The sequence below is a fragment of the Pongo pygmaeus genome, chromosome 18 (genome assembly GCF_028885625.2).
Source record: "Pongo pygmaeus isolate AG05252 chromosome 18, NHGRI_mPonPyg2-v2.0_pri, whole genome shotgun sequence".
NCBI lineage: Eukaryota > Metazoa > Chordata > Mammalia > Primates > Hominidae > Pongo > Pongo pygmaeus.
Window position 1 is genome coordinate 79,292,898 of NC_072391.2, and position 144,179 is coordinate 79,437,076.

Below are 144,179 nucleotides of genomic sequence, written 5' to 3' on the forward strand. Positions count from 1 at the left end.
TCCACCTTCAACAGCCTTCCTCTAGTCCAGCAGCTGTGAGCAGGCCTCCTTGTTGGAAGTGGACTGACTGGTTGACTCGCTGGCAGTGCATGTGCACAAACACATGCAAACATATACACACGTGCACACACAGACACCTACACACAGATACAGAGAGATATACATATACAGCTACGTATATACACACATGCAAACACACATATACACCTACACAGATACAGAGATATATGTATACACCTACATATATACACACAAGCACACACATACCTACACACAGATACAGAGAGATACACATACACATCTAGGTATATACACACATGCACATACACACATATACCTACCCACAGATACAAAGAGATACATGTACACAGCTAAATATACACACACATGCACACACGTACCTACACAGAGATATAGAGAGATACACATTTATGTATATACACACATGCATACACACATATATACCTACACATAGATACAGAGAGAGATATATATATATATACATTCACATCTACATATACACACATGCACATACACACATATTCCTACACACAGATATAGAGATGTACCCATCTATATATATACACATACACATATACACATATACCTACACACAGATACAGAGAGGTACACATCTATCTATATATATATATGACACATGAACATACTCACACGTACCTACACACAGATACAGAGATACATGTACACATCTACATGTATATGCAGACACACGTATACCTACACACAGAGATATACACATCTGCATATGTACACATATGCACACACATACATATGCTGACACAGATACAGAGATAGACACATCTACATATGCATACACACATGCACATACATACACATATATTCACTCAAAGACACACACGCATATACAGATATAGCTGGGCACATGCACATCCACACACCTATGCATGTGTGCACTTGTACAACACCCTTACACATATCTACACATGCATGTGCACACAGACATGTACACACATATGAATGGAGACACCCCCACATGCTCCCCACATCCGCCCCATACCCCACATGTACACTCACAGACACAGACACACAACTCTACACATATGTGTACATAAACATACATGTACGCATGTACACACATACACAAGTACCCACATACCTACATATGTATACACATATATACACTTACACACACACAGACACAGGCACATCTACACACATACACACCTGTACACAAGCACACACATAGAGGTATACACACATATACATGCCCTCAGACAGACAGATACACACACACACACACACACACACACACACACACCACTCTGCAAAAGCCCTGGTTACATACCAAGTTCTGATGCTAATTTCCATCTGACCTCACACTGAGGCATTTGTCACAATTCATGAACCAATACTGATACATTCATATTTTTATTTTTATTTTATTTTATTTTATTTTTTTTTTTTGAGACGGAGGCTCGCTCTGTCGCCCAGGCTGGAGTGCAGTGGCATGATCTCGGCTCACTGCAAGCTCTGCCTCCCGGGTTCATGCCATTCTTCTGCCTCAGCCTCCCGAGTAGCTGGGACTACAGGCACCCGCCACCATGCCTGGCTAATTTTTTGTATTTTTAGTAGAGACGGGGTTTCACTGTGTTAGCCAGGATGGTCTTGATCTCCTGGTCTCGTGACATGCCCACTTCGGCCTCCCAAAGTGATGGGATTACACGCACGAGCCATCATGCCCGGATGATACATTATTATTAACTAAAGTCTATACTGTATTCAGATTTCCTTGGTTTTTACCTGATGTCTCTTTTCTGTCTCAGGTTTCCACATTACATTTAGTCATCATGTCTCCTTGGGCTTCTTATGGCTGTGACTGTTTCTCAGAATTTCCTTGTTTTTTGATGACCTTGACCCAATACTTGTTGGGTATTTCATAGAATGTTCTGCAACGATAAAGTTGCCGTTTTTTTTTTTTTTTTTTTTTTTTTTTTTTTATCACATCGTACTATTAACATGATTTGCCATTGTTGGTGCTAACCCTCACTACCTGGCTGAGGTAGTGTGTGTCTGGTTTCTTCATGGTAAAGTTGCTCTGTTTCTCTGTTTTCATACTGCACTCTGGAAGAAAGTTACCATGTGTAGTTCACACTTAATGGGGAGTTACACTCCAAGTCCTTGAAGCAAGGAGTATTTATGTCCATTATTTATAATTCTTCAGCATGTGAGATTTGTCTCTTCTCATCCACCTAGCTGATAACGTATTTATATCACTATGGAGGAATGGGTATTTATTTATATTTTGGATAATTTCTCCTCATGTGTATGATATTTTACTATAAAAAGTTAAAAGTGACGCAGAAACTATAAAAACTGGAATTTTATTTGATAACAAACACCGTGGTAGTCAAGAATAGGGCACTTTCATTAAAAGACCAAATAAGTCTTTGGACACATAAACAAAAATAAAGCTTCAAAGATGGGGAGGTGATAATCTTACTCTATTCTATGTTCTTTGCACTGTACTGAAAATATTGTGCCCAGTTCTGGGCCTAATCTTTCAGGGGAGATGCAAGTAATTGGATGCCATTCTGAGAAGTGGCTGCAGATCCCTGAAACCCTACACCAAAAAAAAAAAAAAAAAGAGATCTGACTTACTTGGAATTTATGATAATTGAGGAGTTTAGACATCTTTACCATGTATTATTTCAAACACAGAAAAAAGGCGTGGTCCAGCCCCAAGTTCTGGCTATCCTCTCCTAGTCTCCCCACTCCTGCCCACTGTATAAAATAGATAAATATGTAATACATGATATTTGCACAATCACAAACACTCAAAACATTAGTTATCACCCTAATGCTCAAAAAGCAACAAACAAACAAAAAACTCGTAGTACCAACAAGATCTCTGTGATGTCCCTGAGATGATCTGTTATGGCTTGTACCACCCGTCCATGTCCTGAACTTTGGGTCACTATGACATCAACACACAGTCATTCTCTGCTTGGCAAATCATGCTGTCATTATGTTACCCTCATCATAGGAAAATGTTCTTCAATTATTGCAACAACGTGATTTTAAAAATGTTTGAGCTCTGAAATATCTTTCAAATATCTGAAAGAAATAGAACAAGACATCCTCTGACTCCACGTGGAGTGGGAAGACAAATGTCAAGATGAATTTGGCCTGGAGCAGAATGTTCTAATATCCCAAGCCGTCTTGAATGGGAAAATCAGCCTCCAGAGGCAGTGAAGTGCCTGTTCTCAGAGATGTTCTGGCAATAGACAAGATGACCACTTGGTGGGGATGTTACAGAGAGAATTCCCATTTTAGATGGGAAGTTCCTTCTTCAAGTTCTCTTCTAAACTCAAGATCCACCAATTCTAAGAAAGTGTACATTGAAGGATTCTCAGCATTTTTTTTCCCCAGCATTTTTTTCTCAGCATTTTTTTGCCCAGCAATTTTTTTTTGAGGGGTGGTAATCCTTTCTTTTGGGTTAGATGTTTTGTTTTCAGAAGGCATTTTCCAAAAGGCCCCTCTGCTGGCAGGAGGAAATGACACATTGACCCACTGGCATCATTAGTAAGAATGAGTTGGTCCAATTGGCTCCTTTTCCCTGGAAGGCTGAGAGCAAGCTTGCAAGAAAAGGGACACTGGCCAAGCCATGATGGCCTCGAGAATAGCTTTAGGACAAAATGGTGGGGACAAACAAGGGACACGATTTAGCTCAATAGGATGCAGGAAATCTTCATTCAGTGGTAGCTCTGAGATGGACTGACCCTGAGGTCAGGATGAGGACATTCAGAGCTCAGAAAGGATTGGGCAGTTCTCACCTGGGGATTCTGCAATTCCATATATTCCCCAACTGGTAAATAGCCTTCCTTTCCACCACCATGCACCCCGACTAGTCCCCGCTCCTGCAGCAGGCCTCCTGGAAGCACTGGGTCCTCAACTCTGCCAGGCCAGGAACCGGGTCTATATTATTCACATGGAATTCCTCCATGGCTGGTGCAGAACTGGCCACCTAGAAGACTCTCAACAGAGATGTGATCCTTCCTATATTCATCCAACAAATATTAATTATGTACATGTGATGTGTCAGGCACTGGACTGTGCATTTGGTGAACAGTAAAGGAAAAACAATAAACAGATAAGGTTCCTGCCCTCATAAAGTTTATGGTCTAGTAGTGGAGACAGAAAACGTTCTTAAAATGATCTAAGTAAATATATAATTGTGGATTGAGCTAAGTGCAACAAAGGCAATGAATAAAGCGTGCTGATAGGAGATACTCAGATTGGGTGACAGGAGGTGATGTTTAAGCAGATATCTGAAGGATGACAAAGGAAACAGCCGGGTGCTGAACTGAAAGAAGAAATAAATGAGTGAGGAGGTAGCTGTCAAGAACCTCTCTCTCTGCCCAGGCGAAAAAGGCTAAGAGGCAGTGGGTACTCCCAACAATGAGAAAAGTGCCTGCCATCCATGAGTGCCTGTCAGTGCCAGGGACAATGCAGGAATGGTGTCATTCATTTTTCAAAACAGCCCTTGGAGGAAGGACTCCTCCTACTCCCATTTTACAGAAGAGGAAACTGAGGCTTAGGAAGGGCAAGTAACTTGCCCAGTGCCTCACAGCTAAGCCAGGATTCGAACTCAATTTAGAAGTCTGTGAGACCTGAAAGCTCATGTTCTTAATACTGTTCAGCCCCTTCACCATCAGGGCTCAGGGAGTGTCCTTCATGGGACTTCTGTGTGGCCTGAGGGTGGCTTTTGCTCACAGATTTTGCCCTCCTCTTGGGAGCGCCAGGACAGAGTAGGTCTGGGAACTCACAGGGGCTGCCTCCAGGAGAAAAGTCACCTCCTCTCATGTGGGCGTGCACTTGGCAGGAAGCCTCCACAGGTGTTTGGCCCAGCCCAAAGGTGGGAGCCACTGACCAAATGCCAAGACTCTCAGCGAAGAGCCATAACTAGTCCTGTCTCCCCACCTGGAAGCTGTTTTTCGACTGGAGCTAACTGCCAGGATGCTCCGGGCTGGTGAGACCACAAGGATTGTGAGAGGTGTCCCGTGGCTCAGATGGCACCCAGGAAGGAATTGGGGTCCGTGGAGGGAGGGAGAGTTCAGGGCTAGCCAAAGACAATTCCAGATCCCTGCCCCTAAGCTTCCTGGCCTGGAGCTGGTAACATCTCCCTGACTCAAATGTCCATGTGGCTGGGAGGGCAGACAACAGTTGCCGTCACTCCACGTGGACCCTCATAACTGCCTTGTTGTCCAACCCCACAGTCCCACAGCACAGTAATGGTTCACAAGACACTGCTTCCCATCCCTTCTCCCTTGGGTCTTGAGTTGGCTTTGAGCCCAGGTGGACTCTGCCTCACCTCCCTTTACAGGGGATATGCTGCTGGGTCCCTTCCTTCCCGAGTCCTGCCTCCCCAACATCATCCACAAAAGGCATCCTCTTCCTTCCTCCTCCTGCCCCTCATTTAACTCCAGCACGTGTTTTGAGACAAGTCTATATTCCACTGGACACTCTGTTTTACACGACTTCCTCTTATTCTTCATTCTCCTCCGGTTTAAAAAACATGAATCACTAGCATTTATGAGGTTCCTTCTACTGTTCCAGGCAGGATATGATATTATTTTATAGCCAAAGGGATGAAGATCTAGGGAGGTGAAGTGACCCTCCCAAGACTATGTAATTAATAAGTGGTGGAGCTAAGATTAGATCTGAATACAGGGAAACTGACCTCAAATAGAGACTGTTTCTCTCTAGCTATGCCAAAGTCCAGCCTTTATCACAACCTCGCCTCCCTCCAGCCAGGCATGTGGCCCACATGGGGCACACCGTGAGCCCAGGTGCAGTGGCCCCTCTCTGGCTCAGCACAGTTAGGTGGTGCCATAGCTGCAGAGTGCTGGCTTTTAAGCCACTTGTGAGTAAGGGATTTATTTTTTCCCAGCCTCAGTTTTTCTCTCTGTAAACTGACCATAATAATAACACCCATCTCAAAGGGTTTTATAAGGTTGAAATGGGGTGAAAGTAGGAAAGATCTAGCACATAATGTACTAATTTTTATTTTTTATTTTTTTTTGCCTAAAGCAGGCAATGGAATAGAATGCTTAGGAGCGTAAAGCTCTGAGATCAGGCTGCAAGACTCCACTGCTGTGTGATCTTGACTAAGTCTCTTATCCTCTCTGTGCCCTGGTTTCCTCACCTGTAAAATTACTATAATACTAGAACTACATGAGGATATAGTATTCAAGGAGATGAGAGGAGCCCCAGTGAACGGAGGCCGGTATAGAATATGCTTGCAATAAAGAGAATGAACAAATAAGCAGCTATACACAGCCTCTGCCACAAAAAACTACCAATAGATATTAGCCACTATTAGTTAATTGTCATTATTATCTCTCCCTGGCATGTTTCCACTCAGGCAAGACCAAAGCACTTTCCTCTGCCAAGGAATATCTTCCTTTACTCTCATATCCCTCTCCATCCAACCCTTCAGCCTGCCTCAGTTGGGATTTGTTGGAGTCCTGAAGCTATGGACCAGATCAGAGGTGCCTTCCCTTCCAGAATCTATTTTCCAAACTTCATCGATTGCCTATATTTATATGCATGCACACACACACACACACACACACACACACACACTCATTCACTCCCGAGTCAGAAAAAGGACTCAGCACCCAGACACACTGCAGGCTCTTGAAGAAGACAGTATTTTCCTGTGAGCTAGAGGATCTTCCTGTTATTCTCCATGCAGTTCAAATTCTGTCAATTATTATCCAATTAGTCATCGCTCCAGAGGTAGACTGTCATTAAAAAAAAATAGAAGGTGTGTGTTTGTGGGTGAGTATGTGCATATGTTGTGTATGCAGGGGGCGGGGAGGGGGGAGAGCGGTCAAATAGGAAGTGCCTTGGTATTTATGTTGAAGTGCACACTGGCTTAAATTACCCACTGGGAATATGATTATGCTTAATCTATGCTCAGTCGAAAGGGGCTGGGGCTGCTTTCTCCCCTCCCTTCTTGACTCTCTGTTCACATAACTCAGGCTGCCTCCAGCCAGCCTTTGCCCGCTAGACTCACTGGCCCTGAGCACTTGAAGGTGCAGCGAGTCACTGAGAATGAGCACTTTCTTCTCGGACACAGCATGGATCTGCCTGGCTGTCCCCACTGTACTATGTGGGACAGTATTTTGCAAATACAAGAGCTCGGGGCAGCCGTGGAGCTGGATGGTCTGCCTGGCAGGCCTCTGTGCAGTCTGCCTGCTCATCCTGTCCCCTTTTTGGGGCTTGATCCTCTTCTCGGTGTCATGTTTCCTCACGTATACTTACTTATCTGGCCAAGAGTTGTTACCTGTGGATCAGAAGGCAGTCCTGGTGACAGGTAAGCAGACGGTGCTACAATTCTCACTGAGGGTATGATTTGAAACTTGCTTTGCCTTAGCAGGACTTTGTCAAATCTGGCTTAAAAATCAAATACTTGGCATGGAGTAAATGAAAGCTCTCACCCAAGTATTTTTCATGACATTGTTTTGGTTCCGTTTTTTCCAGGAGGTGCATTTGAAGGGGCTGGTAGTGGGAGGGAAGGAGAGGATGAAGTGCACCCAGAGAATGATTTTGTTAATTTCCCAGGAATAAATATTAATAGGCAAAATGGCAATATTTCATGTGTTCTATTGTATCCAGGAATGTCCCATAGATTGTTTTTTAGGCTTAAATGGACTTTTGTTCTGACATCAATGTTTGGCCAGCTTCTCCACCTGGACTCTTCTTCTGTAGGTATGCAAGAACGCTTACAAGCCAAGTTCTACTTGTCCCTTGCTGTTTTGAAATGTTGAAGGGATTCACTTACCTGAGCTGGAGACTTTGCAGTTTGCTTGGCTGCTGTCAAGAACCTTGTGTCCTGTCTGAACTGTTCCTCATTAGACCTCTAATGTTTCTTAATTGGACCAACTTGGCATCGTGTCCAACATTCAGTTGCCTGTTAGCTGAGCTGCCAGTTTTTCCCTTCTTTGTGTGTGTGTGTGTGTGTATGTGTGTGTGTGTGTATGTGTGTGTGTTTCCCCATTGCAAGTGTGAGGCCAAATTAAATTTCTCTGAGTTGTAAAATTTTTGTTTGGTTATGGAGTTTAAGCTTGGATAGGGCTGTAATTAGGATTATCCATCGTTATCCTAACCCAGAAAGCCCTGCCAAATAAAAAAAAAAATCAGCTGTGGAATCATTTGTGGGAGATCATCACCCCTCTGATCATGATCCTCAGGGTGAAGGCAAGAATGGGATGGGGATGTGGTTGGGAGAAAATCTGGGGCTTGATAATTTGCAGAGAAACAGACTTTGTTATTGGGTTAAAGTAAAATGCTTTCTTGAAACAAAATGCAAATTGGTGCTTGTTGGGGGTTTGACAAGCCACAGAAAACAAGCTTCTTTAAATTAATTTTTGAAAGTTTAAAGGGAGAAAATTCAGTCAATGGGATGTTTATCTGCAAGCATGTCACCTGGAATCATGTATCTGGGAGTCTGGCTGGATTTTCCACTTTTTTACTAGGATTCTCAAATGGCTTATCGGTGAAATTTGAAAGAGAGTCTCAATTTTCCTATTCTGTGTCCTGTTCTGTTATGAAAACTTAGGATGAGCTCAGGCAAACCACAGGGTAGCTGAGAAAATGCGAATCCCTTCTTGCTTGTTTATTTTGTCAACATTCTTTATCCTCTGCATTTCAAGATGCAGGTGTTAATTAATGCTCACAAAATATATGCCCAACTCAGTGAGCCCACATCAGCCACTGAAAGGTGCCGTGCCTTTAATGTTGAGTGAGGATGATTGAATCAATTAGGCAACTCAAGCTCAAGGACTAATCCCTGCATGAAATGCTTATGGCAATGAAGAAAGCTTAGAATTAAGATGAGCACTACATATATTTAAGGATGACTGAAATGTCACTTTCACGTTGTTATTTTCAAGTTCTCTGTCATTTTTATGAGGAATGCTATGTGCTCATACCATTCTAGACAAGGTTTCAAGACCTTTGTATGAAATCGAGAAATTTAAAATGAATTCATTTTGTTAGACCAGAACTCTTTAAAGAATGAAGAAGCCACGCTGAGTTTGGAATAACCTTTGTTCCACATTGGCTTGTGATAACATAGATTAGCATGCATTTTGGTGGGGCAGGACCGGAGAAAAATGTGTCAGTGTACATCAAAACCATATATATGGTTCCTTTATCTGATAATTAAAGTCTTGGAAATTTATTTTAAAGACATAATCTGAAATATGAAAAAAAGAGTAGAAGCAAAACCAAAATGGCACATTCAACACAATCTTATTATTTAATTAAGATTAATATTAAATATCAAAAGCAACAAAAAGGGTGATAATATATGGTACATCCTCTGGGGATAACAATGTGCAACCATTAAAAATGACAGCCACAAGAACTGTGTTACATGGAAAACTGCTTGGGACAAAGGAAAACACACAGGAAACCCCAGGGTTGGAACAAGTCTACAGCCACGTCAAATGCATAGATCTCTGGGCTGGGCAAAAAGCTGTGATAACAGCTGGAAGAAAATAGTTTGTATATGGTTGTATTAGTGTACTGGAAATAGTATGTAAATGAAAGGAAATAGTTTATAAAGGAAATAGTTGGTTAATGGTTGGATTAGAGTATTTGCGTGTTTTTTTCTCCCCTGGATTTCAAATTTCTCTAGTGTGATTACATTACTCATACAATAAAAATACTTAAAAGAGAACACAAAACAGCTAAAGCTCCTTTTGGTTTGTATTTAATTATGGACCCAGGCGAGAGGCAATTACAGAGACAAGTTAAAAAAATAACCTTTTTCTCCCCTTTGAGCACTTTATTTCATTTTGCTAAGATGTTCGAAAGTCTGTTGCCTCAGAGACAATATAATTATAGTAAGAAAAAGTAAGCAAGCATAGAGTGTTTGAATACGTATTTGTCTTCAAGATACCTGAAACCACAGTGGCCATTCAAATTTTTAAAATGTATGTGTGATGCATTTTATTTTATTTTATTTTATTTTTTGAGATGGGGTCTCACTCTGTTGCCCAGGCTGGAGTGCAGTGGCATGATCTCAGCTCACTGCAACCTCTGCCTCCCGGGTTCAAGTGATTCTCCTGCCTCAGCTTCTCAAGTAGCTGGGATTACAGGCACGTACTACCACGCCTGGCTAATTTTTGTATTTTTAGTAGAGACAGGGTTGTATGATGCATTTTAAATGTATAACTGTAAAATGAACAAAGAGCAGACCAACACGATTGTAATAAAATCTCAACCACAACATAGTGGGAAAAAACTTTGAAGACAGACAGGCTTGGGTTTGAATCCTGCATCTACCTTGACTTAGGCTAGGTCCCCAGAGGCAGTGCTTTCTGTGAGGATTTGTGGGAAAGATTTATTAGGAGGGTTTCCAGAGAAGATGGGCAGGGAAAAGGAAGAAGCCAGGTAAGGGTGCGACATTGAGAAGTCCTCTGAGGATCACTTGGGCTTGATCACCCTCGGTGGACGTGGGGTGGTGTGGATCACTCATCAGAGCTGTGCTGATTGGGGACTGGAGAGCTGTAGTCTTTATGCCTTCACACCAGTCAATCATTAGTTAAGGGCAGTCACCCCTCTTCCTCCTTGGTTGTGGGCAGGAGGAGAGACTTAATTCCATGCACTTCTGGCACCATATGGACACTGGCTGGCAAAATGGGTTCTGGCCCTTTGGGGAAAGAATTGCAGGTGCTGGCTGCTGGGAGTCAAAGTGCACCATGGATTGATGCACACAACAGTGGGAGGGTTCTGGGGGAATAGGATCTTATTTGCTGCATCTTTATTACTAGCTGTGTGGACAGCTGTGTAAACTTTGGTGCTCGGTTTTGGATTTTGGGACTCTGTTTTCTCCTCTGTAAATGGAAAATAATACACACACACACATGCACACGCACAAACACACACACACCCCTACATATGTTATACTACTATAGATGGAGTTAGCAGATGAGAGAGAGAGAGAGAGAGAGAGAGAGAGAGAGAATGACTGTATTGGAGTGGTGAGGGGAAAGCTTGAGTAGTTAGGAAGAACATGAAGAAAGAAAAAGAACAAAAGAAAACGTTGACAAACAGAGAGAAGAAGCATTCATGTATTCACTCAATAAATATTCATTGAGGGCCCAGTATGTGCCATGCATTTTCCAGAAGCAAAGGGGGAAGAAAATTTTAAGACCATGCAATTACTGTCAAGTGATGGGGTCAAAATTCCTGCTTTTCCTTCATCTTGGACACACATTCACTGGAGTTCCTTCCCCCTCTTCTGAGGTTGCGCATTGTCCTTCTCAGCCTACCCTCTAAGCTTGGCAGGAGATGCACAGGTAACTTTAATCTTCTATCCTCTGGCCTTTCATCTTGCCCCCTCCAGTCTTTCTCAACCATCTCAAATATTGAGTACTGATTCAGCATCTACTGTGTACAGAGCAGACACCTCAGGGCTTCATGTACCACTGGGGAAGACATGGCCACACCCAACTGTGGCTGTGTGATGGGGCACATAAGAAACCTCCAGGTTCATTCCCAAAGTGGATCCCAGGCAGACACAGGTCTTGTGTGTGGGGCTGGGGAAAGCTTGACAAAAAAAGAGGGACCTTGTTAAGAATCTAAAATTAGTTTTCTAGGGGGAAAGTGGGAAGGTATTCCAGCCTAATTGGTTAAGTAGCTACAATGAATACAGCTAGCACTCAATAAAGCGTGCTGCATTAGATAATTTTTAATTGAAATTTTCAAAACTGGATATATTGGAGAATGGATCCAGGAGGAGAAGTAAGATCTGTTTTCAGTGAAAATATTTTATGCTCACAAGAAAGGGTCTCAGGTGAGTGATGATCCCTTCTTGCAATTATTGAATAGTCCAAATAAGGTTCTCAAGTTGAATACCGTGGGTATCATCTTGGGGTTTGGACTCCTTTGGATTTCACGTTAGATTATTTAGATGGATAAACATTGACAGTGGACTAAGAGACTAAGAGAAATAACATCTCTGTGCTCTGACCTTTACATGCATTTTATATTTGATTCTCACAACCCTAATAATTAACATTTGTAAACAAGGAAATGTGTCCAAAGTCGCTGAGCTACTACGTAGCCGAGATTGGACTAAACCCAGATCAGATGCATCTCTCACCAAAAGCCATCCTCTTAACCACTGTGATTAGAAGTGTTAGATCCATAGTTGGTATTAGCCCACAAACGTTACCCAGGATATAAAACGTGTCCACTCAATCAACCAGTAAATATTGAACGTCTATTATGTGCCCATGACTCTGCTTAATACAGAGCTTGGCAATTGATTGGGTGTAGAAGATGCTTATGAGGGACGATGAAATAAGGGTACCATAGACAGGGCTAGGGATGTTTGCAGAGGGTGATGATTTGAGAGATGCCATGTGCTAAGCGTGACTTCAGAACTGAGTCTGAGAGCAGTGAAGGGCAGTTCAAGTGAAGTGTCACTGGAAGTTGGAAATAATGAAATAGAACTTGGTTAGATTTGTAGATAGATGCTGGAGAAACATGAGCAACAAAGTGATGGTGGATGTTTAAAGGATGGCCCTTAGTGAGTCTATAATCCAGTCTACCAGATGATTTTTACATGAACAAATGTCCCCACTTATCATGTGGTTTAAGTTTTACCTTTACCTACCACAGGGAAGCATAAAAAAGGTATTGTTAACCCAGGTAATTTTGTGAAAGTTTGAACAATGATTGTATCAGGCATTATAATGGAGTGTTTTGATTGGGGAGTATTCTGACGGCATGGAAATCCATGCCAACTATACTGCAAGCAGCTTGAAGGCAGGAACCAGGTCTCTTTTTATGACCATGTGCCTCTTCTCAGTCTCTCAGCACGTTAGGCCTAACACAATGTTAATGAGTGAATGCGTAGTGAGTGAACCAACTATGTTGGTGAAACGTCCTCTCCTTTTCATGGTCATTAGTTGGACACAATAGGATTGTCCCAATCTGCCCACTCACTTAGGTACTTATCTTTGCTGTTCTTTTTGCTGGGGTGATTTGCATAAAAAGGGCAGAGTGACATGGCTGAGCTGTTGGAAGCTCCATTGTTCTGTAGTGACTTAATTGTTGGCTTGCCCTGGACAAGGCTTTGTGCTGACTTGGCTCTAAGCGTGCTCCTGCTTACCCAAGATGTGGCACAAATAGAACATCCACTGGCTTCCACCAGGCTGCTGAAACTGCTCTCTAAGGGTCACTGGTGTCCTTCTAATCACCAGAGCTTGACTTCTGCTCCAGCACTGCCGACCATATTTTCTTTCTTTTCATGGCCTCGTTAGCCTTGCAGGAGCTGCATTTCCATGCTTCTTTGTCCTTTGACTCTTCCGGGTTCTTCTTCCTACACTTCCTCCAAGGTAATCTCTGACTCTGTCTTTACTCCACCTTCTTATATGGCTGTATTCCCTACCCAGCAGCAAAGTCATACCTGCTCCTGTGGTATCAATTATCTCCTCTGTGAGAGGACTGGCAAATCGTGGTTTTGCATACCTGACATTCTTATGACCTCCTTATTATGACTCTTATGACTCGTATTTCCAGAATTTTAGCCTGAAACTTTAAATTTGGCATGTTTTAAAACAAATTTATCATCTCCTCTCCTGATCCTTTCCCCTTTCTTTTCTTTTCTTTTTTTTTTTTTTTAATTTTTTATGCACAGAGTCTCTCTCTGTCGCCCAGGCTGGAGTGCAGTGGTGCGATCTTGGTTCACTGCAATCTCTGCCTTCCAGGTTCAAGCAATTCTTCTTGCCTCAGCCTCCTGAGTAGCTGGGATTACAGGGGCCCGCCACCATGCCTAGCTAATTTTTGTATTTTTTAGTAGAGAGGGGGTTTCACCATGTTGACCAGGCTGGGCTTGAACCCCTGACCTCAAGTGATCTTCCCGCCTCGGCCTCCCAAAGTGCTGGGATTACAGGCGTGAACCACCACGCCCAGGCTCCCACAGTGCTGGGATGACAGGCACGAGCCACCGCGCCTGGCTTCGCACAATGCTGGGATGACAGGCGTGAGCTGGAACTATTGCATTTGGCCTCAGTGTCTAGAACTTGGTGGAGGGTGGTAAGTTCCATGCAAACTGGAGCACATACCCCGTGACTAGAGAAGGCAGCTGCTTCCTACTTCCAGTCAATTATTACCACTTTGCCATTTTTGTGGTATTCAAGGGGAAATAGAAAATTGTGGATCTTTGTGTGTGAAATCTCCCATTTAAAACAAGTAGGCAATGATTTCTTTCTTACATTTTATTTTATTTGTTTATTACTTTTTGAGAAGGAGTTTTGGTCTTGTTACCGAAGCTGGAGTGCAATGGCACAATCTCGGCTCACTGCAACCTCCTCCTCCTGGGTTCAAGCAATTCTCCTGCCTCAGCCTCCCAAGTAGCTGGGATTATAGGCACTTACCACCATGCCCAGCTAATTTTGTATTTTTAGTAGAGATGGGATGTCACCATGTTGGTCAGGCTGGTCTCGAACTCCTGACCTCAGCTAATCCACCTGCCTCGGCCTCCTAAATTGCTGGGATTACAGATGTAAGCCACTGCATCTGGTCTCTTTCTTATATTTTAAACAATCCCATAGATCAAACAGAACACATTCTTGTGGCCAAATGTTAGCTTTCAACTTCTGCTCTGGTTCCTGCAGAGAGGAGCAGGCAGAGAAGAAATTTTTCTCTTGCTTATGCAGTTGCATCTCTTGACATCATTTCTGTGGGTTACTTTGCTATCAGGGCCTCTGTCTTCTTAGTCAGGCTATCACAGACTCCTTCAAGGAAGGATGAGGGGAAAAAGACGTTCCTCTTGGGCCAAGCTTTTCCCTAGTGGAGCACATAGAGCTTTGAGCCTTCCATGTTCCCTCTCATTAGCCAGTGCAATGTGGGGACTGGGGCTCCCCAGGCAGGATCTGGCCACATGCAAGGGGTCTCCCCTGGCCTGCCCTCCTTGTTTCAGGTCACTTGTGATATTGGGGGGAAAGGGGTGAGGAGCCAAGAACAGCTCACTCAGCCACTTTAGGGTTTATAAAAATCATATAGATAAACTTTATTTCAGACTCAACCATTTCCCAACACCTGAACCCCCTTTTCAGGATCATCCCATTTCATCCACTGGGGTTTTGAATAATCCCAGTGACAGGGAGTTGACCCCCTATTGGTGGAAGTTACTTCATTTTTATACAATGCTAATGGTTGTAAATATCTTCCTTATAATGAACGAAATATTCTTCCCTTGAAGTTAACTCTGCTCTTGGAAGTCACATAATCTAATTAAAGTATTATTTTGCATGATTGCCCTTGAAACATGTGGACTGCATCATATCAGAGTCAAATCTTCTTTGAACTAAATCTTCTCATTCCTTTTACCGTTCCTCCCATGGCCTAGTTTCCAGAACATTCATCATTCTATTTAGCCTCCTCTGAACCATTTCCAGTTTCTTTCTTGACATTCCTCTGAGCTGTTGACTCAGAGTTAATATAACATACCATCTTGGTATGAGCAATACAAACCCAACTGGAACTAAATGAGGTGAAATTAAATCAGAACAAATGCAGGGTTCTTCACCAGATGCTGTTGCTTTGTTTGGTGGGGTCAGTCCCTAAACAGAATTTCCCCTGAATTCTGAACCAATGGAGAAATGAGACAGGGGCTTAAGACATCAGCTTTATTCCTGATAGATGCATTGGAGCACGGGTCTTAGGCATGTGGTAATAACGTTGCTCAGCCAAGGCAAGGTCGAAAAGTCTCAGGCCTCACCCACAGATGGGGCCTGGACTGGGCAGCTGGGCTTAGCACAGGTGTTTATAGGCTGGGAGGTTGTAAGGAAGAGAGGACAGGGTCCACGTGAGGGTCTGGCCTCTTGGATTTTCTCCTCTCCTTCTCAGTCCTGATCATTTCCTCCGAGTTGTCATTTGGTTCTCCTGCTAGAGAGAGAAAAGACCTTTGCACCAGGCAAAATGTTCATGTCCAATTCTTTCTGCCAAACTCACCAATCAGATACTTTGCTCTACCTCCCTGGTGGGAGGAGGGTAGAGGAACCAGAGGGGCCAGGAACGTCACACTGAAAGGTATCCCTCCATATTGCAGACGGCATAGGAAGTGGGGAAGAAATGTTCCCCTGCCACACTAGGTTCAGAAAACCAACACTTCTGGCTGGGCATGGTGGCTCACGCTTGTAATCTCAGCACTTTGGGAGGCCAAGGTGGGCAGATCACCTGAGGTCAGGAGTTCGAGACCAGCCCGGCCAACAGGGCGAAACCAAATCTCTACTAAAAACACAAAAATTAGTGGGGCGTGGTGGTGTGCACCTGTAATCCCGGCTACTCTACTCAGGAGGCTGAGACAGGAAAATCGCTTGAACATGAGAGGCAGAGGTTGCAGTGAGCCGAGATCACACCACTGCACTCCAGCTTGGGTGACAGAGTAAAACTCTGTCCAAAAAAAAAAAAAAAAAAAAAAAGAAAAGAGAAAAAAGAAAAGAAAATCGACTCTCTGAATAGCGGATGCTGTGTCTAAACTGCAGCTGGTATGAAAATGGTCCAGGGAGGTTTGACTGTGAACTTAAATGGGGTCAGCGCTGGGCTGTTTACCCCCCGTGAGCCCCCCATCCATCGTAAGCTTCCATCTTAAGATATACAGTATCTAAATGAAGATATTAGACTACTCACTAGCTCTGCACTCATGAGAAAGCTGCTTCACCTCTATGAGGTTAATTTTTCTCACATATAAAGTGGAATCATGATTGATATCTCTTCTAAGGATTAAGCAAGATTGTGAATATATATTGCTGCCTGATACATAGTAGCTGCTTCATAAAATATAATGATTTTTACCTATTTTCTATCTTTTCCAGTTCAGTAATCCCCTTGGCAAAGGAGACAAAAGGAATATAGGCGATTAGAGTTCTGCCTTCTGGGCCATTCATCAATGTGCCTCATCAGCCTCATACAATGGTGCCCTGCTCCTTTGTTCTTTTGCATTCTTACTGTTTCTTGGCTAGCAAGCCCTCTTTTTGTAGCAGACTTGCTTTGCAGGTCTCAGCTTAATCCCAGTTTTCACTGACAGATGCTTCTCCAATGTTGAGACTCTTGGCTCTGTGCTGTCTACCTTTGGTTCATGCCCTTTTAAGCTCTGACCTCATTGAGAGCTTCTGCTGGGACCACTCTAGCCTCTTGAGTTTTCTCTCCTGATTCTTCTCAGTCCTGATAATTTACCCTGAGCTGTCTTTTTGGTTCTTCTGTTACAGAGAGTCTTTGGGAGGTGCTGGATTGTGAAGACCTTTGCTCTAGGCAAACTGTTCGCCCGTTGCGTTTCCTCCTGAGTCCCCATCTCTCTATGAGGCAGGGCATTACCTCTTAGGTGGGGAGCGAAGGGTGCTGACTGGGAGCAGGATGTGTGATTGATGTGAGCCGTGGCTGGGGCCGAAGCTGGTTGTTTTCACAGCTCATGTTTTCAGTACCAATTGCCTACTATGCACACTTGAGATACAGTGTGGAGCAAAAACAGAATAAGGCCCTGCCTCATGAAACTTAGTTCTAGTGGAGGAAGACATAACGCAACAAACCAATGAATGGATAAGATGATCTCAGTGCCCCAAAACCCTCATGGCCAGGATAGTGGTGTGACTGTGCTATGGAGAACCACCTTGTATCAGAGGCTTCCTATGTGTCAGACACTGTAAGGAGCACTTTCCATGCCTAATTTCATTTAATTCTTACAAACACCTTATAAGATAATTTAAAAAAATATTATGGGCCAGGCATGGTGGCTCACGCCTGTAATCCCAGCACTTTGGGAGGCTGAGGCAGGCAGATCACTTGAGCCCAGGAGTTCAACACTAGACTGAGCAACATGGTGAAACCCCATATCTACCAAAAATACAAAAATTAGCTGGGCATGGTGTTGGGCACCTGTAATCCCAGCTACTCGGGAGGCTGAGGCAGGAGGATCGCTTGAACCTGGGAGTCAGATGTTGCAGTGAGCTGATATGGAAAAAGAAATTATGAAAAGCTTTAAGTGTACACAAGAGGAGCCAATGTACACAGTATACTCAATACCCATATTCTAGAGTGATCATGGTCCAGATATTGATGAAATGGCTTTTATTATTAACCCCACTCAACGGTGAAGAAATTGAGGTTTTTCAAGAGTTTACATAACTAAGGCCAAGTGACAAATAAGTAATTGGCAGTGCTGGAATTCAAATGCAGGTCTTTTAGCTCAAGGAGATAATATAAGCAGTGCAGACAGGTAGATGGTAAGTGTGCTCCCCTTGAGGGAAAGGGGCATTGGCTGCCGTCTTTTTCAGACCTGCTAAGCTGACCCAAGCACCTTCCGAATTCAGACACAGAATCTTATGGCAAAGCTGACTTTCATTCCTTAAGAAAGAGAACTCCTTACCCCATAGCACCAGAGAACATTAAAGACTGAACAGCCAGGAACTTCCTGATCTCCCTCCATTAGCAGGGGTGGCACTTCTCCAGTGAGCAATCATAAGTGCCCTGTGCTCATGAAGCTTGTCACTGTTTTCCAAATATTCCCAGTCATGCCCGGGGGTTGTTACCTGACTACCTCTAGATTACTACTTCAGAACCTACCTGGTATGTTGTTAAAGAATGAATTTTAGGGAAGAGCTAGAGAAGAAGACAATGACATAGGAGGGTTTTAAAAAAGAACTCTGATTAGCAGTGTGGAAAGGGGATCAGAATCCATTCATTCATTATTTCACCAACACTTATTGAGCAACTCTGCCTGGTACTGGGAATACAGTGGCAAATAGCATGCGTTCATGACATTGAATCAACTTGCAGTATAGAGGAGCAGGTAGGCAAGAAGCCAGGATATTGCAGGACAGTATAATGTGTGAGAGTTCAGAGAAGTGGGCAGAAGTGAGAAGAGGCAAGAGCATGTAGGAGACTGGGGTAGAGGCCATGAGTTGGAAGAGCAAGCAGCCAACTGGAGGGACTTTATGAAGGAAGCCCTGTAGGACTTGCTGTCTCATTGGACCTAGGCAGAGAAGAAAAGGAGAGACCCACTGCACATTGGACTCTCCCTATCATGGCTCTCATCAATGCCCTTTCTGATTCCTCTTTTGACTTCCTGGATTTCCAGATGGACCATGAGCTCCATGCATGGAGGCACTATGGCCCCAGTGAAAAACATGGTGCCCACAACAATCTCAAGGAATGAATGCATAGACAAGGGAACGTAGAGAATGATTCTGAGGGTCTGAGGGTGATTTTTACAATGAAGAGAAACCATAGGTCTTGCGAGACTGAGGAAGAGGAGCTGACTTTGCGAAAAATATAATACCTTTTGTTTGAGACATGTTGAATTTGACATGCCAAGATTGTATTCAGGTGGTGGTGTCCAAATTAAATTGGAGAAATGAGGCTAAAATCCAAGAAACAGCCCAAGATGGAAGATAAAATTAGGTTAATCTTCCACATAGGTAGGACAAATGAAGCTCTGAAACCTAAAAAGATACCCGAGAGACGAGTGTAGACAGAGATTAGGACAGGGCACTGGGCGGTGGGGTCCACTCATACCTATAGGATAGGAGGTGGAAGGGAGAACTGGGTGGTGTAGGGTTCCAAGGAAAATAGTTACAAACAACATCCAGTATGGAGGAGAGAGTGAATGAGATGAGCCGATAGCTCTGCATTCACTGCCTTGGGGATACTGATTAGAGAGAATTCTTTCAGGAAAGGGTACAGGAAGGAGTCCCAGTGCAAAGGCAGCAAGGAGATGATGTTAGTGAGCAAGTCTGAAAATTTGAGAATTTTGGTGGAAAACAGAAGGAGAAGATGGGGAATTAGCTCCAGGGAACAAGAAGATCAAAAGAAAAAATTTGGTGGAAGAGAGAAATTTGCAGAGTGATTTGGAGATCCAGAAGGAAGGACTTGAAGAAGAGACATTAATAGTACAAAAAGGATTGTGATAACTGATGAACTAGGAGGCTGTTGCTTAAGAGATAAAGAAAAAGTGGACATATAGATGTCTCAGCTTTGTTCTAGTTTGCAAGACTAATATGACATGCAATTGGTTAGAAAGGCAATTTACTTATATAGGAAATCTTCAATTGTTTGTGGTGCCAGTGTTGGTTATAGGGTAGTTGTATAAGATGTGACAATGCACTGCTTGTAGTCAGTGGAATAGTTATGAGAATAAAATGAAATGAGCATGCCAAATGCTTTGTGTTGTGCCTGGCTGCATAGCACACAAACAGTGAATGCTGCTGTAGGAAATCAAAGAAGACAAAGGACAATAAAGTAACCAGAGAACTCATTATGACGAAAATAATCCTGGCTACTTTCTGGGCTGGAACAGGTAGTCCCATGTTGAGCTTATATGTCTCTGTTCAATTACATCTCTCCTGTTTATGACCCTTTCATATTCTTTATCAGCATTCTCTGTGACTATTTATTTAATATACTCTTCCCTCTCAAGCAGTTGTTCTTTACTGGGAGTAATTTGGCTACCTAGGGGAATATTTGGCAATTCTGGAGATATTTTTGGTTGTCAAAACCTATAGGGTAGGGGGAAGTAACAAGGTGCTACAGGTATTGAGTGTTGAGGCCAGGATGCCACTGAACATTCTATAATGCAAAGGACAGCCCCTACCACAAAAAAATTACCTGACCTCAAATGTCAATAGCTCTGAGGTTGAGACACTTTGTCCTAGGTGAGGGGTCATGTCATTCATGTGGATCATGGTTTCCCCAAGTGCCAGGTACAAAGCAAGTCACATCATGGGTGCCCCATAATAATAAAGGGAATGGAGATTTAACTGCACCTTGAAGAATAGGCCAGGTCTGAATGTATCTCCTGCTTTGAGTACAAGGTATCAGAAGATGCTGTGAGCATTTTGGAAAGAAAGTTCACAAAAGAGATTGCAAACATTCTGTCCCCCAAAGAATGAAAGAGAGGAAACAGCCCTGGGGCTTTATCAGGAGATTGACATTGCCGTAAACAAGAGAGGCTTGGAACAAAAGGTCTGGAACTGCAGGTAACACAAGAACCCAAGACTACAAGCAGTTCATTGTTTTGACAGATAGACTTCAGCCAACCACTGAAGCAGCAGAGATGGAATTTTTAAATAGACACAAACTAGAGACAGTTCCTTTGGTAAGGCACAAAGGTGAGGCTTCTCAGCCCCATAGTGGGGCTGCATGCATACAGAGAAGGTCTCCACCTTGGGACAGCTTCTCGAATCTTGTCGATATCAACTGTCACTGTGTGTCAGAATCACCTTGGGGCTTTTAAAAAATAATGATGCTTGGGCACCCACTCCCAGAGCTCAAGTTTACCTGATCTAAGGCATGTGCCTGGGCATTGGTGTTTCTTTAGAGAGCCTCCATCTCAGGTGAAGCTAATGGATAGCCAGCCCTACTTTACGAATGAACCACAGCTCAAAATCTTGTATAAACAATTTCTGTCTCCAACACCTTATGTACCCAGTTCCACTGGATGTCTCAGGCTTTATATGCTTGAAACTGAGTTCTTGATTTGGGACCCTTCCCTATCTGGCCCTTGCTCAGGGTTCCCCACCTTTGTGAGCTGCACTACCCAGCACTCTGTACAGACCAGAATCCCAAGAGCTCCCCTTCATTCTCATTTCTCTGCCCATCTCCTCCCCTGCCCACCCATATACAATTCGTTCTCAGTGCTGAGGCTATTACTTTCCAAGTGCACCTAGATATGTCCACGGCTCGTCACCTCCCCTGCTTCTGATGTAGTCAAAGCTACCGTCATTTGTTCTAGGGCTACTCCCTGGCCTCTGGGATTCCACTTTTGTCTCTTTAACTTGTTCTCTGCAGAGTAGGTTGAGTGTCCTTTTCTGGCTTAAGACCCATCAAAGGCTTTCTGCCGTAGAGAATTCAAACCCAAACTTTTGCCCAAGACCAGAAGGCCCTGTGGAATCTGAGCCCCCAGATCCCGCACCTCTCTCCCCTGCTGGTTGGCTTGAAGCACCAAGCTCTAAAGTCTTTCCATGTACTGTTCTTTTCACCTGGAATGCTTTTTCCTCCACCCTTTACAGGCTGGCTTCTTCTTCACCTTCGTGTCTTAGTCTAAGAGATGACAATTAACTGCTTGTAGTCATGGTTTTTTTTTTTTTAAATGTTGGCACTATTGACATATGGGGCTGGAAAATTTCTTTGTCGTTGGGGCTTTTCCGTACATTATAGGATGTTTAGTCTCTACTCACTGGATAACACAATAATCTGCTCCCCAGTCGTGATAAGAAAAAATGTCTCTAGACAATGCCAAATGCCTCATGAGGACAAAATCCCTGCCAATTGATAACTACTAGCTTAAATATTAACTTCTTGAACAGGTATTCTCTGTTCTCCAGGCTTTAAGTCTCCAGGTGTATTTCTCAATCTTCATATCCTATTTGTTACTTTCATAGAACTTTTCTCACCTTGAAATTGAATATTTATCTAGTAAATATCTGTGTCATAGTCCCACTAGACTATCTTGACTATTTCATTCAATTCTGTAATAACAGCATTGCGTACGGCTCCTGGTATGCAGTAGATGCTTAATAAACTTGTGTTGAGGAAATGCGTGCATGCATGAATGAATGCATGAGCAAACGAAGACTGCTAGGCAGGCAAATGCCTTCCCGCCAGGGTTGGTGAGATTATCTAGCAGCGCAAAAAGAGCATGGACTAAAAAGGAATGAGATAATGCCCCTTGCAGAGACATGGATGAAGCTGGAAGCCATCATCCTCAGCAAACTAACACAGGAACAGAAAACCAAATACCGCATGTTCTCACTCTTAAGTGGGAACTGAACTATGAGAACATATGGACGCAGAGAGAGGAACAGCACACATCGGGGCCTATCGGGGTGGGGGTGAGGGTGAGGGGAGGGAAAGTATCAGGACAAATAGCTAATGCATGCAGGGCTTAACACTAGGGTGACGAGTTGATAGGTGAAGCAAACCACCATGCCACACATACAGCTATGTAACAAACCTGTACGTTCTGCCCATGTATCCGGAACTTAAAGTAAAATAAAAAAAGAAAAAAAGAGCATGGACTTTGGAATCAGTTAGTTGCAGCTTCTCAGCCCTGCCAGCTGCTTGGTGTGTGACCTAGGTCCAATAATTAACATATCAGAGCCTCAGATTACCAATCTGTAAAATGGGGATACTACTTTTGAGAGTTTGCTTAACTGAGTAATCTTCCCTGCTCTCTCCCAGACCCCATGGGCTTTGGATGCTTCTTCATGTGCCCTTGGCACCTGGTGCAGGTCTCTATCAAGGGCTCGCCATCACCAAGGATAGGATCACACTGTGCCCTCAGTGCCTTATACAGTGCCCACCACATCACAGGTGCTCAGGAAATAACGTCTGTGCGGTGTATGACCAGGGATCAAGTTGCATCTGAGATTTGATGACAGTCTTGTAGGTAGTTTGCTGAGACTATTCTTATAGGGGTTGGTCCCTGGAAAAATGAGCAATCCCAGGTCCTTCCTTGGTGGGCTGTGGGACTGGGGAGGCTGTGCCCCTCTCTGTTGTTTGGATGGGCATTCTGGTTTGCCAAAAATTGAGAAGCTACGCCTGGATCCTCTTACCTCTTTTTCTGTTTTGGTCTTCTGCCCAGGCCTTTGCAAATAATGAATTTAACAAAGATATTTTCTGACTGTCTCTTAGACCCAGGGAACTGAGTGTGGGCAGCTGTTCCTCCTTGGTCAGAGCAAGCGAACTGTCATGTATCCAAATGTTTCTAGTGAGAGGGTGCTGTGAATGGAATTGTCAGTGAGTTCTAGTTTGCTCATAGCATGAGTCTCCCTCAGGGAGCATTCCTTGAGGTTTTCTACCCGCTCAGAAACTCTCTAGAGAAGGCTAGACCCTGGGCATGCATTTCCCTTGAACTAGCTTTTCCTAGTCCCACTAGGAGAGTAAATGACAAAGCTAGGCCCTGAATCTAGGTCTTGCCCATCTCTCTGTTTTTTTATGCTCAAAACTCACAATCCAGGGAAAAAGCATCCTTTCTCTTAGCTTGGGCAGTGTTGGGCAGTCTACTGAAGATCACATGTAGTAGGAGAGGGGTAGTTCACTTTATTGGTCTCCTGGAACTGCTGTAACAAAGTAGAACAAACTGGGTGCCTTAAAACAACAGAAATTTATTCACTCACATTTCTGGAGGCTGAAAAACCGAAGAGCATGGTACTGGCATTGCTCTTTCTTTCTGCATCATAACATGGTGGAGGGCATCATATGGTAAGAGGGCAAGAGCATGCCAGCTTAGGTCTCTCTTCCTCTTCTTATAAAGCCACCAGCCCCCTCTTGGGGGCTCCATTATGACCTTATCTAGTCCTAATTATCTCCCAAAGGCTCCACCTCTCAATGCTATCAACATATGAATTTGTCGATTAAGTTTACTACACATGAAATTTGGGGAACACATTCCAACTATAGCACTTATTAGCTAAAAGTTGCTAAGAACTTTTTTTCTGGTAGCACAGGCTTTGGCTGCATGGAAAATGCAGAAGTCAACAGAAGCAGCCCACGTACATCAGGGAATTGGTGATCAGAGTCACCTAGACTGCAGGGGAAAAAGCCAAACCAAAAGTCTTACAGGTAGAGAAGATTTGGAAGAGGCGCACATCCCAAGCAAACTACAATTGATACACCCCTGCAGAGTCTACAGAAATGAAAAGAGAAGATTGAAATATCATCATTTTTCATTCTCCCGAGTTTTAATTTTTATTTATTTTTTATTATTAATTAATTTATTTATTTTTAAAGTAGCAGAGATTGAAAACTAAGATAAAAAATACCGACATAACCAATGATAAGTTTAGCAGGATTGGGGAAAGTTCATAGCGCTAGCCATGGACTCTGAGTTCTCCACTAGACTATAAGACCTTGAGGCCAAGAACTGTGTCCATCTTGGTCACCATTGTACCTGTAGCACCCAGCCCAGCATGGGGGGCAGAGAGAAGCTGAGTGAATTGATTAAACTCTTTGGTTGTGGTTGACCTCTAAAGATGTTCTATCAACTCTGAGACTGTGCACAGAGAAGACTTTGTGTGCTGCTGTCCGTGGAAAGAAAGCTTCATCTTGTGTTGCTGCTGGGGAGCTCAAACAACACTGGACATGGATGGTACTGGACTGGTAGAGCATCTCCCTCTTGTATTATGTAAAGAAGTTCTAACATAGAATGCATAACCATAGATGGAAGTTCATTATCAGTTTTATTTAATAAGCAGTTGTTCCTGATAAAGTGATTCAGATATCAGTTAAGGTCGTCATGCTCATTAAGTCAAGAGATCATGTGCTGGAGTCCTTACATGATGACCTAAGGCAGGTCTATCCATGCCTTCCACAGCATGTTTACAAATTCCCAAGCTTGTCTTTCTCCAGGTCACTTCTGGCTGTGATTTCTAGTGAAGATGAACTCTCATCTCTCATTCTTTACTCTGCTATCAGCCCAAACATGTAAGAACGCTTTCTCCTTAATCACGTAACCTTAACCCACATATTGAAAAAAAAAAAAAAAGAAAGAAAGAAAGAAAAGCCACGCATATAGATCAGATGAAAGTAATATGAATTTCCAGAAAATTCACGGCTCCTCTGTCATCACAGACATTGTAAATATTAGACTGCCACATTCTTTTTCAAATCTAACTTTTTTTTTTGAGACAGAGTCTCGCTCTGTCACCCAGGCTGGAGTAGTGGTATGATCTTGGCTCACTGCAACTTCTGCCTCCCAGGTTCAAGTGATTCTCCTGCTTCAGCCTCCCAAGTAGCTGGGACTACAGGTGTGTGCCACCACAGCTGGCTAATTTTTGCATTTTCAGTAGAGATAGGGTTTCACCATGTTGCCCAGGCTGGCCTCAAACTCCTGACCTCAAGTTATCCACCTGCCTCAGCCTCCCAAAGTGATGGGATTACAGGCGTGAGCCACCATGCTCAGCCCTGCCCTATTCTTAACATACCACTTAGCCGTTTCCACCAACTTGATTTCCCAACCTCCAGAAATGTTGCTTTCTGTCCCCACTCCCACTTCATCTCTTTGGGATGTCATTTTTTTTCTCTTTCCCCACTAGTGTCTTTAGCAGAAAGGGAAGGGTGCTGTCCAATAGAAATATTTCTATTTTTTTTTTAAAACCTAAGTCAACTCAAGTCACACCTTGGTTCAAAACTTTCTGATGATACCTCTCGTCACATTTTACAATAAAACTCACGGTCTTCCCCATGGCTGAAAGCAGAGTTTCTTAACCTCGGCTCTCTTAACATTTGAGGCCAGATGGTTCTTTTTGGTGGGGTCTGTTCTATGCATTTTGGAATGTTTAGCAGCTCCCTGGCCTCACCAGATGTCGGTAGCCCATCCCTGTTTTTACAACCAAAAATGTCTCCAGACATGTCAAATGTTCCCTGGCGGGTGGGGGGGAACTGAAAATCACTGACTTAAAGGCCACATGGACTGGCCTTGAACTACTGCTGTAGTTTAGCTCCTTTTATTCTCTCTGCTTGTTCTGCTTTGGTTAAAATGGCCTCTCTGCTCTTTGACTGAGAATTATTTTCCTGTCTGAGAGCCTTTGCACCTGCTCTGCCCTGTGCCTGGTGCACCCTTCCCTGGGATAGCTGTTCAGCTGCTACCCACTCAGAGTTGCTGTCCCTGAACATGGCATCCTGGCACCCAGTCACTATTCTGTTGCAAACACCCATTCCCACCTGACGCCAATACATTTGCTTATCGAATGTCTCCCATCACCCCCTACAAGCTAAGCTCCATGGGATGAGGACTTGGATGGTTTTACATGTTGCCGTGTCCCCATGATGTAGAAGAGTACATGGCACATGCTTAACAAAGAGCTATTGAAAGAATGAGGTAATGAATAGGCAGGAACACACAGGATGGAGTAAGCAGCACATATGTGAGATGATTAAGAAATCAGCCCAAGTAGAATAGAAGGTATGTCCTAAGTTTGGGAAATGTAGGAAACTTCCCTGGAGTGGGCAAATGATAGGAGTTATTGACATCCAGACAGCGTACTGTATCCATTACCCATCAGACAAGTGGGTGTCAGAGCAGGTTCATGAGTTGGGGAGAGATGTGGTAAGAATGGAGCAGAAATGAGACGCCTGCATTCAACTGGAAAACCATGCAATAGAAGCGTGGATCCAACTAGAAAATAACACAATGCTCTGGTGTGAGTGAGGGTGGCAAATTGGTTTCCTCTATGGTTGGTGAGGAGTACTGGGGAGAGTAGATTCTAAGGAGAGGTGATTTGATTGAACAGTGTCCATAGCGGCATGAGAAGGGTAAGCTGGCCCGGTTTGTCATCTCTTTTGTAAAGAACTAGGTCAATGGTGGTAATTAGCAATGAAACAGAAAATAGAAAACTGTAAATCACAGCCATCTTGGATTTTATTCAAGTTTGGCAAGTTGCATCTTGTACCATTATATTTTGGAAGCGGCTGAGTGAGTTTTTGGTCATGTGTTGGCAAGAATGACGTCCTGTCAGCCAGGAAGCATCTTTCCCATGAAAAAAGGGACATTAGTAAGGCTGCCCTACTTAGATAAAGCCTTAGATAATGATAAAAGGGACCTTGGGATAGTGGGGTAAATTAGTTGTATCTCTGGTTAGTTTTCTCTTTTTTGTGTTATGCTAATCTTAAGTAAATTTACTTTTTATGTAGTTGCTTAACGTGTTTTTACAAGTGTTACTTTACTTGTAGCAATTCTTGTGAAATACATGGTTGGAACATTTACAAAAAATTTCTATTAACCAAACCACAGGAAAACATAGGAGAATGAACAAAAGAAGCCAGCCACAAAGAGGACCGATACCTAATTCCATTTATTTAAAACAAAAATCAGGTAAAACGGATCTATGCTGTTATAAGTCAGGATCGTGGTAACCTACGAGGGGTGGGGACAACTGAAAGGAGATACAAGAGAGATCTCTGGTGAGCTGGTGATGTTCCATTTCTTAACCTGGGTGCTGATTAAGTTTCTCTATATTGTATAATACCTAGCAGATTGGTAACCTCAAAAATGCTATTGCCTATTCACAATGATAGATGAAATATACACTAGTCATTGATTCACAGAAGTTGACTATATTCAGAGAGAATGTGTTAGACAGGAAATACAAACAAACAAAAACAACCAACCAACCAAACAAACAGGTGCCTTAGAATCTTATGGACGTAGGGTTCAAATTGCACCTCTGCTTTTTTACTTGGGTGAGGCTGGAAACTTTTTATATTCTTTCTGAAGCTTGGTTTCCTCACCTGTAAGATGGGAAAAAATGTACACTTTTATGGGAGCCAACTGGAAGCTCTAAATAGCCAAAGCTGGAAGAGTTAGAGCAACACAATAAATAAAGTAGTAAGCCATAACCCAAAGTATAAAATCAATATTCATGAGTCCAAACTGATATAAACAAGTGATTGAACAAACTAATAAGCGAGGGAGAAGAGATAAATCTCCAGTGCAGAATTCCAGATAATTTATAGAGCTATTCCACCCTAAAGAAGGAAGAGCATAACTCCCCACTTTCTCTTTTCTTTTTTTTTTTTTTGAGAGAGAGTCCCCCTCTGTCACCAGGCTGGAGTGCAGCGGCGCGATCTCACTGCAAGCTCCGCCTCCCAGGTTCAAGCGATTCTCCTGCTTTAGCCTCCTGAATAGCTGGGACTACAGGCGCGCATCAACATGCCTGGCTACTTTTTGTGTTTTTAGTAGAGACGGGGTTTCACCATGTTGGCCAGGATGGTCTCGATCTCCTGACCTCGTGATCCACCGGCTTCGGCCTCCCAAAGGGCTGGGATTACAGGCGTGAGCCACCGCGCCCAGCCTAACTCCCCAGTTTTTAAATGTGGCCTGTGCACAATGGCCTCCTTTCAAAGCGTACAGCTTGGGAAGGGGAAAAAGCAACTGTGTAGTGGAGAAAACTGATGAACACTACTTCATCCAGGTCAACATCTTCCAGGTCAACATCAGCAGCAGTCTTAAGTCACATGGGTGCTATGTACCCTTAATGTGATGTGATGTGATGTGATGAAATGGCATTTTACCTCTGTGATCTTCTTCCCCTAAACCTATAATCCCAGTCTAATCAGGAGAAAAGCATCAGACAAATTCAAATAGAGAGGCATTCTACAAAATCCGTGATGAGCACGCCTTCAAACTATCAACTACGTCAACTACGTCAGGTCTGAGAACCTGTCATAGCCCACAGGAGTCTAAGCAGACAGGATCACTAAATGTAACACAATGTCCTGAACAGGATCCTACAGCAGAAAAAGGACATTAGGTAAAAATAACGCAATCTGAATAAAGCATAGAATTCAGTTAATAATAATGTATCAATATTGGGTCATTAATTGTAGAAGATGTAACTACATCATACTAACGTAAGATTGTTGTTGTTAATGTTAATTTTTTTTGGGGGGGACAGGGTCTTGCTCTGTCGCCCAGGCTGGAGTGCAGCAGTGTGAGCATGCTCACTGCAGCCTCAACCTCCTGGGCCCAGGTGATTCTCCCACCTCAGCCTCCTGAGTAGCTGGGGCCAGGGGCGTGTGCCAGCACACCTGGCTAATTTTTAAATTATTTGTAGAGGCAGAGTCTCCCTTTGTTACCCAGTCTCAAACTCCTGGGCTCAAGCGATTCTCCTGCCTCAGCCTCCCAAAGTTCTGGAACTACAGGTGTGAGCTACCACACCCAGCCATAAGATGTTAATAATAGGGAAACTGTATGCAAAGTATTTGGGAACTCTCAGTACTAGCTTTCTGATTTTTTTGTAAATCTAAATTTGCTCTAAAAAATAAAATCTGTTTTTTTAAAAAATGTGCACCTTACCTTAGGTTGCAAGCATAAAGTGAGATAACATATGTAAACATAAGGCTCTCAAACTTTTTGGACTTAGTCCCCTTACATGGGCAAAAGTCATTAGGGCTCACCTACCCCACCCATTCCCACATCAGCTTTGTGTTGGTTCACATGTGCCCTAAGGGTAATGCGAATTTTCATCGTGACCAGGTCTTAGTTGAATGCTGGATTAGAGTCATCTGTATAGTTCAATTTCCTTTGTGAATATAGAATCGAGAAACCTTTCCTAAGTTATGTTCCTATTAAAAAATGAAGGTCACTTAAAAGAAAAAATCTGATTTGTAGGCACTGTGGACAGATGGCGGGGCTCAGGGAGGGTGATGAATGGGTCCAGGGAGGGAGTACCGGGCAAGAACATAAAACTGTGAGAAGGTGATGGGTTGTGCCTGGGCTGTGATACTTCTTCATTTACTCAACTGCTCATTCTGTCATTCGGTAAATATTTACTACAGTCGCTCAGTGGGTGTGGGGTCTGGAAGAGTGAACCAGACAGCCCAAGAGAGTCCGTACCCTGATGGAGATCACCTAGTTTCTTCTCTTTCCTGCCTGTATTATTTTCCAATGAGTGTTCCCTTAAGGAGGAAACTGGAGTTCTCTATAAAAGTACACTATGACTTATATTCCTAGAACTTTCCTATTAATAACATTCACCAATATTGTAATTATTTATCCAATGTGCATCTTCTCTGTAGACCAGGGTTTCTCAGCCTTGGCACTGTTGATATTTGAAGTTGGATGTTGGCTGGCAGATGTTGAGAAGCATCCCTGGCCTCAATAGTACTCTGTGTTGTGACAACCAAAAATGTGTCCAGACATTGCCAGATATTCCCCAGGGGACAAAATTGTCTGTGGTTGAGAATCACTCTCCTGCATTGGTGGCTCTCAATCCTGGCTGAACTTTGGGATCTCCTGGAGAGATCTCAGAAACTGTTGCCAGTGGATACCGACCCCATCCAGGCCAATTAAATGGGACTCTCTGGGGATGGGACCCGGGCATTGACTTTTTTTTAGATTGTAGTGGGACTGAGGAGTGAGAACCTCTTTCCTAAGCAGTATGTGTCATGAAGCCAGGGAGTATTTGTCTTTCGTGGGTGGGTGTTTCTAGGACCTAACACAATGATATCTGAATGAATGAGTGAACAAAAGAATGAAGGTGAAGACAGGTAGGAAGATGTGTCAGAAGTTAAAAGTGGCACTGGGACAGTACAGGAATGTGTTTTGCAGAGAGCAAATCTAGGTTTCATGGCTGACTCTACCACATTCCCGTTGTGTATCTTTGGGCAAGTATTTAATTTCCCGGGCATTTCAGTTGCTCATCTTAACACAGGAATCACAAGAATATGGGAGAATTCTTCATAAAGGTTATGTTCCAAGAAAAATGCATTTGTTTCCATTAAAAAAATTGACATAAAAATCTAGCTATTTCCCAAGACCTCGTCACCCAACAACTGTTATCCTTTAAGAATGCTAAGGGCAAAGGAGGAGGGAGGTCAAGTATTTGCTCTTCCTGGATTAAGAGTTGAGCTTTTATTTTGACCTCAGGGCAGTCCTAAGTATGCTAGAGTTTTGTTGTATTTATCTAACATTTTATTATACCTTAATCTATTTTATGGGGAACAGGCAATGTCAACATGAGGGTGGCAATCTGATGGATTGCCTAAGTCTTAAACAAAAGGGTGGGGAAAGTCCACTTCCCACTAGTTTCCCACAGGCTTTCAACCAGATAAACAGCTTTGATTCAGATGACCTTTGTAAGTGGGAAACTGTATGTCAGGGGTCTCCAACTCAAAAGGCTATGGAGTCAGGGCAGGCTGCATTACTGAGGGAAGCTGGTGATGGGAATGTGTGTGTGTGTGAGAGCTCTTGATCAGTGAACCTTGTTCCTTTGTGTGCATACCCCATCAGAGGGGAAGCCCCAGAGGTCCTCAGCCTCAGCTGTTGGGTCCCTTGTGGGAATGCTGACTCATCTCCTGGTTAATCAAGAGAAACCATTGATCTGGGTTTTCAGGTACAATCTCCCGATTCTGAGTCTTTGTTCAAATTTTTGCAAAATTCATTGTGTGGGACAAATGAAATGCCTATCTGATCACATCCTTTTACTGATACATAGTAGATCTTCAATTTGTGCTTGTCCATTCTACCATAAGAAGTGAGATTCCACTATGAGAAAGGGTCTTGGTGCCTCTGAAGATACCAACCCCATAAGCACTTCCACCTTTAGCTGCTGGTGGTTGAAGACATCATTGGCAAAGGGAGCACTCGGAGGAGCTTTAGGGGCAAGGACCCATAAAGCAGAGCTGTGGTCTTTGGCTGATTCATCGCTGTGGCTAGAATAGCGGTGATGACCTTCTGAGAGAACTGAACTGAAAACCTTCTTGGTTCCAGAAACCAGAGGGAGCCAATGAAAGGAGTAGTGTAGTGTCGGTTTTTAAAAAAAAGTTTCCATTTATGGGCCAGGCATGGTGACTCACACCTGTAATCCCAGCACTTTGGGAGACTGAGGCAGGTAGATCACGAGATCAGGAGTTCAAGACCAGCCTGGCCAAGATGGTGAAACTCCATCTCTACTAAAAATACAAAAACGAGCTGGGCATGGTGGCAGGTGCATGTAATCTCAGCTACTTGGGAGGCTGAGGCAGAGAATTGCTTGAACCCAGGAGGCAGAGGTTGCAGTAAGCCAAGGTTGTGCCACTGCACTCAAGCCTGGGTGACAGAGTGAGACTCTGTCAAAAAAAAAAAAAAGTTACCATTTATTTAATAAACATCTGGAGAGCAGTGGCTTTGTGCAAGAACTTGTTCCAATTACTTTAATATATCAAATTATTTAATCCTTCTAACAACTCTATGACCCAGGTCCTACTGTCACTCCATTTTAAAGATGGGGAAACTGGGGCACAGAGAGGTTAAGTGACAGCCAAAGTCCCACAGCTGTTAAGTGACAGAGCTGGGATTTGAACCCAGGTCTCCCAGCTCCAGAATCCAGGTTATCATCATTTCTCTTGGCTGCATTTTAATAGGGATGATTTTATCTATAGTAATGAAAAATTATGGCTTTGAAGACTATGTAGAAATATGTAAAACTGGTCTATATAATAGTAATTTAAAAATCACCTGTCGAATTTTATGTGGGCTATAACTGTTAAAGAACGATATGTAGGAAAGAAGACTAGAAGAAAAAGAACATGAACATTATGAGAGTTATGCAATATGGTGAGATGTTGGAGAATACCTTCATTTATTGATCTCAGTATTGACTGTGAGGTTTTATTTCTTGTATGATGTTTTATTAATGACTAAAAAACATTTACAGGTTTGTAAATTCATCCCCCCTCTTCCTTCTCTCTGAATGTAGCTTCCAAAGGACAGTGCTTGTGTTCCAGAGCACATGCATCCCATCACTCAGTCCTGTATTTACAGGGTGGATGCATTTTATTCAAGAGGCCTGGCCTGAAGAACTCCCAAACACGCGTTATTCACAATGTGCCCAGTTTAAGACTTGAACCAACAAATGATGGGGTGTTTCCGTTCACCAGCTAATATGGTGCCCCCATGTGGCAGTAGCATAAATACATTTTGCAACTACATCATACAATTCCTAACGCTCTCAAATTCAAGGTGATTCACATTATTTCCAATTTGCACATAAACTGAGTCTTTGTTAACATTTTTAGAATTAACTGCTATTTCAAATTCACTCCAATCTTGTACAAATGGGTCTCTAGTACTCATTGCTTGTTCCAAGTTGATGGGTTTCCAGGCTGCTAGAGATAGAATGATCCCAAATGACATAGTTTAACACCAACTTCAGCATTTTCTCTGCCCTGTTGAGCACTTAATATGAGTCAGGTGCCCTCAGCACTAGTGACAAAGGACCCTCTCTCAGTTTGTAAGGCACAAATATTCTAGTGCTCTCTTCAATGCTTATTCATCCAACATGTGCTTTTTATTGAGTATCCACTATGGGCTAAGCCTTGTGCTTTGGAGGATTTGAATATTTTATACCCCAGTTGTTTATATCCTAATCTGTGCCTGGCTCCAAACTACCTGTGCTGTGTCTTAGCTGAATGACTTAATCCTTCTGTGCCTCAGTTTCCTCCTCTGTAAATGGGTGATGGTAACATTACTTACCTCCCAGGGTGATTGAGAGGATTCAATGAGTAAATGCATGTGAACTAGCTGGAACTTTGTAAACATGCAATCCATACTTGGTGTGCTTGTTTTCAAACACCACTGTTAGGTAACTCTTATGAAACACTTCCAACTTCTCATGAAAGCCCTGGCTTTGTCGCCGGGTTTCCGGAGTACGCAATTATTTTCCCCTCTCCTCAAGGAGTGATTCCTCAGCCACAGACTTTTTCAAGTCCCTCTGACCCCTGAACTGCCTCAAGACTTCATAGACACCAGGGGCTAGCACAGCCTGATCTCTAACATCATAAGTCAGAAATGACGTCAGGGTTACAGCCATGATACTGATGACAGCCATTCACAACACGCTGGGCCAGTGCAAAATCCTGTCTTGCTGACTTCCCATGCTAGCCTAGGAGGAGGTGTTATGATAACCCTACGTTCCATGTGAGGAAGTGGAGGTTCGACATGGTTATATGTGACTTTCCCAAGGCTCGTGAGTGGAAGAGGAGAATCAGGCAGTATGAGTCTTAACCAAGATGCTCAACTGACAGTCAATAGAGGCAAACTCTACATTTACTAATATTGCGAGTGGAAACGTCTGAAAATTAAAATAAAGACACAGTTTTATTTTTTAAAAAGACCCATGTAGTAATTGTTTGGAATAGGCTCTATTAGGCACTTCACAAATATTAACTGACACAGGTACAATTATTAAGCCCATTTTACAGATAAGGAAGCAGAGGCAGAGAGCAATTAGAAAGGCTCTGTAGGGTAACACAGGCAGGAATAGCAGGGCTACACTTGCACCCATGCGCCTATGCCACACTGCCTCATAGGTAAACACAAGCAGATGGTCTCCCATGATCTTTGGCTTCATTAATTCACTGCCAAATAAAAACAAACTCAGATTTAGTTAGGAGAGACTTTATTCAAAAGGATTATTGCAGTAGAGGGAATGTTCTGATCACGTAATCTGCAAGTGTCTCAAGAAGAGACAGTAAATGTTTTGCTTTGCTAAAGAGGCATAAACAAGGCTAGAAAGAAGTGGGTGTTGGGGGCTGGGATGATCAGAGTGACACAATCAGACAGTGGTTAACGGCTGATCAGGAAATTCTATAAAGAGGACTTGTCTGCTGGCTCAGGCTGAGGATGGGCCAGGACCTGGGGAAAGGAGAGAATCTACACCAAAGTTAGGTTAACGAACACTTTGCTCCGACTGACCAGTGGAAACAGGCAGTTCAACTAACCACAAAAACAAAGAAAGGGAGTTTGGAGGCTCTGGGTCTGGCCTTGTCATAGGTAAACAAGTGGGGGCACCTGTGAGTCTCATCTAAGTCATATGGGGAAGGGAGTTCTTTGCAGTGAGCTGTTTCTCAGAACACAAAAGGGTGGGGACATTTCTTAACCTTTGCAATTTTCCAGGATCACTGGGCTTGCCTAAAGTTCAACACTGTTGTCACCTGTAGGCTCTTCCAAGGAATTTTCCTAAGAGAGTCAGATCCTAGGCTCATGAAGCTGCTCAAAGGCACTACCTTCCAAAATGTGACAAATTATCCTCTACTCAGAGGAAAAGGAGTCAAGATCACAATGTCTCCTTCTTGCTCTCATCCCTTTACCTACCACACTGGCTTCTTTCATTCAGTATAATGTTTTCAATGTTCATGCTGTAGCAAGCATAGAAACTTCTTTCCTTTCTATGGCTTAATAATATCCCACTGTTGGATATACCATATTTTTTATCCATTCATTAGTTGATGGATGTTTGGTTAGTTTCCTTTTTTTGTTGTTATGAATAATGCTGCTATGAACATTTGTATACAGGTTTTTGTGTAAACATATATTTTCATTTCTGTTGGGTACACACCTAGGAGCAGAATTGCTAGGTCGTCTGGCGACATTATGTTTAACCTTTTGAGGACTGTTTTCCAAAGCAGAGATAACTAGTTTTAGTGTCTGCAGTAAGTGAAAAAGATGGAGTTTAGGAAAGACACTAGAACTAACTTGAGAAAGAAGAGGGATTATTATGAGGATGTGGAATTTCTTAAGGCACAGATGGGAAAGAGATCACTTGAGGTTTACCAGAGACTGGAAAGCTATCATAAGCCAGGAAGATGCTCGTCTATGTCTGTGGACAACATCTGAACTCAGACTCTGCTCTTATTTGTAGCTTTGCCTCTTGTTACTCTTCAAGAGGACTTAGCCCATATCTCCATGTGCATGAAGGAAGACAGCCACCCAGTCCCCCACTTGCTATTGAGTTTAATGTCCTCTTGGGTCAGACAGTATTGGACACTGCTTTGGATCTTGCAGCCACAATTCCACATTTCTGAAAGAGAAAAGCTGGTTGACTCTGGTCCAGTCAGCCCCAGACAAGGGGTGGAATTACACAGGACAATTATAACCTTATGGACCGCTGTGGGGAAGGGGAAGCTCTCAGCATCTTGTGTGGAGGCACACAGTGTTGAACACATCAAAGTGTTTGTGGGATGCAAAGCCAAAGGAAGGATTGGAAAGTGCAAAGTTCGTGATTCTCATGTGGATTTGGGGAGCAGATGATGGACTTCGGGTTTGGATACAGGTGACAGTTTGCATGCCTTCATGGTCAGCAGCTCTAAGTGGGTGATGACCCTTTCCCCCCCCTCTCTTAGCTCTCTAGAGAGCAGCAGATACCCTGGTTGACTGTTTATGTGCTCCGTAGAGTCAAGGTCATGGTGTTTGTCTCTGCACTGCAGAACAGTTTTCTTGTCTGTGCAGAAGGAACATGCTGGGCATCCTGATATCACACAAGCCTCTAGGGGGAACTGGGGGCTTTAAAATCCACGGCCCCCATATATCTAGCTGTGCCAATAATAAGGCAGAAGCATAAGGTATGGTACATCACAAAATGGGAGAGGCTGTCCACGAAACACTTGGCCTCACCCAGCAGGGTGTGTATAACCAGGCTCTAGACACTTTTAACTCCAACCTGGTTCAAAGTTAGTTATTTTCAGGTTAATTCATATCCTTTCTTACAGACCACAAGAGGATCATCCTGGGATTAGCTTGCCCAAACCTCCCTTCTCTGCTGACACAGATGAAGGAGAAGGTGGCTGGTCCAGTATGACAGTGACTCATGAACTTGGATTTAGGATCCAATAGAGTCCAGGTTGATCCCTACCATCTGTGTGATCTTGGCATCTCTTGTTTTCAGTTTCCTCATCTGTAAGATAGGAAGGATAATTTCTACTGTAGACATTTGGGGAATAATTTTATAAGACAGACTTGACCACCACTGGTATTTAGGGGATTCCAGGGAGAGCCCACACAGCATTGGTCTGCAGTCTGGTGAACTTGCCAGTGTCCAGAATCTGGCCTCAGCACTGTGGATGCAGAAGCTGGATTTGTCCAGCAACAGGTCCATTTCTTCTGGAACTGGGCTCACAAAATGGTTATACACACATATTATATATTAGTACCAGAATTCTGATGCATTAATTTACACTAAGGCAGGTGTCTATCACATGGTCCAGACACTTGCATGTGTTTCAGTTCGTACCATCTCCTCCTCTGGCCAGCCCCAGGGAGGAAACCACTTACACTCAAGGGCTATCTGCTGGGCACCGACATACATAGAGACATAAGAAGGAAGGAGATGGAGCACACGTTAAATGCAATCAGTGATGGCAACCAGAGGCGTTCATCCCATAATGGTGGTGTCAGAAGGACAGGAGCACGCACACCTTTTGCCATGACTATCATTCTCTCTCTGGCAGTGTTTGCAGATGCCAACCATGCTAGACTGTCTCTCTCTTCCACCCTTTTCTACAATTAGAGGACTGGCCAGTCTCCATTCTAATCAGCATAGCCTTTAAAAAAAGAAATTATGGAAGAAAAATAAGTACTTTCTTGTAGCAAAAATGGTAAACATTACAAGATAAGGTCCACCCTCCATTCTGCCTGTCCTCCTAAGGAAAACTTAGGGATCTCTCCTTCCAAATTCTTTTTTATTTTATTTTATTTTTTTACATTTCCACACCTCGGTATGTATAGCATCAACTCTCCTTCTTTTTTGCATTAAATTGGATTTTATTAATTATTATTATACTACAAATTATTTTATTTCACTTAACAAAGCATCTTGGAGCAATACGCATGTCATTTTCAATAGTTCTATTCCATCTTTAAAACTGCTTTGTCGTATTCCATTTTATGTACCATAATTTAGGTACCCATTCTCCTATTCGTGGACATTTAAGTTAATTCCTTCTTTTGCTCTTATACAGTGTTGTAAAGAACATCATTTATGTGCCTGCAAGTATTTCTCTAGGATAAAGACTGAGACTTTTGGGGTCAAAAGATAAGCGAATTCACACTGGTGGATTTTAGTCCCGCACATGTTTATCAATAGTGTATGTGAACACCTGCCTTCTCTTTGCAGACAGTAGATTTCAGGCCCTTGTTGTTAGCTTGGAAGCGAGATCTCTTTTCTGCCCACTCTCATACTGATCTTTGAGTTGATTCTCTGCAAGTACTCTGATTTTCCTTATTTCCCACTTCTTGGCGGGGATGTCTGACTACCAACAAGAGATCCCTGCAGGAGTCCAAGGAAGATCACATGACACAGGCAATGTGAAATCCTTTCTTATTAAAACGAGAGAGACGTTAACTGTCATATGTTTATTATGGTATATGTAGCTCAAAGGGTGATTTAATGTTCATGTTATCTTCAACTTGTGAATTTCAGACATCAACGTTTTGCACTTGTGGGTATAAAACACTTCTTCCTGGGTCCCTAATACCCTCTTGGCTGGGTTGGGTACACTCCCATCTCAAATTCTGAGAAGCTTAAGTCATACTTTGTGTATTACATTAGTCTCTGTTTTTACAGAGCAATGCAATTAGGGCTTTCTATCTGGTTTCTGTTGTAACTTTCTTTTCAGCCTTGACATCTATTCCATGGCTCAGGGCAGACCATGGATAGGGAAAAAGGCCCAGGAGGGTGAGAAACACAGGCGGCCACAAACTTTTTATAATCCAGCATGAACTGGCCCCCATGGGTAGCCTCTGTTATTGCCCTGTGTCTCCATAAGGCAAAACCGAGTCCAAAGTATGAGTTTGTAATGAATGTTTGACTGAAGGTTTTACAGAGTGAGTGAAGTTACATCAAACACTACACATTATAGATTACTAAAACTACTTCCATTGGATGTCTTGGTTTTCCTTCCCAATTACTTTGGCCACCAGCCACTCCTGGACTACCCTTCCCCCAAGCCTTTCTCTTTCCACCTATGCCCACTCACAACCCCTAATTCTATATTATGTCCCTTTCTTTATATGGGGAAATGTATCTGTCTGGCTTGGCTTCTCCTCCCACCTCCCCACTTAGCACATAAAGAAACTTCCTCAGGAACCCCTCTCTTCAGAGAGCATGGAGAATCGTAAACAACGTAATATGTTTTCCTTGTTAAATATTTTCTCCTGTCACTCTGGTTTGACCCCACTCCCTACTCCCCTGACACTATGCAGGTGGTGATTGCGGGCTTGGCCACGCTTTGTGCAAGTATCTGGATGAGCTGGGCTTCACGGTATTTGCCGGAGTTTTGAATGAAAATGGCCCAGGAGCTGAGGAATTGCGAAGAACCTGCTCTCCGCGTCTCTCGGTGCTCCAAATGGACATCACGAAGCCAGTGCAGATAAAAGATGCTTACAGCAAGGTTGCAGCAATGCTGCAGGACAGAGGTACTGCTGCCAGCACCCTCGGTGCCTTTACCCTCCTCCCGAATGCCGAGCTCTTGTTCCGGCTTAGGCTGATCATACCCCCCACTCCACTCTGGCCACTGCTTGCCCTGGAGCACACCTGTGCTGAACCCCTACCATGTGTGGGGGCCTCTGTCAACACGAAGACCTTCGGAGTAACTCAGACATGGGCCCATCCACACAGAACTTACAGAAACCTCAATCTCATTCTCTCCAACTTCTCAGTCACTCTCCCATGAATAATTTCCCTAGCCCCAGCTCATTGCTTTTCTGTCTGCAATAGCAACATGCATTAGAGTTCCCAGCTTAGAAAAAAATACCTTCATGGTCACTGTCCTTCTTTACCCATTACCCTTCCTCTTCTCTTTCTTTTATGGCTAAGCTCCATGGAACCCTGTAGCTCTCTGATTCTCTTCCTCCACTTCAGTTTGATGTTGGCTCTCACTCTGCCTCCCTAACTGATCTGGCAAAGCTAATGAGTATTAGCCTGAAGACCCAGTTTTTTTTTGTTTTCAACTTTTATTTTAAATTCTGGGTTACATGTGCAGGATGGGCTGGTTTGTTACATAGGTAAGCATGTGCCATGGTGGCTTGCTGCACAGATCCAGCCATCCTGTAGGTACTGAGCCCAGGATTCATTAGCTATTATTCCTGATGCTCTACCTCCCCTCCCTCCTACAGGCCCGAGTGTGGGTTGTTCCCCACCATGCGTCCATGTGTTCTCACTGTTCAGCCCCCACTTATAAGTAAGAACGTGTGGTGTTTGTTTTTCTGTTCCTGCTTTAGTTTGCCGAGGATAATGGCTTCCAGCTCCATCCATGTCCCTGCAAAGATATGATCTCATTCTTTTTAACGGCTGCATAGTATTCCATGGTGTGTATGTACCACATTTTCTTTATCCAGTCTATCATTGATGGGCATTTGGGTTGATTCCATTTCTTTGCTATTGTGACTAGGGCTGCAACGAATCTATGTGTGAATGTATCTTTATAATAGAATGGTTTATGTTCCTTTGGATGTATACCCAGTAATGGGATTGCTGGAAGACCCAATTTTTAACCTCCCTGCAGTATTTAAGCATGTCATTTATACTTTCCTCCTTGGCTTTGGGGTCCCCAGCCCCCATTGCTCTCCTAGCTCTCCAATCTTTCTTTCCACTTCTCCTGGATGAAACTTTGCCTCTGTCTCCCCACAAATACAAATGCTTCTGAGGGTTGCATCTGCAGACTTCCCACTCCATGTGTCCTGGGCCATATTGTTTTCTCCTTATACTGAGAGTTCTCAATCCAACTGCACTTTAGAATCATTTGAAAATTACCCATGCTGGGGTCCGGGATGGGCTATGTAACTTGGCAGACCCAATGCAAAATGAAAACATGGGGCCCCTAGTTTGATTTTGGAAAATTGTTAGGAATGTTAGATGGTGACAGCAGAGACTGAAACCATGTGCAGGACCCTTCTGAAGCACCAGGCCCTGTGTGACTGAACAGATCCCCCAAACCCAATTAAATCAGTCCCTAGGATGGGATCCCAGGTATCATTAGTTTTTAAAGCTCCCAGTGTGATGCTAATGTTAGCGCAGGGCCAAGAAACACTGGTTTATGCCAATAACTCCCACATCCATTAATATATTACCAACCTAATCCTTCTTCTCCACATATACAAAGTTATCTATCAGACATCTTCCCTTATACTCCAGAGGCTTCAACTTCAACATGTCAAACGTTGTTTTTTTTTTTTTTTTTTCCCCTGCTGCCATTCTGCAAATTGGTTTGCTCTCCTGCATCCCGCAGCTCAGACACTGGCACTACCACCTAACCAGTCATTCAAGCCAGCAACCTGCGGGTCACTGAGACCCTCAGCTTCTCCTCAATGCCTGTATCCTACTGACCCAAGTCCTGTCAATTCCACCTCCTGGATAGTTACCTTCCAGCCCCTTCCTACCATTGCATAGCACTATGACTTAGCACAGACCCTCACCTTCTTCCACCTCGGCTATCCCAATGCCCTCCTTGCAACCCATCTTTCCTTCCCTATTACCTTCCAGAGACTAATCTTCACAGCATTCGCATTTTACAGTGCCATCCATCTCCTAAAAACTTTTAGACATACAGAGCCTCCATGTGTTGGGGTCCTCCCATGTGGCATGCCTGTGATGGGGAATTTGTTTTATCAGTGGTTTGTTGGTTCCCTATCTAAACACCTTAACAAGGATTAGAGATCCTTTCAGGATAATGGCTCCTGCCAAACCCTTAATTTGCAATACCTGCTGGCTCACTTAGTAAATTCTGAAGAGTTTCTGGAACAGAATGTTCTACTTTACATCTCTGCACATCTAGCTTCTTGTTACAGGAATTCCCCTCCCACTCCTACTCCCACTCCCTTTCCCTAAGACTCTTGACTTTGTCCAGTGGCAGACTCTAATCCCCCAGGAGACCTGGCTCACATGTAACACTTCTTGCATGGTCTTCCAGGTATTGCAGGTTGTGTTATTCACTTCCTCTTCCAGACACTCACTCATTATGGTTTTCTGTCTCCAGGACTGTGGGCTGTGATCAACAATGCTGGGGTGCTTGGCTTTCCAACTGATGGGGAGCTTCTTCCTATGACTGACTACAAACAATGCATGGCCGTGAACTTCTTTGGAACTGTGGAGGTCACAAAGACATTTTTGCCTCTTCTTAGAAAATCCAAAGGGAGGCTGGTGAATGTCAGCAGCATAGGAGGTGAGTCAGCATTTTCACACGTGGTCATGGGGTGCCCATCACAAGACATGGCTCATGGCATTCTTTGTGGGCTGAACAAAAATGCAGGGCATGCAAAGGCAGGGCTGGGTCAGGATTAGTAAATTGTACATCCCTTAATACAATAAAACCTTTCTCTTCTTTCAAATTCTTTCATGTAGAAACTCTTATCCACCTTCTAACTCATCCATTTGTTACTGGGGATTTAGGGTTCTTATATGTCTTTATAATGTGACTGCCAACACACAAAGTTGCTAGATTTGTACAGAAAATCTCACATTACAAATAATGTCAGCATTTCAGGCAACCTGTTTTCAACACTTCGTCAATTTAACACACTGTGTTCAGTTCCCTGTAAGCTGAGTAGGCAATACCTTCCCTCTGTTCGTGCCGTCAAACAAAAGCTGCCTGCTATTGTTGACCGAAGATTATCCCCAGTGTTGAGCAGCCTCAACGCAACTGGGTCAGGATGTGATGACACTGGATGGTTTGTCTCTCTCTGTTTCCAAGAACAAATAGTACACAACTTGTGTCAAGAGCTGAACAGTCTTGCCTTTTCATAAACAATGCCCATGTGTGTCATAGCACGCCCTCTTTTCTGGGACAGACATTTTCAAACTGGGGTTCCTTGGGCTCTTATTCAGTTTGGGGAAGATCCATCGACCTGACTTTTGGGTCACTGGGTCACTGCAGAGGTGAGAGGGAAGCCAAAGGGATGGGCTCTGAATTCTAGGATCCTGCCTTCACATAGAGGAGTACTACTCTTCACTGTTGGATCAATTAATTCTAAGTAAAATTTCTTAAAATAAAGGGTATGACTAGGCTGTTTTTGTTTGTTTGCTTGATTTTTGTGTTTTGTGCTTTTTTTTTGGTAACGTGAATATCAGTTCTAGAATGATTTGGTCAGGGAGGGGGTTCTTCGTATTTCCTAGACAAATATTGTTGTCCACCACATTCCCTTTCCTGGCTTTAACTCAGTAACTTTCTTAAAACTAACTGCTATGTGTCTTTGACTAGAGTCTTGGTTGGCCTGAGGTATAAACAAAGAAGAAGGTAGGGAGAGAGACAGGGAGAGAGAGTTGAGGGAGACGAAGTGTCCTCTAGGATGGTTAGGAGCAATGAGTATTATATTTTAGCTGTGTGAGAACCCTAAAGTAGTTCCAATTTCCTGCTACCTTGCCAAAGCAAATGAATCCTGAGAAAACACACAGCAATATTTTCCTAATCTTTGTTCTGAACTTAGCCTTTACAATTTTGGCCTGTGTGGAAGCCTCACCTTTCTCATTTCCCTGGAATAGTCTGGTACTTCTGGGAAAGTCTCACAGACTCTTTGCCTCACTTATATAATAAATATTTACTGAAATAACAGAGTACTGCCTCCTCCTTGGCACACTGACAAGGAGGTTTCTCTTTTTTTTCTCTGTTCTCAACTTTGAGCAACACCTTCACGCATATGAGTTCACTTTAGTTATTGCCAAAATGTGGAGTATGTGCTGTAGGCCCAGTGTCTGGCATGCACCAGCAGCTCAGTTAATCAATGAAGAAATGCAAGTGTATGAACGAGTGAAAAATGGAAAATGGATTAATGAATGGGTAAGTGAAGAGCTTACAATACAAGGCCAGGTGTGGTGGCTCAAGGATGTAATTCCAGCACTTTGGAAGGCCAAGGCGGGAGGATTACTTGGGCCCAGGAGTTTGATACCAGTCTGGGCAACATAGTGAGACCTCGTCTGTACAAAAAAATTAAAAAAACAAACAAACAAACCAGGCATGGTGGCATGTGCCTGTAGTCCCAGCTACTCAGGAGGCTGAGGTGAATCAGTTGAGCCTGGGAGGTTAAGACTGCAGTAAGCTGTGTTCATGCCACGGTACTCTAGCCTGGGTGAGAGAGTGAGACCCTCTCTCAAAAAATAACTCACAATACAGAGCATATCCTTCCACATATCTTCAACTTGGCCTCTAAAGCTCTTTCCAAGCCAGAACTTCTTACTCTGTTGTCATGTATTTTCATTGAAGGGGAACTCTGAATGTTAAAATAAATAACATATCTCACTGTTTTATTATTATTATTATTATTATTATTTTTTTTTTTTGAGAGGGAGTCTCACTCTATCGCCCAGGCTGGAGTGCAGTGGTGCGATCTCGGCTCACTGCAAGCTCCGCCTCCCGGGTTCACTCCATTCTCCTGCCTCAGCCTCCGAAGTAGCTGGGACTACAGACGACTCCACCACGCCCGGCTAATTTTTTTGTATTTTTAGTAGAGACGGGGTTTCACCGTGTTAGCCAGGATGGTCTCGATCTCCCGACCTCGTGATCTGCCCACCTCAGCCTCCCAAAGTTCTGAGCATATCTCACTCTTATTCTCACCCTCTGGTTGTGCAAATTCATTACACCCAGCTATGTCCATCTATTTTCTTAAGATCATCACCAAGTTAACCTATCTGAAACAAAACTTGCTGTCAGCCCTCCAGAATGCCTAGAAATACAGCTAACTAGGGAGGTGAAAGATCTCTACAAGGAAGACTACAAAACACTGCGCAAAAAAATTGGAGATGACACAAACAAATGGAAAAACATCTCATGTTCATGGATAAGAAGAATCAATATAGTTAAAATGGCTGCTCTGCCCAAAGCAATTTATAGATTCAATGCTATTCCTATTAAACTACCATTGAGGTTCTTCACAGAACTAGAAAAAAAATTTAAAAATTAATATGGAACCAAAAAAGAGCACGAATAGCCAAGGCACTACTAATCAAAAAGAACAAAGCTGGAGGCATCACACTACCTGAATTCAAACTATACTACACGGCTACCTGTAAGCAAAACAGCATGGTCCCATACAAAAGCAGATACAAAGATCAATGGAACACAATAGAGAACCCAGAAATAAAAGAATACACCTACAACTACCTGATCTTCGACAAACCTGACAAAAACAAGCAATGGGGGTAAGGATTCCCTATTCAATGAATGATGCTAAGGTAACTGGCTAGCCATAGGCAGAACATTGTAACTGGACCCTGACTTCTTTCTGTCCTAGTCTTTTGAGTTTCAGAGCTTTGAGTCATCTTGGATTTGTTTTTCCCCATACCTCTCTCTTCTTTCTCCCACCCACTCACCAAGATGTATGAAGTTTTCCTCCATCACATCCAGTTTTGAATCTTCATGTCCCAGAGAAACTCTAGAAATGAGTTTATTTGTAGGACTCAGAAACCACCCAAGGTACTTTATAAAGCTACTAAAACAGTAACAAGAGATCAGAAGAGCAGGGAGGCATATGCACTCAACAGGGCCGGGAGTTTGTGTAAAGACAGAAACAAAGCACTGTCAAGATAGGAAAAAGATATTTCATGCAAATGAGAACCAAAAAGATCAAGAGTAGCTATACTTATATCAGGCAAAATAGATTTCGAGACCAAAACCATAAAAAGAGACAAATAAGGTCATTATATAGTCATAAAGGTGTTCATTCAGTATGAGGATATAACCATTGTAAATATACATGCACCCAACACCAGAACACCCAGATGTATAAAGGAAATATTATTAGAACTAAACAGAGAGATAGACCTCAATGCATTAGTAGCTGGAGACTTCAATACTCCACTTTCAGCTTTGGATACATCATCCAGGCAGAAAATCAATAAAGAAACATCAAACTTTATCTGCATTATAGACCAAATGGACCTAATTGTTATTTACAGAACATTTCATCCAAAGGCTGCAGAATACGCATTCTTCTCCTGAGCACATGGATCGTTCTCAAGGATAGACCATATGTTAGGCCACAAAACAAGTCTTAAAACATTTTAAAAAATGAAATAATATCAAGTATCTTCTCTGACCACAAGGGACCAAAACTAGAAATAAAAAGTAAGAGGAATTTTGGAAACTATACAAGCACATGGAAATTAAACAATATGTTCCTGAGTGACCAGTAGGTCAATGAAAAACATTAAGAAGAAAATTTAAAAATTTCGCAAATGATAAAGGAAATCAAACATACCAAAACCCACGGGATGTGGTGAAAGTAGTACTAAGAGGGAAGCTGGCTACCAGCTATAAGTGCCTACATTAAAAAAGTAGAAACACTTCCAGTACAAAACCTAGTGATGCATCTCAAAAAGCTAGAAAAGCAAGAGCAAACCAACCTCAAAATTAGTAGAAGAAAAGAAATCATAAATATTAGAGCAGGAATAAATAAAATTGAAAAGAAGAAAACAATACAAAAGATCAACAAAATGAAAAGTTGGTTTCTGGAAAAGATAAACAAAACTGACAAACTTTTAATGAGACTAAGAACAAAAGAGAGAAGACCCAATAAAAATCAGAGATGACAAAGGAGACATTACAACCAATACTACAGAAACTCAAAGGATCATTAGAGGCTACTATGAGTAACTAACTATATGCCAATAAATTGGAGAACCTAAAAGAGATGGATAAATTCTTACAGAGAGCCTACCAAGATTGAACCACGAAGGAATCCAAAACCTGAACGGATCAATAACAAGTAACGAGTTCGAAGCTGTAGTAAAAAGTCTGCAAGCAAAGAAAAGGCTGGGACCTCACGGCTTCACTGCTGAATTTTACCAAACTTTTAAAGAAGAACTAATACTGATTCTACTCGAGTATTCTGAAAAATAGTAGTGGAGGGAATACTTCCAAACTCATCCTATGAGACCTATATCATTCTGATAGCAAAACCAGAAAATACATGTAAAAAAAAAAAAAAAAAAGAAAACTACAGGCCAATATACCTCTTGAACGTTGATGTAAAAATCCTTAACAAAATACTAGCAAACTGAATTCAACAGTGCATTAAAAAGATCATTTATCATGACTAAGTGGGATTTATCCTACGGATGCAGGGATTGTTCAACATTTACACAAATCAATCAGTGTGATACGTAATCTCAAAAGAATGAAGGACAAAACCATATGATCATTTCAACTGATGCTAAGAAAAGCATCTGATAAAATTCAACATCCATTTATGATAAAAACCCTCAATTAAAAAAAACTGTGTATAGAAGGAACACATCTCAGTGTAACAAAAGCCATATACAACGGACCTATAGCTAGTGTCATGCTGAATGGGAACAAACTGAAATCCTTTCCTCTAGATCTAGAACACTACAAGGATGCCCACTTTCACCACTGTTATTCCACATAATACCGGAAATCTTGGCTAGTGCAAGCAGACAAAAGAAAGAAATAAAGAGCATTCAAGTTGGAAAGGAAGAAGTTAAATTGTTCTTGTTTGCAGATGATATATGATCTTATATTTGGAAAAAACTAAAGACTCCACCAAAACCAATTAAAACTGATAAACAAATTCAGTCAAGTTGCAGGATAGAAAATCAACATACAAAAATCAGTAGCATGCATTTCTTTTTATTTTAGACAGAGTCTCGCTCTGTTGCCAGGCTGGAGTGCAGTGGCGTGATCTCGGCTCACTGCAGCCTCCACCTCCTGGAATCAGGTGATTCTTCTGCCTCAGCCTCCCGCGTAGCTGGGACTACAGGTGTGCACCACCATGCCCAGCTATTTTTTGTGTGTGTGTTTTTAGCAGAGACAGGGTTTCATAATGTTGGCCAGGATGGTCTTGATCTCTTGACTTTGTGATCCGCCTGCCTCAGCCTCCCAAAGGGCTGGGATTACAGGCGTGAGTACGCCAATAGCAAACAATCAGAAAGAGAAGTCAAGAAAGTAATCTCATTTACAATAGCTACGAATAAAATGAAATACCTGGGAATTAACCTAACCAGAGAAGTGAAAGATCTCTACAATGAAAATTATATAATATTGATGAAAGAAATTGAAGAGGACACAAAAAATTGAAAGATATTCCATGTCCATAGGTTGGAAAAATCAATATTGTTAAAACGTCCATACTATTCTATAGAATCTATAGAAATCTATAGATTCAATGCAATCCATATCCAAATCCCAATGACATTCTTCACAGAAATAGAAAAATAAATCCTGAAATTTATATGGAACCACAAAAGACTCAGGAGAGCCAAAGATATCCTGAGCGGAAAGAACAAAACTGGAGGAATCACATTACCTGACTTCAGATTATACTACAGAGCTGTAGTAACCAAAACAGCATGGTACTGGCATGAAAACAGACATATAGACCAACAGAACAGGGTAGAGAACCCAGAAATAAATCTAGACATCTATGGTGAACTCATTTTCAACAAATGCAATAACATACACCAGGGAAAGGACAGTCTATTCAATAAATGGTGCTGAGAAAACTCAGCCAGGTGCTGTGGCTCATGCCTGTAATCCCAGCACACAGGCAGGTCAGGTGGGTTGCTTGAGTCCAGGAGTTCAAAATCAGCCTGGGCAACATGGCAAAACCATGTTTTTACAAAAAATACAAAAAATTAGCCAGGCATGGTGGCACGTGCCTGTAGTCCTAGCTACTTGGGAGGCTGAGGTGGGTGGATCAGTTGAGCTCAGGGAGATAGAGGCTGCAGCGAACTGTGATCACACCATTGCACTCCAGCCTGGGTGACAGAGTGAGACCCTGTTTCAAAAAAAAGAAAGAAAGACAGAAAGAAGAAAGAAGGAAAGAAAGAAAGAAAGGAAGAAAGAAAGAAAAGAAAAGAAAAGAAAGAAAAAGCAAACTGGATATCCATATGCAGAAGAATGAAACTAGATCCCTGTCTCCTACCATATAAAAAAATCAAATCAAAATGGATTCGATACTTAAATCTAAGACCTCAAACTGTGAAACTATTGTACTATAAGAAAACATTAGGGAAACTCTCCAGGACATAGGAATTGGCAAAGATTTCTTGAGTAACACCCAACAAGCACAGGCAAATGAGATCACATCAAGTTAAAAAGCTTCTGCACAGCAAAGGATACAATCAACAAAGTGAAGAGACAACCCACAGAATGGGAGAAAATATCTGCAAACTAGCCATTTGACAAGGACTTAATAACCAGAAAATATAAGGAGCTCAAACAACTCTACAGGAAAAAATCTCATTTAAAATGTACAAAAGATCTGAATAGGCATTTCTCAAAAGAAGACAAGACATACAAATAGCAAGCATATGAAAAGGTGCTCAATATCATTGATCATCAGAGAAATGCAAATCAAAACTACAATGAGATATGATCTCACCCCAGGTAAAATGGCTTTCATCCAAAAGTCAGGCAATAACAAATCCTGGTAAGGATGTGGAGAAAGAAAACCCTTGTACACTGTTGGTGGGGATGTAAATTAGCACAATTGCTATGGAGAATAGCTCTAAAAATAGTCACCATATTATCCAGCAATTCCACTGCTAGATATGTACCCAAAAGAAGGGAAATCAGTATATCAAAGAGATACCTGCACTCCTATGTGTGTTGCAGCACTGTTCACTATAGCCAAGATTTGGAAGTAACCTAAGTGTCCATCAACAGATGAGTGGATAAAGAAAATGTGGTACATATACACACAATGGAGTGCTATTCAGCCGTATAAAAGAATGAGATATTGTCATTTGCAATAACATGGATGGAACTGGAAGTCATTATGTTAAGTGAAATAACATAATGAGCATAAAGACAAACTTCACATGTTCTCACTTATTTGTGGGAGCTAAAAATTAAAACAATTGAACTCATGGAGATAGAGTAGAAGGATGGTTACCAGAGGCTGGGAAGAGTAGTGGAGAGGACTAAGCAGGGGGCAGTAGGAACGGTTAATGGGTACAAAAAATAGTTAGAACGAATGAATAAGATGTAGTATTTGATAGCACAAGAGTGACAATAGTCAATAATAATTTAATTGTACATTTAAAAATAACTAAAAGAGTATAACTGGATTGTGTGCAACACAAAGGATAAATGCTTAAGGTGATGGAGACTCCATTTGCCCTGATGTGATTATTATGTATTGCATGCTTGCATCAAAACATCTCATGTAGCACATAAATATATACACCTACTATGTATCCATAAAATATTAAAAATTAAAAAAAAGAAACAAAGCTCTAAAATGATTGATTTTCCTCTGTGTTAGTTTGCTAGGGCTACCATAAGAAAATACCACAGATGAGGTGTCTTCAGAAAACAGAAATTTCTTTTCTCACAGTTCTGGAGGCTGGAAGTCCAAGACCAAGGTGTCGGCACGGTTGGTTTCTCCTGAGCTCTCTCTCCTCAGCTTTCAGATGACCACCTTTTTGCTGTGTCCTCACGTGGTCATCTCTCTGTCTGTTGCACCCCTGGTAACTCTTCCTCTTCTTATAAGAATGGCAGTCATACTGAATTAGGGCACCACTCTTATGATCCCGTTTAACCATAATCACCTTTTTAAAGGTTCTATCTTCAAATGCAGTCACGTTCCAAGATACTGGAGGTTAGTACTGCCACATATAAACTTTTCTGGGTGGTGGAGGGAGCAATTCAGTCCATAACACTGTAATTGATAAGGAACAGGGGAATTCAGCAGAGAACACAGTAAGGGGTTCTCTAGCACTTACTGGAGAGTTTTGTGAAACAATAGAAAAGATTTTGAGCTGGAAAAGAAAAAGCTAGAATGTAACACAAGGATTAGAAAAGTCAAAGTATGTGTAAAAGGCAATATATAACTAACCAATCCACAGAAATTAACATCCAATGTGATGCTGACTTGTTGATATATCTTTGGCAAAATTAATGTAATAGTAACTTTGGAAACATGCTTATCTGGGAGTTCATTGCTGTTATTTTCATTTTGAAGCAAGGTGCATGGAGGGAGAGAGGCAGTCAATCACTAATAAGGGCTCCAGAAGAAGCACGTGGTTGCCCTGACCCACCAGATTGTCTTGAGTCTGGCACCTCTGTCACCTTCTGAGTGACAAGAATTTTGGTGGCATAGATTTATCATGGAACTTTGCACCAGCCAGGAAAAACTGAGCTGGAATTGATGACTCTGTTCCAGTTATTCATTGCTGCAGAGTAAATAACCCTGAAGAAACCATCTCAGGCTGCTGTGAGTAGGCAGCTGGTTTGGGAGGCAGAATAATGGGTCCCCAGAGACATACACGTCCCATTGTCTGCAACCTGTCAGCCTGTTGCCTCACGTGGCAAATGGTACTGTGCACATGTGATTGAGTGAAGGATCTTGAGATGAGGAGGTTATCCTGGATATTCTGGATGAATCTGATGCAATCACAAGGGTCCTTATAAGAAAGAGGCATGAGGGTCAGAGTCAGAGAGAAACTGGAAGATGGTACCTAGCTGGCTTTGAAGATAGAGGAAGGGGCCAGGAACTAAGGAATGCAGGTGGCTTCTAGAAGCTGGAAAAGTCAAGGGAACTAGTTCTCCCCTAGAGCCTCCAGAAGGAGCACGACCCTGCTGACTCCTTGATTTTATCATAAGATAATAAATTTGTAATGTTTAAGCCACTGGGTTTGTAGTAATTTGTTACAGCAGCTGTGGGAAAATAATGTGTCTGGTTTGACCTTAAACGAGCTCCGATTTATAACAAATCACATGCACCTAATTACAGATTCCAAACATTTTTCTTTTTTCTCCTCAAATTTAAACTTCATTCCTCCTAATCTTATGTAATTCAGGTCTCCATGAACACTTTCTCCTCATTCTTTACACCATGTTGAAGGAACACTTAGCACGTTATCACGTTCCAAAAAGGCAGAGCCAATCAAACAGATTTTACTAGAGATTCCATATATCACAAAGCATTACTTAATGCAAATTCCCTTCAGATTTTTGTTGTTGTTGTTGTTTTTGTTTTGTTTTGTTTTTCTTCCTTCAGAAGGTCTTCAGTTGCCAGCCACCTCACCTCTGGTTCCTTCCCCGCCCCGTCCTTCCTGGCTCCCAAATCTCCCTGGTTTCTTTCCTCATCTTTCCCTCTCCTTCCTTCCCCCATAACCAGCACGTTCATATCACATCCACCTACTCTTAGCTGCTCAATGAACTAAACACTTCCATTGGATCTGCCCTCCTTGGAAGGCAAGAGGTGTGCAGAATAGAAGAAAAAATTATTGCAAATTGTATTTGCTGTTTATTTGTCTGCTCTATTCCCTCCCTCTCTGAAACTCTCACAAGCAAACTGAAGCTGTCCCGCATGAGCTTTCGTAACTTCTCCTCTCTCCTTCTGTTGTCACTCATTCTCCTCTTCAAACTTTCCTCCTTCCTCCTCCCCACTAACTCCTTCTCTCTCCCTGGGCCTTTCATTCTACCCCAGGCTATGCTCCAAGGATGACTCCTCCCCAGACTATCAATACTTTTCTCTTTGAACTGGGCTGGCAGCCAGGAGGGTGGGGCTCTCCTCTTCACTTCCTGGTTGGGTGACACTCCTGGAAAACCCGAGGTCCTATGACCTCTCTAAGCTCCACTTTTGTCCCCATAAAGTGGAGGCAATAAGAGTGGACAAATAAGCAGAGGAAATATGACCACATAGGAGCGTTCTGAGGCTTAAATAAAATAATTCTCATAAAGTTCTTAGCATAGCTGCTTATGTGTAGTATGTCTTCCCTGAAGGTTATGAGTTATTACTATTTCTATTAATGGACACTGCCCTGCACTTCATTATTTTTTAAATTAATTTTAGTTTTTATTTTAAGTTCTGGGGTACATGTGTGTTCCATTGCAGCACTATTCACAAGAGCAAAGACGTGGAATCAACCCAATTGCCCATCGATGATAGATTAGATAAAGAAAATGTGGTACATATGCAGCATAGAATACTACACAGGCATAAAAAGGAATGAGATCATATCCTTTGCAGGGACACGGATGGAGCTGGAAGCCATTATCCTCAGCAACCTAATGCAGGAACAGAAAACCAAATACCACATGTCCTCACTTGTAAGTGGGAGCTGAACAATGAGAGCTTCTTTTCCCCTTTTTCCCTGAACTCCTTCAAAAGCTAGGTGACTTGCAGCCTCTACTTCTTGGCAACCTCATTAACCCATTAAAGTTTGGCTCCTTTGTTTTCCGTTAAAGACTGCTCAGTTCCCTGTGCCCATTGGCCACTTCTTATCCTCCTTGCTGTCTCTATCAGGCACAATTTCCACACCCTCTCCTGACCTTCTATCTGCTTGTCCAGCCTCAGTGAGAAGTTCCATATGCCTCTCATTTGGGCAGAGGCAGCCAGAGTTGGAACGTACACATTGCTTAAAAGCATGTTTGTCTGAAAGTTCAAACTCCCAAAATGTCCTCCTCAATAGGTTTCTTTGCAGTTTTTTGAATATGCATATGAATATAACCACATTTTAAAAATCCATTCATCAGTTGATGGACATTTAGGTTCTTTCCAACTTCTGGCTATTATGAATAATGCTTCTCTGAATTTTTTTTTGTACAAGTTTTTGTGCGGACACTGTAAATTTTATGTAAGGGTTAGCTATTGTTTCTATCACTTTCTGTGTCCTTGGGAAAGTCACTTAAACTCTCTACACTTTAGTGTTTTCATTTTTTAAAATGAGGTTCCTGAGGATAATACTACAATCTACCTCCTATGACAGTTGTGACCATTAAATACATTTAGAGCTGATGTTAAAACACTCAGAACAGTGCTTGGCATATAGTAGACACCTAATAAACATTAAGAGTTATTATGAAGGATCCATTACATTTCAGGCATTTGTTGAATGCTCTCAGGTATATGACCCCAAAAACCTATGTAATGTTGCTATCCTCATTTTGCAGTTATAAAAACCAAGGTCAGAAGGGTTCAGTGACTGGCCTGTAAGCTAGAACTTGAACTTGAACTTCAGTTTCATGTTCTGACTCACCAAGCCACCTCCTTCCCTGGTGACTCAGCATAACCATATGTTACCACCACATCAAACACAAAGTCAAAGGCTCTCAGATGCTCTCCCCAGTGGTACCTTATTGACCATTTTTTGCTTTCTACTAGCTCCACTGTTAGATGCTTGTTCCAGCCTAACTCCCATTCTTGTGTGGAAATAAAGTCAACATAACCCATGTCTTCTAAATACACTCCTACGGGTGGGAAGTTCCAGGAGTGGGATGGGGAGAAACATTACTTCTTTAAGTTCTTCTCTAAGAAATGCAATCTAGAGTCAACCATGTCCTTCCCTCCTGTGTCCTTCCCTCCTACATCTTCCATCCCTAAAGAAAGGAACATGAAAGCGAAAGAGTAAGAGACATCATGTAGGAATACAGGTAAGAATCTTCTAGGATGCCAGGCAAGCAGAATGAAGACAGACTGCCCAGGTTTTAATCCTGTCTCTACCAATGACCACTGTGTGACCTTGGGAACAGTTCAGAACCTCTGAGTTGCAGTCTCCTCATTTTAAGATGAGGATAATAGTAATTGCTTCTTCTGGGGTCCATGGAGAGATGAGATGAGATAACACATGTTTAAGCATCAGCCTTGTGCTTGGCATGCAGTGAATGGTCCAGTAGCATTAGCGACCCAAAAACCATCCCATCATGAGGATCTGGGGCAGCAGCTGACAGTCTGTGCACTTGTAGCTTCTTAATCTGCCAGCTGCTGGTATCACTGCCTCTGACTGTGACACTGAATTACCCTTCATCTTCTGCCCTGTCACTTACTGGCTCCTGAGGAGATGACCCCAACAGGTAACTCCTTCCAGATTCAACCATGTCTACTACAGGAGACTTTTCCCCATTGTAATAACATGTTGATTATCCCTCCCACATAAATAGCATAGCTCTTTAACCCAAATCCCAGCAAGGCAGTTGGATAAATATTTAACCAAGGATCAGAGGCATGGGAGGCAACTCTGATGGTACAAAGAGCAGTTGGAAAATCTTTCTGTTTGAGGCCTAAAATCGCCAGTTTTCCTCTTCAGAAATGTTCGCATAAACACTTGTGTGCGATTGCATGCTATGCTTGAAAACAAGCCCGTCTAAAATGACCCAGGCCTCAGAGATTTTGTGTCATTGTGGCTTAAATCTTGCTCTTTGGTTACTAGCTGGGTGACCTGGGTCAGGTCACCTTACTTGTCTGTCTCTGTCTTCAAATGAGGGTCATGTAGCACCTGAGTCCAGGGCAATATTTCTCAACCTTGACAGTATTGACAATTTGGTGGGGAGGATTCTTTCTGTAAGGGCACTGTCCTGTGCATTATGGGGTGTTTAACAGCATATGTGTCCTTGACCCACTAGATAATAGTAGCACCCACCCCTAATTGTGACACATCTTCAGATATTTCCCGTGATCTTTGGGGTGCAAAATCACCCCCAGTTGAAAACCTCTGATCTTGGCTGCAGATTTAAATGCACCATGGGTTTTGAGTGCTTAGCACAGTTACTGGTATATAGGAAGTACCTGAGTAAAAGGGACCTCTCAGCTGAGAGATAGTAATGACAGTTGTCTGCCACATCAAACTGCTCTTTTTAGTATTATTATTTTTTATATTTTTACCTAGAATTAGAGAAGTGGGAAACAACTCTAATTGTACAAAGGGCCGTTGGAAAATTGTTCTGTTTGAGGCCCAAAACCTTTTTCGGGCCAATTTTCCTCCCAAAATCTCAGAGTAAACACCTGTGTATAATTGCATGCTATGCTTGAATAAGAAGAATTGAAAATAAACCCCTCTAAAACAGGTCTCCCTCTGTCGCCCAGGTTGGAGTGCAGTGGCACGACTGTAGCTCTCTATAACCTTGAACTCTTGGGCTCAAGCGATCCTCCCACTTCAGTCTCCTGAGTAGCTGGGAATACAGGCACATGCCATCACATCTGCTAATTTATTTTTGCCATGGGGTCTCACTTTGTTGCCTAGGATGGTCTTGAACTCCTGGCCTCAAACAATCCTCTTGTCTTGGCCTCCCAATGTATTGGGATCATAGGCATGAGCTACTGAGCCCATCCCAAGCTGTTTAAAATACTTCAGAATTACTTTATACCAAAGCAAGCAATCTTAGAGATTCTTACAAGTCTACAAATTAAAGGATCTAGTAGAGTTCACAGTTTCAGCCTTGAGTTCTGTCTCAGTCCAGACTGTGGGATCATTCCTGGACTTTTCCTTGCTGAGCCAGCTGCCTTTAAAGAATCATTTGGCAAGTCATTCAGCCAGTCCCCCAGCTGCTCAGTTGCAAGACGGGAAGCCTAGGCTGAGATTTTCTTCCCTGACACTCTGCAGGGCGATTGTGGGACAAGGGGGAAGGTGGGTAGAGCAAGACTGAATGAACCTCCTCATGCTGGGTTGTGTGAGAGATTTACATGCCTATAGTCAATTCATTCTAACATCCACAAAATGCAGATATTAATTAAGTTTCTAGATCAAGCACTCTGTAACCCAAATTTGTATAACTGGTAAGTGATAAAGTCAGGATATGAACCAGGGTCTGTTTTACTCCAAGTACTATGTGCTTTCTACTTTTCCAGGCTGTTAAGCGAGAACATGTCAGACAAGCAGGGGCATTAAAAAAAAAAAACAACCCTAACTCTGGTCTGTTTAAACGGTAATTAGGAAGTGTTGGCAATTTAGGGCTATCTCTTACTCCATTGCTTCTCAACACTGACATATGTGGGCATCACTTGGAGATCTTGCTAAAAGGCAGAATTTGACTGGGTTGGTCTGGGTGCAGCCTAAGATTCTGCATGTCTATAACTAGTTCCTGAGTGATGTTGGTGGTACTAATCCCCGGACCACATTTTCAAGCTTTAGCTGCATCAGAATCACCGGAGAGCTTCTAAATACACAATTGCTAGAAATCAAAACCTCAATAAGATAACATACCCCCTAAAATGGCCGTAATGAGAAACCACCATAATATAATATACACCCTAAGATGGCTATAATAAAAAAAACACACACAGAAGAAACACATGTTGGTGAGAATGTGGAGAAATGGGAACCCTCTTATACTACTGGTAGAAATATAAAATGGTTCAGCAGATGTGGAAAACATTTGGCAGTTCCTCAGTAAGTTAAACTTAGAATTACTGTGTGACCTAGCAATTCCACTCCTAGGTGTATATGTAAGAGATAGAAAACAGGTGTTCAAACAAAAACTCACTCGTACATAGACGGGCATAGCAACATTATTCACAATAGCCAAAGGTAGAAACAACTCAAGAATACATAAAGGGATCACTGGATAAATAAAATGTGGCATATCCATATAAAGGAATATTTTTCAGCTTTACAAAGAGTGAAGTACTGATACATGCTACAACATGAATGAACCTTGGAAACATGATGCTAAGTACACATAAGGCAGGGAGAGAAAGGGTCTCCACAATTCTTTTGTAAGCTTCAGAATGGTAACTTCAAGTCCCTTATTTTTAGCCCACTGTCAACAATACATCACAATGTAAAGGAAAGAAAATGACCACCAGAATAATCAACAAAGTGAATGCTGAATTTATTCCCCTGCCAGGTAAGGGAACACAGCCCAGGGAACAAATTGACTGAATAGTTCACAGAGGCATTCAGGGGAATAAGACTTAGAAGAGAGGGGATGATTTTTCGTGCCTACGCTAAGTAAGGATAGAAAGTGTGCAGTCTAGGTCTAGGAAGAGTGGAAAGAGTCCATAGTTCTGTACATTATTGGTTAAGGCAGGTCTTGTTGTTGACTAAGTATGTTAGTCTGCTCAGACTGCCACAATAAAATATCACATATCGTGTGCCCTAAACAACACAAATTTATTTTCTCACAGTTATGCAGTTTAGAAGTCCCAGATCAACATGCCAGCATGGTTGGTATTCTGGTGAGGGCTCTCTTCCTGGTTTACAGTCAACTACCTTCTTGCTGTGTCCTCACATAGCCCTTCCTTGGTGCATGTTCAAGGAGAGAGTGTGAGGTGTCTGGTGTCTCTTCTTATAAGGACACTAATTCTGTTGGATCAGGGGCCTCATCTTTCTGATCTCATTTAACTTTACTTTTTTAGAGTCCTCATTTCCAAATACAGCTATCCTGAGGATTAGGGCTTTGAGATAGGAATTTTTGGAAAACAGAAACATTAAGTCCATAACAAGGGGTGTTCTCTTAAGTTACCTAATATTAGGTTATTCAAAGTGTCTGAGTAATGCAAGAGGAATAAGTTACATAGATCTGCTATACAACATTGTGCCAATAGTTAACAATGCTGTATAGCACACTTAAAAAATCTGTTAAAAAAGTATAATTCATATTAAGTGTTTTTACCTTGATAAAATTAAAAGTTAAATTAAAAAATTAGAGGCTCTAACTGGACAGACAATGAAGGGGTACATAAGGTCAAAAAGCCTTAAGATACAGTGGCTCTTAATCAGCAACTTTGGACACCTATATTTATCTCATCTTACGTCATCTTAAACGTTAACGGCAGGATTGGATCTATGAGGTTGAACCATACAATACTGCCATTTCATAGGTAAGACATGGTCTAATATTGGCAGTTCTTGCAGGGTTCAAATTAATGTAAAAGACAAACGAGTCTTAAATGCTTGATTCAAAACATGCTTTTTGTTTAGATTGTCAATGTGGTATATGATCTACTCTCAATAAACTTCATATGTCATGTCTTAGTCTGTTTTGTGTTGCTATAACAGAATACTGCAGACTGGGTAATTTATAATGAACAGAAATTGATTGGCTCTTGGTTCTAGAGGCTGGAAAGTCCAAGATCAAAGGCGTGGCATCTTGTGAGGGTCTTCTTGCTGTGTTGTTCCACAGCAGAAGGTGGAAGGGCAAGAGAGAGTGAGAAAGAGAGTGAAAGGGGGCCAAACTCCCCTTTTTATGATGAACCCACTCTCAAGATAATGGCATTAATCCATTCACCCCATCCTCCAGGTCTAATCACCTCTTGGTACACCCCACCTCCTAACACTGTTGCATCGGGGATTGTTTCAACATACGCTTTTGGAGGGACACATTCAAACCATAGCACTTACCCATAAGGCAGTGCATTATCACGAAAGCTCATGTGCACAAATATGTGACAAAACCCTAATGTTCAAGATTTAATATTCAAAAGATTACTTGAATAGGTATTAAGTGCAGATTCTGATTCAGTGGGTCCAGGGTGGCTCTTAGTAATCTACATAATAAACAACGGCTGCTGGAGATTCTGAAGCAGGTGCACTTATTACTCTAAGAAACCGTGAACATATGGAGGCGTTTGGGCTATTGAGATATTATTTTGAAAAGCCTGAGTAGCACTAATAGTAGGAAGCCCTTATATGGAGCTACTTTGTGCCAGGCACTATTCTAATATATTATTAATTTAACTTTCACAACGATCCTATGATGCATGTACTATCATTATTAATTTACAGATAAAAAGGCAAAGACCAAATATAAAGTGACTATCCTGATAACAGGTGGCTAATCAATGGTAGAGCTAGGATTTGAATGCAGTCAGTGTTGGCTCCTCTGCTAACCTGTTTGTCTTCTATCTGACCAACCTTCAACATCTATAAAGGTCATGGAGAAGTGAGAACTCTGGCTAACCCCACGAACTGGGATTGCCACACAGCTCACACTGTGATTTTGAACAAGTTGCTGTAACGTCTTTGGCCTCCCTTATTAGTAATAGAAAGGAGTTGGATTTCAAACACTAAGATTTCATGAAACTATAAATCACTTACATAAAAATCCACTGGCCATCTGCGGCAAGATTAACCAGTTTAATGAGAGCCTGCTTGATGCCAGACATTGTGTTAAAATTATATCAGTTAAGCCTTGGGACCTTTTGTTTTCAGTGACAGGGCCAAACCCCAAGTTAGCTTAAACCAAAAATGGAAGAGGAATTTACTAGCTCTTCAATTGTCTGAGAGATAATAAATTACTAGCTCACCAATTGTCTGAGAGAAAGAATAAATAAGCTCACTGGTGTCTCTTCTTAAAAGGGCACTAATCCCTCTCATCATGAGGGCTCCACCCTCAGGACTTAATTACCTTCCAAAGGCCCCATCTCCAAATACCATCACACTAGGGATTAGGGCTTCAAAATATGAATTTTGATGGGGGTGGGCACAATGTTCATAGCACCCCCACCCTTCAGGTAAACACTGATCTGTTTCACTAGAGATTAATTTGCATTTGTTGAACTTTACATGAAGGGAATTATACCAAAGAGTACATACCCTTTTCTATTTGGCTCTCTCACTGCCCATAATTGTTTTGAGACATCCATGTTGTTACATGTATCAAGTTCTTTCCCTTTTATGGCTGAGTTGTGTTCCATCATATGGCTGGACCACAGTTTGCTTATCCATTCACCCAGTGGATGCTTCTTTGACTTGGGAAATCTTTGCCAAGACTGGGAGCCCTGTTGTTATGGGTCTAGTCTTCCTATGAGACTTCATGAGGCACTGTGAGCCCTACTGTCTTTGCTCCTTCGTAACGTCAGTGTCTTCCTGCTGAAGACCACCAGGAATGCACCTCAATTCATATTCTATGGCTGCTGTCACAAATCACCACAAACGGAGTGGCTTAAAACATCAGAAATTTTTTCTTTCGTAGTTCTGGAGGCCAGATGTCTAAACCAAGTGTTAGCAGGGCTGTGCTCCTTCTCGAGGCTCTGGGAAAGAATCTGTCCTTGCCTCTTTCAGCTACTGGTGGCCCTAGGTGTGCCTTGGCTTGGGAGACATAACCCCAATCTCTGCTTCCATCTTCATGTGGCCTTCTCCCTTGTGCCTTCTCTTTTTCTGTCTCTGATAAGGACACCCATCATTAATTAGATTTAGGGCCCATCCTAATCCGGGATGGTCTTTCCTAGAGATCCTTGCCTCAGTGACATCTGCAGAGACTCTTATTCCAAGTAGATCACTCCCTTTCTTGGCTTCCTTCGATCTTGCCTTCCATTACTTCCTTACAGCTGGTCCAGTGACAAACTCAGTTTAAGACTCAATCTCACCAGCTTCTAAGATAATATGATTTAGGTGGGATACAGAGCATCTGCTCTAGCCCTAGAATAAGTCCTTTCTCACACCCTCTTACAGAGATGCCCCACCATTCCCCAGGATGTATGGTATTCCTCGTTGCAACAAGTATTGAGCCCAATCTGTTCGATTATAGGTGCTGTAGTGGGTTGAATAGTGGACCCCCCTCCCCACAAAAAGATATGTTTACCAGGAACCTCAGAAGGTATGTTGGTCAGGCTAGAAGATCAGGGCCTGGTTGGTAGGTGCTCTTCATCTTACCTAAATTACATTTTTTTTTTTTTTTTTGAGACGGAGTTTCACTCTTTCGCAAGACTAGAGTGCAGTGGCGTGATCCCAGCTCACTGCAACCTCTGCCCCCTGGGGTCCAAGCGATTCTTATGTCTCAGCCTCATGAGTAGCTGGGATTACAGGCATGCGCCACCACGCCTGGCTAATTTTTGTGTTTTTAGTAGAGACGGAGCTTCACCATGTTGGCCGGGTTGGTCTGAAACTCCTGACCTCAGGTGATCCGCCCACCTTGGCTTCCCACAGTGTTGGGATTACAGGCGTGAGCCACCGTGGCCAGCTCTAAATTACATTTTGCTTAGGAGTTGGACAAGATTGAGCCTTCAACTTGGTTTGTCATCATACCAGCTGCAATAGGGGAGCCAAGGAAGGCAGAAGCAAATGAAGCCACACTGTGGGAATGAGCAAGAACATTGCTCACCTGGGCTCAGGGGGCCTTGCCTGCCTTTGTCTGCCCAAGTCACTGATACCAGTTCCTGCATACAGTAGACACTGATTAAATATTTATTGGATGAAAAAATGAACATTTCTAACTTTACTTCTTTCTCTCCTATTATTCCCATAGGAGGGGCCCCAATGGCAAGGATGGCATCTTATGGCTCATCAAAGGCAGCTGTGACCATGTTCTCATCAGTTATGAGAATGGAGCTTTCCAAGTGGGGAATTAAGGTTGTTTCCATCCAACCTGGAGGCTTCCGAACAAGTAGGTTTCTGAGCCCAAGAACCTGTGATGTTCATCCTGGAAGGAACCCCGAAGGTCCTCTTGGTCTGACAGAGCACACGTTGAACCCCTCAGTGTTGTCAAAGATGAGCACAGCCAGAGATCAGTTAAAGTGGTGAAAACAGGTTTGATGCAGTAACTGCTAACAGTAGGGGAAAGAGCTAAGCTCCTTTCTGATTTGTGCAAAGGTGTTTTAAACATTTTAAAAGGAGAATGAGGAAGAGGGGAAAGCATGGCTCAGTAAGTCAGATTAGTGAAAAAGTACAAGGGTCCATCAGTGTCCATGCAGAGGGGCCAGCTGTGTCTGCCAGCTGGCAATTAAAGAAGTCCAGATTCTGTCTTCCCACAGAGACAGAGAAACAGAGGTCTGATCCTTCTTGATGATTGAATTCCAAAGGAATGGCTCTCAGATCCTGGAGAGAAATGCTTCTGCATTGCAAGAGCTATATATTTACAATTTAAAGTTCTTTTTTAGTAAGTATTTCAGGAAAGGGAAGTCAGGGACCTCTCAGGGATATGTTGGCTAGAATAAATAGTAAAATTTTCTGGCAAGGTTGAGACTTCTTAGGCAGGCATTTTAGGGAGGGGCTGGTGTCATCCAAGGGACAGGGCCTTATGCTGCTAGAAACTGTGCTGGAGTTTGGTTAAGTCTCTTAGTGCGGGGGGTTGGGAAGGGGTTGTCATGCATCCAGAGTTCTCCAGCTCTCCAGAGTCCACCTAGCAGGGCTTGGGTTGCATGGGCCTCTTCTAAGTGCCATGCTCTCCATGTATGGCTTCACCCCTGCTTCCTTTCACAAAGGAATTGCGTTGGCTCATAAGTCATCAGCAAGCAGAGGCCACACTGGGTTAGAACCCTGGTCCCCTGGTGCCTGCTCTGAGTGGGACCTTTCTAGGACACACACTCCCTCCCTCGATGGTAGAGTTGCATTTGGTCTGTGGGAACGCAGCTTAAAAACGGTCCCTAACTGACTCTCACCAATTTTGATTATTTTCATTGCCCCACCCAAACCTGTTTAGCAATATATAATCCATTAGTTTCATACCAGATTTCTTTATTTAGCTTGAGAGCTTATTTTCATCTAAAAGTTTGAGCAGATACTCAGAGTAATATTTATTAGTCTTTTGTTGCCATTGGCCGAGAAGGTTTCCTTCCCCAGCTTCTTTATATTTCAGAAACAATATTTTTCTCCTTCCCTCTGAAGAATATGACCCACCTCCCCTCCACCCCAAGAGGAGATGGCCATTCTCTCTACTCCCCTCCCTGCATATCTGAGCTCTGGGAAGAGGCAGCCTATCCCAAGGCTCAGTCTTCAGTTCTGGGCCATCAAACATTTAATCGATGATTCAAGTGAAGATGTAAAAAGTATGTCTAATAAAAGACCACAGACTGGGAGGTATTGCTAAACGCACTAAAGAACAAACTCTAAAGGTTTGAATGTTATCCCAAATGCAAAAGATAAAATCTATACAGAAACATTGAAATTTTGGCTTGAAACACTTCATAGCTGAGAACCTCCTAAGGTTGTGGAGGGGGAGCAAGACTCAGAGAAAGGGACAGAGACCCAGAGAAAGGGGTATGGGTCACCATGATGACAGGCAGGACTAGGGCGATAGAAATGCAGAGAAGATGAAGTCTTGAGAGGGGTTTCCAACTTGAGGACTCCTTGGGCAGGAGGATTGAGGGTTTAGTGACACAGCCCAAAGAGAATTCCAACACACAGATGTAAAATTCCATTTAGACCAGAGAGCAATCCTGCAGTTAGGTTATGATTTTGGAGATTCAGTATAATTGCTAAGCATAATAGTTCTGGAGAGCTGTTCTCATCCACTTACCATACATTCTTTACTGATGTTGATCTTATTTTTTAAAATCGAGAAATATATAAACAGAAAAAAGCATTATACGCACATGGTTCAACAAATTATTATAAACACTCTTGTACTTAACACCCAGATCAAAAAATAAAACATTACCAACACCCAGAAGCCCCTGTATGATCCTCTACCATCACAGCGCTTTCCAACCTCCCAATAGGTAATCACCTCTTACTTCTTGTAATGATCATTTATTTGCTTTTCTTTGTAGAGTTACATCCAGCCCAAATAATAGCATTTGACTTTAACTGCTTTTGCACTTTGAATGGAATCAATATATATGTATCCTTTGTGTCTGGCTTCTTTCACTCAATATTCTGATTTGACAATTTATCTGCACTGTGTGTAGCTGTAGTCCACTCATTTCATTGCCGTGCAGTATTCTATGAATATGCCACGATTTTCTACTGTTGATGGGATGTTTGAGTTCCTTCTAGTTTGAACAAGTATGAACAATGCAGCTATGAACTTTCTGGTACACGTACTTCCGTTTTTTGTGTGCTTGAATTTTCCTATGACATATGCTACAGAGTGAAACTGTTACCAAAAAGTGCTCCTGATCCAGATCCCAAGAGAGGGTTTTTGGATCTTGTGTGAGAAAGAATTTGGGGTGAGTCCGTAGAGTAAAGTGAAAGCAAGTTTATTAAGAAAGTAAAGGAATAAAAGAATGCCTACTTCTTAGGCAGAGCAGCAGCATGGACTGCTTGACTGAGTATACTTAGAGTTACTTCTTGATTATATTCTAGACAAGAGGTGGATTATTCATGAGTTTTCTGGGAAAGTGGGAGGGATGGCCCGGAACTGTGGGTTCCTCCCCCTTTTAGACCATATGGAGTAACTTCTGGACATTGCCATGGCATTTATAAACTGTCATGGTGCTGGTGGGAGTGTCTTTTAGCATGCTAATGCATTGTAAGCAGCATATAATGAGCAGTGAGGATGACCAGAGGTCACCGTTGTTGGCATCTTGATTTTGGTGGGTTTTGGCTGGCTGCTTTACCACATCCTGTTTTATCAGCAGTTATTATGACTTGTATCTTGTAATACCAATCCTGCCAACCTCCTATCTAATCCTGTGATTAAGAATGCTTAACCTCCAGGGAATGCAGCCCAGCAGGTCTCATTCTCATTTTACCCAGCCCCTATTCAAGATGGAGTTACTCTGGTTCAAATGCCTCTGAAAGAATGACTAGATCATAGAGTTTTCCTGTCTTCAGCTTTACTGAATCACACCAACCTGTTTTCTAAAATATTGCTCAAATTTATACCTCTACCCTTTCTATGTATACTCCAATCACCACAACTCTGAGGAGCAGGTTTCATTGACATTATTCTCCAGGTGATGATGCTGAGCTGGGGTGGATAACATGCCCTTGGGTGGGGATCTCGTACCCCACGTACACCGTGATGGTGGAAAATTTGAGATCAGATCCTGAGATGCAGTGCCTGGGTTCTTCCTTTTATATCAGGCTGCCCCCAGTTTAAAGCTATTTGATGAGATCTCTGAAGGCAAGAAGCCCAAGAGCAGAAGGCCGAGAACTCATGTTTGGAGAATGACATTTTGTACTTATATTTATTTGAAGGTGGGGCAAGAAAAGGAATCTTTAGGGACACAGACAAGGAGCTTCTGAAGACATTCTAAGAGACATTCCAGATTTTTCTGGTGCCCTGAAATAAAGATAGCTAAATCATACTGCATGCTAGATTAGCAGATTTTAAGTGCTTTATGTGCATTATCTCCCTTAATCTTCACCTGTGAAGTAGGCATCATAATAGCCCCATCTTGCAGTGGGAAAATGGAGGCTCAGAGAAGTTAAGGAAGTTCCAAAGCCATAGAGCTGATAGGAAGCAGAGATGGGATTTTGATACAGGTCATATCAATAACTTCACTGTGTGCAGCACCAAAGTGGCATGGGATGGATGGGTAGGGAGAGTTTGTCAAAAGTGGGAGATGATGATGAACTGATGGCAAAAGGCTGATGGCTTTGTCACTCACAAAGACAGCTTTGGGGACTCTGGACAGGATACCCACAAGAGTGGCCAGAAATTCCATGAGGTGTTTAAAGAAGAAGGAGGTGGAAAGGAAAAGGAACCCCCAGCCTACGAAGAGAGGGACAGGGGAGAGATAGGAGGAAGAATAGTAGCTCACGAAAACATGTTTTTCAGGACCTAGAAACCTCCAGAGTAATTGTCATGATAATCATTTCTTTAAGCACGGTGTGTGCCTTCCTGAAAAGAAAGGAGCAATTGAAACTCCGTTTGCATTTCCATAAGTATAATTGGATTTCACTGGCCTACATTTCCAAGTGAGCACCCCTCCTTCTCCGCAGTCCTGATATCCAGGAGTCACCCAAGCTAGCAAGGGCTCATCCCCACAGCTATCTGAACAACCAAGCACTTTGCAGGAGGGAGCGTGGGAGACTGCAAGCTTTTTGGAAAGTAATCTGGCAGTAGCTATTAAAATTCAAAATTAGTGTGCCTTTGACCAGGCTGTACTTTGAGGACTCTTGCCTACAGAAATAAAGCCATAGTAAAAACGAATAGGTTGTGAAAGTCGATTTACTGCGGCAGTGCCTGCAATGCTGAAACCTATAGGAAAAACTGGAAGGTCACTGGATAGGGAAGTGGTTGGCTAAAAGCTGTTCAATGGGAAATTCTGTTGCTCTGGTTTAATCCATAGACGGTGACAAGAAGGGAGGTCTGTGATTTATTACTAAGCCAAAACAAATTCATGGAAAATATAAATACCATAGTATGATCCTTTTTGTTTTTGTTATTTCCTGGTAAAAAAAATTAAACCAAATTCTTCTGTGTATGCATGCTTGTATGAACAAGGAAGGAATGTAGAAGGGCACACAAAACTGTTAGTTACCTTAGAGGAGAGTAATTTAAAAAATATGCACATCTCCTTATTATTCACTTTATATAATGAGGAGGCAGAGCTGCTACATTTTAAAGTAAATAAATTATTTAATTTTATATAATAAGCAGGTATTGTCTTTACTTTTAAAATATATTTATACTTAATTGTATGTAATTTGTATGTTAAAATTTATGTGTGAATTATATTAAAATTACACTTCATATATTTTTAAAAACATAAATGAAAAGTATATCTATTAAACAGATTAAATATTTAAAATCCTGTATTTATTTATTTATTTATTTTTTGAGATGGAGTCTCACTCTCTCATCCAAGGCTGGAGCGCAGTGGTGCGATCTCAGCTCACTGTAACCTCTGCCTCCTGGGTTCAAGCAATTCTCCCTGCTTCAGCCTCCCAAGTAGCTGGGATTCCAGGCACCCACCATAATGTCCAGCTAATTTTTGTATTTTTTAGTAGAGACAGGGTTTCACAATGTTGGCTAGGCTGGTCTTGAACTCCTGAGCTCAGGTGATCCACCTACCTGGGCCTCCCAAAGTGCTGGGATTGCAGGCATGAGCCACTGTGCCCAGCCTAAAATCCTACATTTAATTGGTAGGCATTACTTCTATATCTTGAAAAATTATACGTGTGTATGCTTATATGAGTGTATATATACTATATTATATACAGTATATATTATATTGTAGACATTACATGATATATTATATATGTAATAGTCACCAAAAGACGAGTGTCTGTGGCAGCAGCATTTGTAAAGGCCCAGTTGAAAATAAGCACAGTGCCCATCACAGTATAGTGGATAAATAATTCATAGCATTTTTATGCAACGTAATACTATGCTGAAAGGAGAATCAACACACAGTGCATGGATGAATGTCACAAATATACTGTTGAATAAAGAAGCTGATGCTAAACAATGAGTGCTATTCATATGATTCCATTTATATAAATGTTCAAAACCAGCCAAGATGAATCTGTCCTATTAATCAGGAAAATGGTTACTGAGAAGTGGGCTGAAAGGAGAGACTTTCAAGGCTGGTCTTGTTCTGTTTTGTTTTTCTTTTTTTTTTTTTCTCCCTTTTTCTTTTCTTAAAATTGGAGTGTTGCTCTGTTGCCCAGGCTAGAGTGCAGTGGTGCAGTCATATAATAGCTCACGGCATCCTCCAACTCGTAGGCTCGAGGGGTCCTCCCGCTTCAGTCTCCCGAATAGCTGGGACTAGAGATAAGCACCATTGTGCCCAGCTAAATTTCTGTGTATATGTCTATGTCTATGTCTATGTATATGTGTGTGTGTGTGTGTATATATATAAATATATACATATATTTCAGGTGTGAGCCACCACGCCCAGCCTGCAAATGCCTTTTAAAATGTGTGCTTTATAATGGCATTTATTATCATTTCTAAACCTACATACAGAAAAGTGCAGACGTAACTGGATTTTTCCAAACTGATAGCCCATGTGACCAGCAAACAGATCAAGAACAAAACAGGGCTGGGCACAGTGGCTCATACCTGTAATCTCAGCACTTTGGGAGGCCCAGGAAGGGGAATCGCTTGAGCCTAGGAGTTCAAGATCAGCCTGGGCAACATAGCGAGAGCCCGTCTCTAAAATATATATATATATACACACACACATATATATATATCTAAAATATATATAGGTATATATATATCTAAAATATATATAGGTATATATATATCTAAAATATATATAGGTATATATATATCTAAAATATATATAGGTACATATATATCTAAAATATATATGTGTACATATATATCTAAAATATATATGTGTATATATATCTCTAAAATATATATGTGTATATATATCTCTAAAATATATATGTGTATATATATCTCTAAAATATATATGTGTATATATATATCTAAAATATATATGTGTATATATATACACACAAACATATATATGAATATATATACATGTATATATACACACACACACACACACATATATATATTTTAGAGATGGGATCTCGCTGTGTTGCCCAGGCTGATCTTGAACTCCTAGGCTCAAGCGATTCCCCTTCCTGGGCCTCCCAAAGTGCTGAGATTACAGGTATGAGCCACTTTGCCCAGCCCTGTTTTGCTCTTGATCTGTTTGCTGGTCACATGGGCTATCAGTTTGGAAAAATCCAATTACGTCTGCACTTTTCTGTATGTAGGTTTAGAAATGATAATAAATGCCATTATAAAGCACACATTTTAAAAGGCATTTGCAGGCCGGGCGTGGTGGCTCACACCTGAAATCCTAGAACTTTGGGAGGCCGAGGTGGGTGGATCACTTGAGGTGAGGAGTTCAAGACCAGCCTGGCCAACATGGCAAAACCCCATGTCTACTAAAAATACAAAAATTAGCCAGGCATGTTGGTGATGCCTGTAATCCCAGCTACTCGGGAGGCTGAGGCAAGAGAATCACTTCAACTCTGGAGGCAGAGGTTGCAGTGAGCTGAGATCATACCACTGCACTTCAGCCTGAGAGACAGAGAAAGACTCTGTCTCACAAAAATAAATAAATAAATAAATAAATAAATAAATAAATGAATAAATAAATAAAAGGCATTTGCAAAGGCCCATCCTTCCCAACGGAGACAAGCGCCTGCTCCCTGACTTCCTTGGCCTTCCCAGGATCTGACTCTTCCCTTTCCTTTCGCCCCAGATATCGCAGGCACGAGTGACAAGTGGGAAAAGCTGGAGAAGGACATTCTGGACCACCTCCCTGCTGAGGTGCAGGAAGACTACGGCCAGGACTACATCTTAGCGCAGCGGAATTTCCTCCTATTGATCAACTCGGCAGCCAGCACGGACTTCTCTCCGGTGCTGCGGGACATCCAGCATGCTATCTCGGCAAAGAGCCCTTTTGCCTATTACACGCCAGGGAAAGCCGCTTACTTGTGGCTCTGCCTTGCTCACTATTTGCCTATTGGCATATATGATTACTTTGCTAAAAGAAATTTTCGCCAAGACAAGCCCATGCCCAGAGCTCTAAGCATGCCTAACTATAAGAAAAAGGCCACCTAGGCAATGGAAGACCTCAAAGAAGTAGGAATGTCATAGTCTTGAAATGAAAGGGAAACTGGGTTTCTCATTAAAGTTGTTTCCCACTCTGTATCCTCTGTGAAATTCATTGATTGAATAGTACTTTGTAGTGAGAAGGCTGGAGAGTAGCAACAGCCTCATGGAGAATGTTAATTGAGTTCCTACTATGCAGCAGGTACATTACAGATATTCTTTCATCTAGTTCTCATCAGAGAATTGAGGTGGGTATCTTTGCCCCTACTTAATATAATCAGAGAGATTTCTTGTCACACGCTAGCAAAAGGCAGGGCCAGAATTCAAATCCTGGGTTGGACTCCACCGCCTGCCAAGAGAAGAGGAAGAAAAAGAGAGAGACAAGGAGAAAGAGAGAGGGAAGGAAAGGAGGAGGCAGAAATGGCAAGGGCAACAGTCCAATGGATCCTGCAAGTCTGCCTCACTGTGCACTGATATTCTGTAACTACTACACCCAAGGTATTGGATTCATGGTAAATCATCAGGGCTTCGTTCTCTTCCTTCCTCTTTTTTTTTCTCTACCAGGAGCTCTGGAGACAATAGGATAAGGTGTCCTATCTCAAGCAGAACCCTGGAGACCTCTTGGAAGATCTAGGGAATGTGGCTGACTGGTTTAGTGCCCATAGTAACCAGCACTGTTACTATGTTACTCCCATCTGAGCATACTGGGATGGAAAAGCCAGTATCATTACCCAGAAGAGCTTAGTGGAAGGGAGCAATGTCAGATAATTATAGAGGTATGGCCAAGGTCAGTTGGGTATGGTAAAAGGGGAGGAGCTGGTGAGCAGAAGGTACACAAAGGGAACCAGAATACCTTGCTCATTGCAAACCTCTCTGTTCAATTTCCTTTCTAGAACGTGGAGGCTCTTTTTCTATTTTCCTTGGCGATTTCATGAGAGTATATACTATGACAGTGCTCTGCAATTTTCTCCCAGAGAAAATAATAAATAACCATATAGCAAGATAAATACTTATAAAATACTAACACGATATATTTTTAATGGCTAGTCAAACTGACAGCCCAGTGGCTCTCCACCATTGCTTCAGAGCAGAGTGGAAAGAAAAAAAAATCAGTCTAAGTGTTGATTTCCCTAATAGGCACTTTCTGGGGATAAGTGTTGTTGAAGCCAACACTTCTATTTGCATGATTCCAGTGTTGTTGAGAGAACAAGCGATTCGTTTAGCTTATAGTCCAAAGTTTGGAAGAGCACTGAGGATGGTGTGCTTCCCTAAAAGCCAACAGTCCTCAAAGAGTGATCCCTGGACCTGAAGCATTAGCATCGCCTGAGACTCTATTAGAAATGCAGATTCTCAGGAGCCACCCCAATTCTGTATTATATTCCTATGGCTGCTGTAACAAATTACCATGTATGTAGTAGTTTAAAGCAGCATAAAGGCATGTCCTTACAGTTCTGGAGGTCAGAATTCTGAAATGGGTCTTGCAATGCTAAAATCAAGTGGTCGGCAGACCTGTGTTCATTCTGGAGACTCCAGGGAAGACTCCATCTGTTACCTTTTCCAGCATCCAAAGTCCTGCATTCCTTTGCTTATGGCAGCACCACTCCAATCTCCTCTTCCATTGTCACATCTTTTCTGATAGACCCTCCTGCCTCCCGCTCATAAGGCCCTCCTGATTATATTGGGCCTCCCCAGATAGTCCAGTGGAATCTCCCAATGTCAAGATCCTCAGTTTAATCACAACTGCAAAGTCCTTTTTGCCACGTAAGATAACAGATTCACAGGCTTTGAGGATTCGTGCACTATTATCATTGTTAAGGACTGTATTAGTCCATTTGTTCACTGCTATAAAGAAATACCTGAGACCGGGTAACTTATAAAGAAAAGAGGTTTCATTGGCTCACAGTTCCACAGGCTGCACAGGAAGCAGGGATAGGGAGGCCTCAGGAAACTTACAATTATGGCAGAAGGTGAAGGGGAAGCAGGCACATCTTCACATGGCCAGAGCAGGAGGAAGAGAGAGTGGCGGGGAGGTACTACACACTTTTAAACAACCAGACCTCACAATAACTCACTCACTATCACTAGAACAGCACCAAAGGGGACATCCATCCCCATAATCAAATCACCTTCCACTAGCCCCCACCTCCAACATTGGAGATTACAATTTGACATAAAATTTGAGTGGGGACATAGGCCCCAATCATATCGAAGACCATTGTCCTACTGACCACAGCTACTGAATTAGAAACAGGGTTGGAGCCAGCAACCTGTGTTGTAAGGAGATCTCCAGGTGATGCACACCCACATTTGAGAACCACTCCTCCAAGCCATGGAGTGAGCAGGCTGTTGGGTATGTGCTCAGGCTACAGAAGAAGTGAGGAAGACGCTTGTGAGAGACATCAAGAGAGCTGACATGACAGCGTGGGATCTATTCTCTTCTGCAGCTTCCCGAGAGTTGAAAACTCTGTAAGCCATCAGGAGAAGGTGCTGAATAGACACCCCCATGGGTCTGAGAACCCCAGATCAGAGAAGCTCATATTGGGTTCCCTGAAGAAGGGCTTCCACATGATTTTGGGGTTACCTGGGAGCAAAATAAACCATACGGTGGTCTATTTAGCCAGAGAAAGATTGACAACTTCTCATGCCACCCCCATTGTCAGAGTCCATTTGGGCTGCTGTAACAAAACACCATAGACAGGATAGCTTCTAAACAACAGAGATTTATTTCTCACCGTTCTCAGGGAGTCCAAGATCAAGATGCTGGCAGATTTGGTGTCTGGTAAGGGCCTGCTTCCTGATTCATAGACTTTCATATTCTCCTTGTGTCCTCAGATGGTGGAACAGGTGAAGGATATCTCTGGGATCTCTTTGATAAGGGCCCTAATCTCTTTCATGAAGGCAGAACCTCCCAAAGGGCCCACCTCTTAAGGGGATTAGGCTTTAACATATTAATTTTGTTGGGACACAAACATTCAGACCTTAGCCACCATCATGACTCCTTTGGCTTTGGGTGGGAGGGAGGAGATCTGGGAAAAGTCAACTGGAGCTCCTTAGGAGAGGATGGAACAGAGCTTGGAAGAATCAGGGTGCCAGCATGTGGGTTGGGGAACACCATAGCAGAGGCTGCTGGGTGGGCAGCCTTGAACCCGGGCCAAAGCGAGGATGAGAAATCTCAACTGGAAGATAAAACAAATGCTCTTTTCCCAAATGCCAGGAGAATACACCAGCCCTGACAAATCTAGACCCTGAGGAAAACAGCAAGAAGAAGAGAAGGAGGAGGGAAGAGAATCTTGAATTTAGCTTCAAATGTATCTGTTTTAAAGCAGAAGAGACAAGGTTGCCTGAATGCATTAATAAAGTTTCAAATATACTTCACTTTAGAGCAATACATACAATTTCACAGAAAACAAAAGAGACAAGGTGTTACATACAAAATACCTTCATGCCTTGACCATGTCTACACAGTATTGATATCCCTGATTTACTGTAAGAAACCAGTAAGAGCCAAGGGCAGAGTGAAGCCCTCCATACATCCACAATTCATTGCATTCCTGGGGGAAGGCATGATGAAACGGTGGTTCAACAACAGGACTCCTGGCTAAAAGAATTTCCCTTTCCCCAGTCCTGCTGTCTTGCTGAAGGGTAGGATGCAAGGTGCCTTTAATACCTGGCTATACAGCATCACAGGCAAAACCCACCTATCCTCTTTTTCTCTTCCCTTTCTCTGTTTTCCCAGTGCTGCCAGCAGGAAAATGGACCATCCTCACAGCAGAGCCAGGATAAGTTAGGAAAAGCATCCAGTGAAAATCCGATTTCTTTTATTACACAGGGAGCCGATAAAAGGCCTACAAATAAATCCTATTATAGTATTGGAATACAACATTAAATTTCATCAGTTTCATTATATTAGTGATAAAGACCATGTTCTGGAATGCCATTCTGGATGTCTGGATGGTATAATTCGGAGAAAGAGAAATTCCATGCAAACAGCTCTGATGGTGTGGTTGTAACTCCTGCCCAGTGAAAGTGTCTAGTCCAGCCTACATATAATGCTCCATGCAGGGGTTTAGGACTCCTGAACACACCTGCTCTGGAGGGGCTCAAAACAAAGTGTTTCTCTACTGATTTGTCTTGTAGGCCAATATCTCCCTCTGAGATCTTCAAGATCATTGGTGGACATGGCAGAACTGGATGGGTGTTTCTGAGTCCCAGTACAATACCCAGCTCAGAATTCCACATCAAGAAATAGAAGCAAAAGAAAGAGAGAAATTGGGGACAGATGTGAAGGCTCAAGATAGGGAGACCTCAATATATTTGTAGGGTAAAGTTGCTTACTCTCTTGCCTGTCCTGCCTGCCTTCCTTTTGGGATTTTGGTGAGACTGTCATTCAAGGGATCCCCACCCCCACGACCACAGACTGTAACCCAGGCTGACCAACCAACCTATATCCTTGGCTCCAGTGATTAGTTCATGGTGGGCATGTGGCCCAGGAAGGGCCAATCAAAGATTTTTGGTAGGAAGATTATTAATGGGAACTGGGAGAAATGAGCAGCTGCTGAACTGTACTTTCCGTGGTAACAACTGAAGCTTCTAGAGCCCACCAAGGAGAGAGAATCTGTTAGAGAATGAAGCCAGGAGAAAGGAAAATGGAGCAGAACAATGAAGAAAAACCGAGGTCTAATGACATAGTTTGAGCCCCTTGATGTAGCCATACCTGCAGACCTACCCTTTGGATTGATTTCCAAATTGTGTGAATGAATACCTTTTCTTTGAACTATTTCTAGCTGAACTTCTATTTTTTTGCAACAAAGTTAATTTCTGACAAATACACACTCTTGAAATAGATTTAGTAAAGAATGAGGAATAAAATATGCTTAACAGAGAAAATGGGCAATGTTTCAATGTCCTAGGGGAGAAAGAAAGCGATGAGACTAAACATGAAAAGAGAGAAAGTGGTTAGGGTGGGTGATATTACCATTTAGTGACCCTCTCCCATAGAAAAGCAACTTTTCTGTTAAAATTTATTTTGGGATCTCATCCCCAAAGTCTATGAACACAGTCCGTCTGGAACAAGATGAATTAAAATCCTTACCGAGCCTCAAGGTGGAAATCAAAGATTTTAGCTGACCACTGGCAATCCTAGATTATTGGACTCATGCTCAGCTAGGATAACAGCGTAATGTACATTGTGTCTAGCACAGTAAGACAGTAAAACTTATCTACCATATTGCAAAATATAGAGATGACTAAAGTGAGACTCCCAAACTACCATGGGAATCAGGAAGATCAATGAGAAAACTCCAGGCATTTGTTGCAAATTATTTGTTCCTCTCAGGTAATTCCATCTGTGTGAAGATGTTCTCGCCACCAGGTAATTGCCTAGAGAATTTTATTATGGAGAGATTTTTGTTTAGCTCCATTTTCTGTTCTTTCTCCTGTTTTGATTACAGGTGATGATTCATTGCTGGACACATCACCCCTCTCTTTAGCATTGCCCTGTGCTCTCTCTCCTGACTGTCAGAGGTGAACTAATTCCACATAGAGAAGGTTCTAAATAGAAACATGCTGTTCTTTGGTCTGGGTAGGGTTTTTTGGTAAGGCTTAAATGTTCAGGCAAGAAATTTTCATTGCTGAACAAAAAGCACACACTTCCATGTTGAATATCTAAGATGAGTTGCAAAATAGGTCTGAAAATTATATGAGAGCTAGGCCAGTACACGCCATTGCCATAATAATGCTGGATATTTTGGAGGGGGTGTGGCTGTGCAGCATCCACTTACTTTCCTACTTGGGGGTCATTGCCCAGATGTGAGATCTTGATGGGAAGCAGCTATTTTCTCCAACCATAGAAGACATAAGGTCTACATCCTGCCTCTGCCAGCATTTTAGCTCCAGGACTTGGACATATGAAGAAACATATGACCCTCTTAGGGAATGGAATGTCAACATGAAGGGTGAGGCTGACAATCTCCAACAAATAGAAGGTGTGTCTCCCATTTCTTGGTCCTTTATAAACATTTGGCTCCCCCAAATCCAACATTTTAAGCCCAGTCCTCCAAGCTTGCCTTGATTATGTGAATAATATATACATTAAAAAATACTCTCTTTTTTGTAAAAGACAGTCAGAATTCAGTTTACGATACTTGCAAGCACAGCATTCTAATTTATACCATCATCATCATTATCATCAATATCATTGCCACAGTGTTTTCAAAGGCTTATGGCTAACACTCAGGCCCACATCTTCATGGGTCCTCCGGATGAATGGCTCCAAGAAGAACTCCCTCTCTAAAAGGCTCTACATGTGAAAATGATGGGATGTGAGTTTCCCCTTGTGCACCATTCCAGGTTCCCATCTCTCCTCTCTCTCTGGCTAGGACTCTGCCTCACCTGCTGGGATGAAGCAGGATGGGGCAATGTGCAAACAGAACTTGTGAGAACCCAAGGTGGCTCTCCTTATTTTCAGGTCAAAGAACTGCTCACCTTTCCCCAAAACCCCAGCATGCCAGATGCATTTTGTATTTGTTTTTGTGGTTTCAATCCTGGTTAATATTGCTCCAAATGTCACATTCTTGGTGGCAGATCAACAAGGCAGTATGTCATGGGCATTTTGGAGTCACCTGGTGTTATGGTGTGAATGCATGCCTTCTAAATCCATGTGTCAAAATCCTCACCCTCAATGGGATGATATTTGGAGGTGGGATCTTTGGGGGGTGATTAGGTTGTGAGGATACAGTCCTTGTGATGAGGTTAGTGCTGTCACAAGAGGAGACAAGGGAGACAAGGGAGAGCTTGCTTTTCTCCCTTCACCGTGTGAGGACACGACAAGAGGATGCCCGTCTGCAAACCAAGAAGTAGGTGCTCAACACATACCGGGTCTGCCAGCACCTTGATCTCAGACTTCCAGGCTCCAGAACTGTAAGAAAAAAATGTTTGTCATTCAAGCCACTTGGTCTATGATAATTTATTACAGAAGTGCCAACTGAATAAGACACAAAGACTTGGGTTCAAATCTCAGGCTCACTGTTCAACAGCTGGGTAACCTTAAGCAAGCTGCTCAACCTCTCTGCATCTTAAGGTTTCTTTTTTGCTTTTTACTCTGAAAACAGGGGCAGTGGTAATGATAATCTCATAAAGTGCTTGTAAGGATTAACTATGATGATAATGCAAAGGGTTCAGCTGGTGCCTGGCATTTAATAAGGGCTCCATGAATGTGGTAGTAAGAGTCATACTTTTCTTCTCTTGTATCTGAATGAAGACGAGATCAAGAGGTCACTTCGGTGTGTCCTGTCTAGCTTGAGGCCAGATAGTGAGAAGGTCAACATGGCTCTGAATCTGTACCCAGGACTTCAGGAACAGCCTAATCCAAATGGGGCATTTCACTGTTGGTTGGCTAATGCTTCTCCCTCCCACTAGGTCACAGGAGAATCTTTTATTAGGTTGGTGCAAAAGTAATTGTGGTTTTGGCCATTACATTTTTTTTTTTTTAAATGGCAAAACCACAATTACTTTTTCACCAACCTAATATGAACAAACAATGAGGATTATACCTCCTATTCCTCCTGATAAAAATCCCTACTGCCTGTTTTTTTTTTCTTTTTTTTTAAGATAACAATCATTGATGACTTTCTACATGCCAGGGACTCTGTTGAGCAATTTCGCTGTCATCCCCCCTTATCCGTAGGGGGTATGTTCCAAGACCCCCAGTGAATGCCTGAAACAGGGGGTAAGTACAGACCTATATAGACTTTTTCAAGTTTAAGGTGCAACAGCAAAACTAAAATGAGTTGCTTTTGCCTTCTTCACCATTTCACAAACAGAAGAGTTGTTCTTACTGTAGCTTTTAGCCACCTCGGTGTCCAATTTTTTTCTTTCCTTATGAAGTTGAGAACTTTCATTTTTTTTTACGCAAAGGAAGCACTTTACAGCTTCTCTGTGGCATGTCCAAATTGCCAGCAACACTACTCTTGCATGTTGGGGCCATTATTAATAAAATAAGGGTTGTTTGAACACAAGCTCTGCAATACAGCAAGTGTTGATCTGATCACTGAGATACCTCCTAAGTGACTAATGGGTGGGGAGCGCCGGCAGGGTGAAAACACTAGACAGAGGAATGAATCCCCCCTATGCAGGGCAGGGTAGAAGGGAGCAGGATGGAACGAGATTTTATTATGCTCCTCAGAACAGAGTGCAATTTAAAACTTATACATTGTTTGTTTCTGGAATGTTCCATTTAATATTTTCAGACCATGGTAGACCTCAGGTGCCTGAAACCACTGAAAGTGAAACTGTGAATAATGGGGACAACTGTACTTGGATATACCAATCCAATCCTTATAACGATTCCATGAAGTAGGTGCTATTCTCATTGCAATTTTTAGATGACGTAACAGACTTAAAAAGTTAACTTGTCCAAAGTCACACACCTAGGACATAGTGGAGTTGAGCAAAATTTTTAATCCGAACTTGTTCAACTTCAGTTTTTAAAAAGTAGCAATTACGCAGTGGTTAATTTCTTTTTGAAGTCAGCTTTCTGGGTTCAAGTTACAGTTCTGCCACTGAAGAGCTATGAGATCTTGGGGATTTTACTTGATTTTTTTCCTAGTGCCTTAGAACCGTCATTGTAAAGTGGAGAGGATAATGATGATTTTTTTTTTTTTTTTTTTTTTTTTTGAGATGGAGTCTTGCTCTGTCACCCAGGCTGGAGTGCAGTGGCACGATCTCGGCTCACTGCAGTCTTCTGCTGTCAGGTTCAAGCGATTCTCCCACCTCAGCTTCCCGAGTAGCTGGGATTACAGGTGCCTGCCACCACTCCCAGCTAATTTTTGTATTTTTAATAGAGACGGAGTTTCACCATTTTGGCCAGGGTGGTCTCGAACTCCTGACCTCAAGGGATCTGCCTGTCTCAGCCCCCCAAAGTGCTGGGATTACAGGTATAAGCCACCACACCCGGCCGAGAGGATGATGATTAATAGCAGCTGTCTCATGGAGCGGTTACAATATTAAATAAGTTAATCTATATTAAGTACTTAGAGCTTACTTGGCTCTAGAAGGCACACAATAAGTTGTTATTCATATGGCTAATTATAGGGTGCTATAGTAATGATGGGAGAAAAACTAAAACATGAGCAGAAAGCATTAGGAAAGATGTTGTGATGCGGAGAAGGCTTTGGACTATGTAAAGTTTTATTTAAGCTTACTTCTTTGAGCTGGGCTTGAAGCAATACATCATTTCCTTATACAATGGTGGTAAAGTTTCAGCAGGTCACTAAATTATTTTGAAAGGCAACATGATCTTTCTGATCAGTAGATAACTGGGTGGTCCAAGCAGGCACTCATCACACACGTGCATTTCTTTCTACGGGGTTGGCTCCCTAGCATGGAGGGCCTGGGAAGAGGTGCACAGTGCAAGCCTGTGTAGGCCACATCCTCAGGCCCCTCTCCTCCACTGGATCCCAGGCCAGGAAGGGAAAACTCATGACTTTCATGCTACCTCCCTCCTCTTTCCACAGGGTCAAGAAATAATTTTCAGAAAATGTTAAAATCTCATACAAACATACAATAAGCAGACATCAAAGTTTTATTTAACTCATTAATGAGATAACCAGCAGGATGGCAAAGCTGGTCTCAGAGAGGAGACGAGAAGCTGTTATATAAAATAGAGTGTCCTTTAAAAAATGATGGTAGAATTAGATTGCTAAATCAGATATAAAACTAAAGAACAGATTAAGGTTCTATGGAGCAATGTGCTTATCATCTGAGTTTAGGCTCTATCCTGGTCAGAAATTATTTGCATCTCTATGGGATAAAAGTAACAGGCACTCCATTACCCTCAGCAAACTAACAAAGGAACAGATAACCAAACACCACATGTTCTCACTTATGAGTGGGAGCTGAACAATGAGAACACATGGACACAGGGAGGTAATGGCACACACTGGGGCCTGCCGGGAGGCAGGGTTGTGGGAGAGAGAGGATTAGGAAAAATAGTTAATGCATGCTGGGCTTAATACCTAGGTGATGGGTTGATAGGTGCAGCAAACCACCATAGCACACGTTTACCTACGTAACAAACCTGCACATCCTGCACATGTACCCTGGAACTTAAAAATAAAAATTAAAAAAAAAATTGAAAAGTAATTGGCACTCTATTAGTTTTCTCCAAGTTAATATCTACCTTTACAGAACTGGGCCAATATATAAGTTGTACAGCAAGCAAAGTCACATTTTCTCAGAGAGTCAGGTTGTCCTTACGTGGGTTTTTAGACAATGTTCTGGCATTGTTTACATGATACTAAAAACACTACACATGTATTTTTTGTCTTGGTTCCAAATTTTGGTTAATTTTTTCATAACAATTACCAGGGTAGAGATTGCTAAGCGACCAGGAAACTCTTTTCCACCAAGCCTAGATATGGCCTCCGACTCTTTCAGCACTGTGCACCACCCAGCCACCACCAGTTGATGACAATTCATGTGAGAAAGGAAACTGATTTGCCATCCAGCTCTTGATGACAACAGGGTTTAGATGTTCCAGACAGCTTCTTTCATGGCTGGCCAAGGCTATTTCTGATGACTTGGTCAGAGCTCCAACTTAGCCATCAGGAAAGACCAAGAGAAGCATCAGTTCTCATTGAAGAGTGGTGAACGGTCAAAGGAAGCTCTCTCTTTTCTATCCTAGATGGAAGTTCACTTCCTCTTTCTAAGTCAGGATTTCATATATAAACTGCATGGTTTCAGAGCCCTTTATCTCACATGCTAATGGGTTAATTAAGGTGTAGAGGGTTGATGTTAAACGGGTGAGGAGCTTGGAAGGTGTATTAGTCATGCTGCTAATAAAAACATACCCGAGACTGAGTAATTTATAAAGTAAAAAGGGTTAATGAACTCACAGTTCCACATGGCTGGGGAGGGCTCACAATCACGGCAGAAGATGAAGGAAGAGCAAAGGGGTGTCTTACATGGCGACAGGCAAGAAGAGAGAATGAAATCCAAGCAAAAGGGGAAACCCCTGATAAAACCATCAGATCTCGTGAAACTTATTCACTACCATGAGAACAGTATGAGGGAAACTACCACTATGATTAAATTATGCCCCACTGGGTCTTTCCCGCAACACATGGGAATTATGGGAACTACAATTCAAGATGAGATTTGGGTGGAGACACAGCCAAACCATATCAGGAGATGCACGATTTATTCTTAGTTACATTGGGTGCTGCTAGTGACCTTGTAGATTTGTATGGTCTATTCACCCAGTAAATGGGACTGTTATTCAAGAAAAATGGGAAGATTAGGACTCAGGAGGAGAAGAAATCATCCTCCATTCATTCCACGGCATCCATTGGCACCTACTATGTGCCAAGGTTTACTGAAATCTACTGGGAGGTGTCAGAAAGTCTTTCCTCCTGAGAAGGATCATGAAACCTCCTGGTACTACCTGTAACAAATTTCCTAAGTAAGGAAATTTCCTAAATTTCCAAAGTCTGTGTGCCACTTCCAATAAAGGCATGTTCATCTGCAGGAAGGAGAAGATGTAAGTGGTGTGTAAATACCTTTTGTTGAGATGTTATTTCTCATAATAATGCATTGTTGAAATTGTCAAATTTTCCTGTTTGAAAATTACTGTCGGCATTTATATGTTTTGAAAAATTGGAGAAAAGATGCCTCATCAGTGTTTCAAATGAGGTAAAAGTACACCAATTCAGTGTCATCATGAATCTTTTCTTTCTATCCTGAGTGAAATGATAAAAGGAACAGAACATTCTCCCTCTCAGGACAGCTGTGAATGGGCGGTTGAAGAAAAGCACAAGAAAAGCGCAAGGAGGCAGAGCTAGTAACACCTGGCATCATAATTGCTGTGCAGTAAAAGGAGAGTGCAACATCCTGACCCATCTCTATATCATTGTGTCCTGTGACTTCTGCTTCATTGTAATTGAGAGTGAGATTCCTGGCTCGGTGAAAGATGGGAGACAGCCCCACTTTGGTAAATCATAAAGCAGCAGCACTGGGTGAGAAGCTGGAGAAGGTCAGAACAGAGACAACACCACCCCCCTTCCCAGAACTCACTTTGTAGTGAACAGGAATGCACTTTCCTCAAACTCCTGAGGGTCAATGTCCACCATGACAGTGAAAACAAGTGAGTGTCCACAAGAGAAACATCCCAAGATTGAAGGTAATAAGATTTTTAAAAAGATATACTGTGCTAAAACTAATTTTTTAAAAAGTTGGTGTAGCTAGACTCATACCAGCAAAAATAGACGCTAAGGGATGAAGCTTTTCATAACTTCACTATTTCGTATGTGATACATCCCACCTACCCCAGTGGGAGCTCCAGTATTTCTGCCCTGCGACTGCTGGCTGCTCAGCCAAAGGCCAAGCCAAGTCCTAATGGTCCCCTCTACCCACCTGGCCCACACTGTTATAAAAGAAGGGAGTTCTGCTTCCACCCCAAGCATTCATACACATTTTTAAAAAAGAAAAACCGAATTCATGTTCACACCTGTAATCCCAGCACTTCGGGAGGCCAAGGTGGGTGGCTCACCTGAGGTCAGGAGTTTGAAGCCAGCCTGACGAACATGGTGAAACCCTGTCTCTACTAAAAATACTAAAATTAGCCAGGCGTGGTGGTAGGCGCCTGTAATCCCAGCTACATGGGAGGCTGAGGCAGGACAATTGCTTGAACTCAGGAGGTGGAGGTTGCAGTGAGCCGAGCTTGAGCCACTGAACTCCAGCCTGGGTGACAGAGCGAGACTCCATCTCAAATAAACAAACAAACAAACAAATAAATAAATAAATAAATAAATAAATAAATAAATAAATGTCAGGATGGTAGTTACTTTGGGTGGAGGGGAATCTTCACTAGACGTGGACTTGAGGGGGCCTCAGGAAGGCTGGCCATGTTCTGTTTTTGTTTTAAGTACAGACGTTGGTTACACAAGCACGCTCGCTTTGTGAAAATTCATTGAGGCTTACGCTATGATTTGTACTTCAATAAAAAGTTTATAAACGAGGGAATCACTGAGCATAGAATTTCATGGAATTTAAAACTTTCAGGTCTCTGTGCTGACATGATAGCAATAGTATAAGGTCTGTGTCTCCAATGGAGATTTTGACTTAGTTCTCTAATATAAACAAGTGCTGAGTTCAGATAACACCAGCCCCCTCAGGTTTGGCCACCCAGTAACATGGGTACTCCTAAATTATAAAGACTTCTCAGACACTGGGGTTGGAAATGGGGAGGGGAAGAGAGAAGGGTGGACAGGAAAGGAATGTCTCAAACTACAACTGTGTTTCCATCTTTGGAAGTCTGTCTTAAGTACTCCTAATACCATTTACAGGGCACGTGCCATGTGCTGCCTGCAAAGCTCTGTGATCAGTAATTCCATGGGCTGCTCTGGGAAGTAGGAAGTGTCCTCCAAAAAATTATTGAGCATTTTACATTCTTCTTTATTTTTGTAGTAAGTCAACCAAATCTAGGGTATATTTTACACTTTACAGCATATGTCATTCAGCACCAGCCACATCTGAAATGTCTCACGGCTACATGCAGCTGATGGTTACTTTATAATCCCTGAGAGTATTCTACAATCCCTGATTACAATACTGTAATCCCTGAGAGTAAAGGACTGCATCTCACACCAAGAGAACCAAGTGTGCTCAGATCCACGCTGACATGCCCTTGACTGGTTGCTGCAAGCATCCACACACAGCTGCTGGATTCCTAACTGTGTGGAAAGCACCTTCTTTCCAAAGTTGCATGGATGAAATGATACTCAAAAGGCTCTGGGCCCTGTAGACAATTGTCATAATGTGTGACTCACCTGTATGAATGGCCATCTACTCAGATTGCCTCATGGCAATGAGAAAGTAGAGAATGAGCCCAGGTGTCACATGAACAGGTACATTTCAAGATTCAAGACTGAAAACAGTTCTCAAACAGGATGTGGTACTGAACAATAACTGATAATGATAAAGACTCTTGAGCACTTCTGCTGGGCCCTGTCCAACCTGTTTTTCATGTATTAACTCTTTCACTCATCAGGATATAAACTAACACAAATTATAAAGTGGATACTCTTATTAGCTCCATTTCTAAAAGTTAAAGTATTTATTTTGAAATCAGTGCAGATCGCATGCAGTTATGAAATGTAGTACAGAGAGATCCCTTGTGCCCATGACGCAGTTTCCCCTGATGGTAATATCTTGCAAAACTCCAGCACAGTCTCACATCCAGGAAATTGCCACTGATAACGTCAAGATGCAGAACCTTTCCATCACTACAAGCATCCCTCATGGTGCCCTTTTATAGTCACATCAACCACATTTCTGTGTCCCTAACCCTGGCAACCACTAATCTGTCCTTCAGTTTTCAAATTGTGTCAATTCTGGAACATTATATTAATGGAATCGATTGAGCATGTGAGCTTATGGGACTGGCATTTTTCACTCAGCATGATGCCTTCGAGATTCATCCAATTTGTTGCATCAGTCCCATTTTATGGAGAGGAAAATTGAGGCACAAAGAGATTGTGTATCTTGCCTTAGATCACATAATTAGCAAGTGGGGAAGTTGAAATTTGAGACTAAGAGATCTCCGGAGCCGGAACCGTGCTCTTAGCAACTCTGTTATCCTGCCTCTTTGCAACGGTTTCTATTTCTTACCACTGGTAACTGTCAAAAACAAAACAAAACAAAACAAACAAACAAAAAACAAACACAAAAACAAAAGCAAAAGAAATGTTAAAGCTACTGGTTTTGAAGACACTCTGTTAATGTCTCAGGGCTGCTGTAATAAAGCACCACAGACTTGCTGGTTTAAAACAACAGAAATTTATTTTTGAAGGTTAGAAGTCTGAAATCAAGGTGTCTGCAGGGCCATGCCATCTAAAGTCTCTAGGGCGGGATCCTTGCTTGCCACACAGCTGCAGTGGACGCTGGCCATCCTTGATGTTCCCGGACTTGTGGTAGCATCACTCCAATCTCCACCTCCCCTTCCTTCCTTTCTTCCTTCCTTCCTTCCTTCCTTCCTTCCTTCCTTCCTTCCTTCCTTCCTTCCTTCCTCCCTCCTTCCCTTCCTTCCTTCCTTCTCTCCCTCCCTCCCTTCCTTCCTCTTTCTCTCTCTTTCTTTCTTTTTTTCTTTCTCTCTCTCTTCTTTCTTTCTGATGGAGTCTCACTCTGTCTCATAGGCTGCAGTGCAGGAGCGCAATCTCCGCCTCCTGGGTTCAAGTGATTCTCTGCCTCAGACTCCTGAGTAGCTGGGGTTACAGTCATGTGTGATGATGCCTGGCTAATTTTTGTACTTTTAGTGGAGATGGGGTTTTGTCATGTTTGCCAGGCTTGTCTTGAACTCTTGGCCTCAGGTGATCAGCTGGTCTTAGCCTCCCAAAGACCTGGGATCACAGGTGTGAGCCTCTGCACCAGGCCTTCACCTCTGCTTTCACTTCATATCCTTCCCTCTGTGTCTGTGCGTCTTCATGTCCAGATTTCCCCTTTCTGTGTCCAGTCACTGGATTAACACCCACCCTACTCCAATATGCCTTCGTTTTAACTTAATTATATCTGCAAAGACCCTATTTCCAAATAAGGTCACACCCATAGGGTCTGGGTCCATATGCATTTGTGTGGGGACACTTTCCTCAAACACCAAACAACTTTATCTTAAGAGAGCACTTCTGATCAGTACTCAGCAGATCTTCCTAAATAGAGAAAAAAGTCTGGGCTTTGGTGATAGATTTAGGTCCAGATCTGGCTGAGCTATGTATTAACTGTGGGTTATAGGCAAATAATGCTTGCAAAACCTTTTCATCTACAATAGATAAAGGATTGAGTAAGAAAATATATTGAAAGCACCCATTCACAGTGCCTAGTACATAACAGGCACTTAATCAATGTAATCAATGTTGTTACACTTAATCAATGTAATTTTCTTCTCCTGCTGACTAGGTTGTCAACTGACACTATTACTTCCTAACGAACACACAACAAGAAGCCTCGTCTGCTCACAGGTCTGTGGGGTTATGTGGCTAAGTTGCTCTGTTGATCTTGACTGGGTTCACTCGCATATATGGGGTAGACTGGTTGTTGACTGAGGCAGGTTGGCCTCAGCAGGAACAACTGGGATGACTCAGTTCTGCTTCTAATAGCTCTTATTCTCCAGAGGTGCAGCCTGGGCATTAGGTCATGGCAATGACAGAAGCATGAGGGACAACCAGTGGATGCATGCAAGGCCCCGTGGGGTCTGGGCTCAGAGCTGGCACCCCGCTATGATCAACATATTCTATTGTCCAAAGCAAATCAAGAGACACTCTGCCTCTTCGGTGACAGGAGCTGCAAAGTCACATGGCAAAGGGCATGTATGCAGTGAAAGATATATAACTGGGGCCACTAATGCAATCAGTCTACCATGCCTGCAGATTCTTTAGTGGGTTGACATTCCTATGGCTGAGAGGATGAAATCTCTGAATGGGCACTTTGCCGAGTGAGTGACCACATCTTCCCATAGCTTCCCAACGTTATGACAGTAACCTCCTTGGAGATGGTACCTAAGTTTAGGGAATCAAGACTATTTCTGTAAGCCCTTCCATGTTTCCCAAGACCCAGCTAGTTTGGGAGGTCATACTACATGTGGCCCCAGGCTAAGTTTACTTAGCTTGAATGAGAATGAAATAAAGGAAAGTGAAGACTTGATGGTATTGTAGAGTTGAAGGTGTGGAGATTAGTTAGTAGTCCAAGCATCTGCCAATGAGGAGGCCCACATGACCAATAAGTTGATTTGGAATTTTATTTTATTATATTTTTTATTTGGATAGTTTTTGGGGAACAGGTGGTGTTTGGTTATATGGATAAGTTCTCCAGTGGTGATTTCTGAGATTTTGGCACACCCATTATCCAACGTGTAATATTTTATTCGTCTCCCCCCTCCCACCTTTTCCCCTGAGTCCCTAAAGTCCAGGGGAAAGGTGAGAGGAGGGTGAGGAATAAAATATTACACATTGGGTAATGGGTGTATCATTCTTATGCCTTTGTGTCCTCATAGCTTAGCTCCCACTTATAAGTGAGAACATACAATGTTTGGTTTTCCATTCCTGAGTTACTTCACCTAGAATAATGGCCTCCAGCTCCATTCAGGTTGCTGCAAATGCCATTATTTTGTTTCTTTTTATGGCTGAGTAGTATTCCATAGTGTGTGTGTATATATATGTATATATGTAAATATACACATATTACGTGATATATATACATGCACTATATATATACATATATACACACTATATGTACACACTATACATATACATATATACACACATATGCATATATACACATACACACACATATATGTATATATACATATATACACACATATGTATATATACACATACACACATATGTATATATACACATACACACACATATGTATATACATATATACACATATATACATATATACACATATGCGTATATATACACGTACATATGCATATATATACGCACGTACATATGTGTATATATACACATATACACACGTACATATGTGTGTATATATACACGTATACACATATATACGTGTATATATGCATCTAGTTAATTGCTGTGACCATCCCCCCCACCTTCCCAGCATAGTGACTAGCACATAGTAGGTTCTTTAAAATTTCAAATCAAATAAGTCATTGTATGAAAAAGACACTTGCACACACATGTTTATAGCAGCACAATTCACAATTACAAAAATATAGAACCAGCCCAAATGCCCATCGATCGAGTGGATAAAGAAAATGTGATATATATATACATAGGTGTATATATGCATTTACATATATATACATATATATATCACATTTGGTTATATGTTTTTAAATTTGAGAAGTACTCTGCACTTTTTTAGTTCTCCATTGTGAGCAGGCATTTTTAGAATTAGAAACAACGCGGGGAGGAGCCAAGATGGCCGAATAGGAACAGCTCCGGTCTACAGCTCTCAGCGTGAGCGACGCAGAAGACGGGTGATTTCTGCATTTCCATCTGAGGTACCGTGTTCATCTCACTAGGGAGTGCCAGACAGTGGGCGCAGGTCAGTGGGTGAGTGCACCGTGCGCCAGCCGAAGCAGGGGCGAGGCATTGCCTCACTCGGGAAGTGCCAAGGGGTCAGGGAGTTCCCTTTCCAGGGGTGACAGACGGCACCTGGAAAACCGGGCCACTCACACCCGAATACTGTGCTTTTCCGACGGGCTTAGGAAACGGTGCCCCAGGAGAGTATAGCCCGCACCTGGCTCAGAGGGTCCTACGCCCACGGAGTCTCGCTGATTGCTAGCACAGCAGTCTGGGATCAAACAGCAAGGCGGCAGCGAGGCTGGGGGAGGGGCGCCCGCCATTGCCCAGGCTCGCTTAGGTAAACAAAGCAGCCTGGAAGCTTGAACTGGGTGGAGCCCACCACAGCTCAAGGAGGCCTGCCTGCCTCTGTAGGCTCCACCTCTGGGGGCAGGGCACAGACAAACAAAAAGACAGCAGTAACCTCTGCAGACTTAAATGTCCCTGTCTGACAGCTTTGAGGAGAGCAGTGGTTCTCCCAGCACGCAACTAGAGATCTGAGAACGGGCTGACTGCCTCCTCAAGTGGGTCCCTGACCCCTGACCCCCGAGCAGCCTAACTGGGAGGCACCCCCCAGCAGGGGCAGACTGACACCTCACGCGGCTGGCCAGGTACTCCAACAGACCTGCAGCTGAGGGTCCTGTCTGTTAGAAGGAAAACTAACAGAAAGGACATCCACACCAAAAACCCATCTGTACCTCACCATCATCAAAGACCAAAAGTAGATAAAACCACAAAGATGGGGAAAAAACAGAGCAGAAAAACTGGAAACTCTGAAAAGCAGAGTACCTCTCCTCCTCCAAAGGAATGCAGTTCCTCACCAGCAACGGAACAAAGCTGGACGGAGAATGACTTTGACGAGCTGAGAGAAGAAGGCTTCAGACGATCAAATTACTCCGAGCTATGGGAGGATATTCAAACCAAAGGCAAAGAAGTTGAAAACTTTGAAAAAATTTTAGAAGAATGTATAACTAGAATAACCAATACAGAGAAGTGCTTAAAGGAGCTGATGGAGCTGAAAACCAAGGCTCGAGAACTACGTGAAGAATGCAGAAGCCTCAGGAGCCGATGCGATCAAATGGAAGAAAGGGTATCAGCCCTGGAAGATGAAATGAATGAAATGAAGCGAGAAGGGAAGTTTAGAGAAAAAAGAATAAAAAGAAACGAGCAAAGCCTCCAAGAAATGTGGGACTATGTGAAAAGACCAAATCTACGTCTGATTGGTGTACCTGAAAGTGACGGGGAGAATGGAAACAAGTTGGAAAACACTCTGCAGGATATTATCCAGGAGAACTTCCCCAATCTAGCAAGGCAGGCCAACATTCAGATTCAGGAAATACAGAGAACGCCACAAAGATACTCCTCGAGAAGAGCAACTCCAAGACACATAATTGTCAGATTCACCAAAGTTGAAATGAAGGAAAAAATGTTAAGGGCGGCCAGAGAGAAAGGTCGGGTTACCATCAAAGGGAAGCCCATCAGACTAACAGCGGATCTCTCGGCAGAAACCCTACAAGCCAGAAGAGAGTGGGGGCCAATATTCAACATTCTTAAAGAAAAGAATTTTCAACCCAGAATTTCATATCCTGCCAAACTAAGCTTCATAAGTGAAGGAGAAATAAAATACTTTACAGACAAGCAAATGCTGAGAGATTTTGTCACCACCAGGCCTGCCCTAAAAGAGCTCCTGAAGGAAGCGCTAAACATGGAAAGGCACAACCGGTACCAGCCACTGCAAAATCATACCGAAATGTAAAGACCATCGAGACTAGGAAGAGACTGCATCAACTAACGAGCAAAATAACCAGCTAACATCATAATGACAGGATCAGATTCACACATAACAATATTAACCTTAAATGTAAATGGACTAAATGCTCCAATTAAAAGACACAGACTGGCAAATTGGATAAAGACTCAAGACCCATCAGTGTGCTGTATTCAGGAAACCCATCTCACGTGCAGAGACACACATAGGCTCAAAATAAAAGGATGGAGGAAGATCTACCAAGCAAATGGAAAACAAAAAAAGGCAGGGGTTGCAATCCTAGTCTCTGATAAAACAGACTTTAAACCAACAAAGATCAAAAGAGACAAAGAAGGCCATTACATAATGGTAAAGGGATTAATTCAACAAGAAGAGCTAACTATCCTAAATATATATGCACCCATTACAGGAGCACCCAGATTCATAAAGCAAGTCCTGAGTGACCTACAAAGAGACTTAGACTCCCACACATTAATAATGGGAGACTTTAACACCCCACTGTCAACATTAGACAGATCAACGAAACAGAAAATCAACAAGGATACCCAGGAATTGAACTCAGCTCTGCACCAAGCAGACCTAATAGACATCTACAGAACTCTCCACCCCAAATCAACAGAATATACATTTTTTTCAGCACCACACCACACCTATTCCAAAATTGACCATATACTTGGAAGTAAAGCTGTCCTCAATAAATGTAAAAGAACAGAAATTATAACAAACTATCTCTCAGATCACAGTGCAATCAAGCTAGAACTCAGGATTAAGAATCTCACTCAAAACCGCTCAACTACATGGAAACTGAACAACCTGCTCCTGAATGACTACTGGGTACATAACGAAATGAAGGCGGAAATAAAGATGTTCTTTGAAACCAACGAGAACCAAGACACAACATACCAGAATCTCTGGGATGCATTCAAAGCAGTGTGTAGAGGGAAATTTATAGCACTAAATGCCCACAAGAGAAAGCAGGAAAGATCCAAAATTGACACCCTAACATCACAATTAAAAGAACTAGAAAAGCAAGAGCAAACACATTCAAAAGCTAGCAGAAGGCAAGAAATAACTAAAATCAGAGCAGAACTGAAGGAAATAGAGACACAAAAAACCCTTCAAAAAATCAATAAATCCAGGAGCTGGTTTTTTGAAAGGATCAACAAAATTGATAGACCGCTAGCAAGATTAATAAAGAAAAAAAGAGAGAAGAGTCAAATAGATGCAATAAAAAATGATAAAGGGGATATCACCACCGATCCCACAGAAATACAAACTACCATCAGAGAATATTACAAACACCTCTACGCAAATAAACTAGAAAATCTAGAAGAAATGGATAAATTCCTCAACACATACACCCTCCCAAGACTAAACCAGGAAGAAGTTGAATCTCTGAATAGACCAATAACAGGAGCTGAAATTGTGGCAATAATCAATAGCTTACCAACCAAAAAAAGTCCAGGACCAGATGGGTTCACAGCCGAATTCTACCAGAGGTACAAGGAGGAGCTGGTACCATTCCTTCTGAAACTATTCCAATCAATAGAAAAAGAGGGAATCCTCCCTAACTCATTTTATGAGGCCAGCATCATCCTGATACCAAAGCCTGGCAGAGACACAACAAAAAAAGAGAATTTTAGACCAATATCCTTGATGAACATTGATGCAAAAATCCTCAATAAAATACTGGCAAACAGAATCCAGCAGCACATCAAAAATCTTATCCACCATGATCAAGTGGGCTTCATCCCTGGGATGCAAGGCTGGTTCAATATACGCAAATCAATAAATGTAATCCAGCATATAAACAGAACCAAAGTCAAAAACCACATGATTATCTCAATAGATGCAGAAAAGGCCTTTGACAAAATTCAACAACCCTTCATGCTAAAAACTCTCAATAAATTAGGTATTGATGCATCATATCTCAAAATAATAAGAGCTATTTATGACAAACCCACAGCCAATATCATACTGAATGGGCAAAAACTGGAAGCATTCCCTTTGAAAAGTGGCACAAGACAGGGATGCCCTCTCTCACCACTTCTATTCAACATAGTGTTGGAAGTTCTGGCCAGGGCAATTAGGCAAGAGAAGGAAATCAAGGGTATTCAATTAGGAAAAGAGGAAGTCAAATTGTCCCTGTTTGCAGATGACATGATAGTATATCTAGAAAACCCCATTGTCTCAGCCCAAAATCTCCTAAAGCTGATAAGCAACTTCAGCAAAGTCTCAGGATACAAAATCAATGTACAAAAATCACAAACATTCTTATACATCAATAACAGACAAACAGAGAGCCAAATCATGAGTGAACTCCCATTCACAATTGCTTCAAAGAGAATAAAATACCTAGGAATCCAACTTACAAGGGATGTGAAGGACCTCTTCAAGGAGAACTACAAACCACTGCTGAAGGAAATAAGAGAGGATACAAACAAATGGAAGAACATTCCATGCTCATGGGTAGGAAGAATCAATATCATGAAAATGGCCATCCTTCCCAAGGTAATTTACAGATTCAATGCCATCCCCATCAAGTTACCAATGACTTTCTTCACAGAATTGGAAAAAACTACTTTAAAGTTCATATGGAACCAAAAAAGAGCCCGCATCGCCAAGTCAATCCTAAGCCAAAAGAACAAAGCTGGAGGCATCACGCTACCTGACTTCAAACTATACTACAAGGCTACAGTAACCAAAACAGCATGGTACTGGTACCAAAACAGAGATATAGATCAATGGAACAGAACAGAGCCGTCAGAAATAATGCCACATATCTACAAGTATCTGATCTTTGACAAACCTGACAAAAACAAGAAATGGGGAAAGGATTCCCTATTTAATAAATGGTGCTGGGAAAACTGGCTAGCCATATGTAGAAAGCTGAAACTGGATCCCTTCCTTACACCTTATACAAAAATCAATTCGAGATGGATTAAAGACTTAAATGTTAGACCTAAAACCATAAAAACCCTAGAAGAAAACCTAGGCAATACCATTCAGGACATAGGCATGGGCAAGGACTTCATGTCTAAAACACCAAAAGCAATGGCAACAAAAGCCAAAATTGACAAATGGGATCTAATTAAACTAAAGAGCTTCTGCACAGCAAAGGAAACTACCATCAGAGTGAACAGGCAACCTACAAAATGGGAGAAAATTTTTGCAATCTGCTCATCTGACAAAGGGCTAATATCCAGAATCTACAATGAACTCCAACAAATTTACAAGAAAAAAACAAACAACCCCATCAAAAAGTGGGCAAAGGACATGAACAGACACTTCTCAAAAGAAGACATTTATGCAGCCAAAAAACACATGAAAAAATGATCACCATCACTGGCCATCAGAGAAATGCAAATCAAAACCACAATGAGATACCATCTCACACCAGTTAGAATGGCGATCATTAAAACGTCAGGAAACAACAGGTGCTGGAGAGGATGTGGAGAAATAGGAACACTTTTACACTGTTGGTGGGACTGTAAACTAGTTCAACCCTTGTGGAAGTCAGTGTGGCGATTCCTCAGGGATCTAGAACTAGAAATTCCATTTGACCCAACCATCCCATTACTGGGTATATACCCAAAGGACTATAAATCATGCTGCTATAAAGACACATGCACACGTATGTTTATTGCGGCATTATTCACAATAGCAAAGACTTGGAACCAACCCAAATGTCCAACAATGATAGACTGGATTAAGAAAATGTGGCACATATACACCATGGAATACTATGCAGCCATAAAAAATGATGAGTTCACGTCCTTTGTAGGGACATGGATGAAATTGGAAATCATCATTCTCAGTAAACTATCCCAAGAACAAAAAACCAAACACCGCATATTCTCACTCATAGGTGGGAATTGAACAATGAGAACACGTGGACACAGGAAGGGGAACATCACACTTCGGGGACTGTTGTGGAGTGGGGGGAGGGGGGAGGGATAGCATTGGGAGATATACCTAATGCTAGATGACGAGTTGGTGGGTGCAGCGCACCAGCATGGCACATGTATACATATGTAACTTACCTGCACATTGCGCACATGTACCATAGAGCCTAAAGTATAATAATAATAATAATAGTAATAATAATTAAAAAAAATGAGGAAAAACAAAAAAATAAAAATAAAAAAATAGAAACAACGCTATCCAGGCCTATAATACAAGTGCATAATGTGATCAAAGGTTTAGAGAGAAGGCCATGTGACTGTAGTGTAGTGAGGGAGAGGGAGAGCTTGTAGATGGGGAGACAGGCCAGGATCACACAGGGTCGGGATAAGGAGTTTGGAGCGTCTTTTCAATGTAATGGAAACCCATAGAAATATTTTAAGCAGGGAAATGGCATGATCAATTTGCAGATTTATAAAGCACAGTAATTTGGCATTTACTGCTGGCTTTCTCATTCTCTTTAATTATCCGGCTTCTGAGAATTCCTAATTTTACTTTCATATACATATGTCTGTTTCCACAGCCTCCAAGCCTTTACATTTCAAGAATGCTTTCCACAATATAAATAACAGCTTCCACTATTAGTCTTCAGACAGTAAGAAATAAAGTCAAAGCACTGGCTTCAACCTGGGTTATAAATTGCATGACTCATAGGAAGCAAAAATGTAATTTGCATTCGATTTGGCCAAGTTTTTGTTAAATTAAAATGTATCAAGTAATTATTCAAGAAATGTATTACAAGAAAAAAAAAGAGAGATGGAGCAGAGATACACAGATTAAAAGAGAATTAAAAGAAACATCAACCAGCCGCAATGTAGAGAACTTGTTTGGATCATGATTTTTAAAAACTGTAAAAAAAAAAAAGATAAATAAATTGGACAATTTGAAAATTGAATACTTATTGGATATTTTATGATATTAAGAAATTGTTAATTACTTGAGATGTGATAATAATATCGTGATTATTATTTAAGAGTCCTTATCTTTTATACGTATATGGTGAAATATTTTCAGATAAAACCGTATGACATCTGGGATTTTATTTAAAATAATATAGAATGGGATATGTGGGTGGAGGCAGAAATGTAACAAGATGATTATGAATAGATAATTTTTGAAGCCTAGATGATGGATATATGGAAATTTATGATACTAGTAGTTTTTCTACTATTGTATAGAGTTAAAATTTTCAAAGATAATTTTAAAAAATGAAAGCAATTTTGAAGCATTCAGTAAGAAAATATGAATTTAATTAATATGAACTTCCAGATAAAAATGTCTGTAATATTTCTCCTTTCCAATGATTCTCTTCTTGATTTATGTATTAATCATCTATCCCCATCTATCTATCCATTTATTTCATCCGTATGTCCATGCTATTATCTATCTATTAATCTGCCTGTTTATCCATTCTTACATTATCAATAACTATTATTCAAATGTCTGGTTCAGAGTTGCTGTCTTGATTTGAGATCCCCCAGAAGTAGACCTTGAGATGAGGATTCATGTGCCAGCAGTTCATTTGGAGGTGTAAGAAAAATTTGGAAGGGAGTAAAGAGAAGAGAAAGCAGTCTTACAAGTTGTCTTATCAAGCAGGCCAGCACTGAGGGCAACTGCAGCTTAATTGCTAGGAAAATCCTACGAAATGGTGTTAAACACACATCTCCAAATTTCTCCACCTGATGGGGTGTTTTGATATCAGTTAGGTTGGTAATTGCTTAAAGGCTATTCCCAGAAAAAGTTAAGTCTCTGGCCACCTATGAGTTGGTGGATCAGATATTCAGAGAGTGTACAATAGGGATGAGAACCTCTTTGTTCCTTCTGATGGCTCTTTCCTCCTTTCTTTCTTTCTGTTTCTTTCTGTTATTACCTCTCTCTCCCTCCCTTTCTTCGTTTCTTTCTTCCTGTCTTCTTCCTTTTCCATTCGTTTCTTTATTTTTCTGTTTGGTCTTCAGTAAGAAAATAAAGAGTAAACTAGGCAACATTGGATTCTTCAAGAGTAATTGAAGATAGATAAATTAGAATTTCACAAGAAAGATAGTACTGTTGAAGTTGTCAGTATAAAAATAAAGTCATGTGGCCAGGTGCTGCCGCTCACGCCTGTAATCCTAGCACTTTGGGAGGGTGAGGCAGCAGGATTGTTCAAACTCAGGAGTTCCAGGCCAGCCTGGTCAATATGGTGAAAACCTATCTCTACTAAAAATACAAAACTTATCTGGGCGTGGTAGTGTGCGCCTGTAATTCTAGCTACTCTGGAGGCTAAGGTGGGAGAATCACTTGAACCGGGGGAGCGGAGGGTTGCAGTGAGCCAAGATTGGGCCACTGAACTCAAGCCTGAGTGACAGAGCAAGACCCTGTCTCAAAAAATAAACAAAACAAAATAAATTAATAAACATAAAGTCACTTGTGTTAAAAAACAAAAAAACTGACAAATGGAGCCTTAAAAGGCCATGAAGGGAGGTTCTCATGGATAAATGCCTGATAAAAACAATCACAAAACACTTTGCAAAAGCCACAATCTTTCACAAAGGCCATTGCAACCTTACAACAACAACAAAACCAAAACAACAACAACAACAAAAAAACCAAAACCTGCTGTGAGGACATCTGCCCAGCAACTGCCTGTCCAGTCCTGAACTGGCACTACCCTTGTTATTGATCCTTTTAGCCAAGGATTATTATCTCAAAAGAATTATGTAATCCTCTTGATTTTTCCTTTAAAAACGTCTATCTTCCTTTTCCTCCCTGAATATGCACATATTAGGTTGGTGCAAAAGTAATTGTAGTTTTTGCCACTGCTTTTCATTAGTTTTGTACCAATTTAATAGTTTACTATGGCATATACATTCCCATTGTAATGCCCTGTTTCCAAATAAATATAATTTTATTTTAGAGAGGCTCTCTCTGTTAGTGATTTAGGTTGACATAAATGGTGTTGGAAGGGGAACCTGAAGAAATATCACTATCAGGAGGAATTGGCGATTCGTGGAGTTAGTGTTCAGTAGTCACGTGAGTCCTTGGAGCTCCACTTCCATGGTTTGGCTTTCATGGCTGGCCTTTTCTGCCCTGGTGAGTCTTCTTTCATACCAAGCCTCCCTCTTTTTGGTAGAGGTGTTTGGCTTCATTTTGGATTTGCTTTGGTGATAAGGCTGCCTTAATAAAGGACCTTAAAACACTCCTGGGATGATAAAAGACTTTTTGTCTTTTCTGGAATAAAGATTAAGTGCCCTTCTGGTTTGAGTACTCTGGTTTCTGTAGAATTTGTCTGCAAGGCATGTCTTCTGTGGTAAATTTACTTTTGGTTATTTTTATGTTCCTAAAGGGTGCTTGGGCCTTGAGTGGACATCAGCTGTAGCCAGTAAGTACTTGCTGCAGGCCTGGGGTAGTGCTGGCAATGGGGAGGCACTCTCTATGCTTAAAGAAAGGGGAGGGAAGAGTGGGAAGCGCTTTGTCTAGAGGCTTGGGTGACAGCTCAGCTACACTAGAATAGAGCATCAGGTAGATTCCTAAGGTTCTTGACTCCAGGCCCTGGCTCTTGTACAGAATTTCTGGACCTACCCAGGACTAGGGGAAGAGCTTCTACAATTGATTCGGCAGGAATCAAATCTGAGTTCGTCTACAGCGGATTCGGAGGGGAACAGGCTTTCCGCGATGCTGAGTGACAGCATCTCCCAAAGTTAAAAATACCAAATGCATGACGGTGCTCCTGTGATTGGTTAACAGAGTGGTAGTCACCAATCCATCAAGATGTCTTATTTAAGGGGAACATATGGGCGATCTTAATGTTATGGCTCTGAAATAAGAACCAGATGCCAGGTATAGTTTCAGAACAGTCACCTCACAAGTGTTATAGGCCTGGAGCAAGGAGTAGTACTCCTGAGCGGGATGATGATTTCTTGGAGGTTGGTAGATTAAGAGACCAAAATTTGGTAAGGGATATCCATGTTGGTGAGGGATTTCTTGACTGAATTGTGCTATGTCCGATAAACGAATGTATGTACTATGTAATATTAAGGATTTTTAGTACGGGTCAATATTCGTATGGATTAGGTTTTGTTGTACGGTTCAAAATAGTAGATGTGCAATAATTGGCTAAGGGATTGTTAACATGTGCTTATATGTATGTGGACTAGATTTATAATGTACTCTCATACATGAATGTACTGTGTACAAATAAGCCATTATAGTACTATATATTATCCATGGGGACTAACAGTAATGCATGAAGTACATAAAAGCACTAATGTATTAGTGCTAGTTGATTAGGACTGGCATGGTAGTTGAAGTGTGTGCTGAGAAAAGTTCAGGGAATAGTTTAATCAGAATTTTAGCTTTGGATGTGGACAGTGAAGCGGGAATGCTTTTTCCCTGAGTTGTCCTGGGGAGGGAATTCTCCATTTCTGGTTTACAAGACCAGAGTATTGACTTATACTACAAGGACATTTTCATTTAAGTAATTTATTTTCAATTAGGGTAGCAAGTGGTATGAGGGTGAGGATGGTAGAGAAGTACATAATAGATGCTGTGTTTCTGATGGCAATAAAAGGGCATTCGACTGGCTGCCCTCCGATTCATGTGAGTGCAAACAGGTCAGCGACTAACATTAAGAATTGGCATTGACTGAATGGCTGAATACTATGCTTTGTTGTTTAGACATGTGAAGTACGGGAATAACTGCTAGAATGAGAATGGAGAATACAAGGGCCAGTACACCTCCTAGTTTGTTAGGGATGGATCATAAGACTGCGCATACAAACACAAATTATCACTCTGGCTTAATGTGTGGTGGGGTGTTGAGGGGGTTGGATAAAGTGTAATTATCCGGGTCGCTCAGAAGGTCAGGCAAAAATAGTGCTAGAGTTATTAGAAGGAGGAAGAGAAAAATGAAAACTAGATTATCTTTGGTTGTATAGTAGGGATGGAAACTGATTTTGTCAGGGTCTGATGAAACTCCTGAAAGATTATTAGATCCTGTTTTATGTAAAAATAAAAGGCGAATAGTTGCTAGAGCTGTAATGATGAAAGGTAAGATGAAATGGAAGGCAAAAATCGTGTAAGGGTGGCTTGGTCAACTGAGAATCTACCTCAGATTCATTGTATAAGGTCAGTTCCAATATATGGGATGGCTGATGGTAGATTTGTAATTACTGCAGCGCCTCAGAATAATATTTGGCCTCATGTGAGAACATAGCCTATAAATGCTGTTGCTATAGTTGTGGATAGGAGGATAATGCCAATATTTCAGGTTTCTAGGAATATAAATGATCCATAGTATAAGCCTCGGCCAATGTGTAAGAAGAGGCAGATGAAAAATATTGAAGCACCGTTAGCATGAAAATAGCGGACCATTCAGCTGTAGTTTACATCTCGACTGATATGGGCAACTGAAGCGAAGGAAGTTAATGTGTCTGATGTATAGTGCATGGCCAAAAGTAATCCCATAATGATCTGGAGAATTAGGCAGGTACCAAGAAGCAAGCCAAAGTTTCATCATGTAGAAATGTTAGATGGTGTGGGAAGATCAATAAATGAGTAATTAATAATTTTTGTTAGCGGTGTGTTTTGCTGGTATTGGTCATTAGTGTTCTTACAGTTGAAGTACAATGATGATTTTTCATGTCATTAGTCACGGTTATAGTCCATGTCGGAATAATGGCATATGCATTATTTTTATTGAGTGTTCTTTTGGTTACAGGGTTAGTAGATTTTTCTTCAAAACCTTCTCGTATTTATGGAGGTCTAGGGTTAATTATTAGTGGTGCTGTGGGTTGTGATATTGTGTTGAATTTTGGCGGAGGTTTCATGGGGTTAATAGTTTTTATGTATTTATTTATTTGGGCAGTATGATGGTTGTTTTTGGTTATACTGCGGTGATGGCTATTGGGGAATACCCTGAAACATGAGAGTCAAATATTGACATTTGAGGGGCTTTATTATTAGGGTTATTAATAGAGTTGGTGTTGGTTTGGTGAATAGTTGAGTATGATGGGGTGGTAATTATGACTGATTTTAATAGCATAGAGAGTTGAATGATTTTTGAGGGTGAGGGAGTGGGGTTGTTGCATGAGGATTCTGTGGGTGTGGCTGCCTTGTACAGTTATGGGTACTGATTGGTGGTAGTTGCTGGTTGATCATTATTTGTTAGTATTTATGTTGCAGTTGAAATTACTTAGGGTAATAGATTAATTAAGAGTAGGTTAGAAGGGATGGGATAAAAAAAGAGAGAAAGAGTTTAATTAGGACTTTTTGAGTAGATAAGGTAATGGAGGCTGAAACTTCGGTTTGTGAAATGATCTTTGGTAGAGACTTTTCTAGTCAAATTAGGTCTAGAAGAAGTAAGCCCATATTTTGGCTTGTGAATAGGCTTGAGTGGGTGAATTGTACTGTGAATTGTGATTGAATAAAAACCTAGTATATTGGGCCGGGCGTGGTGGCTCACGCCTGTAATCCCAGCACTTTGGGAGGCCAAGGCGGGTGGATCATGAGGTCAGGAGATCGAGACCATCCTAGCTAACACGGTGAAACCCCGCCTCTACTAAAAATACAAAAAATTACCCAGGTGTGGTGGCGGCGCCTGTAGTTCCAGCTAATCGGGAGGCTGAGGCAGGAGAATGGTGTGAACCTGGGAGGCGGAGCTTGCAGTGAGTCGAGATCGAGCCACTGCACTCCAGCCTGGGGGACAGAGCGAGATTCCGTCTCAAAAAAAACAAACGAACAAACAAACAAGCAAACAAACAAAAACCTAGTATACTGGAGAAGTTGAATGTCTGTAGTGAGTATTTTAGTTTAAGGTTATTGGTTTTAAGGTTGAGTTCCATTGCTAGTAAGAGGCCTAAGGTGAAACAAATTAAAATGGAAACACAACATGCCAAAACCTATCGGATACAGTGAAAGCAGTACTAAGTGGGAAGGTGATAGCTTCTTTTGATAAGTGGCTACATCAAAAAACTAGAAAAACTTCAAATAAACAACCTTTTAAAGAATTAGAAAAGCAAGAGCAAATTAAACCCAAAATTAGAAAAAAAGAAGTAATAAAGATCAGAGTAGAAATAAACAAAATTGAAGCAGGAAAAAAAACTACAAAAGATCAATGAAATAAAAAGTTGGTTTTTGGAAAAGATAAACAAAATAGACAAAACTTTATCCTGATTACCTAAGGAAAAAGAGAGTAGATCCAAATAAATAAAATCGGAGATGAAAATGGAGATGTTACAACTGATACCACAGAGACTCTAAGCAACATTAAAGGCTACTATGAGCAACTGTATGTCAATAAATTAGAAAACATAGAAGAAATGGATAAATTCCTAGACACATACAACCTACTGAGATTGAACCATGAAGAAATCCTTAACCTGAACAAACCTAACAACTAATGAGACTGAAGATGTAATAAAAAGTCTTCAGCAAAAAAAAAAAAAAAAAAGCCCAGAAACTGATGGTTTCACTCCAGAATTTTACCAAATATTTAAAGAAGAACTATTACCAATCCTACTCAAATTATTGTGAAAAATAGAGTAGCAGGGAATGCTTCCAAACTCCTTCTGTGGGGCCAGTATTACCGTAATACCAAAACCAGACAAAGACATATCAAAAAAAAAAGAAAGAGACTACAAGCTAATATATCCCTGATGAACATTGATACAAAAGTTCTAGACTAACTACTAGCAAACCAAATTCGACAACACATTAAAAAGTTCATTCATCATGACCAAGTCGGATTTATCCCAGGGAGGCAAGGATTGTTTAACATATGCAAATCAATCAATATGATACATTATATCAACAGAATGAAGGACAAAAATCATATGACTATTACAATTGATGCTGAAAAAGTACTTGATAAAATTCAACATCCTTTCTGATAAAAACCCTCAAAAAAACTGGATACAGAAGAAACATACCTCAACTCAATAAAAACCATATACCACAGATCCACCGCTAGTATCATACCGAATGGGGAAAAACTGAAAGCCTTTCCTTTAAGATCTGGAACAAGGCAAGGATCACCGTTGTTCAACGTAATACTGGAGGTTTCAGCTGGAGCAATCAGACAGGAGAAAGAAATAAAGGGGATCCAAATTGGAAAAAATATTATTCTTGTTTACAGATGATATAATCTTATGTTTGGAAAAACCCTAAAGATTCCACGCAAAAACTATTGGAAGTGATAAATTCAGTAGAAGTACAGCATGAAAAATCTGCATAAAAAATTAGTAGTATTTCTATATGCGAACAACAAATGATCTGAAAAGGAAATCAAGAAAGTAATCTCATTTATAATAGCCACAAATAAAATTAAATACCTAGGAATAAATTTAATCAAAGAAGTGAAAGATATCTACAATTCAAATTATAAAACATCAATTAAAGAAATTAAAGAGGATAAAAAAAGAAAGTTATTCCATGTTCATGGATTGCAAGAATAAATGTTGTCAAAAAGTTCATACTACTCAGAGCAATCTACAGATTCAATGCAATCTCTATCTAAATACCAAAAACATTCTTCACAGAAACAGAAAAAAATCCTAAAGTGTATATGGAACCACAAGACTCAGTATAGCCAAAGCTATTCTGAGTAAAAAGAACCATACTGGAGTAATCGTACTATCTCTCTTCAAATTATACTACAGAGCTACAGTAACCAAAACAACATGGTACTGGCATCAAAACAGACACATAGACCAGTGGAACAGGTTAGAGAACCCAGAAATAAATCTGTACATCTATAGTGAGCTCATTTTTGACAAAGATGCCAATAACATACATTGGAGAAAAAACAATCTCTTCAATAAACAGTGCCAGGAAAACTGGATATCTATATGCAGAAGAATGAAACTAGGCTCCTGTCTCCCACATATACAAAAATCAAATAAAATGGATTAAAGACTTAAAACCATGACCTCAAACTATAAAACTACTACAAGAAAACTTTGCAAAAACTTTTCAAGACATTGGACTGGGCAACGATTTCTTGAGCAATACCCCATAAGCACAGGAAATCAAAGAAAAATGGACAAATCACATCAAGTGAAAAAGTTTCTGCACAGCAAAGAATACAATGAACAAGTGAAAAGACAACCCACAGAATGAAAAAAATATTTGCAAACTATGCATTTGACAAGGAATTAATAACCAGAATTTATAAGGAGCTGAAACAACTGAATAGAAGAAAATCTGATAATTTGATTAAAAATGGGGAAAAGATCTGAATAGAAATTTCTCAAAAGAAGTTATAGAAATGGCAAACAGGCATATAAAGAGGCAGTCAACCTCATTGATCATCAGAGAAGCGCAAATCAAAACTACATTGAGATATCATTTCATCCCAGTTAAAATTATTTTTATCCAAAAGACAGGCAATAACAAATGTTGGTGAGGGTTTGGAGAAAAGGGAACCATTGTACACTGTTGCTGGGAATGTAAATTAGTACAACCGCTATGGAGAACAGTTTGGAGATTCCTCAAAAAAACTAAAAATAGAGCTACTAGGTATATATGCAAAAGAAATGAAATCAGTATATCAAAGAGATATCTGCAATCCCATATCTATTGAAGCACGAGTCAGAATAGCTAAGATTTGGAAGCAACCTAAGTGTCCATCAACAGACAAATGGGTAAAGAAAATATGATACATGTACACAGTGGAGTACTATTCAGCCATAGAAAAGAATCAAAATAGAAAAGAATCAGATTCTGTCATTTGCAACAACATGGATGGAATTGGAAGGTCATTATGTTAGGTGAAATAAGCCAGGCACAGAAAGGCAGACTTTACATGTTCTCACTTATTTGTGGCTGCTAAACAAAACAATTGAACTCATGGAGATAGAGAGTACAATGATGGTTATCAGAGTCTGGTAAGTGTAACGTGGTGGTGGGAGGGGGATAGTCAATGCCAGCAAGAATATAGTTTGAATGAATGAGATCTAGTATTTGATGGTACAACAGGATATCTATAGTCAAGAATAATTTATTGTACATTTAAAAATAACTAAAAGAGTATAATCGGATTGTTTGTAACACAAAGAAAGGATAAATATTTGAGGTGTAGGATACTCTATTTACCCTGCTGTGATTACCATGCATTGTATGTCTGTATCAAAATATCTTATGTAGCCTATACATATATATGCCTATTATGTAACCCCCATCACACACAAATCATAAACTCTGAGGAAAAAGAAACTGACTATACATTTAACATGTAGAACGTTCTAAGTTTTTGTTTTTTTGTTTGTTTTTGTTTTTTTGAGACAAGGTCTCACTTTGTCACCCAGGTTGGAGTACAGTGGTGTGATGAACATACATCACTGCAGCCTTGACCTCCCAGGTTCAAGCAATCCTCCCACCTCAGTCTCCCCAGTAGAGAGGACTACAGGTGTGTGCAGCCATGCCTGGCTAATTTTTGTACTTTTTGTGGAGATGGGATTTCACCATATTCCCTGTCTTGTCTTGAACTCCTGAGCTCAAACCATCCACTTGCCTCAGCCTTCCAAGTTCTTTCTTTTTTTTCCCCCCCTCCTACTTTGAAACTGTTGACTTTTCTGCTGGTGTTGAGATAAAACTCGCTGCTTATGGCACTTCAGCCACGATTTTTGTTAAAAAGTCTTAAAGGGATTCCATATTAATGTCTTTGCAAATTCTAACAGCTCCATGGCAACCAACAACCTAGATACCTTTTGGAAATGTAAATTTGGGTTTGCCTTACTAACCATTGCTTAGGGTGATGGAACTGTTAATTGAAGGATTGATAGTCTAAGAGAAAAAGAACTGGATAAATGTTCATAAAAGGCTCTCATATCAGACTGGTCAAAATCTTGAGCTTGGAGTAATAATACATGGTATTGCTGTTTGATATAAAAGTTGCTTTGTGTGCTGTACAGGAGCCAGAAAAAGCAAAACATCCTGCTTAATTGCATCCTCACCTGCAATGACTAGTCAAAGAAAACCAGAGGAGCAAACAAGATAGATTTGTTACTAAAAATTCAAGGCCACAGGGAAATTTTATTTTTTATAGAATTCAGGCAGTCCTACTTAAAATATTAATATAAACATTAATAATTTAATGATAAACTCATTTGAAACTGAGAAGAAGGAATAAAAGGGTAAAAAAAATGTCTTTTTAAGAAGTCAAACTGCTATGGAAGCTGCTTTACTCAAAAATTTGGTCCACAGCCTTCATTAGATTACATATCCAGGGCAATGAAAATTTGGCCATATAAACTTGTCCCATTTTGTCAGAAATATAATTTTGATTCAATTATCTTTTACGAACTAGTGCATTTATATTACTATTTCATGACTAAAATTATAAAATTAAAGAGCTCTAAGATCCTTGTGTGTGTGTGTGTACCTACATACACTTAGGTGTGTTTATGCATATATACATTTATTATGCTGTATGTGTGTTTACATGGTAAAATCTGGTGTAGTTGGCCAGAAATCCCTTAAGGAATTCTATTCAGATAGGTTCAAATAAATGAGTGTTCCTAAAAATTTTAAAAATATATAGTAATTAACCCAAATAGCTTTCAGTTCATGTGGCTGAAGTACATCTTTAACGAATAAGCCAGTTTTAAAATTATTGATTAAAAAAACAGAAATGTCTTTAAAATTGTCCACATACATTTTTGCCTGGATTTACTGGTCAGATAGTTTTATATTTGTCTCTGCTAGCTGTCTTAAGGTTATAAAACTATAAGCCCCTGGCTGGATGCGGTGGCTCACGCCTGTAATCCCAGCACTTTGGGAGGCCGAGGTGGGCAGATCACCTCAGGTCAGGAGTTTGAAACCAGCCTGGCCAACATGGTGAAACCCTGTCTCTACTAAAAATACAAAAATTAGCCGGGTGTGGTAGTGTATACCTGTAATCCCAGGTATTCAGGAGGCTGAGGCAGGAGAATCACTTAAACCCAGGAAGTGGAGGCTGCAGTGAGCCAAGGTCATGCCACTGCATTCCAGCCTGGGTGACAGAGAGAGACCCCATCTCAAAAAATAAAATAAAATAAAACTATAAGCCCCTCTGAAAGAGAGAAGGGTATTTGTTTGTGTAACTCATACATATGGCTAATTTAATATTGTTGGTTGAATAAATCTTCTGAGTTATTGATAAAATACCCATATATTTAATTTTAAGGTATTTACTTAGGTGAATACCTGATGTTGTCATTAATTTGGGGGTAGTTTGTTATGCAGCAATATATAACCAAAATACCAACTTTTAAATGTTTGCAATTTTATGTGTACAAGGTGTGGGATCTCAATGTTTCTTCATCTGCTTTTATCTGACTGCTAATGAATTTAAGAAGCTTTCCATGAATCCCTGTGAATTCCCCTCACCTCCTATAACTGAATGACAAAGTTTGGAGGGGAAAAATGTTTCTCTGAATTAGCCAGGATAATTCAGGGAAATAATAGGAAATCAGCAACAGGGGATAAACTACAGTGCAGATACTGCTGGAAAGAAATTTCAAGGGAAGAAAATAATCCCACAATGTTAGGTTGCCTGCTGGCACTGGTGCACCTTACACAAAATAGTGGCAACATTGTACCTGCTTTCAAGAGAAGACTTGTTCAACAGATTATGGCCTCTATCCCCTTGATTCTAGAAAACTTGGTCTCTGGATTTTTTGAAAGTACAGCTCAAAATGGCCAAATGCACAAGTCTGAGGTTGCTTCTGTCACCACCAGCAAAAGTGGCAGCAGCACCTGAGAGTACCCAGCAGGAATCTAACAGGAAACCACTGGATCTTAAGTCTTGCTGGTAAAGAAGGTGAGGTTGAAATCTTCTAGCCTCATCATGAGGCAGAGAAAGCTGGGGTATTAAGGCTGGGGATGGCAGAGGGCTTAAAAACACCCTTCTCCAGCCTGGATAACATGGTGAAACCCTGTCTCTACAAAAAATACAAAAAAGTTAGCTGGGCCTGGTGGTGTTCACCTGTAGTCCCAACCACCTGGAAGGCTGAGGTGAGCCCAGAAAGGTGGAGGCTGCAGTGAGCTGTGATTGTGCCACTGCACTCCAACATGTACATATTACTATTAATTTTGTATTTTCTCTTTTTAAACTTTGCATTTGTTACATGTTAAACTTTTGTGTAAGTACACCTCCTTAAAAAAATACTGCTGGCCCAGCACTTTGAGGTGATTGCAAAAGACTATGGAACAGAGAAAAATAAACTTAATAGTGGGCTCCAGATAGACTTAGCCTGAGAACCACTTCCTTCAAACCTTTCTTGTTGCTCAAATGTGGTTAAAGGGTTTTGACACTGACCCCTAACTGCCAATCACTCCCTCCAATGTGGGACCATACCAACAACCCAGGAGAGGTCCATCCCAACACCAAGAGACAATCAAAATCTAACCACAGGATGATTGATCAGTGATGCTCTTAAAGAAATATCTTGATAAAAAGGGGAGAGTGTGAAAGTTGTCAGAATCATTGGAGTCACTTGTGTGAAGAAAATCCTGCCGGGCGCAGTGGTTCACGCTGTATTACCAGCACTTTGGGAGGCTGAGACAGGCAGATCATGAGGTCAGGAGTTCGAGACCAGCCTGACCAACATGGTGAAACCCCATCTCTACTAAAAATACAAAAATTAGCCAGGCCTGGGGGCACACACCTGTAATCCCAGCTACTCTGGAGGCTGAGCCAGGAGAATTGCTTGAACCCAGGAGGCGGAGGTTGCAGTGAGCCAAGATCATGCCACTACACTCCAGTCTGGGCAACAGAGCGAGACTCTGTCTCAAAAATAAAAAAAAGAAAATCCTGACAGAACTGGGAAAGGTCATGAAGGGAGGGTTTTCAATGACTAAGGGCCTGATAAGACTATCACAAATACTCTTGCCTGTTTAAAAAAAAAAAAAAACTATCAGAAACACTCTGCAAAAACCACGATTTTGCACAAAGACCATCAAACCTTACACAAAAATACTTCTGTGAGGACATCTGCTCAGCAATTGCGTATCTAATCCCAGACTGGTATCATTCTTGTTATTGATCCCTGTGGCCTCTACCACCACAGCAGAAGAATTCAACCTCACTTCTAACCAACAATACTTCTGATTTCAGTGCCAAAGATTCTCAGGGGCCAGTGTCACATTAGATAGAAGTAATCTTGTAAATTTGTTAATTTCTAAAAATCTAGGTGTCAATTTCCCTGAATCAAGGGAAAAAAACCATACTCCATTGATTAACACTTTTGTGGATCCCAGCCACTGATATAGTTTGGATATTTGTCCCCTCCAAATCTCATGTTGATGTGTAATTTCCAGCGTTTGAGATTGGGCCTAGTGGGGGGTGTTTGGGTCATGGAGGTGGATTCTCTCACGAACAGCTTGGTGCTGTCCTTGTGATAACGAGAAGTTATCACTCTGTGTATATATGTGTATACACACATATATACTTTATCTTAGATTGGGATCTAGAAGTGCAGTTGCAATCTTCTATACTTTATTTAGAGTATAGAGTATATATTTAGAGTATATCTTCTATACTTTATTTATACAAATACATGTGCGTATATATACACACGCGTGTATATAGGTGCGTATATATACACACGCGTGTATATAGGTGCGTATATATACACACGCGTGTATATAGGTGCGTATATATACACACGCGTGTATATAGGTGCGTATATATACACACGCGTGTATATAGGTGCGTATATATACACACGCGTGTATATAGGTGCGTATATATACACACGCGTGTATATAGGTGCATATACACACGCGTGTATATATGTGCGTGTATATACACACGCGTGTATATATGTGCGTGTATATACACACGCGTGTATATATGTGCTATATATACACACGCGTGTATATATGTGAGTATATATACATACGTGTGAATATATGTGTGTATGTATGTGTGTATATATGTGTGTGTATATACACATACACACACGCATATATGAAATTGTAAATTACCTAGAGCACTCAAAACAATTTTGAAAAGAAAGGACAAAGTTGGATAAATACACTACTGTAGTTCAAGACAATATAAAGCTGCAGTCATCAAGATAGGTAAATATTAGTGTAAGAATGGACATATGGATAAATGGAGCAGAACAGAGTGTCCAGAAATAAATCCATGCAGTATAATCAGTACAAAGGATAATCAGTAGGGAAAAGTATGGTGTTTTAACCAGTAGCACTAGAGCAACTGAACATTTGTGTGAAAACAAAACAAAACAAAACCAGGAATCTCAGCCCTTTACTTATATCATAAACATAAATAAACTCTAAATAAAGTATGGACATAAATGTAAAAGTTAAACCTATACACTTTTTAGAAGAAAATTGTCCTAACCTTGAGGTGGGCAAAGATAAGAAACAAAATATACATCATAAAAAATTCTGACAAATCAGCCTTCATCAAATTAAAACTTTCTGCCTTTGGAGAGATAGCATTGCAATTATGAAAATGCAAGCTATGATCTAGGGAAAAAAATTTTAGAAATACGTGTCTGACAAGACTTAACTATCCAAAATATTTAAATAATACTTGAAAATTAACAAGAAGGCAGACAATTGGATTTTTTAAAATTGGCAAATATTTGAACAGACACTTTACAACAGAAGATACAGAATAGTCAATGAGTGTAGGATAAGATGATCATTCAACAGTATTGTTCACCAGGGAAATGCAAATTAAACCACTATGAAGTACAACTGGAATAGCTAATATCAAATATAACTGACAAAACCAAATGCTGATGAGGATGAGGAGCAAGCAGAACTCTCATATATTGAGGATGGGAGTCTAGAAGGGCATACTCGCTTTGGAAAAGTTTGTTTCTTATACAAATAAGTACACATCGTAAGATCCAACAATTGCACGTCTAGATCCCAATCTAAGATAAATGAAAATATATTTTCACAAGCACTTATATACAGATGTCTATACCATTTTACTTAGAAGGAAACTGGGAACAACTAAATGACTATCAACTGATAAAGGGACACAATACATTTTGTACAGTGGTGGTATAGAATACTAATCAGCAATAAAAAGAGTAAAATTCCAGAAACATGCAACAACATGGATAAATAGGAAAACATCACGCTGAGTTAAAGAAGCCAGGTAGAAAAACTACATACTGTAAGATTTCATTTATATGAAATTTTAGAATAGGCAAAGCTAACATAATATGATAGAAGCAGATCAGTGGGTGCCTAGGATTGGCAACAGAGGGGCAAGAGGGAAATCCAGGGATTGTGGAAACATTCTATGTCTTGATTATGGGAATAGCTACACAGGTGAATGCATTTGTCAAAACTCATAAAACCTGGGACTTAAAATGGGTGCATCTTATCGCATGCAAATAAATACTTCAACGCTGACTAAAAACATTAATTAGTTTTGCCAGTTGACAGAGCTTTAAGATAAAAGAGACCTATAAGGTAAAGATTTGGTCCCGATATTTTTATTTTATTTATTTATTTTTATTTTTTATGAGACGGAGTTTTGCTCTTGTTGCCCAGGCTGTAGTGCAATGGCGTGATCTCGGCTCACCACAACCTCCGCCTCCCAGGTTCAAGCGATTCTCCTGCCTTGGCCTCCCGAGTAGCTGGGATTACAGGCATGTGCCACCATGCCTGGCTAATTTTGTATTTTTAGTAGAGATGGGGTTTCTCCATGTTGGTCAGGCTGGTCTCAAACTCCCAAGCTCAGGCGATCCACCCGCCTCGGCCTCCCAAAGCTCTGGGATTACAGGCGTGAGCCACCGCCCCCGGCTTCTGATATTTTTAAAAGGGGTACTGTTAAAATCTTCAACTTGAAGCCCATTTCTTCCTTGGCTCCTTTTCAATGAAGTAAAATCTTTTCATACTTCCTCCTCTTTTCCTTTTCTTTCTCTTCTTCTCCTTTTTCTTTTTAAGAATAGAAATACACTTCATCAAGGAAATGGAAAATGAGTTAGTTTGTATTTGAATTTTTATTCTAAGAATTAATTTAATATGAATTAACATTTTTGGAATAAGACTACTAATTCTGGCACTTTATGTATTAAAATCAATGAGTTTCCAATATGCATAATTCATATTTGAGAGAGAGCTCTTACTAGTTTCATAATTATTACTTCCTCCCACATTTGAAATTATCGGTATATATGTAGTGGCTTTCTCGTTTTTTTTTTTTGTAATCTCTTTATCTGGGAAGTGAAGTAAGCACAAGCATTTCTTTCTTTCTTTTTTTTTTGAGACAGAGTCTCGCTCTGTCGCCCAGGCTGGAGTGCAGTGGCACAATCTGGGCTCACTGCGAGCTCCGCCTCCCGGGTTCACGCCATTCTGCTGCTTCAGCCTCCCCGGTAGCTGGGACTACAGGGGCCCACCACCACGCCCGGCTAATTTTTTTTGTATTTTTAGTAGAGACAGGGTTTCCCCGTGTTAGCCAGGATGGTCTCGACCTCCTGAGCTCGTGATCCACCCGCCTCGGCCTCCCAAAGTGCTGGGATTACAGGCAGGAGCCACCGCGCCCGGCCCCAGCACAGGCATTTCTTAGTTTAGCTCTACTGCTCCAAGGAATAAATATTGGAAATACTGAATTTCAGATTTAAAAATGATTAGCTGCTAATCCATGAGTGCTGGAGGATGTTTTTTATTTGTTTGTTATGTTCTGTTTTGTTTGGTTTTTTGTTTTGACACAGGGTCTCACTCTTGTCCAGGTTGGAGTGCAGTGGCTCAATCACGGCTCACTGCAGCCTCGACCTTCCCAGGCTCACCTCAGCCTCCTGAGTAGCTGGGACTACAGGTGCGCACCACCACGCCTAGCTAACTTTTTGGTATTTTTTGTAGAGATGGGGTTTCACCATGTTGCCCAGGCTGGAGAAAGGTGTTTTAAGCCCTCTGCCATCGCCAGCCTTACCACCCCAGGTTTCACTCCCTCATCATGAGGCTAGATTTCAACCTCACTTCCTTTCACCAGCGAAATTTAAGATCCTGTGGTTTCCTGTTAGATTCCTGCTGGGTACTCTCAGGTACTGCTGCCACTTTTGCTGGTGGTGACAGAAGCAACCTCAGACTTGTGCATTTGGCCATTTTGAGCTGTACTTTCAAACAATCCAGAGACCAATTTTCCTAGAATCAAGGGGATAGAGGCCATAATCCGTTGAACAAGTGTTCTCTTGAAAGCAGGTACAATGTTACCACTATCTTGGATAAAGTGCACCAGTGCCAGAGGGCAACCTAACATTCTGGAATTATTTTCTTCCCTTGAAATTTCTCTCCAGCAGTAACTGCACTATAGTTTATCCCCTGTTGTTGATTTATTGTTATTTCTCTGAATTAGCTAATTGAGAGAAACTTTTTTCCCCTCCAAACTTTGTCATTCAATTCTGGCGGTGGGGGGAATTCACAGGGATTCATGTAAAGTTTCTCAAGCTTATTACTGTCAGATAAATGCAAATGAAGTAACACTGAGATGCTACACCTTGTGCACATAAGATTGGCAAACGTTTAAAAGTTGGTGTTTTAGTTGTGTATTGCTGCATAACAAACTATCCCCCAAATTAATGACAATGCCTTTAAGATTCATGAAATCTCTTTTACATAGCAAGGAGCGTCTAGGAGACACATTCTTAAATCTTTCTGACATCTCAAAAAATGGTTTATCAGCTGCATCTTCATTTGAGGATTTACCTCGATATTTATCCTTAGACAAAATTTTGCTGACAACATGCTGGATTTGATGTTTGAATTTTCTGACTTTGAGAACTTTCTGATTGCTAGTATAGAAAGACCACCGTGGGGCCTCAATGTTTCTTGAAATTCTGCTAAAAAATGAAACAATTCCTTTCTATCTTGTATTTTACCATAGGAAGCCAGAGAAAGCTATCTGTCATGTTTAACATTCTGCCTGGAAATTTCCCTAGCTAGATCTTACCAGATCAAATGAACGGTAGAGTTAATTTCTGGGAAGAAACCACCTCAACTTCCTCGCACCTTCTGTGTGACAGAAGGGAATGGAGTCTGGTGCCAGGATTCAACGAGAAGGGAGCAGTACATCCCAAACCATAAATTTCTTAACGCTGGTCTCCGGGGAAAATACTGAAATTCTACCCCATTACTCTTGAGCCTTGAACAACTGAAGAGGTTGAATTTGTGAATATATGCTGTCAGCCAGGATTACCTTGGAAAACAGTGAAACATGCAAAACCTCTGAGGAGTCCGATATTTGTTAAATGAATTTACAGAAGAGACTCACTGGAAACATTTATGTGAGGTTGGGTAAATAGAATGGTATTTTCATTCAATTCACTATTATCTATTAAACACATACTTCTTTTTTTTTTTTTTTTTTTTTTTTTTTTTGCGATGGAATCTTGCTCTGGCTAATTTTCGCATTTTTAGTAGAGACAGGGTTTCGCCATGTTGGCCAGTCTGATCTCGAACTCCTGATCTCAAGTGATCTGCCTGCCTCGGCCTCCCAAAGTGTTGGGATTACAGGCGCCATGCCCAGCCAACACCTCCATTTTACAAAGTACTGCATGAGTAACTTGGGGTTGGAACCCAAGGGTGTCCATGCCTTCAAATAGGATATTTCATAGAATATGACTTAAATAAATACATGATGACATACAGTTATATTCCAAGGGAGGTCTCACTAAATTATTGCTTTTCAAATTCTTTTTGGTTACCATTGGTTCACATGTACTATCTTTCTTAATATGGGATCACTAATATTGAGGAGATCCTATTTATAAAAACAATCACTTGCGTCTAAGATTGATTGTTAATGTCAATTTAATGCATATCATCTATAAAAAGGAAATTTGTAAGAAGGAAATATTAAAAAATACCTGCCAGAACAATAGGATTCTGAAAGATTGTTTGGAAAAAACAAACAAACAAACAAAAAAAACAGTTTTATGGGGCTAGGTTTTATACCTGTTTCCGTTATTTTCTTTTGCTTTTTTCACCTTTGCCTGGGCCTTTCCTGGGCCTTGAATCATTACAGGATAATGAAGGAATTCTTAACGGGACCCGTTTAGGAGTAAATAAGTTTTATTGGGGGGTCCAAAGAAACTCCCCAGGCCTCCACAAACAAGCTTTACTGGGGACTAAAGAAACTCCCCAAACCTCCATGATTTAGCAGGAGACAAGACAAGAGTATTGACCCCAGCACCCGGACCCATTTAGATTAAGTAAATTTACTGAGGTTCCAGAGGAAGAGCTTCAGGACTCAGACCTTAGTTATAGATTAAAAGAAGTTAATCACTTATGTCTTTAGAGGAATGCATACTTACATGTAGACATATAGCTTAGAAGGTATATAAGCTCTGGAAAACTTTGTAGTTTTGAATTGGTCTGGGGATAATTTCAAGGCCTTCTCCCTGTAACTGGTTACAGAAATGAAAACTCAACTCTCTCCCAGTTCATCTGCATCTCGTTATTGGGCTGCGAGAATAAGTAGCCCGCCCCACAGTTTGGTCGGGAACAGCATGCAAACACCAAAAGCAATGGCAACAAAAGCCAAAATTGACAAATGGGATCTAATTAAACTAAAGAGCTTCTGCACAGCAAAAGAAACTACCATCAGAGTGAACAGGCAACCTACAAAATGGGAGAAAATTTTCGCAACCTACTCATCTGACAAAGGGCTAATATCCAGAATCTACAATGAACTCAAACAAATTTACAAGAAAAAAACAAACAACCCCATCAAAAAGTGGGCAAAGGACATGAACAGACACTTCTCAAAAGACATTTATGCAGCCAAAAAACACATGAAAAAATGATCACCATCACTGGCCATCAGAGAAATGCAAATCAAAACCACAATGAGATACCATCTCACACCAGTTAGAATGGCAATCATTAAAAAGTCAGGAAACAACAGGTGCTGGAGAGGATGTGGAGAAATAGGAACACTTTTACACTGTTGGTGGGACTGTAAACTAGTTCAACCCTTGTGGAAGTCAGTGTGGCGATTCCTCAGGGATCTAGAACTAGAAATTCCATTCGACCCAGCCATCCCATTGCTGGGTATATACCCAAAGGACTATAAATCATGCTGCTATAAAGACACATGCACACGTATGTTTATTGCGGCATTATTCACAATAGCAAAGACTTGGAACCAACCCAAATGTCCAACAATGATAGACTGGATTAAGAAAATGTGGCACATATACACCATGGAATACTATGCAGCCATAAAAAATGATGAGTTCATGTCCTTTGTAGGGACATGGATGAAATTGGAAATCATCATTCTCAGTAAACTATTGCAAGAACAAAAAACCAAACACCGCATATTCTCACTCATAGGTGGGAATTGAACAATGAGAACACGTGGACACAGGAAGGGGAACATCACACTTCGGGGACTGTTGTGGGGTGGGGGGAGGGGGGAGGGATAGCATTGGGAGATATACCTAATGCTAGATGACGAGTTAGTGGGTGCAGCGCACCAGCATGGCACATGTATACATATGTAACTTACCTGCACATTGCGCACATGTACCATAAAACCTAAAGTATAATAATAATAATAATAATAATAATAATAATAATAATAAAAAGAGAGAGAGAGCACCGGCTTTGTAGTCAGTTGATCTGCGTTCAAATCCTGATTCTATCACTTAAAAGCTGTGTGACATTGGGTGTACCAAATGTCTCTGTGCCTCTGTTTCTTCATGGGTAAAATGATGGTAATACTTTACATCCCCCGCCCATAATTCGGTGCCCGGCCCAGTGTCAGAACGCAATATTTATTATTGAGTTGTTATTATTATTATCTTTAAGATGAATGATGTCCCAAATGTTCCTGGCATTTACAGACAGGTCTCCACCGCATGGCTGTCACAATGGTTACTCTTTTGGGAAGCACCCGTCGGAGCAGCTGCTTCCACCTTGCTTTATTTTCCTGCAGGTAATGTCCTGTTCCCATCATTATCTGCTAACTTCTTGACTGAATGACTGATAGGAGCTCAGATAGCCAAGTGTGGCTTTGTGCCTCACCCTCCTGACATAGCTCGTTTTCTGTTCCTATGGACTCCAGAACCTGCTCTAGGGTTTGAACTGCAGACCTGTTCGTGCGTCATTCTCTGTGTTTGACTTGTGGCCATCCTAGTGAGGTTAAATGAAGCTCTGAGGTGAAAGCAGGAAGGATTCGGTTCAGGGAGAGTGTTTGTTTGATACAGGTGTTACACATGATGAACTATCCATCAGGGACAGGAATCAGAGCACAAGTCAGAGAAGAGTGGTGGAGGTAAGAACCTGCCATGATCGAGAGAGGAGGGAGGGATGTCACAGTAACATGCAGTCTGCTAATATTTGGCAGATTGTCATCTTCATGACCTCAATGGTCTTGTTAGTTCCTGCCGCAATTGTGCAGTTATGTAGGGTCACCCCTGCTCTCCCCATCCAGACAATGCTGATGAAAGAAATATTAGCAAGAGATACCATCCAGATCAAATATATCTTACAGAGATCAGTGCAACTTGCACGAATGAGTCCAGGACTCTTACTTCATAAGTATCCTGAAACCCAGTGCATCTTTTCCCTGGGGAAAATGAAAACACAAAGCCACCCCAAAAAAACAAGCAAAATATATTGGAAGGAAACTCTGGTATATAACATTGAGCTGCTGGTTTGAAAAGCAGTGACCTCTCTGTGCAAATGATTTTTTTTTTCCAAACAGAGCTGAACAAGGTAAGATTCTGGGTTAATGGCTTCCATAACGATTAAAATTAAAATGTAAACCTTCTGTAGTAGAGCTTACAGCCCTGCAGGAACTTACAGAACCATCAAATAATTTTAATAAACTCCTTATGCAACGATATTTCTATGGGAGGTCAGACTCCAGTCTCTCTTTAAGAGGCTGCCAAGACACCCTGGAGTCAGATGATAAGGCATCTGTGTATTCTCTGAGGCCAAGACTGGGAAAATGTGTCTCAGCAGGCAAGGGGGGAAAACTGATACCTTTATAAAAGACATATTAAAAAGTGAGAGTTCTCTAGGGATTTTCTTAAAACTACCACTAAAGCTACATCATCTCTCTTTCCTCAGAAAGCCCACTTGGATTAAGCTCATCAACCAATGGGAATGTCAGTGATTGGATGGTTGTATGTCGGCGTGAAACAATGGTTATCTGTTAAACTGAATTTTATATCCATGTGGTATTCAGTTTTTTTCCCCAAGATCTGGGATAGTGAAAGTTCCCTTGATTTGTGAGCTTTGTCTTTGTGGTGCTAATTGCTGAAGTACTTGCCTCCAGAATAGGCACCTCTGCTTATGGCTAGAGCCACAAACATTCCTGATCCCATTGGTGGCGTTTTCCTATTAAGTTGGGTGCACATTTCCATAGAGACACGATCAAACATTGCATGTTATGATTAGAAATAAACCTGAGGACTGAGAAACCGAATATACAATGACCAGACCATATATGAAAATAGAATGTTGACCCGTCACCTGCAGCAACCTGCCCAAGAAACCAACTCCTATTTACAGTAAGCAACCCAGGAATCCAGCCTGCTATATAAATCACACTTGCAGGAAGCCAGATTGCTATCTTGGAAGGTAAATAATTTCCTTAACAATCGGCCCCAGATGGCCAGGACTTAATAAATGACAGCTTCCCTAATTTTGCCCTTGCTTTCAACTTAGGACCAACTACAGAAAGTCAAACATGTACCTCTTACCTATCACACAGGGGGCCCTGCACGTAGTTAGCTTACCTCCAGCTTCTTCACGCCAACAATCCAATCAGAGCACACCTGAGCCTTCTCTTCCGCGGGTCTTAAAGCTTTTGCATTCCTCTGCCTGCCTTTGAGTCTCTGCGCAAACGCTAGTGATGGTGGCTGACTCCTTTGCTATAGGAAGCTCAGAATCGATAGCCTTTGCTTTTCTCCTTTGGTCTTTGTTCAGTACTATGGTTTAAATAGGCTTTGTGAGCCAGTTGGTTTCTAAATCATTCTAACTGCCATTCATTCACTTACTGAAGAAATATTTACTAAAAGCTTCAATATAGGCCATATTCCTTGCTAGGCACAGGGGCAAATGAAATAAGATACGGGCCCTACCCTAGAGGACAGTAACTTGGCAACTAAGGGGATGAACGGGATGACTTGGCAACCAAGTCAAAGGGTATTAAAATACAGAGGCAGTGTTTTTTAAAAAGTGCATACTAATTCCTGGATTCATGAGACAACTTCCAGGAAGTTGTAGATAGATAAACATTTCAACTGTAATCATTATACGCTTGAATGCAGATTAGAAAAATAAGCATTTTAAGCTCAGCAAACCCATGATTTCAGATATTATTACTTTAGGATGTCGGTAACAGTTAAAATCTAGTCAGGAGATTAAAAGCCACCCTTATTTTAACATAGGAAATTAAATATTAAGAATTGTTAATTGGGTATTAAAGAACTAAACGAGGCAAAAGGAAAACACTGAGTTATCATGCAGGAAGCTGCCACTCCTAGGGAAGAGAGGGAAATTGTTCAACTTTTGAAACTTTGGAGGGGCCCCAAAGAGCCAAAACTCAGACCTCTGACAATAAGTTGTTATTCTGTTGATATCAGTGTCTCTGGGTTGGGTGGGGGAGCCCTGTGGCCAAGGCGCTGGACAGATGTCTGAATGAGTACAGGGTGGTTGGTGCTGGTGATGTCTCTGAGGAGTTGCTATGAGGCTGTTGCAGCAAGTGTTGGGAAGACTAAACTCATATTAACAACTCTTCCTGGAATACTAGCCTCTGCTGGGGTGCAGGTGTTTTGAGGGTGACGAAGAAATAGGAAAAGAAGAGAAAGCAGAGAGAAGGGACACATCCTGTCTTCTTCCTCTAGCCTCACCATCTCCAGCTGGGCCTCCACTGGCCGATTCTAATTAAGTCAGCTGCATAGGAGACATGGGGTTTGCTCAGTCCCAGCCTGGCACTAAAAGCTGAATACAGAGGGTGAGTTTGATTCTGTGAAGCAACAGCTTTGAATCTGCCACAACCTGCCCTTTCGGCCATTTAGCATCCACACACTTCTAACCTAAACTTCCTGCAACAAGGAAAACAACTGTTTCTACCGAATACATTGCAAACGTCCTTTGTACAAGATAGCCTCACCCTTTCTCCAAAATGAGGAGACACAAAGTCCCAGCAGACATTCTATCAGTTAATTACACCTAAAATTAATCACAAACCCACCTAATATTCTTACCCTACGACTAAATAGCGAAATTAACGCCCTAAGAAAATAAGGAGGAGAAGAAATTAGTACACACACACACACACGTACGCAGAAGAAAACAGTCATCCCTGGGTATCCAAGGACTGGTTCCAGGACCTCCTGCAGATACCAAAATCCACAGATGCTCAAATCCCTTACCTAAGACAGCATGTTTGCATATAACTTACGTGCATCCTCCTGCATCCCTTAGACTACCTCTAGATGATCTATGATGCCTAATACAATGTCAATGCTATATAGTTGTCATACTGTATTGTACTTTATATTATTTTTTCTTGTATTTTTATTTTTTGAGTACTTTCTGTGGTTAGTCAAGTCCATATTTGGAACCCACTGATATGGAGTGCCAACCCTACATGTAACAGCTGCAGTAATTTGTTTCTGTAACTGGCTAGTCATAAGGCTGAAATAATAAATTTCCTTCTTTCCTTACACATCCCATGGTTCCTCTTCCCTCAGCCAGTAGCTCAGCTTCTCAGAGTTTATATGGGGTGAGGTGTACCAAAACTTCATTGCCTAAAGGACCTCAATCATTCCCCTCTTTGAGACTGTTATAGCTGTGCCTTAGAAGTTAGTGGCATACATGGGAGGTGCTAAAAATGCCCTAGAGAATCCTTGGGTTCCTGATGCCTTTCTCACCATCCATTGTGTAGGAATGACATAAATGCCCCTTTGTTGCCAGCATCACTTGCACCAGCCAAAACAGTAAACTCCAGCCTGTTGGTTCAGTGCTGAAATGACTGGATAGTCTCAATTCCTGTCTCAATGGAGCCACTGTTGTATCCCCTAGTGGGAGCACTCCTCCCTTGGGAACTCATCAAGAGAAGCAGGAAACAAATCACCCATGAGTGGGACCACTCCATCTACTTCAGCTTGATTCCAGACCGTGCATTCTGACCAAGAACAGTCCCATGGAGTGGTCACTCAATCAAAGCACACGTTACATTTGTCAGATGGAGTTGTATTCCACCTAGTGCCATAACTGAGTCTTCAGCAGACCATTCCATCGTCCTATTATGCCCGCTGTTCCTGGGTGATGGGGGATATGCTAAGACCAGTGCATTTGAGAGGCATAAGCCCCCATTACCCCACTTCTTTTATGGTGAAATGAGTTTGTCAATCAGAAGTCGTACTGTGCAGACAGGTACATAAGACATGTAGTAAGTTCACGGATTGTGGTGCTGGTAAGGCACTGGGAAGAACTTCTCGTTACCTCCCAGAGTTGGGAGGTGCATCATTCTCATACTCACAGTGAAAAAAAAAAAAAAGGCCAGATTAACTTCAAATTCCTATCTTTTCCCATAACTCACCAGAGAACTGAGGTCACAGAGCAATAAAACCTTACAGAGATTTGAGGAGAGGAGACATGTACCTCATTCATTTCCTGGGAGCGAAATTAAACCAGTAGTTCTCAGAAGTCCTAGGTACTTATCTCCAGACATACAGACACACATACACACACTTAATTCTATGTGCTTCTTTCTGTACTTAGCATTTAGAATAGAGTTCAGACTAGGAGATGGTAACATTGGTCAGTGGTAAATTCTACTGGGCTATACCGTAAGAAACTAATGGTTGTTTTTGACCCGTAAAAGGCAATTTCTTATGGTTCAACCTAATACATCACTATATTCTGATCAATGGCTGTTTTTTAAAGTTACTATTTGGAAAAAAGTTATATTACTGAATTAGACTAAAATTGTTATTTGAAAGTACAAGAAAATATAAAAAGTATGTGAAAGTAGATTTTTATTACAGAGCAATTTTTTCTATTAATTCAATGCTTTAAATAAAACAACATAATACCATAAACTGACAATGACCTGGGAGCATGTAAATACTTAAGGCTGGAGAGTTATTTTTTTCTTGATAAATTTATATAATAAATTCTTATGAAATTTGATTCCAAATTGTATGTATGAATTGGCTTGACATAATAATTTAAATATAAACATAAGGGCAATTTAAACATTGGCAGTAATTTATATGAGTCAATTCAAGGTCGGTGACTGGAGAGCTATATTAAGAGAAACCTGAGGTCAAAAAAATCTTTAGGAAGCAGCCCTGTAACAATGCACATTTGTAGATCAGGGGCTAAAAATCCACTCTGAATGAATACCATGAAGCAAAGGATGTACAACATCCATCACACATCTGTTTCAAAAACAGCATGTTTCTAAAATGATTACATCTCTTTACAAAGTAAACATTACAGTATTAATAACTATAGAGACACCATTGAGATGAGCTCCAGATGCCCTGCTGACTTCCACCAAGCACCCCTGGGCCATCGCTTAAGGCATCCATCTTAATCCTGGGGCTTTAAGAACATCTTCCTTGCTTTAATCGGTTTTATGTCTCCATTTTCATCTTCTTCATAATTGGCATGGTCTCTCTTTCTGGCAAACTTTTTCCCAATTGTCCCCACCAAGGTCTCATATCTGTCAAGAGGACAGACAGCACACGTTTAATTTCAAATAAAAAGGTACGGATCAAGCCTCATCAAGAATATCAGACCAAATATGCAATAAAAAAGATTAAGAAAAAGAAAACTATGATTAAAAGAAACCATCTGATTTAACAATTTATGAACTTCTCTAAGAGTGATTAAATTCCTTGCCATTTTGGTGTTTGCATTACCCTAAATAAATAGAAATGTACATTTTAAAATACACATTTCCAGCAGCTCTGGAAATGGGCCCTCAACTGGCAGCCTGAGACAGGTCTGCAGCCCCCGTAGGCCATTAAGAGAAGGCCGATCACAGTCATCGTCCTACTGGGGGACTCCTTTGAAAGCTGCCGTGGACTGTGGGGTAAGAGGAGCATTCCTGGGAGAGCCAAATGAATGCTAGGTCCAGATTAGAAAGCGGCTGCGCAGCACAGTTACCTTCTAGCCATCTCTTCATCTGACACATCAAGCTCCACTGTTTCATCTTCAACTTCTTCTGCTTTGTGCTTAGCATTCATCTGAAGCATCAGTTTCTGAAAAATACACCAGTGCTGACCTTTAGGCTAGAAAACGCTTGTGAAAGGAACTGATGTCAAACTTACCTGAAGGCAGAGAAACTGAAGTCAAATAATCTAGAGAACTAGTCAAAATTGATAAGGGACTCTCTGTAATACTTGATACCACAATGGTGTAAGAGAAGTCAGCTCTGAGTCAAAAAAATAGTAAGGCAAAGCCCCACTGGATTATACTTAGTGTGAATTTAAAGTGTATTTAAGATCATAAATCTTAGTATTAGTTACTCGTATTTAAAGCAGACATACTGCTGACACATTCCAGTGAGTGGGGGAAGAAATACTAAACTTTCAGATTTTCTCTGAACTTCCCCCACCCCATCTTTAAGCCAAATGGAAGAAACACTAGTAGTCAATAATAATTTTAAATGCATCTCTTGGTGGTGGTGGTGGTGGGTGGAGGAGGTGGGAGAAGTGGAAGGCTGGCCCTGTACAATGGAGGGAATCTGTACCTCAGCCTCACCCTCCTAAACTTTAGAGTGGATAATGCATCCCATGTAACATCCATGCACCACGGGTCTCTCCTCCAACTCTTTCACATAAACCTTTTTGTGATAATTATCCTCTGACCTTTTTTTTTTTTTAAATGTGTAATCTCTTCTTTTTAGCAAGAGGAGAAGGAATAAAAGATGAGAAATCAGTCTCAACTAGTTTTTCTAAGGCTTAAAAGAGTGATAATAGTTCAAAACGTTTTCCTAGGGGGAGTGTATTCGGTGTTACAGAATCCAGTAATTAGGGCCATTTTCTAACACCCGTCCCTGCCCCCCATCAATTTCTGCGGGCAGTGGCACCCCTCCTTTCCCACTGCAGCAGACGTACTTTGGAATGCTCGCCTATCCAAACCCTACTCTTTGAACACCGCATCTTCATAATCCCTGCCTTTTTCTTCCCTCTTTACCCCACTGCCCAGCCCCTCTCCTTCTCAATCTGAAGCTTAATTAAAGCAAGTCAAAGCGAGACCAGCATATATTAAAAACAAACACTTCTAATATAACACCTTAATTACCACACATGTCTCCTCCCACTCCGCCAAAAAAGCAGAAAAGGAAAACTAATCTAGAATCTTTCAATAAACTCTGGCAATTGGCTTAGTTAACTGAGGCTCCTAGAGAAGTGGTTCTTAACTGGGGATGATTTTCCCCACCAGGGAACCTGTGGCAATGTCTGGAAACATTTTTGGTTGTCACAACTGGGTTGGAGGGTGAGATGTGTGTCTGCTACTGATATTTAGTTGGTAGAGAACAGAGGACAGGGATGTGGTTCATCATTCTCTTAGGAAAGCCACCACCACAAAGAATTATGTGGCCCCAAATGTCAACACTTCCAAGGGCGAGAAACCCTGGCTTCGAGTAATATTTACAAAACTAAAGATTTATATCTCAAGTGTCCATTTGGTTCATCAAGTACTTGATAGGATGGCTTTTAACATATGAGCCAGAGTTCTAATGAATATTTGTTAAATAAAGGTCTGCTTCTCTATCCTGGAGCAGCAAAATTCAAATGAATAGCTCAGTTATAAGGCAAATATTCATTTTTCAAACAAACTGTTGAAAGGATTCATTTAAAAATCTACTTACAACCTTGGATGAAAACTGTCCACTAAAAAGTCAAATTATGCAATTCCAAACTAACATTTTTCCATTAGAAAAAATACATTTATAGGTGCCAGAAAATAACTTTTCATAATAGCATGATATGAATAAAATCTTGATGTTCCTGTAAAAGACTCAACTTGAAATTTTAATATTTATGGTGGCACTGTCAAGGGCTGTATACTGCTATATGAAATTATCTACTCACCTCTACCATACAACTAGACTGCAATGCCTCCAATTTCTTTAAATAGCTATGGCGATATTTCAAGACTTGTTATTTTCTATATAATGAATAGAAATGGTACCTGGTGGAGAAACACCTAAGCCCAATTATTAGCAGAAAAAAATTCAATTGGAAAAATTTTTAATTTGAAGCAATTATATTTAATACCTCAACCTCAGGATTAAATCCTCTGAATGACATTCTTCCATAGAGAAGATCTTCACATAGTAAGAAACTCTGCTCTTCTATTATGAAACTCCTAAATGGGAAAATAAAAATAGCATTTCTCCGTATATAAAGCACAGCAAACAAAAGCCAACACTTTGAATAAAAAAAAAATCAACCTATGGTTCTCAGTAGAATGAAGTAAAAATACAGTAAGATTTCTAACTTAGGGTTAAAAATAAAATCTGATTAATTTGGTCAGCAAAGGCATTAGGAGACAAGAGCAGCAGGCTGGAGGTACAGCCTCTCTTAAACACCACATTTAATTTGCATAAATATCTACATAATATAAAGATCTAAAGTATTGACAATAAACGTGAATTTGTGAAAGTTGAAGCAAAGTTTCTTTTGTGTTTACATCCCCTCACCATATTTTTTTTCAATTCTTTTTCAGAAAGGAAATAATATGTATGTAAAAATACACATACAGTATACAATGACACACTACTCCAAATCATTTTACTAAAGTTTCTGGCATATTTTGTCTTTCATTCTCAGGGATTTAAAAAATTCCATTCTCTAATTATCAAAGCAGCACATTTTAAGGAACGTAATTTGGAAAGCAGAATAAAGTATGAGTTTATAAACTGCCTGTAAGTTCCTTACTAAGAAGTTAAAAAGGACTGTTAGTATATTTGAATATTTCCTTCCAGTCTTTTTTATACTTGCATTTACGTTGATTCTTGAACACAGGTCTGAGCTGTGTGGTGCACTTATACACAGATTTTTTAAAAAAAAATTTCAATAGTTTTTGGGGAACAGGTGGTTTTTTGGTTACGTGGATAAGTTCTTTAGTGGTGACTTGTGAGATTTTGGCCCCCACCAAATTCTTATTACAAATCCAGGAGAAGTAGTGGGAAATCAGAGGTTTGGGCAGCTTCAACAGTGTTATCAGTCAGAGCTCTTAGCTATAAACACCAAAGGCTGACCCTGGATGACTTCAGCAGAGAAGGAATTTACTGTAAGAACACTGTAGGCTCTTCATTTCCAAGGGGGACTGGTTCCAGGACCCCTTGTGGATATCAAAATCTGTGATACAAAGAGCCAGCTGTACTGGGCATCTCAGAATCACTGGGAAGGCTGGAGGGGCAGAATTGGAAGATGTGCAGAAATAACGGTCGCTAGGTGGTTGCACCAAAATCAAAATCATGCTAGACAATGATCCTAGGAAAACCATTGCTGCTGCTGACAGGGCTGAGCATGACACCACTGATGGCAGTGGGGCAGGCTGCGTTCCCTGGACCAGGACGTTTCTGTCTCCAGCAGAATTTCTCTGCTGAGTCACCACCACATGACCCTAAATCGAAGGTGACATATCTATCTCCAGCCTGGCCATAAACCCTAAAGCATGGCAGTAAAGCAAACATGTGGCTTTTAAGGCTTGTTTGCTGGAGTAGGCTCTGATTCTCATAAAGATTCCCTCATGCAACACTTATTAAACCAAACTGTGTGTATTAAATCAAACTGCGGAAACAGCCACCAATAAAAGAGCCTCAGCTGGGCATAGTGGCAGATGCCTGTAGTCCCAGTTACTCAGGTGGCTGAGGCAAGAGAACTACTCGCATCCCAGAAGTGGAAGTTGCAGTGAGCCAAGATTGTGCCACTGCACTCCAGCCTGGGTGACAGTGTGAAACACTCGCCTCCAAAAAAAAAAAAAAAAAAAAAGAAAAGAAAAAAAAGGAGCCTCTGCTCTCATGGAGGTTACAGTCTATAGAAAGAGGGGTCAAATAATGAATGAAACATGAAACATTTATATCACACCATGGATGAAAATAAAGCAGGTTATTCCATCCCTAGCTGTAGGGGAGTAATTGGTATGGAACTAGCTTTCCCACACCGTAACTATATAAAACAGGACAAAATATAAAATGACCATTTTCAGATAATGAACAAGTCCAAGCATATGACTGTGATGCCTGAGAGAAGAAAATCAAATGAAGTGAGCCCCATGAATGTGGAGTTTTCTGCCTGGAGGCGATTTCCAGATTGTGGAGCAGGGAGTGAGGGACTCACACAAAGCCCTGTCTTGCTGAGCTTAAGAGACAAACTGTTTCATTGGGGCTTTAGTTGAAAAAAATAAAGACACAAACTGAAGTTTGGGGTTATGGCGGTGGCTGGAATATCTGGGTGAGGATACTACTGAAAGGGAGCTACACCATGGAATTCAGGACCTGCATATTGGGTTCCCTTGAATCTTTGGCTGACCATGAAGCTGCACATGTGCAGGATGAGTCTTTAGACTTAGGGGAAAAGTAACTGCTGGAGAGATGATTTCTGGGAGAATACCTGCTGCACTAGCTTCCTGTGGCTGCTGTAACAAATTTAAGCTGACAAAATTGGTGGCTTAGAGCAACAGAAATTTATGCTCCTACAGTTCTGTACAAAATCCAGGGGATGGTAGGCCTGGGATCCCTCCAGAAGCTTCCACCGTTACAAGGCCTTCTGTGTGTCAAATCTCCCTCACCTCCTCCTTATGAGGAAAGGTGATTACATTTAGGGCCCACCCAGATAATCCAGGATAATCTCTCATCTAAAGATCTGTAATTTACTCATACACCAGCAAGGTAAATTTTGCCACATAAGGTAACACAGGTTTCAGAGATGAAAACCTAGATATTATCTGGGGGACCATTTTCCAGCCTACCATACCTGGGGAAAAAAAATTTACCCTGCAGTTGTACATTGAAGAAATAACAGAGCTTGCACAGAGCAAGGAAATGTTTGAGTTCTGCCTAGCCAGAGAGGAAAGAACAAGCTAAACACTCTGTGGTATTTAGCAGGAAGGCCACACCTTAGGAGTAGAGACAATTTAGCTACAAAACACACCCTAACAAAAACAAGCTGATTGGCATGTAAGTTAATTGCCTAATGAAACAAAATTCAACACTCTATTAAGAAAAATAACCAAATCCAGGTAGTCAGCAATGTAATACATATAAACGCACAGCATACAATAAAAAATTCCTAGACATGCAAGGAAGCGAGAAAATGTAATCCCCTCATAGAAAGAAGGAAAACAATTAAAGATGAAATTAGTAGAAATGGACTTTAAAACAGTTACTGTAAATTTATTCAAGGATTTAAATGAAAACATGAATGCAATGAAGAAACAAACAGAAAGCCTGAATTAAGAAATAGAGACTGCAAAAAAACACCGATAGAATTTATGTAATTAAGGGAAAAGACAATTAAAAAAATAAATTATATAACTGAAAAAAAACCTGAAGTGAAAAACTGGATTAGTCCTATATCTATCAAATAAATGGAATTCATTACTAAAAATCTTTTCACAGAGAAAGCTTCAGATCCAGATGGCTTCACGGGTGAATTTCACCAAGCATTTAAGGAAGAAATAATTTCAATTTTACACAAACCAAGAACTGAGAAGAGGAGGTAGGAACACTTTCCAACTCATTTTATGGGCAAAACCAAAGACATTACAATAACTCTACAGTCTAATATCTTTTATAAATATAGATGTGAAAATCATTAATAAAATGTCAGCAAATTGAATTTAAAAATTTTAAATGTTACATATGAAGACCAAGTAGAGTGTATGTCAGAAATATAAGGCTGTTCTGATATTCAAAAGTCAATACAGTTTTCAACACATTAACAAAATAAAAATCATGATCTTCTCATAAGAAATTATTTGACAAAATTCAACATCATTTATGATGAAAACCCTCAGCAAACTAGGAAAATAAAGGAGTATCTCTGACCATTGATCGGGGCATTCACGAAAACAGCACTTCACGTGTGATAGAGAGAAAGTAAACGCCTTCCCAACTATGATCAGAAACAATTCAAGGACTACTCTTGTCATTTCTATTCAATACTGTATTGGGTCCTTAGCCATGAAATAAATCAACAAGAGGAGATAAAATGTGTAACTCTCTTTTTTTGCAGATGACATAATTATGCATATAAACAATCTTAAGGAATCCAGAAAAAAACTACTTGTCAGTGAGTCAATTTAGCATTACAGAATACAAAGTCAATGTACAACCTTCAATTTCTACACACCCCTCCACCCCATACATACACACAAATAAATTTGAAAAAGCTCTATTTATGATACATAAAACTATGAAGTACTTAGAGATAAACAATGCAATAAGCAAAGAAAATTTTTTCAATAAATGTTAATAGGCGCAGTGGCTCATGCCTGTAATCCCAGCACTTTGGGAGGCCAAGGCGGGCAGATCACTTGAGCTCAGGAGTTCAAGATCGGCCTGGCCAACATGGAGAAACCCTGTATCTACCAAAAAATACAAAAATTAGCTGGGTGTGGTGAGGCGGCGCCTGTAATCTCAGCTACTCAGGAGGCTGGGGCAGGAGAATCGCCTGAACCTGGGAGGCGGAGGTTGCGGTGAGCCAAGATCGTGCCACTGCACTCCAGCCTGGGTGATAGCGTGAGACTCTGTCTCAAAAAAAAAAAAAAAAAGTTAATAGGATCACAGGTTATCTATGAAAGACATGTCCTTTGATTTCTACCTCATGCTGTACACAAAAAGTTAGAGGCAAACCATGGATAAAAATGTCAGCACTAAAACTACAAAATTTCTAGAAGAAAACAGAAAATATCTTACCATCTTGGCATAGCCAAGGATTCATTAGACAAGAGTCATAAGGAATAAACCATAAAAGAAAAAATTGATAAAACAAAATTAATAAAAACATCAAAAGACAACATTAACAGGCTGGAAGAAAATATTCACTATATATATATATGTGGCAAAGAACTTGTATTCAGAACATAAATAACTCCTACATGCACAGATGTATGTAAGTTTTGTCTCAAAAAAAACCCTAGAAACACTGAGCTTGAGTTAATGATGTGCATGCTATAATATTTTGGAAAGAAATGTACTGATGTTTGCAACTTACTGCATCAAAAATACAGTAAACTGATGGATGGATAGGGGGATGAACAAATATGTGATATAAAATATTTAAAAAAACAAAACAAAAACAAAACTTTCTCAATTTTTAAAATGGCCAAAATATTTGAAAAGGCACTTCACAAAGGTAGATATGGAAATGGCCAAAAAGGAAGAAGTTCTTTAACATTATCAGTCATCAAGAAAATGCAAATTAAAAACCATAATAAGATGCCACTAAAATAGTTAAAAGTAAAAAGATACATAACTCCAAATGTTGGACTCTCATACTTCCTTAGTGAAAGTGTAAAATCACAGAACAAACTGGTCTGAAAATTTCTGTTAAAGTACAATTCCACAGTTACAAAAGAAATGAAAACATAACAAAACTTGAGTATGAATGTCATACCAGCTTTATCCATAAGTGTAAAAAAACAGGCTGGGTGTGGTGGCTCATACGTGTAATCCCAGCACTTTGGGTGGCCGAGGCCAGCGATCACCTGAGATCAGGAGTTCAAGACCAGCCTGGCCAACATGGTCTCTATTAAAAATAAAATTAGCCAGGCACGGTGGTGCACGCTTGTAATCCCAGCTACTCGGGAGGCTGAGGCAGGAGAACTGCTTGAACCTGGGAAGCAGGCTGCAGTGAGGCGAGGTTGCACCAGTGCACCGTAGCTTGGGCAACAGAGCGAGACTCCATTTCAAAAAAAATAAATAAATAAAATAAAAATAAAAAAATAAAAAACTGGAAACAACCCAATCATGAGTTCTTTAACATTATTAGTCATCAGGAAAATGCTAATTAAAAACCACAATGAGATGCCACTAGAATAAAGTTAAAAAGATACCTAACTCCAAATGTTGAACTCTCATACTTCCTTAGTGAAAGTGTTGTAACACTTCTCTATTAATGTCCATTAATAGAAGAATGAATAGATATACCGTGGTGTATCTGTAAAATGAAATACCACTTAGCAACAGAAACAAATTACTGATGTTCCAAAACAAGGATGAATATCCAAAACATTTTGCTGACACAGTTAAGCACATATTGCACAATTCCTTTTTTATGAAGTTCAAGAACAGACAAAATTAATCTATGGTTTAAGAAATCAGAACAGTGCTTGCGTCAGAGCAGGAGTGAGACTGACTAGAAAGAGGGATGAAGATCTTTATGTGACGACGGAAATGTTTCCTTGATAGGAGTATGGTTTACAAAGATGCATGCACTATCAAAACACATACAGCTGTAGACTTAAGTACATTCCACCGAATGCAACCACCACCCACACACCCACATCCGCACACAGTTTAAGGGGAGATAGTGAGGGCAGACTAGAGGAGAGGCGTTGTCTTTTAAAAGAGTGGTCTGGATAGGCCTCTTGTGGGGGGTGACATCTGAGCAAGGACCAGGAGGCAGTGAGTAAGCAAGATATGAGGATGCCTAGGTGAAGAACACCTGAAGTTCCCATCATAAGTGGGGGCCCTGAGAAGGGAATCTAACCAGCCTGAGAAACATAAAGCCCCTGCAGCTGGAATGGAGAGAATGCAGAGTAGCAGGAGGTCAGAGTTACTTGCATGATAATGTTAAAATGTCATCTTTTACTGTGTTGACATTTGCAGACTGTGCAAAAGCAACTCTGGGTAAAACGAAATCTCAGCATGAGTGAAAGCAGCAGTGATACCAGACTACCCTGGTAGTTACATTCTTCACTGCCAGGCCCTCACAGTTCAAAGAAAAATGCCAGTTTCACATTAGAATGTTCTTGAACAGCACAAATTTATTTCTGTTAATCTTAGCCCTCAATTACTTTAAAAAATATTCGGTATACAAAATTGAAACTGTATATATAAGATACTTCTTGGCTGGGCGCAGTGGCTCACGCCTGTAATCCCAGCACTTTGGGAGGCCGAGGCAGGAGGATCACGAGGTCAGGAGATTGAGATCCTCCTGGCTAACACGGTGAAACCCTGTCTCTACTAAAAAAATACAAAAAAAAATTGGCTGGGCATAGTGGCGGGTGCCTGTAGTCCCAGCTACTTCGCAGGCTGAGGCAGGAGAATGGTGTGAACCCGGGAGGTGGAGTTTGCAGTGAGCGGAGGAGATCTTGCCACTGCACTCCAGCCTGGGCGACAGAGCGAGACTCCGTCTCAAAAAAAAAAAAAAAAAAAAAAAGATATTTCTTCATAGTCAAATAATCTAATGCACTTGTGTGACTGAACTGAGAGATGAATTAAGACACTTTTTTTCAATGTGACACCGTAACTATAGTTTTGCGGGTTTGGGTTCTTGGTAGACATTTTCTTGAAAATAAATAAAGTGAACCTGACACTTCAAGGGGAACAACTGACACTATTTATTGCCAATAACAAAATTCAAGCTTTCAAGCAAAAGTTAGAATTCCGAATAGCTTTTATCTGTCATCTTGGGCTTGATAGCTTCCCAACACTTAAAAGACTTTTCTGATGAAACCCACGATGATACTAATGAATGTGATTTTTGATATTGTATAACAAGATGAGTTAACACTGGGAAAATCTACACAACTCATTTTCCAAATGACAGATGCAGGATGTTAAGAAATCATATACGGGTAAAAGATCTATTTAGAATACAAGACAGACCAAGACATGAAAAGTTCACTGGTGTTTTCAGATTCCATGTTGCAATTTACTCTGAAGAAACTATTACTGATTGAGTTTTGGAGCTGTACCAAAGAATTATCTGAAAAGGCCATTGAAATACTCCTCTCTCTTCAACTGTATCACCTGTGTGAGGGGGATTTTTCTTTATATACTTCAACCAAAACAACATGCTTTAACAGGCTGACTGCAGGTGTTCAGAGTCTAGCTGTCTTCTATTATGCCACAAGGTTAAAGAGATTTGCAAAAACAGAAAACAGTACCACTCTTCTTGTTAAATTTTTTGTCTTGAAAAAGTTATTTTTCATTAAAAATGCGTTAGGTAATGAGTTTGTTATTTAAATAATTTTTAAAATTTCTTATATAGTAAATATTGACAAATATAAATCACACAAAACACTCTCTAGGAGTTCTAACTAAATTTTTTTTTTTTGAGATGGAGTCTCGTTCTGTTGCCCAGGCTGGAGTGCAGTGGCGCAATCTCGGCTCAATGCAACCTCTGCCTCCTGGATTCCAGTGATTCTCCTGCCTCAGCCTCCTGAGAAGCTGGGACTACAGGCGCATGCCATCATGCCTGGCTAATTTTTTTTGTATTTTTAGTAGAGACGGGTTTCACCACGTTAGCAATGATGGTCTCGATCTCCTGACCTCGTGATCCGCCTGCCTCGGCCTCCCAAAGTGCTGGGATTATAGGTGTGAGCCACCGTGCCCGGCCTAGGAATTCTAAATAATTTTTACAAATGCAAATAGCTTCTGAGTTCCAAAACTTTGAAAACCACTGTGATTTTGGTTCCTCTCTCACTGGCCCTCTAGTCTGGCCAGCAACTCACTTACTTCAGAACCACCTCTCCCTGAGGGAATCTAAATTTGGGCACAGAACTTGCTGTTTAGCTTTTTCTACGAACCTGGGATTCCCTCTCAATTGCCCAACCTTATTCCTTATAGAGTGAGCAGCCGATAAGAGCTCCTCAAAATCACCTCTCTCAGGAAAGCACGATCCAACAAAGCTTTCACTTAAGACAAACGACGGGGCCAGAGAAAAGGCAACCTCCAGAGGCCAGGACTGGATTCACAGCAGGACTACTGGCCCCTCAGAGGTCTTCCCCACGGCTTTGCATCGACACCGTAACTTTAATATAAAAAGGAGCACAGGTGTTTTGTATCTACGTGCATGGTTTTAAGAACTAGAAAAATTAATTACAGAGTTGGCAAGCAAGTGAAATATTTCAAAACTTAACTGTTTTTGTATTTTAATTATCCAATTTTCATTAATGAGGTTCTATAATTTTTGGGCTAAAACACACCCACAAAATTATCTATTTCATAAATTTCGCAGATGAGAAACTACTGCTCAGAAAAAGCTGGACTTGCCTAAAGCCACAAATACCACGGCAAAACTCCAGTTAGAAAACCCTTCTCAGTGGGTCTCACATTCCTGCACATTTTTTGAGTGAGGCACTAACTGCCCGTTTGTTGTGGACTATCTTTGCAACGATATCTGCACAGCGAGCAGCCTTGAGAAAGTCTTCCTCTAAAGCAAAGGGCAGATTTGCTTACTGTCCAGCACAATACAGACGCCTCTCTTGGGGCTGAAGGCAAGTCTGTTTGTGGTCCGTTATCCAAAGTTCCAGTTTTCTAAGCTCAGGAGATCTCAGCTGTGATGCAAATCCACTGGGTGCACAGCATCCACCTGGGCCACTTCATGACATCCCTCATAGGACTTGGGGACAAAAGAGAAATGATACAAACTTGATGCTTGTGCTGCTTGCTGTGCAGTAAGTCCTTTGTTTCTGATGGTGTTCAGGACACATGACCGCCAAAATATGGCATCTTGGCATACTGAAAATTTTATACTGGAGGAATCTGAAAAATGACGTGCAGGTAGGATTTTCTGACCGTCCCCTGAAGCAGGTCACAAAACCCTCACATAAGAGATGCCCTCCCTACACTCAGAGGAAAGCAACATCCTTATCTCAGAAGAAGGGACAGAGAGAGGAATCTGAACAAAAGACTTGCTAAGTTTCTCCTGGCTTATTACTTTTCGCTCATACCCCTTGGTCCTATCATATTTCTTCACAACTTTCCACTCTTCATCAAACCTAACATGAAAACACTCAGGTTCAACCAATTCTTTGGTATTTATTTTCTTATGAAGGCTCCTGTGTCACCTAAAACTTTTGTGAAATAAAAGTGTATACCTTTCTCTTGTTAATCTGTCTTTTGTTACAGGGACCCCAACTAATGAATTTCAAATGGGTGGAAGGAAAGGCTATTGTCCCTCCCCTACATCTCAGACCCAGAAGGTTCCTATCTTCCACCAGCATCAGTGAAAGTGTGGCAGGCTAACTTGTTAGTTTCAGGTCCCTATACCTTCTGACTCCAAACAGACCACAAAACACAAGCATAAGACGCACAATAGCCAAAAACACTTCTTCAACAACTTGCTACGGCAAAGGAGTAATTAAACTGCCTATACTTGCACACTCTTACTGGACCACATCCTTGGGGAAAAAAACAATAAGGCAATACATAGCAAAATCTTTGATCTGGTAAATTTCACTCCTAGGAATTCACACTATATTGGGTTCCCTGGAAACAGACTCTGAGACAGACATATATACAGAAAACTTAGCAGGCAGTGTTGCTCAGCAGATGCCCTTCTAGGAAAACAGAGACAGGAGGATTGGGCAGAGGGAGAAGATGATGGGCATTGTGGCTACACTAAAGCCTCAGCCACATATGAGAGCTCTGGAGTCAGGAAAGCCCTTCAGTTGTTCCAAGTTGAGGCACAGCAGCTAGATCATCATTCCCCTACATGGTCTAGCCACTGGCTAAAGGTGTCCCCTGTGAGGCAGTGTTAACACTGAATAGCCCTAATTATCTTCACTGAATTACAGACTGATATGGCTGACATTAAAAATGGGAAACTCGAGACTTTCAGAGCACAGACACATGCAATCTCCAACTTCACAGAATAGTTCAGATAACACTAGCAGAAAAGGATACACAAACATAAGTGAGTAGAAAGGAATGGGTGTACTTCATATATTCAGGTATAAGGAAATACACACAATGGCGACAATCACTGTGCTTTATGCCTGGCACTATGGTGACTGTTTTACATATATTACCTCGTCGACTTCTCGGAATGTACTGGACAAGTACTATCATCATACCCAATACACAAATGACACAAAACAGGTTAAGTAACTCACCCAAGGTGACAAGTAAACAAGTGGCAGAGCTGGGCATCAAACCCAGGTCTGCCTGACTTCAGAGCCCATGTGCTTAATCAACCAATCCATTCCATGATCTCCCTATTTAGAGTGTTAAAAACAACAACTCAATACAACACGTATACCAAGGATATGACATCCATTCACCCCTCCAGACCTACTTCCCGTCTTCACCCATTTCTCTGGCCTGGGAGGCTGACTTGAATGTAATGCACGGAAGGGCTCCTTTGCTGCCAGGTACCTGGCTCCATTGCTAGGATGACCTTGGGCTGGCTGTACCCATGAATGGAGGTAGTAGCTCCTGTAAGGTGCTCTCTCTACACAGCTTATCTCCAGATTCGGTAGCAGCCATTCCCCACCCACCCCTTGACTCTGCAAGCTCAGGCGGTAATCACTCCCACTACACATGCTAGGAGGTACTGCACTGCCCTAGGGGCTCCCCTATGCCCCACCCACACCTTGATAGTCTCTCCTCAGTCTGAGAGTGTCATCTTCTCCTGCCAACATCCTGAGCTGATATACACACCTATACATAAACAGGATGCTGAGTAATGGCAAAAAGGTATTATTTACCTTCCCAGAAAGAAACGTAAAGGTCATTTTCTGGGAATATGCTGTATTAGGGGAAAAATACTGGAAACAAGATAGAAACAGTCCTGTTCTTTAATAAACAACTGGAAGGAACACTTTGGCAAGTTTACTTAAGGCATAAAATTAAATTATAGCTCCTCAGCAGCAAAAGTCCCTTCCTCCCTGTGACCCTGCCCCTGGCATTATCTTCACCCTCTTCACCAACATGTTGCTTCCTCCGAGAAGTAGAGAAAAAAAGTACCTTCCCCTGATCCCTCCTGGTGGGACATACTTTCTATCTTTAGAGAAGGGTATCTAACCTTCAAACAATGTCCAGAGGTCAGCCAAATGAACAGGGGAATATAACATTCCAAATCAAAGCCCAAACATCAGGTACAGAATGGAAAGACATAAATGTGCCTCAAGATAGTAAGCAGCATCTTCAGTCATTTGACCAAAATTTAAGTAAAACTACCATACAACAGAACTTACTAAGGCGAGGAAAGTATCAGGGAAAAATGAAAAACAGCTTCCAGAAGGATTCAGCTAAATTAATGGATGAAATAAATCAATCACTCCTTCATTCAAAATTGTTGATCAGGCATCAGCCAAGCTTAGGGGTGGGCCAGAAACTGTCTACCCCAGCTTCAGCACTGACTAGCTGGGTGAACCTGGGCAAGTTACCCTCCCTTAAGCTCAGTTCCTCAACTACAAAGTGAAAGAATGATAGGAGGTAGTTCCTAAGTTTGCTACGAAGATTCAATAACTATAGATGTAAAGTGTTTAGCCCAGTTCCTGGTACACACTATAGATTCAGTAAATGTTAGCTAAAATGTATGGTATTACAAGTAGTAACAATTTAAAAAAAGAAACAAAAACTCCTGACCTGCCTTAAAATGCTCAACCTAATGAACTCTGTAACCGAAACAAAACTGGAGAGACCTGAAGTACATACCTAATCTTTAGAACTTAAGGTGATAGAGAGAACATTACAGCTTCCCCAAAGGTCTGCTGTTACTATCAGAGATATGTGGGCTAGGTTCCTTCATTCAATGTAAAAAAGGACAATATGATAAATAGTGGCTGGGAGGGGGAGTAGTAAAAATGTATAAATCCATGTACAACTTCTATAGGTTTAATATTTTTTAGTTGTGCCACTAAATCAATAAAGTGAACAGAAACTATTTCATGGGCTTTATGTCACTGGAATGATGAGTTAAATTTACCAGGAGTTTCCTTCTGAATGCCACAAGCATCATCAGTATAAATTTTAATAAACCTACTCTTTCTCTTTAAGCTCTGGCAAATCCAAGTACCAGTGCTCTTCACTAATGATTTTCTTTTCTTCTTCTTCTAGTTGTTTCTTGGTTTCTGAGTCCAGTCCCCTTTGCATAAACTGTGAAAACAAACAAAATCAATGTTAGAAACTTTTCCCATTTTAGAACTGAGGAAACCCCAAATAATTTTCTTCTTCTACTTGTTCTCCTTCATTTATCCATGGAACCCATCTCAAGATTGAGGGTTGGGGCAAGTGATCAAACGGTTTAGCTCTACCCTTCCAACTTTACACTAGATGATGAGGGGTTGTGTCAGGGCATGAGAAAATGCACAATGTATATTTCCTTCGGAAAACTTAAGGGCTAAGACACCACATTCGAAGGTCTTGTGCTCACCCACAGAGCCCACTGGCTTTGGCACCTGCTGATCTGGGGTTGAAATGCTCTTCTTATCCTCTTCCACCTGGCCAATTCCTCGCCCGTCTGACATAGGTAAAGCTACTACACTTCTGTGAGTGCCAGTAAAATCAGTGCCTCTGTCCTAAATGCTTCCATGGCTCCCTCCAATAGACTCACCACATCTTAACTTTTTGAGCATCTATCTTTTCTGGAGACCTTAAGGACTGGGTGTCTGGGTCATCTCCGTCATCTGTCCCAATATGATGACTGAAGCACAGTAAGAGCCCGATAAATGTAGGCAGAAGCGAAGGTACATCTATAAGTCTGCTCTTTGTTTTTATTTTTCCTCTGAAATGCTGCTAAACTCTTGAGCTGCTCTTATCAAATCTACAGAAACTTGACTGAAAATATGGCAGTAAATAACAGTCCTGCTGCCAGTCTCTCACTAGCACAAATACCTGTATTTCTTCAGGGAACAAGGGAACAAACTTAAGAGGCTAACCACAGCAACATGATAAAATATCAATACTGGAGAAAATAAAATCAGAAAATACCCAGAAGCCTCCTAGCAGTTAGGTTTCAGGTTCCACTGGTTTCTATGTATCCCCCATTTCTTTCCCTTATTCAGGTCCCATATTTCTTTTTTTTTTTTTTTGAGACAGAGTCTCGCTCTGTCACCCAGGCTGGAGTATAGTGGCACAATCTCAGCTCACTGCAACCTCCGCCTCCTAGGTTCAAGTGATTCTCCTGCCTCACCTTCTCGAGTAGCTGAAATTACGCGCCCGCCACCACACCCGGCTAATTTTTGTATTTTTAGTAGAGACGGGGGTTCACCATTTTGGCCAGGCTGGTCTCAAACTCCTGACCTTGTGATTCACCCGCCTCGGCCTCCCAAAGTGCTGGGATTACAGGTGTGAGCCACTGCGCCCAGCCCAGGTCCCATATTTCTCCTCCTTCTATTCCAGCTTTTCCAAACATAAGCCTTTTTAGGCATAAGCGCTTTAACAATGACTACTAAGTTAAATGAAAAAATCTTAACGTTCACGAATAAAATAGACAGGCGCTGCAAAATGATGTTTGGTCAATGATGGAACCCATATATGACAGTGGTCCCATAAGATTACAATGCTGCATTTTTACTGTACCTTTTCTATATCTAGAAAAGGTATCTATGTTTAGGTTTCTATATCTAGAAAAGGTATCTGTGTTACAACTGCCTACAGTATTCAGTACAGTAGCATACTGTATAGGTTTGCAGCCTACGAACAACAGACTGTACCATATAGCCTAGGTGTGTGGTAGGCTCTACCATCCAGGTTTGCGTAGATCAACTCTATGATGCTCTCACAATGATGAAATCACCTAACAATGCATGTTTCAGAACGTATCCCTGTTGTTAAGTCATGTGTTAAGTAACACATGACTGTGATAACATCAAGTGCTGATGAGAATGTGAAGAAACTGATCACTCAAACATAGCTGGTGGGAAAGTAAATGGTACAGCCACTGTGGAAAACAGCGTGGCAGTTTCTTAGCAAACTAAACACTTACCATATGACCCACCAACCGTCCACGCAAAGTGAGCGCATGTAAAATGGTGAAATCTGAGTCAGCTCACTGTCACTGTCCTGGCTCTTTATTGTATCCTAGTGTTATAAAATGTTGCCGCGGGGGAGGTGGCATGAAGGATGCACGGGATATCCCCGTACACTTTTTGCAACTTCCTGTGAATCCATCACTATTTTAAATAAAAAGTAAAAGAAAACAAGTTTGCAGACTAGTGTTTTGCAGTCCTCATCCATTTTACCTGTGCGTATATCCTCATCCCAGGAAAGAACTGCAGTTTCTGGAATGTGCATGCTATACTTCCCAGTCCTTTTGCCTTTGTGACTTAACATGTTTCCATTTTCTGCCTGGCAAAATATTTACTCTTTTAAGCCCACAGCGTGTGTCCTTTGGTAAGACTTCCTGGTTGGCATTTGGCTTGGCTCTTCCTAGGCCTGCTCCTATAAAGAAGCACCTTCCCAAGACAGCCTCATAAACACTGGATTATTGTTCACCATCGTGCTGCTTTGGTGTCTCCCAAGACTACGATTCTGAATAGACCATGACTCTTGTTCATCTTGTATCATTGGTACTTAGGCGGCATCTTTGGTACACAAAAGAGCTCACTCAATGAAGGTTCTCTGAACGTAAATGAACCTAGACCTGTCTTATTTTTCCAGACTCTCTTTCTGGGATAGTTTTCTTTAAATGCAGATGCCTCATTTCATCACTAATATTCCTCGTGGTAAGACTCATCAATACTGCCCAACTGCCCTTTTTTCTCCCATTTAGTCATGTACCTATTCTTTTGATATACAATAGCCATATACGTATGTTCTGTACACATAGAAAGGACAGAACTCCCTGTGAATATGAATCAAGCACCTCCAGACTTAGGTAGAAGTTCGATTCTCCTACTCTAGAGCATTTCAGAACACATTCCAAAACTAGTGAGGACTCAGAGCAGGCATCAGCACAATACAGTCCTCAGGCTAGATGTCTGTTGTTGTCGATAAAGTTTTACTGGTACACAGCCATGGTCATTCGGTCCTGAATAACACTGGCAGAGCTGAGTAGTTGTAACAGACTGTCTGGCTCATAAGACCAAAATATTTATTATATGGTCCTTTACAAAAAGTTTACCAAGCCCTGTTCTAAGAGTCTAACAGTGCTAAAATCACAAATAAGCACCCTTTACATCCATTCCATACTGGAAGACCTTCCATTCACATCCTTCTTTTTCTGCTTCCCATCAGGATCACCCTGCAATGGCTGACCAAGTCAGAGGCATTGAAGTGAGTCAGGATTAAATCCTCAACCCTCTCATACTTGCCCTAAAAAGTGGTCCCCAACCTTTTTGGCACCAGGGATGGGCTTCCTGGAAGACAATTTTTCCACGGGTGGTGGAGAGGGGAAGGGTAGATGGTTTAGGGATGATTCAAGCACATTACATTTATTGTGCACTTTGTTTCTATTATTATAATATGTAACGAAATAATTATAATGCAGAATCAGTGGAAGACCTGAGCTTGTTTTCCTGAAACTAGACAGTCCCATCTGGGTGTGATGGGAGACAATGACAGATCATCAGGCATTAGATTCTCGTAACTAGAGCGCAAGGTAGATCCCTCATATGCACAGTTCACAGTAGGGTTTTTGATCCTAGGAGAATCTAGGATTCTGCCACTGATCTGACAGGAGGCGGAGCTCAGGTGGTAATGCAAGCTATGGGGAACAGCTGTAAATACAGATGAAGTTTCGCTCACTTGCTTGCCTGCCCACTGCTCACTTCCTGCTGTGCAGCCCGTTCCTAACAGGTCATGGACCGGTGCTGGTCCGTGGCCTGGCAGCTGGGGACCCATGCTATACAGGACTTAGCTCTGGTTAAGGCACCCTAAGTGCAGCTGCTCCATGCCTTCTCACAGTATACTCTGTTCTGTCAGTATAGACAGTGTCTCCTGCTATCTTGCCAGTAAGTTTTTCTTATCAATGACCAAAGCTGCTAAACCAAATAGAGAATCTGGGTGATCTTTCTCCTTCTCCTTTGCTTCCAATGTCCAGTTGAGTCTCCCAATTTGGTGGGGGTGGACATTTGTTTTAAGTTAATTTCTTCCTTCTTAGTTGCAATTCAGATATTTAGTTTGAGCCTGAGTCACCCAGTACATCATCTGGCTTATTCCAAGAGCTAAAACAACTGCTAAAATCTTTTCAATATCTGCTTAGCCAGTTCACTCCACTTCTCTGAAATTAATGTTATTACAAATCATAAAATCAAACTCTGTTCAGTAAAGATTCAAATTTTGCTAATATGCAAAGTGCTTGACAAATTCTAAGTTATGCTGCAATTTGTCCTCCACCCTCATTCACCCATTCATCCCTAACTCCATCCTAGCTCAACTCCATTCAAATCTTGCCCATGTAATGTTTACTTTCTCTCTCTCTTTTTTTTTTGAGACAGGGTCTCCCTGTGTCACCCAGGCTGGAGTGCAGTGGCACCACCTCAGCTCACTGCAGCCTTGATCTCCCAAGCTCAAGTGATCCTCCCACCTCAGCCTCCCAAGTAGCTGGGACTACAGGTGTGTGCCACCAGACCCGGCTAATATTTTGTATTTTTTGTAGAGATGGGGTTTCACCATGTTGCCCAGGCTGGTCTCAAACACCTGGGCTTAAGCGGTTTGTCTACCTCAGCCTCTCAAAGTGCTGGGATCACAGGCATGAGCCACTGCGAATGGCCTCTCTATCTTTCAAAACATTATGAATGCTTCCTTCCTTCTTTTGGAAATTCCACCTCTTTAAACACGACATGTAACAGTTTGCTATTCTCTATAAAGTAGTGCTCAGTGACAGGCATCGCAGAGTACAGAGTAGTAACAAAGAGCCAGGGTTCTGGAGCCAGACTGCCTGAGTTCCCGTCCTGTCTACACTACTTATTAGCTGTGTAACTTTGGGTAAGTTACTTATTTCTGTTTCAGTTGCCTTAGCTGTAAAAAGAGAGTTATTGCCTGTAGTCACCTCAAAGTGTCATTATGTGAATTGCATAGGTTAATATACGCAAACCACTTCAAACATTGTCTAGTACTATAAATATTTGCTATTTTTTTGATACTGCTCCCCGTGTCAATAGCTTTCCATTGCTCACAAAATAAAGGAAAATATCTTTAATCTAGCCTAAAATTCCCTGCACGTTGTGACCACTGCCTACTCTGCAACCCCATTTCTTAGTACTTGCTTTCCAGACATACTGAATTGTCTCTAATTCTTGGAAATCTCCATGGTTTTCTTTTTCTTTCTCGCCTCTCAGACTTCTGAACTCAGTTTCTCCTAGTTTAGGACGCTGTGCCTTCCACCCTCCCAGTAACCTAAAGAGACCACTATCCCGCGAGAGGCTCGGTGAGTTCCCAGGGCCCCCGGCGCTTCTACCCTCGCTGCACCTGGTAAGCTGTACCCTGACTGCTTATGTGTATGCCAGCTCCCATCCGCCCGCGGGCCTCCTGAGACAGTCGGCCTAATTCCTAACCTGGTTCCCAGTAAACAGTGCAGAGCAGGCGCTAAGTGAATGAATGAGCACGAGAGGTGGAAGCCCCCTGAGGCCTCTCTGGTGTCCCTTGTCCGCCCGCCGCCTCGGCCCCGGCCAGGTCGGAAGGACCGGGTGCCCCTACCGCCCAGCGTGGCTCTCTCAGCGTGCCCGCACCTTCATGCGCAGCAGATTCTTGGACAACTTCGTCTTGCGCTCTGCCGCCATGGTGGCTTCCGCTCAGCGCCGCACTCGGGCCGCGAGCCTCACTGCACATGCGCGGAGCCGCGTGCGCGGCTGCGTCCCTCGCGTAACGCGCGCCGCCTCGCCCCGCTCCGCCCCTGTGTCTCGCGCGCGGGCGCGGCCACTCAGCCGGCACTCTGCTGAGTGAGGGGCGCGGGTAAGCGTGCGGGGTGGCGGCGCGGGGAAGAGCGCGGCAGACCGCAAAAAAGCCGAAGTCAGAGGACGACCCAGAGCTTGGCTTCCCCGAGCCGCGGGCCGCCTTCCCGGGACGTCGGCCTGGCCCCCTCGGAGGCCCATCCTCCCTCAGGGACTCCCTTCCTCAGGGACCCCCTCCAGACTCAGTAGTCCTCGCCAGCCTCAGAGAGGTTTCCGCCACGCCTGCCACCCGCCTGGGCCGTGTTACCCACGTGTTTTGTCTTCGTAACGTGGGTGGCGGGCTCCCTGTGTTCTGGGTCGCTTTGCAGGGTCCAGGTCGTTTTCTCTTCACCAGGACCCCACGAGTTGCTGCTTTCCTCACAGCAGCCCGGAGTCCTGGGGGAGCGCGGCGGGGGCCGCCCCAGGCAGGCTGGCTTCATCCCCGGGCTGCTGCCGGTGCGTGTCTGGCCGAGTGACCTCTGCTAAACAGAAGAATCTCAAGAAACGGCAAGGGATGGAGGCAGGGATGGGTGCCAAAGACACATGAATGAGAACAAGGCCTGGTTTTGATCTAAAGAATTGAAAAGACCATAGCGAGGGGCAACATAGCGAGACCCCACCTCTACAAAAAAATTTATATATACACAAAAAATATACAAAATATGCATACAAAAAATATATACAAAATATACAAAAAAATGTACAAAATATACAAAAAAAATACAAAAAAAAAATAGCTGGGTGTGGTGGCACGGATCTGTGGTCTCCACTACTTGGGAGGCTGAGGCTGGAGAATCACTGGAACCCGGAAGGTTGAGGCTGCAGTGAGCTGAGATCCCGCCACTGGACTCCAGTCTGGGCTCCAGAGCGAGGCTTTGTCTCAAAAACAAAACAACAAAACAAAAAAGAATTTAAAAAACCACTGAAAATAGGGTAGCGTTCCTACCCTGGTGTTTAATGCTCTGGGTACCACCTAAACACGTTTTCGAAAACTATTCCCAGGTCCGACGCTTTGGAACGCCCTCAAGCTAATAGCATCTCAGCTGATACCATGGGTTCTATGTCAGATTGTTGACCTGGTCACCTTAGGGCTAATTAGTTCACTTAATCCCCATAAGAACCGGAAAGAAGATATTGTCATCGTGTTGTTAGGGATTCTGAGACACAGAGCGGGTAAGGCACTTGGTGTTCACACAGCTAATCCATGTTAGAGCTGAAATTCAAACACCGATTTGGATGTTAACAGCCCTTTAGGTTTTCCCAGGGGTAAATAAAATCATTGTAATGTATTAAGTGGCTACAGAATCTAATTCACTTCTGACTGTGTGTGAGATGCCGGGGGTATAATAACGTGTAAAAACACGTATCCGGACCTTTCCTGAAGCTGATATTCTGGACGTAAGTGGCGACTGCTGTGAAAGAGAGAAAACAGTGATGTGATAGAGTAACCTTGAGGGTTACTTTAGACAAGGTGGTTTGGAACGGCCCTTGTCAGATGATGGCGCTAAGGCTTGAAAGTTGA

The 144,179-nt window shown here is 41.5% G+C and overlaps 2 protein-coding genes across 2 annotated transcripts; one reads left to right on the top strand and one right to left on the bottom strand.

The window, feature by feature from the left end:
- The first annotated feature begins 6,894 nt into the window (after positions 1-6,894).
- On the top strand, positions 6,895-70,230 carry HSD17B2 (hydroxysteroid 17-beta dehydrogenase 2). The gene is made up of 5 exons (XM_054455189.2): positions 6,895-7,363; positions 39,524-39,736; positions 42,295-42,480; positions 62,182-62,319; positions 69,779-70,230. Exons 1-5 carry the CDS (start codon positions 7,102-7,104, stop codon positions 70,138-70,140), a joined length of 1,161 nt encoding a protein of 386 aa, XP_054311164.1. The 5' UTR covers positions 6,895-7,101; the 3' UTR covers positions 70,141-70,230.
- Positions 70,231-120,880: 50,650 nt separating this feature from the next.
- Positions 120,881-142,579, bottom strand: MPHOSPH6 (M-phase phosphoprotein 6). The gene is made up of 5 exons (XM_054453275.2): positions 142,457-142,579; positions 136,828-136,940; positions 124,156-124,246; positions 122,036-122,130; positions 120,881-121,589 (listed from the first exon to the last, which is right to left on the bottom strand). The coding sequence occupies exons 1-5, from the start codon at positions 142,505-142,507 to the stop codon at positions 121,457-121,459; spliced, it is 483 nt and encodes a 160-aa protein (XP_054309250.1). The 5' UTR covers positions 142,508-142,579; the 3' UTR covers positions 120,881-121,456.
- Positions 142,580-144,179: the final 1,600 nt, after the last annotated feature.

Excerpts from the sequence above, each read along its gene's own strand:
- MPHOSPH6 (XM_054453275.2), bottom strand. The coding sequence starts at position 142,507 with ATGGCGGCAGAGCGCAAGACGAAGTTGTCCAAGAATCTGCTGCGCATG. Across the intron at positions 122,131-124,155 it reads GATTTAATCCTGAGGTTGAG|AAACTGATGCTTCAGATGAA; the intron begins GTATTAAATATA and ends TGTATTTTTCAG. Across the intron at positions 121,590-122,035 it reads GATGAAGAGATGGCTAGAAG|ATATGAGACCTTGGTGGGGA; the intron begins GTAACTGTGCTG and ends TCCTCTTGACAG.
- HSD17B2 (XM_054455189.2), top strand. The coding sequence starts at position 7,102 with ATGAGCACTTTCTTCTCGGACACAGCATGGATCTGCCTGGCTGTCCCC. Across the intron at positions 39,737-42,294 it reads AGCAATGCTGCAGGACAGAG|GACTGTGGGCTGTGATCAAC; the intron begins GTACTGCTGCCA and ends TTCTGTCTCCAG. Across the intron at positions 62,320-69,778 it reads ACCTGGAGGCTTCCGAACAA|ATATCGCAGGCACGAGTGAC; the intron begins GTAGGTTTCTGA and ends CTTTCGCCCCAG.